The sequence below is a fragment of the Dendrobates tinctorius genome, unplaced genomic scaffold (genome assembly GCF_039654945.1).
Source record: "Dendrobates tinctorius isolate UK_male_01 unplaced genomic scaffold, ASM3965494v1 ptg000054l, whole genome shotgun sequence".
Taxonomy (NCBI): Eukaryota; Metazoa; Chordata; class Amphibia; order Anura; family Dendrobatidae; genus Dendrobates; species Dendrobates tinctorius.
This window is the reverse complement of record NW_027361722.1, coordinates 1,001,660-1,145,838: the sequence shown is the minus strand read 5'-3', so window position 1 is coordinate 1,145,838 and position 144,179 is coordinate 1,001,660. Positions and strand designations below refer to the sequence as shown.

The following is a 144,179-nucleotide window of genomic DNA, read 5'->3' as shown; positions in this document are numbered from 1 at the left end:
CCCCGTATATATCAGAAGGTGACGTATATAGACAAAGTGCCCCGTATATGTCAGAGGGTGACGTATATAGACAAAGTGCCCGTATATGTCAGAGGGTGACGTATATAGACAAAGTTCTCCGTATATGTCAGAGGGCGACGTATATAGACAAAGTGCTCCGTATATGTCAGAGGGTGACGTATATAGACAAAGTGCCCCGTATATGTCAGAGGGCGACGTATATAGACAAAGTGCTCCGTATATGTGAGAGGGTGACGTATATAGACAAAGTGCCCCGTATATGTCAGAGGGTGATGTATATAGACAAAGTGCCCCTTATATGTCAGAGGGCGACGTATATAGACAAAGTGCCCCGTATATGTCAGAGGGCGACGTATATAGACAAAGTGCCCGTATATGTCAGAGGGTGACGTATATAGACAAAGTGCTCCGTATATGTCAGAGGGCGACGTATATAGACAAAGTGCCACGTAATTGTCAGAGGGCGACGTATATAGACAAAGTGCCCCGTATATGTCAGAGGGAGACGTGTATATAGACAAAGTGCCCCGTATATGTCAGAGGGTGACGTATATAGACAAAGTGCCCCGTATATGTCAGAGGGTGACGTATATAGACAAAGTGCCCCGTACAGTCATGGCCAAAAGTTTTGAGAATGACACAAATATTATATTTTCACATGATCTGCTGGCCTCTGGTTTTTATGTGTGTTTGTCAGATGTTTTTATCACATACAGAAATATAATTGCAATCATATTATGAGTAACAAAAGGTTATATTGACAGTTAGAATGAGTTAATGCAGCAAGTCAATATTTGCAATGTTGACCCTTCTTCTTCAGGACCTCAGCAATTCTCCCTGGCATGCTCTCAATCAACTTCTGGATCAAATCCTGACTGATAGCAGTCCATTCTTGCAAAATCAATGCTTTTATTTTGTCTGAATTTGAAGGTTTTTATTTGTCCACCCGTCTCTTGATGATTGACCACAAGTTCTCAATGGGATTAAGATCTGGGGAGTTTCCAGGCCATGGTCCCAAAATCTCTATGTTTTGTTCCCTGAGCCATTTAGTTATCACCTTTGCTTCATGGCAAGGTGCTCCATCATGTTGAATAAGGCATTGTTGATCGCCAAACTGCTCTTGGACGGTTGGGAGAAGTTGCTCTTGGAGGACATTCTGGTACCATTCTTTATTCATGGCTGTGTTTTTAGGCAAGATTGAGAGAGAGCCCATTCCCTTGGCTGAGAAGCCACCCCACACATGAATGGTTTCAGGATGCTTGACATTTGGCATGAGACAAGACTGGTGGTAGCGCTCACCTGGTCTTCTCCGAATAAGCCATTTTCCAGATGTCCCAAACAATCGAAAAGGGGTTTCATCAGAGATAATGACTTTACCCCAGTCCTCAGCAGTCCACTCCCTGTACCTCTTGCAGAATATCAGTCTGTCCATGATGTTTTTCCTGGAGAGAAGTGGCTTCTTTGCTGCCCTCCTTGAGACCAGGCCTTGCTCCAAGAGTCTCCGCCTCACAGTGCGTGCAGATGCACTCACACCTGCCTGCTGCCACTCCTGAGCAAGCTCTGCACTGCTGGTAGCCCGATCCCGCAGCTGAAACACTTAAGAGACGGTCCTGGTGCTTGCTGGTCTTTCTTGGGCACCCTGGAGCCTTTTTGGCAACAAGGGAACCTCTCTCCTTGAAGTTCTCGATGATGTGATAGATTGTTGACTGAGGTGCAATCTTTCTAGCTGCGATACTCTTCCCTGTTAGGCCATTTTTGTGCAGTGCAATGATGACTGCACGTGTTTCTTTAGAGATAACCATGGTTAACAGAAGAGAAACAATGATGCCAAGCACCAGCCTCCTTTTAAAGTGTCCAGTGGTGTCATTCTTACTTAATCATGACAGATTGATCTCCAGCCCTGTCCTCATCAACACCCACACCTGTGTTAATGGAGCAATCACTGAAACGATGTTAGCTGGTCCTTTTAAGGCAGGGCTGCAATGATGTTGAAATGTGTTTTGGGGGATAAAGTTCATTTTCTAGGCAAATATTAACTTTGCAAGTAATTGCTGTTAAGCTGATCACTCTTTATAGCATTCTGGAGTATATGCAAATTGTCATTAGAAAAAATAAAGTAGTAGACTTTGTAAAAATTAATATTTGTGTCATTCTCAAAACTTTTGGCCATGACTGTATATGTCAGAGGGCGACGTATATAAACAAAGTGCCCCGTATATATCAGAGGGAGACGTATATAGACAAAGTGCCCCGTATATGTCAGTGGGTGACGTATATAGACAAAGTGCCCCGTATATGTCAGAGGGCGATGTATATAGACAAAGTGCCTGTATATATCAGAGGGAGACGTATATGGACAAAGTGCCCGTATATGTCAGAGGGCGACGTATATAGACAAAGTGCCCCGTATATGTCAGAGGGAGACGTATATAGACAAAGTGCCCCGTATATATCAGAGAGCGACGTATATAGACAAAGTGCCCCGTATATGTCAGAGAGCGACATATATAGACAAAGTGCCCCGTATATGTCAGAGGGTAACATATATAGACAAAGTGCCCGGTATATATCAGAGGGCGACGTATGTAGACAAAGTGCCCCGTATATGTCAGAGGGCGACGTATATAGACAAAGTGCCCCGTATATGTCAGAGGGTGACGTATATAGACAGTGCCCCGTATATGTCAGAGGGCGACGTATATAGACAAAGTGCCCGTATATGTCAGAGGGCGACGTATATAGACAAAGTGCCCGTATATGTCAGAGGGCGACGTATATAGACAAAGTGCCCCGTATATGTCAGAGGGCGACGTATATAGACAAAGTGCCCCGTATATGTCAGAGGGTGACGTATATAGACAAAGTGCCCCGTATATGTCAGAGGGCGACGTATATAGACAAAGTGCCCCGTATATGTCAGAGGGTGACGTATATAGACAAAGTGCCCAGTATATGTCAGAGGGCGACGTATATAGACAAAGTGCCCCGTATATGTCAGAGGGCGACGTATATAGACAAAGTGCTCCGTATATGTCAGAGGGCGACGTATATAGACAAAGTGCCCCGTATATGTCAGAGGGCGACGTATATAGACAAAGTGCCCCGTATATGTCAGTGGGTAACATATATAGACAAAGTGCCCGGTATATATCAGAGGGCGACGTATATAGACAAAGTGCCCCGTATATGTTTAGAGGGCGACGTATATAGACAAAGTGCCCCGTATATGTCAGAGGGTAAAATATATAGATTATCAACAAGTAACTAAGAAATGTGCACTACATCCACATAACGTGCAGACATCAGACACCGATATCCGGATAACACTTCTTTGGATGGAGAATAAACCATATAACACGTCATTAGTGGCTTTACCTAATTTTGTACAAGATAAAGAATATATCCTGTAAGTAGATCCCTATAGATTGCATAAAACCTGCAGAAATCAGTTTGCCCACTGATGACACATGGATGACATCAGTGTGACACGTACCAGCGCCTGGGGAGAAGCGGTACAGTTCGCCCTGTTCCCCGGCGCCGGCTCCTGGAAGCTGATCTCATCATTGTCTCCTCTCCCTGACATCAGCGCGACCAGTAAACAATGATGTTAGTTGTATTCAGTCGCCGCTCTGTCCCTCCTGTGTAAAATAAAGAATTAAATTAGAAAAACAGCATGGGCTCCCACACAATCTCGATAATCAGCAGGAGACAATCATGAGAGTTGCATTCTGCCGCCGGCGCCTGGGTATAGCACGAACCATACCGCATCTTCCCTGATGCTGATAATTGTCACACAGACTCACGGACATATAGACAGCAAACTGGAAGTGCACACGGATGTCACATACATATACACGGACCATAGATCTCACCAGTCCTGTGTTTTCCTGTACAAAAATCACTAGAACGTGTGAAGGAGCCCTTAATCAGATGAGCTTGCCATAAACCTTCCTCATTCTGCCTTTATCTGCATGAACCGTCCTCATTCTGCCTTTATCTGCACGAACCCGTCTGTGCTCTGCATCAGCCACAAATCTCTTCACAGTACGATGATCATTCTTACGTTTCCGTGAAATAGCTAATGTTTTCATACCTTGTCTGAGGCACTGAACTGTGTCAGGCATGTCAAAGTCAAATACACAGAGGGACAAAATTCAAGAGTTGGACAAAGTTGAGGCCAACCTTGATATTTATTAAAAAAAATGTCGACAATTGAGTTCGTTTTTGATTATCATCAAATATAATGATGGACCTTTTTATATGGAAACAAATTTAAAGGAGTTGTCCTCCGAAACAAAGTACATTTTAATGAATATATGTTAGAATAAAATAAACATATAATCACAAAAGGGGCGTACTGGAATAATATGCTATTTAAGAGCATATGGCCCAATGTCTTAATCTAAATATGTAATAACAAAGGATAAAAACTTTGAATAATACAGATGATAAAGTATGATGCCAACAAACGTGCCCCCAAGCACAGAAAAATAGCCCAACATTGGACTCCTCCACAGTACTTTCCACTCACACGGAATGATGACCCTACTGTACCTCCTCTCAACCCCCCAGCAAAGTAATACATAGTGCTTCATACAGTATAATGGCCCCTACAATGCCTTCCAAACAGTATAATGGCTTCAAATAGTCCGCCATACAGTATAATGGCCCCATATAGTCTGCAATACAGTACAATGGGGCCCACATAGTCTGCCATATAGTATAATGGCCCCACCCTCTGCCATACAGTATAATGGCCCCTGCAATAACTTCCAAACAGTATAATGGCCCGACAGTCCGCCATACAGTATAATGGCCCCACATAGTTCTCCATGCAGAATGATGGTCCCACATAGTCCGACATACAGTATAATGGCTCCACATAGTCCGCCACACAGTATAATGGCTCCACATAGTCCGCCATACAGTATAATGGCCCCACATAGTTCTCCATGCAGAATGATGGTCCCAGATAGTCCGACATACAGTATAATGGCTCCACATAGTCTGCCACACAGTATAATGGCTCCACATAGTCCGCCATACAGTATAATGGCCCCACATAGTTCTCCATGCAGAATGATGGTCCCAGATAGTCCGACATACAGTATAATGGCTCCACATAGTCCGCCACACAGTATAATGGCTCCACATAGTCCGCCATACAGTATAATGGCCCCACATAGTGGGGTTAGATTAAAGTTGGATAGTGGAGTTTTACATATAGAAATTTTCCGCAAACCCTCATCCACAAATTCCCTCTTACATTATAATAGTGCACACCCCCATTATGTAAAGAATTCTTTGCCTTATGGTCAATTTTTGAGACTAAAGAAGTTTAATAGCCACAATGAAGGTTTTCAGAGACAAGCTGATTAATCGCGCAACAGATTTTTTATTTTAAAAAAGGATATCATGATTCTGTTCTAGATTCCGCCTTACAGAGAGTTAATAGTGAACCAGTTAGTACTGGGCAGACTAAAAAAGGAAAAGAGAAACGGTTTGTGTTCAGTTTCACATATAATCCTATGGATAGACACATTAGAACAGTCATCAGACAGAATTGGCATCTGCTGGAAAGTGACAGAGACCTCACAGATGTGGTCAGTAGGGGTCCTCTATTTGCGAGTAAAAGAAGTGCGAATCTCCGGGATTTATTAGTCAAGAACAGATTTCAAAACTAACGAGAAAATTGGTTGGAATCCAGTGCCCCAAAGGGAAATTACATATGTAAAAACTGTTCTTGGTGTCCTTTCAAACTAAGTGGTAAAACTGTGAAAATGGGACCTATATTTCACGAAGTCACGGAATTCATCACTTGCAGGACCTCCTTTGTAGTGTATGCATTGTTTTGCCCTTGTGGTTTTTTCTACATTGGGAAAACGATTTGACCCCTCTGCGCTAGATTTAGAGAACACTTCAATTCCATCAGTACAGGAAAGGGTGTCCCTAGACTCATAGAACACATGAGGAGAGTTCATGGAGGGAATGCAGAGGCATTACGGTTTACTGGCATTGAAAGGGTGTCTGCACCACAACATGGAGGGAATCATAAGAAACATCTTTTGCAAATAGAAGCTAAATGGATCCTCCGCACAAAAGCCACAGGTCCTTTGGGTCTAAATGAAAAAGTGGATATGTCCGTATTTTTCTGCAGCAGTTATGATTGCTGGTTTTATTATGCAAGGTGTATGTTAATTATGCTTGTTTTTATATTATTTTTAATTTTAGGTGTTTTTTTTAAGACACGTTCAGGTAAAGGGTGGAGTTTTTTTGTTACACATGTGGTATAAATTAGTGTTTCCTTGAGCCTGAGCATGGGACCTGTTGAAGTGCATTGTGCACGAAACTGCTGTCGTCCGTCTTTTTACATCTCTCCCGTGCCAACGCCTATGCTTTATTAACATGAAATAAAGTGAATCAATTCAAGAGAACGGTGAGTGCCATCCTGCTGTCTTTATCTACTATACATTTCAGAATAATGGCTCCATATAGTCCTCTATAAGGTATAATGGCCCCACAGTCTGCCATACAGTATAATCGCCCATGCAATGCCTTCCAAACAGTATAATGGCCCCACATAGTCTGCCATACAGTATAATGGCCCCACAGTCCACCATACAGTATAAAGACCCCTACAATGCCTTCCAAACAGTATAATGGTCCCACATGGTCCGCCGTACAGTATAATGGCCCCACATAGTCCGCCATAGAGTTTAATGGCTCCACATAGTTCTCCATACAGAATAATGGCTCCATATAGCCCTCTATACAGTATAATAGCCCCACACAGTACGCCATACAGCATAATGGCCCCACAGTCCGCCATACAGTATAATGGCTCCACATAGTCCTCCATACAGTATAATGGCTCCACATAGTCTGCCATACAGTATAATGGTTCCACATAGTCTGCTATACAGTATAATAGCCCCACACAGTACGCCATATAGTATAATGGCCCCACAGACCGCCATACAGTATAATGGCCCCACATAGATCGCCATACATAGCCCCACACAGTACGCCATATAGTATAATGGCCCCACAGACCACCATACAGTATAATGGCCCCACATAGATCGCCATACAGTATAATGGCCCCACATAGACCGCAATACAGTAAATGGGCCCCACATAGTCCGTCATACAGTATAATGGCCCCTGCAATGCCTTCCAAACAGTATAATGGCCCACATAGGCCGCCATACAGTATAATGGGCCCCACATAGTCCGCCATACAGTATAATGGCTCCACAGTCCGTCATACAGAATAATAGCCCCACAGTTTGCCATACAGTATAATGGCCCCTGCAATGCCTTCCAAACAGTATAATGGCTCCACATAATCTGCCATACAGTATAATGGCCCCACAGTCCACCATACAGTATAATGGCCCCACATAGTCTGCCATACAGTATAATGGCCCCACAGTCCACCATACAGTATAATGGCCTTATATAGACCGCAATACAGTAAATGGGCCCCACATAGACCGCAATACAGTAAATGGGCCCCACATAGCCCATCATACAGTATAATGGCCCCTGCAATGCCTTCCAAACAGTATAATTGCCTACATAGACCGCCATACAGTATAATGGCTCCAAATAGTCCGTCATACAGTATAATGACCCGACATAGTGTTCTATACAGTATAATGGCCCCACATAGTCCGCCATACAGTATAATGGCCCCTGCATTGCCTTCCAAACAGTATAATGGTGCCACATAAAACCTCCCTGCTGCTCCAGCCTCTGCATTGAGTGCGTTGGAGTGACGTCATTACGCCCGCTGCCCTGAGAAGGCTACCTCTTTTACCATTGCTTTCAACTGTATTGGCACCCAAGATTACTGTCCAAATGCACTCACCCTAGGGGCCAGTTTTGGCCCTTGGGCCAGAGTTTGATGTGCACTATATGACGTTTTTCGGCAGTAGAGATCCTTTTCTTTCCTATATTGCTTGAAACCTGCGGCTGATTAATCATGAGAAGCGCCTTCTTAAGGAGTTTCCTTGTAATTTGGCCCCTGGCAACTAATTATTACAGGGGTCTGAGATTGATGTCAGTGATCCAAAATCCTCAAGACACAAACCGTCCATGAGGTTATGTGAAAAACAGAAAATGACATCTTTATGACACTTGCATCCAATTTGTGTAATGTTTTGGAATGTGCACCTTAAAGGGATTGTCCAGAATTAGAACAACATGGCTCGATTCACTTCTTTGGAGCTGAGGTGCAATACTATGAACAACCAATGGCTGACGATGGCGCTGTGAAAGAAAGCAGTCATGTTTGTCTAATACTAGACAACCCCTTTAAGACACAGACATCACAGCGGAGATCCCGGTCTGTACAGTGCAGTGTATGTCATGTGCCTCCCAGGGGGGCAGCCAACCGTATTCACATTACTCAGGTATTTTACAAGTTTTCTTGAATGCTGCCTCTACACCCTGGCACTGCCCCCGGCTGGCGCCTGTTGCCTCGATTGCCGCTAGTTTCCCCTGTAGCCCCTCAATTTCCTCCCTGTGCCCCCTATATTTATTGCCGATAGTATCCCCTGCAGTCCCTCATTGTCCTCCCTGTGCCCCTATATTTATTGCTGCTAGTTTCCCCTGCAGCCCCTCAATTTCCTCCCTGTGCCCCCTATATTTGCCGCTAGTTTCCCTGGAGCCCCTCAATTTCCTCCCTGTGCCCCCTATATTTATTGCTGCTAGTTTCCCCTGCAGCCCCTCAATTTCCTCCCTGTACCCCTATATTTATTGCCGCTAGTTTCCCCTGTAGCCCCATTGTCCTCCCTGTGCCCCTATATTTATTGCTGCTAGTTTCCCCTGCAGCCCCTCATTGTCCTCCCTGTTCCCCTATATTTATTGCCGCTAGTTTCCCCTGCAGCATCTCATTGTCATCGCTGACCCCCTATATTTATTGCCGCTAGTTTCCCCTGTAGCCCCATTGTCCTCCCTGTGCCCCTATATTTATTGCCGCTAGTTTCCCCTGCAGCATCTCATTGTCATCGCTGACCCCCTATATTTATTGCCGCTAGTTTCCCCTGTAGCCCCATTGTCCTCCCTGTGCCCCTATATTTATTGCCGCTAGTTTCCCCTGCAGCCCCTCATTGTCCTCGCTGACCCCCTATATTTATTGCTGCTAGTTTCGCCTGCAGCATCTCATTGTCCTCCCTGTTCCCCTATATTTATTGCCGCTAGTTTCCCCTGCAGCCCCTCATTGTCCTCGGTGACCCCCTATATTTATTGCCGCTAGTTTTCCCTGCAGCCCCTCATTGTTCTCCCTGTGCCCCTATATTTATTGCCGCTAGTTTCCCCTGCAGCCCCTCATTGTCCTCCGTTTCCCTATATTTATTGCCGCTAGTTTCCCCTGTAGCCCCTCATTGTCCTCCCTGTTCCTCTATATTTATTGCCACTAGTTTCCCCTGCAACCTCATTGTCCTCCCTGTGCCCCTATATTTATTGCCGCTAGTTTCTCCTGCAGCCCCTCATTGTCCTCCCTGTTCCCCTATATTTATTGCCGCTAGTTTCCCCTGTAGCCCCTCATTGTCCTCCCTGTTCCTCTATATTTATTGCCACTAGTTTCCCCTGGAGACCCTCATTGTCCTCCCTGTGCCCCTATATTTATTGCCGCTAGTTTCCCCTGCAGCCCCTCATTGTCCTCCCTGTTTCCCTATATTTATTGCCGCTAGTTTCCTCTGCAGCCCCTCATTGTCCTCCCTGTTCCCCTATATTTATTGCTACTAGTTTCCCCTGCAGCCCCTCATTGTCCTCCCTGTTCCCCCATATTTATTGCCGCTAGTTTCCTCTGCAGCCCCTCATTGTCCTCCCTGTGCCCCTATATTGCTGCTAGATTCCCCTGCAGCCCCTCATTGTCCTCCCTGTGCCCCTATATTGCTGCTAGATTCCCCTGCAGCCCCTCATTGTCCTCCCTGTGCCCCTATATTTATTGCCACTAGTTTCCTCTGCAGCCTCTCATTGTCCTCCCTGTTCCCCTATATTTATTGCCACTAGTTTCCCCTGCAGCACCTCATTGTCCTCCCTGTTCCCCCATATTTATTGCCGCTAGTTTCCTCTGCAGCCCCTCATTGTCCTCCCTGTGCCCCTATATTTTACAAGTTTTCTTGAATGCCGCCTCTACACCCTGGCACTGCCCCCGGCTTGCGCCTGTTGCCACGATTGCCGCTAGTTTCCCCTGTAGCCCCTCATTGTCCTCCCTGTGCCCCTATATTTATTGCCGCTAGTTTCCCCTGCAGCCCCTCATTGTTCTCGCTGACCCCCTATATTTATTGCCGCTAGTTTCCGCTGTAGCCCCTCATTGTCCTCCCTGTGCCCCTATATTTATTGCCGCTAGTTTCCCCTGGAGCCCCTCAATTTCCTCCCTGTGCCCCCTATATTTATTGCCGTTAGTATCCCCTGCAGTCCCTAATTGTCCTCCCTGTGCCCCTATATTTATTGCTGCTAGTTTCCCCTGTAGCCCCTCAATTTCCTCCCTGTGCCCCCTATATTTGCCGCTAGTTTCCCTGGAGCCCCTCAATTTCCTCCCTGTACCCCTATATTTATTGCCGCTAGTTTCCCCTGTAGCCCCATTGTCCTCCCTGTGCCCCTATATTTATTGCCGCTAGTTTCCCCTGCAGCCCCTCATTGTCCTCCCTGTTCCCCTATATTTATTGCCGCTAGTTTCCCCTGCAGCCCCTCATTGTCCTCGCTGACCCCCTATATTTATTGCTGCTAGTTTTCCCTGCAGCCCCTCATTGTCCTCCCTGTGCCCCTATATTTATTGCTGCTAGTTTCCCCTGCAGCCCCTCATTGTCCTCCCTGTTGCCCTATATTTATTGCCGCTAGTTTCCCCTGTAGCCCCTCATTGTCCTCCCTGTTCCTCTATATTTATTGCCACTAGTTTCCCCTGCAGCACCTCATTGTCCTCCCTGTGCCCCTATATTTATCGCCGCTAGTTTCCCCTGCAGCCCCTCATTGTCCTCCATGTTCTCCTATATTTATTGCCGCTAGTTTTCCCTGCAGCCCCTCATTGTCCTCCCTGTGCCCCTATATTTATTGCCGCTAGTTTTCCCTGCAGCCCCTCATTGTCCTCCCTGTGCCCCTATATTTATTGCCGCTAGTTTCCCCTGCAGCCCCTCATTGTCCTGCCTGTTCCCCTATATTTATTGCCGCTAGTTTCCCCTGTAGCCCCTCATTGTCCTCGCTGACCCCCTATATTTATTGCTGCTAGTTTTCCCTGCAGCCCCTCATTGTCCTCCCTGTGCCCCTATATTTATTGCTACTAGTTTCCCCTGCAGCCCCTCATTGTCCTCCCTGTTTCCCTATATTTATTGCCGCTAGTTTCCCCTGCAGCCCCTCATTGTCCTCCCTGTTTCCCTATATTTATTGCCGCTAGTTTCCCCTGTAGCCCCTCATTGTCCTCCCTGTTCCTCTATATTTATTGCCACTAGTTTCCCCTGCAGCACCTCATTGTCCTCCCTGTGCCCCTATATTTATTGCCGCTAGTTTCCCCTGCAGCCCCTCATTGTCCTCCCTGTTCCCCTATATTTATTGCCGCTAGTTTCCCCTGCAGCTCCTCATTGTCCTCGCTGACCCCCCATATTTATTGCCGCTAGTTTTCCCTGCAGCCCCTCATTGTCCTCCCTGTGCCCCTATATTTATTGCCGCTAGTTTCCCCTGCAGCCCCTCATTGTCCTGCCTGTTCCCCTATATTTATTGCCGCTAGTTTCCCCTGTAGCCCCTCATTGTCCTCCCTGTTCCTCTATATTTATTGCCACTAGTTTCCCCTGCAGCCCCTCATTGCCCTCCCTGTTCCCCTATATTTATTGCCGCTAGTTTCCCCTACAGCCCCACATTGTCCTCGCTGACCCCCTATATTTAGGACATTTCAGAGTTTGGTGCCAGAGGGGTCGCCTGGTAACATGGACCAGACAAACTGGAATGTGGTAGTCACTGGTTGGGGAAGAGTCCGCTGACAGGTGGGTGACAGCCCCGGTTTCTACGACGATCTCAACACCTGGGCTGCTCCCTCCCAGCAGGTAACAGGGTGTGACGCGGGCGGGTGATGATGAGCGCTGGATGCGAGGGATAGAAGAGGGCGACACGGGTGTCACGTTACCTGTCCAAGACCAAGTAACATTATACGGCAGCGACACGGGGCGCAGATCAGCCAGGGATGGGATCCTGCACGGAGGAGCGAGAGCTGCAAATATGTGAGTGCAACAATGTATCAATACGACTGCAACTATATATCTGAGTGACTGTAACAATGTATCGGGGTGACCGCGGCAGTATATTATTGTCTGCCTGTAACAATGTATCGGGGTGACTGCGGCAGTGTATTAATGTCTGCCTGAAACAATGTATCGGGGTGACTGCGGCAGTATATTAATGTCTGCCTGTAACAATGTATCGGGGTGACCGCGGCAGTATATTAATGTCTACCTGTAACAATGTATCGGGGTGACCGCGGCAGTATATTAATGTCTGCCTGTAACAATGTATCGGGGTGACCGCGGCAGTGTATTAATGTCTGCCTGTAACAATGTATCGGGGTGACCGCGGCAGTGTATTAATGTCTGCCTGTAACAATGTATCGGGGTGACCGCGGCAGTATATTAATGTCTGCCTGTAACAATGTATCGGGGTGACCGCGGCAGTGTATTAATGTCTGCCTGTAACAATGTATCGGGGTGACCGCGGCAGTATATTAATGTCTGCCTGTAACAATGTATCGGGGTGACCGCGACAGTATATTAATGTCTGCCTGTAACAATGTATCGGGGTGACCGCGGCAGTATATTAATGTCTGCCTGTAACAATGTATCGGGGTGACCGCGGCAGTATATTAATGTCTGCCTGTAACAATGTATCGGGGTGACCGCGGCAGTGTATTAATGTCTGCCTGTAACAATGTATCGGGGTGACCGCGGCAGTATATTAATGTCTGCCTGTAACAATGTATCGGGGTGACTGCGGCAGTGTATTGTCTGCCTGTAACAATGTATCGGGGTGACTGCGGCAGTGTATTAATGTCTGCCTGTAACAATGTATCGGGGTGACTGCGGCAGTGTATTAATGTCTGCCTGTAACAATGTATCGGGGTGACTGCGGCAGTGTATTAATGTCTGCCTGTAACAATGTATCGGGGTGACCGCGGCAGTATATTAATGTCTGCCTGTAACAATGTATTGGGGTGACTGCGGCAGTGTATTATTGTCTGCCTAACAATGTATCGGGGTGACCGCGGCAGTGTATTAATGTCTGCCTGTAACAATGTATCGGGGTGACTGCGGCAGTGTATTAATGTCTGCCTGTAACAATGTATCGGGGTGACTGCGGCAGTGTATTAATGTCTGCCTGTAACAATGTATCGGGGTGACTGCGGCAGTGTATTGTGACTGACCACAACATCACGGCTGTAACAATGTATCGGAGAGCTATGTGTGACTAGCAATGTGACTTTCATGGTCTGTACACAAGACGTCTTTTTCAGGAGTATGAATCCAAGTTTTTCTAGATGACGATGCTTCTGGAAACGCTGGCATGTTTTTGGTTAAGCATTTTTTTTTTGTCCTTTTTTAGCACTTTTTTTTGACTACCAGCATTTTTCAGATTTTTTTCAGCATTTTTCTGGTGCATTCAGTTTGTTTCTTTTATTGAATTCAAAACTGAAGAAATTGCTATTTCCCACTGACTTCTATTATAAAGTACAGAGAGTTTTCGTCGCTTATAATGCCTGAAGTGCGGACCGGTCCCTCCTTTAACCACAACGACTTAGCACACCTGAAATGGTTAACAGATGCTGAAAAGCATGAACATTGAAATATATGAAATGTTCATTCATTCAAACCGTTCACCTTTTTTAGGCAGTTTTCAGAGCCAAATCCACCTGAGAAAGACATCATGTGCTCATATCCTACTGACCCATCTGTCTGACTGACTGCCAGTCTGTGGGACGCTCCTGGGTCTCATACGTTGTTACCATTACACACTGTAACAGTCTAAGACTGACCACAACAATGTATAGGCAGGAAAGCATCGAGGTGACTGCTACTATATGTTCGTGTGACTGATCTCCGCTATGTATGAGCGAAACAATACATAATTGTGACTTTATCAATGTATCTGTGTGACTGACAGCAAAAATGTAACTGAATCAGTCTCTGACTGTAACAATGTATCAGGAGGACAGCCATTTCATGTGACTGACAGTATCTGCATCTGACTGCTGTAATGTCTCACGGTGACTGACAGTATTAATGCGCCTGTACATATAACCCACAGCAGTGTCCAGAATCCTCTCTGTCCAATACGAGTGACAGATGAGTCCCTGGTTTTGGTATAAATTCTATCACCACACGTCTCACAATTTACCAGTTGTTGCGTCTGTGGATTAGAATCATTAATAGACAGGCGGTGACCACAATAATAGCAGTGTGGAGATCAATCAGTGAGGTCAGTCATTCTGTGAGGAGACGGGGGTGAATTCGGCGGCCCTTATATAAGGGTGAAGCCAGGACATGGTGTTCAAGCATTTCTCCTGGAAAGCCTGAGAAATATGGGGCGTTCCACACATTGCTCCGAAGAACAGCGGACTGTGAATAAAAAGTTGTTTGGAGACGGTAAACTTATAAAGAAGAGCAGACAATGATCGGCTGATCAGCTACAATGATCTCCAATGCTTTATAATGGAAAGCCGAATTGGAGAGACGTGGAAGAAAGCGGAAGATTACCATTCTAATGGATGGAAGAATGGCCGGATTGGGAAAGGCTCAGCTGATGATCGGCTCCAGGATGATCACAGTCTCACGTTACCAATGATCGGCTCCAGGATGATCACAGACAGTCTCACGTTACCAATGATCGGCTCCAGGATGATCACAGACAGTCTCACGTTACCTGTGATCGGCTCCAGGATGATCACAGACAGTCTCACGTTACCTGTGATCGGTTCCAGGATGATCACAGACAGTCTCACGTTACCTGTGATCGGTTCCAGGATGATCACAGACAGTCTCACGTCACCTGTGATCGGCTCCAGGATGATCACAGACAGTCTCACGTTACCTGTGATCGGCTCCAGGATGATCACAGACAGTCTCACGTTACCTGTGATCGGCTCCAGGATGATCACAGACAGTCTCACGTCACCTGTGATCGGCTCCAGGATGATCACAGACAGTCTCACGTTACCTGTGATCGGCTCCAGGATGATCACAGACAGTCTCACGTTACCTGTGATCGGCTCCAGGATGATCAGACAGTCTCACGTTACCTGTGATCGGCTCCAGGATGATCACAGACAGTCTCACGTTACCTGTGATCGGCTCCAGGATGATCAGACAGTCTCACGTTACCTGTGATCGGCTCCAGGATGATCACAGACAGTCTCACGTTACCTGTGATCGGCTCCAGGATGATCACAGTCTCACGTTACCAGTGATTGGCTCCAGGATGATCACAGACAGTATCACGTTACCAGTGATCGGCTCCGGGATGATCACAGACAGACTCACGTTACCTGTGATCGGCTCCAGGATGATCAGACAGTCTCACGTTACCTGTGATCGGCTCCAGGATGATCACAGTCTCACGTTACCAGTGATCGGCTCCGGGATGATCACAGACAGTCTCACGTTACCTGTGATCGGCTCCGGGATGATCACAGTCTCACGTTATCAGTAATCGGCTCCGGGATGATCACAGTCTCACGTTACCAGTGATCGGCTCCGGGATGATCACAGACAGTCTCACGTTACCTGTGATCGGCTCCAGGATGATCAGACAGTCTCACGTTACCTGTGATCGGCTCCAGGATGATCACAGACAGTCTCATGTTACCAGTGATCGGCTCCAGGATGATCACAGACAGTCTCATGTTACCAGTGATTGGCTCCGTGATGATCATAGACAGTCTCATGTTACCTGTGAGGACTGTGACAGAAGATGCCTGTGTGATGCTAATCTCTTACCAAGAAGTCCCCACAAAGTCCCACTGATAAATAAAGACATGTACTGAAGAGGAGTGCCAAAGAACATATCACCCGGCCTAAAGAGAAATGGAGAAACGTTTTGTGGACTGACGAAAATAAAATTGTTATTTTTGGGTCCAAGGGCCACAGACGACCCCCAAACTCTGCAGCCACAGCGCACTCTGCAGACAGTGAAGCATGGTGGAAGCATCATGATATGGGCAGGCTTCTCTTACTATGGGGCCAGACATATTTACCGCATATCAGGGATCATGGACCAATTTACATATATTAAATTACTTGAAGAGGTCATGTTACCTTATGCTGAAGAGGATATGCCCTGAAATGGGGGTTTCACCAAGACAACGACCCCAAACACACCAGGAAACCAGCAACATCTTGGTTCCAGTCCAACAAAATTGAGGCTATGGGAATAAAGAGAAAAAAGGAGTATTGTGGTTTAAAACAGTGTATTTTTATTAGAAATAGGTTATTCCAAAAATATTACAAAGTACAAGAAATAATACTAAAGTGCAGAAAGGACAGAAAGACGACCAACGGTGCATTCAGCAGCCTTAACCCAATAGTGAAAAGAGGCAAAACACAGCCCTTCAATCAAAAGTGTCGGCTCATAATAAGTAATAACATATAAAAGTCACTGGGAGCAGCGCTTACCACAGTGAGAAGGGAGGTGAAGGCACCAGACTGGATCCTATATACCCCAACGCGCGTTTTGCATATTAATCAGGTACTGTCAAAGGGATGTGTAAAAAAAAAACCAATTGCCAAGGACCATTTTATCTCATTGAGGGCCAGTCAAGTGACCACAACCACCGATCACGTGGTCTGTGTTGGCCAATCAAAATGGCTCAATTGGTGCATGCGCACTGCGCCCACCAGGTCCTGCATCGGCCGCAAGGGTCTAACATCACCGCGCATGTGCGGGGGAGAACATGGTTCAAAGAGCCCCCGGGCATGTGCAGGAAGTAAAGAGGACGCCGGACCACTGCAGGAGATGGTCAGCCACACAGCACACATGCGCACGGCACCAAGATGTCACATTTAAAGTATATAATAATTATACATAAAAAGATCACAAATAACAGCCGAAACAACGCCGATATACAAGTATATAAGATAATAACAATCTATATATATAAAAATGGATGTGTGTGTGTGCATCAGCCATGCCCGCTCCACATAGCAACCAATCACTAAGCATCTTTATTTGTTAAAGATAATACAGTGGCGCTTAATTACATAGAGACTCCAGCAGCAAAGCTAAAAGACAATAATCACCACAAATGTCAGAATAAAAACTTAAAAATGAAAAATATATCACTATTGCACTCAGAGGCCCTGGTTAAATGGGGTTAACGTACTAGGAAACCATAAGGAATTTATGTACAGTATATTTTATAAATCCGCCCAATATGTGCCTCTGAGCACAATAGTAATATATTTTTCATCTTTATTTGTTATCCAGCCAGAGTAAAGCAGATAGCTGCGGCCTGGTATTTCAGGCTGGTAAGGATCCAATATCCATGAAACTTACCAGCCTGATAATACCAGGCCGCAGCAGTATGCTTACGTTGCATGGTTAGAAAAAATAGTGGGGTCCCCTCCAAAAACAATAGCGTGGGGTCCCCCCTATTTTTGTTAACCAGCCAAGGAAAAAGCAGACAGCTGCGGACTGGTATTCTCAGGCTGGCGAGGCCCATGAATTTTGGACCTCACCAGCCTAAAAATAGCAGCCTGCAGACGCCCCACAATTGGCACATCCAAAGATTTTGGCAGTGTGGAAAGGTGCCAAGTCCTGCTGGAGAATGACATTTCCATCTCCAAAAAGCTTGTTGGCAGAGGGAAGCATGAAGAACTCTAAATTGTCCCTCATCCCCGCGGTGACTATTGATAATATCGTGATCACAGGGGTGAATAATAACTAGTAATGTCCTCATCCCCGCGGTGACTATTGATAATATCGTGATCACCGGGGTGAATAATAACTAGTAATGCCTTCATCCCCACGGTGACTATTGATAATATCCTGATCACCGGGTGAATAATAACTAGTAATGTCCTCATCCCCGCGGTGACTATTGATAATATCGTGATCACAGGGGTGAATAATAACTAGTAATGCCCTCATCCCCGCAGTGACTATTGATAATATCGTGATTACAGGGGTGAATAATAACTAGTAATGCCCTCATCCCCGCGGTGACTATTGATAATATCGTGATCACAGGGGTGAATAATAACTAGTAATGCCATCATCCCCGCGGTGACTATTGATAATATCGTGATCACAGGGGTGAATAATAACTAGTAATGTCCTCATCCCCGCGGTGACTATTGATAATATCGTGATCACAGGGGTGAATAATAACTAGTAATGCCCTCATCCCCGCGGTGACTATTGATAATATCGTGATCACAGGGGTGAATAATAACTAGTAATGTCCTCATCCCCGCGGTGACTATTGATAATATCGTGATTACAGGGGTGAATAATAACTAGTAATGCCCTCATCCCCGCGGTGACTATTGATAATATCGTGATCACAGGGGTGAATAATAACTAGTAATGTCCTCATCCCCGCGGTGACTATTGATAATATCGTGATCACAGGGGTGAATAATAACTAGTAATGCCCTCATCCCCGCGGTGACTATTGATAATATCGTGATCACAGGGGTGAATAATAACTAGTAATGCCATCATCCCCGCGGTGACTATTGATAATATCGTGATCACAGGGGTGAATAATAACTAGTAATGTCCTCATCCCCGCGGTGACTATTGATAATATCGTGATCACAGGGGTGAATAATAACTAGTAATGCCCTCATCCCCGCGGTGACTATTGATAATATTGTGATCACAGGGGTGAATGATAACTAGTAATGCCCTCATCCCAGCGGTGACTATTGATAATATCGTGATTACAGGGGTGAATAATAACTAGTAATGCCCTCATCCCCGCGGTGACTATTGATAATATTGTGATCACCGGGGTGAATGATAACTAGTAATGCCCTCATCCCCGCGGTGACTATTGATAATATCGTGATTACAGGGGTGAATGATAACTAGTAATGCCCTCATCCCCGCGGTGACTATTGATAATATTGTGATCACCGGGGTGAATGATAACTAGTAATGCCCTCATCCCAGCGGTGACTATTGATAATATCGTGATTACAGGGGTGAATAATAACTAGTAATGTCCTCATCCCCGCGGTGACTATTGATAATATCCTGATCACCGGGGTGAATAATAACTAGTAATGTCCTCATCCCCGCGGTGACTATTGATAATATCGTGATCACCGGGGTGAATGATAACTAGTAATATCCTCATCCCCGCGGTGACTATTGATAATATCCTGATCCCCGCGGTGACTATTGATAATATCCTGATCACTGGGGTGAATAATAACTAGTAATGTCCTCATCCCCGCGGTGACTATTGATAATATCGTGATCACCGGGGTGAATGATAACTAGTAATGTCCTCATCCCCGCGGTGACTATTGATAATATCCTGATCCCCGCGGTGACTATTGATAATATCCTGATCACTGGGGTGAATAATAACTAGTAATGTCCTCATCCCCGCGGTGACTATTGATAATATTGTGATGTCCTCTGCTCGGACAGTTTGTTACAATGTATCAGTCGGGAGTTCACGATGTTTAGATCAACGAAGATGGTGCAGACTGGATACAATTGCAGCAAACCCTCAGCTGGGAGAAGTATAGCAGTTTCTGGTTATGGATATTCTTATTAGACACAGTTCTTTAAAAACGTTACTACAGCTGAGATCGCCCGGCCAGGACGAGCCAATTGTTGAGGAGGTTTGTATGTCAGTCGTGTATATGAGAAGAGCATTATCACTGCCATAATCCTCAGAGCAGCGATCCGCGGTCTAATGTTACAGCAGGCCATGTGCGGAGCGGCAGCTCCTGAAAAATGTACAAAGTATTGTGTGTCCTCCAGACTTCCCCAACGACATCCTCACACGGTGGATAATGTATCCAGATCAGTGATGTATACACAGGACGAAAACCGGCCAAAACAGTAACCTAAAGGGTGAATGTGGCGCCCCTGAGGGTCCACTCGTCACAGAGGTACTGCACCTCAGCCAGAGGTATGGTACCCTGCTCTGGGGTAAGGAGGGGACACTAACCAGTACCCACACACTAGCATCCAATGCCAAATCCCTCTAGGCCAAGGGTGAACTAGGTAGAGGGTGTGGGTGGAGGAAGTAGAGAAGGGGAGGAGTCAGAAGGAGTTGTCATGGAAACATTGGATCCATTCAGTCCCACCATTCTGATAGGGAGAGGGTTAAACTAACCCTTCACGGTTGATCCAGTGATTTCCAAATTAATCCACAGGGCATTGCTAGCAACTGGGAATGACCACACGGAGACGGGGGTCTCTGTACAGGAGGATCAAGACAGATCACTAGTCCCGTTTATTTTAGTCACTTCTTTTATAATATTTTGCTTAATTATGCAAAGTTCTCAACTACCAATAGCATCATGGTAATGCTTCACTTTGTAAGCCAATAATATTGCAAGAAAACCGGAAACTACATATATGTCTGTATCCAAATAACATAGAAATTAGTATAATGGCATATTCTTCAGAGTAGTACACCCCCGGGTCCCTTATCTTGCACCTGATGAGGAACAGTCTGGTTTCATGACAGCCTGAACTTTTCATCCCAATTACAAAAAATTTATCTTAAAGCAACAAAAATGGAGAAACGAAACCTTCAGAGAATGGAGAAAATGAAACTTCAGCTCTGATCTAAGTTTTAACCCTTCACAATTCAACATCAGAGACGCTCTCACAAATCACTTAACCATCTGCTCACTCTTTTGTATCCTCCTTCTCCTAGTTGCAGGAGACATTGCTCCCAACCCTGGTCCCCCATGTTCCAGAAAGTCAAACCCCCCAACTGCTACACTCAGAAACCCCTCTAATCGTATTAATATTCCCTGCATGCCATCTGTCTCTCTTAATTGTGCCCTTTGGAATTCTCGCTCAGTGTGTAATAAACTCTCCTTCATCCATGACTTCTTGCTTTCTAATTCTCTTAACCTTCTGGCTCTTACTGAAACCTGGACCCAGCAGTCAGACACTACTGCTGCTGCTCTTTCATACGGGGGACTACACTTCTCCCATACCCCAAGATCAGACAATAGAGCAGGTGGAGGCGTTGGTCTGCTCCTATCACCAAAATGTACCTTTCAGGTTATCCCTCAACTACCCTCACTAGTCTTCCCTTCTTTTGAGGTTCATGCTGTCAGACTCTACACCCCCTTCTCCATGCGAGTGGCGGTGGTGTATCGTCCTCCCGGGCCCTCCCATCAGTTCCTGGATCATTTTGCCACTTGGCTTCCACATTTTCTTTCCTGTGACATCCCTACCCTCATCATGGGAGATTTCAACATGCCCATTGCTCTTCCCCTCTCCCCATCTGCTACTCACCTTTTATCTCTAACCTCCTCGTTTGGCCTTTCGCAGCTTACTAATTCTCCAACGCATGAAGACGGGAACTCCCTCGACTTGGTCTTCTCTCGGCTTTGTGCAGTGGATGATTTCACAAACTCCCCTCTCCCGCTCTCTGACCACAACCTTCTTTCATTCTCTATCAAGAACTGCCAGGCTGCTCAGGTCACCCCCACTGTCCAGACTTATAGAAACATACAGGCCATTAACACCCAGAAACTTATGAAGAACTTGCCGTCTTCATTGGCCCCTATCTCCTCCCTCTCATGTCCTGATTCTGCATTGAAGCATTACAATGAAACAATTCAAAGTGCCCTGGATGAATTTGCACCCCTATAAATAGAACACCACAACACAGACGGCGACAACCCTGGTACACCCTGCAAACACGTTTCTTGCAGCGGTGCTCCAGGTGCGCCGAACGTCTGTGGAGAAAATCCAACCTACACGAAGATTTCATCCATTATAAGTTTATGCTTCGAACATACAACACTGCCCTTCACCTCTCCAAACAAACCTATTTCAACACCCTCCTCACCTCACTGTCCAATAACCCTAAACGTCTCTGACACTTTTCATTCTCTACTCAACCCAATAGTGCAGGCCCCAACCACGGAGCTCCGAGCTGACGATCTGGCCAATTACTTCAAAGAAAAAATTGACCAGATCTGACAGGAAATTATCTCCCAATCACCTCATACCATGCACTGTCCTCCCTCCCCCACTGCATCTAGCTCACTCTCTGATTTTGAATCAGTCACAGAAGAAGAAGTAAGCAGGCTCCTTGCATCTTCCCGCCCAACCACTTGCACCAGTGACCCATTTCCGTCACATCTCCTCCAGTCCCTTTCCCCTGCTATCACCACTCACCTAACTAAAATATTTAACCTCTCTCTCTCTTCTGGTATCTTTCCCTCCTCATTTAAGCATGCCGTCATACATCCACTACTTAAAAAACCATCCCTCAACCAAAACTATGCTGCTAACTATAGACCTGTTTCTAATCTTCCCTTCATCTCTAAACTCCTGGAACGCCTGGTCCACTCCTGTCTTATCCGCTATCTCTTTGATAACTCTCTTCTCGACCCTCTCCAATCCGGCTTCCGCTCCTTACACTCTACTGAAACTGCCCTCACTAAAGTCTCTAATGATCTCCTAACAGCTAAATCTAATGGTCATTACTCCATGCTGATTCTCTTGGATCTCTTTGCAGCATTCGACACTGTGGATCCTCAGCTCCTCCTCACTATGCTCCATTCCATTGGCCTCAAGGACACCGTTCTCTCCTGGTTCTCCTCCTATCTCTCTGACCGCTCCTTTACTGTATCTTTTGCTGGTTCTTCCTCCTCTCACCTTCCCCTTACTGTTGGGGTTCCTCAAGGATCGGTTCTAGGCCCCCTCCTTTTCTCCTTGTACACTGCCCCTATTGGTCAAACAATCAGTAGATTTGGTTTCCAGTACCATCTCTATGCTGATGACACCCAATTATACGCTTCTTCTCCTGACATCACGCCAGCCTTTCTAGAAAACACCGGCGATTGTCTAAACGCTGCGTCTAACATCATGTCCTCACTATATCTGAAACTGAACCTGTCAAAGACTGAACTCCTTGTGTTTCCTCCCGCTACTAATGTACCTATACCCGACATTGCCATTTCTGTGTGTGGTTCCACTATTACTCCCCAGCAACAGGCCCGCTGTCTTGGGGTCATACTTGACTCCGAGCTTTCCTTTGCCCCCCACATCCGATCACTGGCTCGCTCTTGTTATCTGCACCTCAAAAACATTTCTAGAATTCGACCTTTTCTTACTTTTGACTCTGCAAAAACTCTTACTGTTTCTCTTATTCATTCTCGTCTGGACTATGGTAACTCTCTTCTAATCGGTCTCCCTCTTACCAAACTCTCCCCTCTCCAATCTGTCCTGAATGCTGCAGCCAGGATCATATTCCTCGCCAATCGTTACACCGATGCCTCTACCTTGTGCTAGTCATTACACTGGTTACCCATCCACTCCAGAATCCAGTACAAACTTATTACCCTCACCCACAAAGCCTTCCATGGCTCAGCACCACCCTACATCTCCTCCCTTGTTTTAGAATACCACCCTACCCGCGCCCTCCGTTCTGCTGATGACCTGAGGTTAGTATCCTCAATAGTCAGAACCTCCCACTCCCGTCTCCAAGACTTTACACGTGCTGCGCCAATTCTTTGGAATGCACTTCCCAGGTCAATACGATTAGTCCCCAATCCCCACAATTTTAAGCGTGCCCTGAAAACGCATTTATTCAGACTGGCCTATCGCCTCAACACATTAACCTAATCTATCCCTGTGTGGCACAGCCAAAAGTTTTACCATAATCAGGTTCCCCACATCATGTTCCCACATGCTTTATGCATCCATTAGCCCTCTGTGTCTGTACTGTTACACACTTAACATTATGGCTGGACCATACAATCAGGGCGACTGTTACCACCCACCTTTCGTGTCTCCCTCTTTCCTCATAGACTGTAAGCTTGCGAGCAGGGCCCTCATTCCTCTTGGTATCTGTTATGATCTATGTGATTATTGTTATGCTGTAAGGTCTATTGTCTGTACAAGTCCCCTGTTATGGGCTGGCGGAACGCACTAAATAATAAATAGCAGAAAGTGCGTTCGCCGCCCGGGGTCTACCGTGCACAGGTGTTACACTGCTGCTATGTAATGGCAGATGCACAATATGGCGGTATTGCGCATGCGGGTTGAACACGTTAGGGTTAGACCTACCGTGCGTACGGCGTTGCAACCGCGAACGCCAATAAGTACTGCTGACTGCAGCGCGGCAACAGACACTGCCGCTATACGACAATGCCCGGTAGCAGGCACACTGTCGGACGCTAGCACTGTGGAGGATGCGTACTGTGGCCTGTTGCTTGCCACTGACTGGCGCTGACTCTACCACTAGTTCCCTATCCACACACGTAATATCAGAGGGAGGGGAATCTTGATGAGTCATTTGTGAGTCCATGCATCCGTCGTCATTCACACAGGTAGCAACTAGAGTCTATACTAGCGCATGGCCGAGCGGCCATGCAAACCTTTTATAGCCAGGACCTTCCGGAAGCTTCCAGATCCCTGAGATGGACCAATCAGATCTGGAGAAGGACCTGTGCATGTGACTCCCGATCTCCAATGGGAGATCGTCTTGTGAGCATGCTCAGTGGAGCGACAGAAGGACTTAGCCTCTGAAGCGGTTCGCTGCTGAGCAGCCTGCATTGCTATTGCTGGCCCAGAGGTGGAAGCAACAGCCAGACCCACAGAGCTGGTCTGAGCAGAGCGTCGGGAACGACGGGGCTGCTGAGCAAGCTCCTCTGCGGTCGATGGAGAATTGCAGAAATGACGTGGAAGTGCAATAAGGACTGCGCTTGCTTCTGGTAGAGTAAAGGGTTCTTTATTCAGCCAACGCGTTTCCTGAGCCTGCTGGCTCACTTCATCAGGGCAGATGGAGAATGGGAGACCGCAGAATGTGAGGCTCTGGATCCCTGCTGTGCAGTTGCAGGAACCCAACGCCTAACATCCCCTCTGAAATGTAAAGTGCTGCGGAATATGTTGGCGCTATAGAAATAAAATTTATTATTATTATAAACAGGAATCAGTTGGAGGGAGATAGGCAGACAGTGCTGGGGACTGAAGGAGAGAGGAGCACGTCCCTAGACAAGTGCAGCGTGAGAGGAAGAAGGGGTTCTAGGGGCACGGGAAATGAGGAATCCACCCGTGGAACCAGAATCCACGCCGAATGTAGTTAGGTGGAGGGACCAGGTCGCAGTAGGGGACCGGCCCCAGACTAGTGGAGAAACTAAGGACTCAACTAGCAAACCGGTGGCTGTAGCGACTGTATGTGCTACAGCCAACTCCATACACATTTGCTGAAAAGGCAGCCAGATAGGATAAAGGGGACTAAGAGAACATCGCCAGAGAGGATCCGAGGCTGCTGGCTTGGGACACAGTGTGTGAGGCGCAGGGCAGGAGAGGTGGGAGCCAGCGCAGTGAGATGGCCATGGAAGGAACATAAGAAGGGGGGGTTCTGGTACAGTGGACCTCAAACTACCTGAGAGCTGGCTGGACCACCAACCCAGAGGACACAGCACCCCGGCTGGGGATTGTAACTGGAAGAACTGTGAGTAAAAGTGTGAAGACTGCACTCTGCTGTGTCCTCAGATTATTTACTGCATCACCTGCCCTGCACCACAGCCATTACCAACATCTTTAACACTATAATTGCCCTGGGGCATAGCTCTACCTGTGGAGATCTGTAACAACTCTGCTGCCTCACCAACAGCCCCAGCGGCCTCCTTACGGAGCGTCGGTTATCTCCTTATTGCCGAATACCACGGGTGGTGTCACAACTTTATTTCAACTAACTTCCCCATTTTAATTTAATTGGACGCCTAGAGCCACGGACCGGGTGACCTCTGCCATGACAAAACCCCTAAAGAACTGACGAAGGCCCGGACCGAGTCCCCCAGCCCTAGCGGGTGTGTCACCTGGCGTCACAAACAGGATTTCGTGGCCTGGCATTGCCGGGTACTGCGTGCCAGAGACCTTGTTGAACTGTAAAAGCGCTGCCATTACTGAGTCACCGGGCGCACGGGAAGAAGGGGGAGTGTCATTATGGGCAGAACTGGGAAGAAAGGCGCGAAAACCATGCCCGCCCATTGTAGATGCTTCTATGCACTGAGGACATGCCCGTCAGCCACGGAGATCTGCCTCCTAGTCTGGGATGGTGGGAAGAGAAAGAAAAAGAAGGACCACCCACGAAGGAGAGAGCGGGAACAGCTTGTGGGCCCGGTGGAGAACCCGGCAAATAAGATGGCGAACAGTGGTTACCCGGAGCGTGGGGTGGAAGCGGAGGACTTTCCCAGCCAGCGGGAGGGGAACCAAGACCAGCTGCCTACCGTGGAACCTGAGTTCCTAGAAGCGGAGGTGGAGGAGTGAGCCCTAGCTCCTGTGGTCACAGATCACCGCGGTGTCGGCGTGAAAGGAGGCCTTATTGGAAAAAGTGTGCGAGCGGGGGTGATGGGGACTGCAAATGAAGAAGTGAGGGTGATGGGGACTGCAAATGAAGAAGTGGGGGTGATGGGGAATTCAAATGAAGAAGTGGGGGCGATGGGGACTGCAAATGATGAAGTGGGGGTGATGGGGAATTCAAATGAAGTGAGTGTGAGGGACAGCAATTGAGTTGAAGGTGGGGAGTGGAGAGAGCAAATAATTTTGAGGGTGGGGGAGTAAATGATGTATTGAATGTGGGGAAGAGCTGTTGATAATGAAGAGAGAGAGAAGACATGACAATGAATTGAGGCGGGAGGGGCATGTAACTGTAATGAATCGGGGTTAGGGTTAGAGTGGGAGGTACATAGTGGGGGGCGTTGAGGATAGTCACATGTATTTCTATGCAGCTGCACGCTCCAGTGTCAGTGCCAGGTTTTCATGCGAGAGACTCGTGCGAGTTTCTCGCAAGTGAATATGAGCCCTAAGTGTTTATATTTACATATCGATCAATTATACTTATTTGTATATCTTTGCAGGCGATTTTCACTTCACTGCTCATGCGTAACTAGGTCATTATTGCTCAGTGGAAGGTCATTGCAACAACGCGCCTGCGCACATTTAGATGGGTACACATGCTGTTCCCTAGCATGCTGGATTCTACACGTCCCGATCCTCACTAATGGGAGACTCTCAGCACACCGGGAAACACATAGGCTCATTAATGTATCTCTATATAATGGTAGATTACAGGACCCGGTACAGACCCTCTTGATGAAGCTGTCTTGCACAGCGATACGCGTGGGGTTCTCCCGCATACCCCTGGTGCATGTGGCTTGACTGCCCAATTGGGCTTTATGATGGCTCCTTTGCTCTCAGCTACTTTGGTAGCTCTCGTTCTATTCACATTCCTCTTCATGAAGCTTTATTTTCAGAACTATAAGGTTGTGTGCACACGTTGCATTTTTTTAAGTGCTTCTGCTGTGTTTTTGCTGATGCGAAAATGCTTATAAAACGCATTCCCATGCAATCCTATGGGATTCCGCAATGCTGTGCTAATGTTGCGGATTTTTCTGCTGTGGAATCGCATCGTGGTAAGATCCGCAGCATGTCCATTATTTCTGTGGAATTGCGGCGATTCCGCCTCCATAGGATTGCATAGAAACGCTCACTTTACGCATGTGGCTATGCCCACCATGCGTATACTGAGTACTTCATGTGCGGATGGTACCCCGGGTCTGGAGGATAGGAGACTGTCCTCCATGCCCTGGGTACCATATCCCTGTGAAAAATAAAAAACTGAGATATACTCACCCTCTGACGGCCCCTGGAGTCCTCCCGGTTCTCAGCAGTGCTGGCGTCTTCTTCCGCTCCCAGGGATTCATTGCGTGAATGACCTCTGATGATGTAGCATCACACAAGACCGCTACGTCATCAGAGGTCATTCGCGCAATGCATCTCTGGGAGCGGAAGATGCCGCCAGCACTGCTGAGAACCGGGAGGACTCCAGGGGCCGTCAGAGGGTGAGTATATCTCAGTTTTTTATTTTTTTTTACTATTTTTAACTTTCTATCTTTTACTATTGACACATAGGCAGCCTCAATAGTGAAAATGTGGTCACACTTGTCAAGCACTATGTTTGTGTGTGACCAACCTGTCAATCACTTGGAAAGTGCAAGCATTCTGCAAGCTGAAAACACTTGTGCTTTGTGGGAAAACGCATGCGAATTCCGTGTTTTACCCGCAGCAGGGAGTTTCAGAAATGCTGTGGACATTCCGCAGCATTCCTGCAACGTGGGCACATATTCTTAAGCCCCCGTTACACACAGCGAGATCGCTAGCAATATCGCTATAACGTCACTGGTTTTGTGACGTAGCAGTGATATTGCTAGTGATATCGCTATGTCTGATACTTACCGCCGACTGCTCCCCCGCTGCTTATCGCTGATCGCGCGAGAACGTCCTGGACCGTTTCTCGTCGGGCGCTTCCTGTGGCGACGACGAGCGACGCGTGGACGCGGGCGGGAGGACGTCAGGATTGCCGCGTCTGACAGGTAAGTAGTGACCCCCGACCCCTGCTATGTCGCTGGTGAGATCTGCCTGTGTGGCAGCTCACGAGCGACCACTTAGTGATGCACCAGGGATCCATATGGTTGTCGGGATCGCTGGTGCATCGCTAATGTAACAGTCCCCTTAGTGTGTAGGAGCTTGTGCTTTTGTGCTCTTTACTTGCACCACCAGCCTGCACATATACACATTTCTGTCCTTTTTTTTGGCTATCCATGTCATGCAATTCCTGTCCTCCTCTGTATTCGGCTCCTTTTCAGGGGACTCGATAGTGTTCGCCTCCCAGGATTGTGATCAGTCCCCAGTGTCTAGGATCTTTGTGGCATTATTGCTCTGTAAGGCTTGTGCAGCCTTGTGTGAAGATTGTCCCTGCCAGAGGCATCATTCTCAGGGGTGTGTTGGGATCATCACGCCGTGTCCCGGCTTTCGATGTTTTTCATGTTTGTTGTTTGTCCTGGGTTTTGTAATCTTGTCTTCTACCATGTTTTGTTTTGTCGTCATGTATGTCTATGTGGGGGGCAGCACCCCACTATTAGCACTCATTTATGGAGGTGCATCCGATTATTTCTTCTCATTTCTGTCGATACAATGTGTCGGGGGCAGTTCTCTCGGTAACCCCTTGTTGCCCGGGTGTCGGCGTTGTGCTCCGCCGTTTCCCCTGCAGCTATAACTGCCGGTGTGACTGCCGCCCTGTCATGAGATCGCCCCGGCCCTCGCTCCGCACAAACCATTGTTGTGGCTGCTGGAATTCGCTGTCATCTGTGTTGCTGGGACAACCATCTCCGGCCCGCGGTGACTAGGGGCCAAGCGCTGCCCGAGCACCTCACCGTGCACAGTATATATATACGGTATATCCACCGCAGCCCCTCACAATACAGCTGTATACAGTGTGTGTGCCCCCCAAAGAAGGGAGGGCGGAGACCCTCGCACTGACGGATGGTGACCGCGTCATTACCGCCGCCCCCCGAGGAGAGGATCATATAATGGAGCCCCGTACAGGTGGGGGGGGCAGTGTCCCGCAGAGAGTAATATCAGCATCTGTCAATCACAGGGAATTAGTGGGGACCCCCCAGGACCCTCAGCGCTACAGCCGCCAATACCCTTAGTCCGTTCCAGTATTGTCACTGCAGCTGAAGAATGAGCGCTGCTCCGGAGGGGACGGCTGAGAATTGGGGGTCTGCACCCAACTACAAGGCAGCGTCTGCCACGGCTGCGGTCGCATGAGGTCATTAACCCATTGAGGTCACCGTGATGATTTTCTACTTTTTACCCCTAGCTTTTCCCTTCTCTGTGGCGTGAGAGGGCCTCGTGCCTGCAGGACAGTTACAGTGAGTAGTTATAGCGGTATTATGTGGGCAATGTATGGTGCTAGTATTAGTATATGGCACTATTACAGTGTGTAGTTATGGCGGTATTATGTGGGCACTGTATGGTGCTAGTATTAGTATACGGCACTATTACAGTGTGTAGTTATGGCAGTATTATGTGGGCACTGTATGGTGCTAGTATTAGTATACGGCACTATTACAGTGTGTAGTTATGGCAGTATTATGTGGGCACTGTATGGTGCTAGTATTAGTATACGGCACTATTACAGTGTGTAGTTATGGCAGTATTATGTGGGCACTGTATGGTGCTAGTATTAGTATATGGCACTATTACAGTGTGTAGTTATGGCAGTATTATGTGGGCACTGTATGGTGCTAGTATTAGTATATGGCACTATTACAGTGTGTAGTTATGGCAGTATTATGTGGGCACTGTATGGTGCTAGTATTAGTATATGGCACTATTACAGTGAGTAGTTATAGCGGTATTATGTGGGCAATGTATGGTGCTAGTATTAGTATATGGCACTATTACAGTGTGTAGTTATGGCAGTATTATGTGGGCACTGTATGGTGCTAGTATTAGTATATGGCACTATTACAGTGAGTAGTTATAGCGGTATTATGTGGGCACTGTATGGTGCTAGTATTAGTATATGGCACTATTACAGTGTGTAGTTATGGCGGTATTATGTGGACACTGTATGGTGCTAGAATTAGTATATGGCACTACTACAGTGTGTAGGTATGGCGGTATTATGTGGGCACTGTATGGTGCTAGTATTAGTATATGGCACTATTACAGTGTGTAGTTATGGCGGTATTATGTGGCCACTGTATGGTGCTAGTATTAGTCTATGGCACTATTACAGTGTGTAGTTATAGCAGTATTATGTGGGCACTGTATGGTGCTAGTATTAGTATATGGCACTATTACACTGTGTAGGTATGGCAGTATTATGTGGGCACTGTATGGTGCTAGTATTAGTATATGGCACTATTACAGTGTGTAGTTATGGCGGTATTATGTGGGCACTGTATGGTGCTAGTATTAGTATATGGCACTATTACAGTGTGTAGTTATGGCGGTATTATGTGGGCACTGTATGGTGCTAGTATTAGTATATGGCACTATTACAGTGTGTAGTTATGGCAGTATTATGTGGGCACTGTATGGTGCTAGTATTAGTATATGGCACTATTACAGTGTGTAGTTATGGCAGTATTATGTGGGCACTGTATGGTGCTAGTATTAGTATATGGCACTATTACAGTGTGTAGTTATAGCGGTATTATGTGGGCACTGTATGGTGCTAGTATTAGTATATGGCACTATTACAGTGTGTAGTTATGGCGGTATTATGTGGGCACTGTATGGTGCTAGTATTAGTATATGGCACTATTACAGTGTGTAGTTATGGCAGTATTATGTGGGCACTGTATGGTGCTAGTATTAGTATATGGCACTATTACACTGTGTAGGTATGGCAGTATTATGTGGGCACTGTATGGTGCTAGTATTAGTATATGGCACTATTACAGTGTGTAGTTATGGCGGTATTATGTGGGCACTGTATGGTGCTAGTATTAGTATATGGCACTATTACAGTGTGTAGTTATGGCGGCATTATGTGGGCACTGTATGGTGCTAGTATTAGTATATGGCACTATTACAGTGTGTAGTTATGGCAGTATTATGTGGGCACTGTATGGTGCTAGTATTAGTATATGGCACTATTACAGTGTGTAGTTATGGCAGTATTATGTGGGCACTGTATGGTGCTAGTATTAGTATATGGCACTATTACAGTGTGTAGTTATGGCACTATTATGTGGGCAATGTATGGTGCTAGTATTAGTATATGGCACTATTACAGTGTGTAGTTATGGCAGTATTATGTGGGCACTGTATGGTGCTAGTATTAGTATATGGCACTATTACAGTGTGTAGTTATGGCAGTATTATGTGGGCACTGTATGGTGCTAGTATTAGTATATGGCACTATTACAGTGTGTAGTTATGGCAGTATTATGTGGGCACTGTATGGTGCTAGTATTAGTATATGGCAATATTACAGTGTGTAGGTATGGCAGTATTATGTGGGCACTGTATGGTGCTAGTATTAGTATATGGCACTATTACAGTGTGTAGTTATGGCGGTATTATTTGACCACTGTATGGTACAAGTATTAGTATATGGCACTATTACACTGTGTGGATATGGCAGTATTATATGTGCACTGTATGGTGCTAGTATTAGTATATGGCAATATTACAGTATGTAGGTATGGCAGTATTATGTGGGCACTGTATGGTGCTAGTATTAGTATATGGCACTATTATAGTGTGTAGGTATGGCAGTATTATGTGGGCACTGTATGGTGCTAGTATTAGTATATGGCACTATTACAGTGTATAGTTATGGCAGTATTATGTGGGCACTGAATGGTGCTAGTATTAGTATATGGCAATATTACAGTGTGTAGGTATGGCAGTATTATGTGGGCACTGTATGGTGCTAGTATTAGTTTATGGCACTATTACACTGTGTAGGTATGGCAGTATTATGTGAGCACTGTATGGTGCTAGTATTAGTATATGGCACTATTACAGTGTGTAGTTATGGCAGTATTATGTGGGCACTGAATGGTGCTAGTATTAGTATATGGCAATATTACAGTGTGTAGGTATGGCAGTATTATGTGGGCACTGTATGGTGCTAGTATTAGTATATGGCACTATTGCAGTGTGTAGTTATAGCAGTATTATGTGGGCCCTGTATGGTGCTAGTATTAGTATATGGCACTATTACACTGTGTAGGTATGGCAGTATTATGTGAGCACTGTATGGTGCTAGTATTAGTATATGGCACTATTACAGTGTGTAGTTATGGCAGTATTATGTGGGCACTGTGTGGTGCTAGTATTAGTATATGGCACTATTACAGTGTGTATGGCGGTATTATGTGGGCAATGTATGGTGCTAGTATTAGTATATGGCACTATTACAGTGTGTAGTTATGGCACTATTATGTGGGCAATGTATGGTGCTAGTATTAGTATATGGCACTATTACAGTGTGTAGTTATGGCAGTATTATGTGGGCACTGAATGGTGCTATTATTAGTATATGGCAATATTACAGTGTGTAGGTATGGCAGTATTATGTGGGCACTGTATGGTGCTAGTATTAGTATATGGCACTATTGCAGTGTGTAGTTATAGCAGTATTATGTGGGCCCTGTATGGTGCTAGTATTAGTATATGGCACTATTACACTGTGTAGGTATGGCAGTATTATGTGAGCACTGTATGGTGCTAGTATTAGTATATGGCACTATTACAGTGTGTAGTTATGGCAGTATTATGTGGGCACTGTGTGGTGCTAGTATTAGTATATGGCACTATTACAGTGTGTATGGCGGTATTATGTGGGCAATGTATGGTGCTAGTATTAGTATATGGCACTATTACAGTGTGTAGTTATGGCACTATTATGTGGGCAATGTAAGGTGCTAGTATTAGTATATGGCACTATTACAGTGTGTAGTTATGGCAGTATTATGTGGGCACTGTGTGATGCTAGTATTAGTATATGGCACTATTACAGTGTGTATGGCGGTATTATGTGGGCAATGTATGGTGCTAGTATTAGTATATGGCACTATTACACTGTGTAGGTATGGCAGTATTATGTGAGCACTGTATGGTGCTAGTATTAGTATATGGCACTATTACAGTGTGTAGTTATGGCAGTATTATGTGGGCACTGTGTGGTGCTAGTATTAGTATATGGCACTATTACAGTGTGTATGGCGGTATTATGTGGGCAATGTATGGTGCTAGTATTAGTATATGGCACTATTACAGTGTGTAGTTATGGCACTATTATATGGGCAATGTATGGTGCTAGTATTAGTATATGGCACTATTACAGTGTGTAGGTATGGCAGTATTATGTGGGCACTGTATGGTGCTAGTATTAGTATATGGCACTATTACAGTGTGTAGTTATAGTAGTATGTGTGTACTGCATGGTGCTAGTATTAGTATATGGCACTATTACAGTGTGTAGTTATGGCAGTATTATGTGGGCACTGTGTGGTGCTAGTATTAGCATATGGTACTATTACAGTGTGTAGGTATGGCGGTATTATGTGGGCAATGTATGGTGCTAGTATTAGTATATGGCACTATTACAGTGTGTAGTTATGGCAGTATTATGTGGGCACTGTATGGTGCTAGTATTAGTATATGGCACTATTACAGTGTGTAGGTATGGAAGTATTATGTGGGCACTGTATGGTGCTAGTATTAGTATATGGCACTATTACAGTGTGTAGGTATAGCAGTATTATGTGGGCATTGAATGGTGCTAGTATTAGTATATGGCTATATTACAGTGTGTAGGTATGGCAGTATTATGTGGGCACTGTATGGTGCTAGTATTAGTATATGGCAATATTACAGTGTGTAGGTATGGCAGTATTATGTGGGCACTGTATGGTGCTAGTATTAGTATATGGCACTATTACAGTGTGTAGTTATGGCGGTATTATGTGACCACTGTATGGTGCAAGTATTAGTATATGGCACTATTACACTGTGTGGGTATGGCAGTATTATGTGTGCACTGTATGGTGCTAGTATTAGTATATGGCAATATTACAGTGTGTAGGTATGGCAGTATTATGTGGGCACTGTATGGTGCTAGTATTAGTATATGGCACTATTACAGTGTGTAGGTATTGCAGTATTATGTGGGCACTGTATGGTGCTAGTATTAGTATATGGCACTATTACAGTGTGTAGTTATGGCAGTATTATGTGGGCACTAAATGGTGCTAGTATTAGTATATGGAAATATTACAGTGTGTAGGTATGGCAGTATTATGTGGGCACTGTATGGTGCTAGCATTAGTTTATTGCACTATTACATTGTGTAGTTATAGCAGTATTATGTGGGCACTGAATGGTGCTAGTATTAGTATATGGCAATATTACAGTGTGTAGGTATGGCAGTATTATGTGGGCACTGTATGGTGCTAGTATTAGTATATGGCACTATTACAGTGTGTAGTTATGGCAGTATTATGTGGGCACTGAATGGTGCTAGTATTAGTATATGGCAATATTACAGTGTGTAGGTATGGCAGTATTATGTGGGCACTGTATGATGCTAGTATTAGTATATGGCACTATTACAGTGTGTAGTTATAGTAGTATGTGTGCACTGCATGGTGCTAGTATTAGTATATGGCACTATTACAGTGTGTAGTTATGGCAGTATTATGTGGGCACTGTGTGGTGCTAGTATTAGCATATGGCACTATTACAGTGTGTAGGTATGGCGGTATTATGTGGGCACTGTATGGTGCTAGTATTAGTATATGGCACTATTACAGTGTGTAGGTATGGCAGTATTATGTGGGGACATGGTGCTAGTATTAGTATATGGCACTATTACAGTGTGTAGTTATGGCAGTATTATGTGGGCACTGTATGGTGCTAGTATTAGTATATGGCATTATTACAGTGTGTAGTTATAGCGGTATTATGTGGGCACTGTATGGTGCTAGTATTAGTATATGGTACTATTACAGTGTGTAGTTATGGCAGTATAATGTGGGCACTGTATGGTGCTAGTATTAGTATATGGCATTATTACAGTGTGTAGTTATAGCGGTATTATGTGGGCACTGTATGGTGCTAGTATTAGTATATGGCACTATTACAGTGTGTAGTTATGGCAGTATTATGTGGGCACTGTATGGTGCTAGTATTAGTATATGGCACTATTACAGTGTGTAGTTATAGCAGTATTATGTGGGCACTGTATGGTGCTAGTATTAGTATATGGCACTATTACAGTGTGTAGTTATAACGGTATTATGTGGGCCCTGTATGGTGCTAGTATTAGTATATGGCACTATTACAGTGTGTAGTTATAGCAGTATTATGTGGGCACTGTATGGTGCTAGTATTAGTATATGGCACTATTACAGTGTGTAGTTATAGCAGTATTATGTGGGCCCTGTATGGTGCTAGTATTAGTATATGGCATTATTACAGTGTGTAGTTATAGCGGTATTATGTGGGCACTGTATGGTGCTAGTATTAGTATATGGCACTATTACAGTGTGTAGGTATGGCAGTATTATGTGGGCACTGTATGGTGCTAGTATTAGTATATGGCACTATTGCAGTGTGTAGTTATAGCAGTATTATGTGGGCCCTGTATGGTGCTAGTATTAGTATATGGCATTATTACACTGTGTAGGTATGGCAGTATTATGTGAGCACTGTATGGTGCTAGTATTAGTATATGGCACTATTACAGTGTGTAGTTATGGCAGGATTATGTGGGCACTGTGTGGTGCTAGTATTAGTATATGGCACTATTACAGTGTGTATGGCGGTATTATGTGGGCAATGTATGTTGCTAGTATTAGTATATGGCACTATTACAGTGTGTAGTTATGGCAGTATTATGTGGGCACTGTATGGTGCTAGTATTAGTATATGGCACTATTACATTGTGTAGTTATGGCAGTATTATGTGGGCACTGTATGGTGCTAGTATTAGTATATGGCACTATTACAGTGTGTAGTTATAGTAGTATGTGTGCACTGCATGGTGCTAGTATTAGTATATGGCACTATTACAGTGTGTAGTTATGGCAGTATTATGTGGGTACTGTGTGGTGCTAGTATTAGCATATGGCACTATTAGAGTGTGTAGGTATGGCGGTATTATGTGGGCACTGTATGGTGCTAGTATTAGTATATGGCACTATTACAGTGTGTAGTTATGGCAGTATTATGTGGGCACTGTATGGTGCTAGTATTAGTATATGGCACTATTACAGTGTGTAGGTATGGCAGTATTATGTGGGCACTGTATGGTGCTAGTATTAGTATATGGCACTATTACAGTGTGTAGGTATGGCAGTATTATGTGGGCACTGAATGGTGCTAGTATTAGTATATGGCAATATTACAGTGTGTAGGTATGGCAGTATTATGTGGGCACTGTATGGTGCTAGTATTAGTATATGGCAATATTACAGTGTGTAGGTATGGCAGTATTATGTGGGCACTGTATGGTGCTAGTATTAGTATATGGCACTATTACAGTGTGTAGTTATGGCGGTATTATGTGACCACTGTATGGTGCAAGTATTAGTATATGGCACTATTACACTGTGTGGGTATGGCAGTATTATGTGTGCACTGTATGGTGCTAGTATTAGTATATGGCAATATTACAGTTTGTAGGTATGGCAGTATTATGTAGGCACTGTATGGTGCTAGTATTAGTATATGGCACTATTACAGTGTGTAGGTATGGCAGTATTATGTGGGCACTGTATGGTGCAAGTATTAGTATATGGCACTATTACACTGTGTGGGTATGGCAGTATTATGTGGGCACTGTACGGTGCTAGTATTAGTATATGGCACTATTACACTGTGTAGGTATGGCAGTATTATGTGGGCACTGTATGGTGCTAGTATTAGTATATGGCACTATTACAGTGTGTAGTTATGGCAGTATTATGTGGGCACTGAATGGTGCTAGTATTAGTATATGGCAATATTACAGTTTGTAGGTATGGCAGTATTATGTAGGCACTGTATGGTGCTAGTATTAGTATATGGCAATATTACAGTTTGTAGGTATGGCAGTATTATGTGGGCACTGTATGGTGCAAGTATTAGTATATGGCACTATTACACTGTGTGGGTATGGCAGTATTATGTGGGCACTGTACGGTGCTAGTATTAGTATATGGCACTATTACACTGTGTAGGTATGGCAGTATTATGTGGGCACTGTATGGTGCTAGTATTAGTATATGGCACTATTACAGTGTGTAGTTATGGCAGTATTATGTGGGCACTGAATGGTGCTAGTATTAGTATATGGCAATATTACAGTGTGTAGGTATGGCAGTATTATGTGGGCACTGTATGGTGCTAGTATTAGTATATGGCACTATTACAGTGTGTAGTTATGGCAGTATTATGTGGGCACTGAATGGTGCTAGTATTAGTATATGGCAATATTACAGTGTGTAGGTATGGCAGTATTATGTGGGCACTGTATGGTGCTAGTATTAGTATATGGCACTATTACAGTGTGTAGTTATAGTAGTATGTGTGCACTGCATGGTGCTAGTATTAATATATGGCACTATTACAGTGTGTAGTTATGGCAGTATTATGTGGGCAATGTGTGGTGCTACTATTAGCATATGGCACTATTACAGTGTGTAGGTATGGCGGTATTATGTGGGCACTGTATGGTGCTAGTATTAGTATATGGCACTATTACAGTGTATAGTTATGGCAGTATTATGTGGGCACTGTATGGTGCTAGTATTAGTTTATGGCACTATTACAGTGTGTAGGTATGGCAGTATTATGTGGGCACTGTATGGTGCTAGTATTAGTATATGGCACTATTACAGTGTGTAGGTATGGCAGTATTATGTGGGCACTGAATGGTGCTAGTATTAGTATATGGCAATATTACAGTGTGTAGGTATGGCAGTATTATGTGGGCACTGTATGGTGCTAATATTAGTATATGGCAATATTACAGTGTGTAGGTATGGCAGTATTATGTGGGAACTGTATGGTGCTAGTATTAGTATATGGCACTATTACAGTGTGTAGTTATGGCGGTATTATTTGACCACTGTATGGTACAAGTATTAGTATATGGCACTATTACACTGTGTGGATATGGCAGTATTATATGTGCACTGTATGGTGCTAGTATTAGTATATGGCAATATTACAGTATGTAGGTATGGCAGTATTATGTGGGCACTGTATGGTGCTAGTATTAGTATATGGCACTATTATAGTGTGTAGGTATGGCAGTATTATGTGGGCACTGTATGGTGCTAGTATTAGTATATGGCACTATTACACTGTGTAGTTATGGCAGTATTATGTGGGCACTGAATGGTGCTAGTATTAGTATATGGCAATATTACAGTGTGTAGGTATGGCAGTATTATGTGGGCACTGTATGGTGCTAGTATTAGTTTATGGCACTGTTACAGTGTGTAGGTATGGCAGTATTATGTGACCACTGTATGGTGCTAGTATTAGTATATGGCACTATTACACTGTGTAGGTATGGCAGTATTATGTGAGCACTGTATGGTGCTAGTATTAGTATATGGCACTATTACAGTGTGTAGTTATGGCAGTATTATGTGGGCACTGAATGGTGCTAGTATTAGTATATGGCAATATTACAGTGTGTAGGTATGGCAGTATTATGTGGGCACTGTATGGTGCTAGTATCAGTATATGGCACTATTACAGTGTGTATTTATAGCAGTATTATGTGGGCACTGTATGGTGATAGTATTAGTATATGGCACTGTTACAGTGTGTAGTTATAGCACTATTATGTGGGCACTGTATGGTGATAGTATTAGTATATGGCACTATTACAGTGTGTAGTTATGGCGGTATTATGTGGGCACTGTATGGTGCTAGTATTAGAATATGGCACTACTACAGTGTGTAGTTATAGCAGTATTATGTGGGCACTGTATGGTGCTAGTATTAGTATACGTCACTATTACAGTGTGTAGTTATAGCAGTATTATGTGGGCACTGTATGGTTCTAGTATTAGTATATGGCACTATTACAGTGTGTAGTTATAGCGGTATTATGTGGGCACTGTATGGTGCTAGTATTAGTATATGTCACTATTACAGTGTGTAGTTACGGCAGTATTATGTGGGCACTGTATGGTGCTAGTATTAGTATATGGCACTATTACAGTGTGTAGTTATAGCGGTATTATGTGGGCACTGTATGGTGCTAGTATTAGTATATGGCACTATTACAGTGTGTAGGTATGTCAGTGTTATGTGGGCACTGTATGGTGCTAGTATTAGTATACGGCACTATTACAGTGTGTAGTTATGGCAGTATTATGTGGGCACTGTATGGTGCTAGTATTAGTATATGGCACTATTACAGTGTGTAGTTATGGCGGTATTATGTGAGCACTGTATGGTGCTAGTATTAGTATATGGCACTATTACAGTGTGTAGTTATAGCAGTATTATGAGGGCACTGTATGGTGCTAGTATTAGTATATGGCACTATTACAGTGTGTAGTTATAGCAGTATTATGTGGGCACTGTATGGTGATAGTATAAGTATATGGCACTAATACAGTGTGTAGTTATAGCAGTATTATGTGGGCACTGTATGGTGCTAGTATTAGTATACGGCACTATTACAGTGTGCAGTTATGGCGGTATTATGTGGGCACTGTATGGTGCTAGTATTAGTATACGGCACTATTACAGTGTGTAGTTACGGCAGTATTATGTGGACACTGTATGGTGCTAGTATTAGTATATGGCACTATTACACTGTGCAGTTATAGCACTATTATGTGGGCACTGTATGGTGATAGTATTAGTATATGGCACTATTACAGTGTTCAGTTATGGCAGTTTTATGTGGGCACTGTATGGTGCTAGTATTAGAATATGGTACTACTACAGTGTGTAGTTATAGCCGTATTATGTGGGCACTGTATGCTGCTAGTATTAGTATACGGCACTATTACAGTGTGTAATTATAGCAGTATTATGTGGGCACTGTATGGTTCTAGTATTAGCATACGGCACTATTACTGTGTGTAGTTATAGCGGTATTATGTGGGCACTGTATGGTGCTAGTATTAGTATATGGCACTATTGCAGTGTGCAGTTATGGCAGTATTATGTGGGCACTGTATGGTGCTAGTATTAGTATATGGCACTATTACAGTGTGTAGGTATGGCCGTATTATGTGGGCACTGTATGGTGCTAGTATTAGTATATGGCACTATTACAGTATGTGGATATAGCGGTATTATGTGGGCACTGTATGGTGCTAGTATTAGTATATGGCACTATTACAGTGTGTAGGTATGGCAGTATTATGTGGGCACTGTATGGTGCTAGTATTAGTATACGGCACTATTACAGTGTGTAGCTACGGCAGTATTATGTGGGCACTGTATGGTGCTAGTATTAGTATATGGCACTATTACAGTGTGTAGCTATGGCAGTATTATGTGGGCACTGAATGGTGCTAGTATTAGTTTATGGCACTATTACAGTGTGTAGGTATGGCGGTATTATGTGGGCACTGTAGGGTGCTAGTATTAGTATATGGCACTATTACACTGTGTAGGTATGGCAGTATTATGTGTGCACTGTATTGTGCTAGTATTAGTATATGGCACTATTACAGTGTGTAGGTATGGCAGTATTATGTGACCACTGTATGGTGCTAGTATTCGTATATGGCACTATTACACTGTGTAGGTATGGCAGTATTATGTGTGCACTGTATGGTGCTAGTATTAGTATATGGCACTATTACAGTGTGTAGGTATGGCAGTATTATGTGGGCACTGTATGGTGCTAGTATTAGTATATGGCACGATTACAGTGTATAGTTATGGCAGTATTATGTGACCACTGTAGGGTGCTAGTATTAGTATATGGCACTATTACACTGTGTAGGTATGGCAGTATTATGTGTGCACTGTATTGTGCTAGTATTAGTATATGGCACTATTACAGTGTGTAGGTATGGCAGTATTATGTGACCACTGTATGGTGCTAGTATTAGTATATGGGACTATTACACTGTGTAGGTATGGCAGTATTATGTGTGCACTGTATGGTGCTAGTATTAGTATATGGCACTATTACAGTGTGTAGGTATGGCAGTATTATGTGGGCACTGTATGGTGCTAGTATTAGTATATGGCACTATTACAGTATGTGGATATAGCGGTATTATGTGGGCACTGTATGGTGCTAGTATTAGTATATGGCACTATTACAGTGTGTAGGTATGGCAGTATTATGTGGGCACTGTATGGTGCTAGTATTAGTATACGGCACTATTACAGTGTGTAGTTATGGCGGTATTATGTGAGCACTGTATGGTGCTAGTATTACTATATGGCACTATTACAGTGTGTAGTTATAGCGGTATTATGTGGGCACTGTATGGTGCTAGTATTAGTATATGGCACTATTACAGTGTGTAGGTATGGCAGTATTATGTGGGCACTGTATGGTGCTAGTATTAGTATACGGCACTATTACAGTGTGTAGCTACGGCAGTATTATGTGGGCACTGTATGGTGCTAGTACTAGTATATGGCACTATTACAGTGTGTAGTTATGGCAGTATTATGTGGGCACTGAATGGTGCTAGTATTAGTATATGGCAACATTACAGTGTGTAGGTATGGCAGTATTATGTGACCACTGTAGGGTGCTAGTATTAGTATATGGCACTATTACACTGTGTAGGTATGGCAGTATTATGTGTGCACTGTATTGTGCTAGTATTAGTATATGGCACTATTACAGTGTGTAGGTATGGCAGTATTATGTGACCACTGTATGGTGCTAGTATTCGTATATGGCACTATTACACTGTGTAGGTATGGCAGTATTATGTGTTCACTGTATGGTGCTAGTATTAGTATATGGCACTATTACAGTGTGTAGGTATGGCAGTATTATGTGGGCACTGTATGGTGCTAGTATTAGTATATGGCACTATTACAGTATGTGGATATAGCGGTATTATGTGGGCACTGTATGGTGCTAGTATTAGTATATGGCACTATTACAGTGTGTAGGTATGGCAGTATTATGTGGGCACTGTATGGTGCTAGTATTAGTATAGGGCACTATTACAGTGTGTAGTTATGGCGGTATTATGTGAGTACTGTATGGTGCTAGTATTACTATATGGCACTATTACAGTGTGTTGTTATAGCGGTATTATGTGGGCACTGTATGGTGCTAGTATTAGTATATGGCACTATTACAGTGTGTAGGTATGGCAGTATTATGTGGGCACTGTATGGTGCTAGTATTAGTATACGGCACTATTACAGTGTGTAGCTACGGCAGTATTATGTGGGCACTGTATGGTGCTAGTACTAGTATATGGCACTATTACAGTGTGTAGTTATGGCAGTATTATGTGGGCACTGAATGGTGCTAGTATTAGTATATGGCAACATTACAGTGTGTAGGTATGGCAGTATTATGTGGGCACTGTATGGTGCTAGTATTAGTTTATGGCACTATTACAGTGTGTAGGTATGGCAGTATTATGTGACCACTGTATGGTGCTAGTATTAGTATATGGCACTATTACACTGTGTAGGTATGGCAGTATTATGTGTCCACTGTATTGTGCTAGTATTAGTATATGGCACTATTACAGTGTGTAGGTATGGCAGTATTATGTGAGCACTGTATGGTGCTAGTATTAATATATGGCACTATTACTGTGTGTAGTTATGGCAGTATTATGTGGGCACTACTGTATGGTGCTAGTATTAGTATATGGCACTATTACAGTGTGTAGGTATGGCAGTATTATGTGACCACTGTATGGTGCTAGTATTAGTATATGGCACTATTACACTGTGTAGGTATGGCAGTATTATGTGTGCACTGTATGGTGCTAGTATTAGTATATGGCACTATTACAGTGTGTAGGTATGGCAGTATTATGTGAGCACTAAATGGTGCTAGTATTAGTATATGGCACTATTACAGTGTGTAGTTATGGCAGTATTATGTGGGCACTGAATGGTGCTAGTATTAGTATATGGCAATATTACAGTGTGTAGGTATGGCAGTATTATGTGGGCACTGTATGGTGCTAGTATTATTATATGGCACTATTACAGTGTGTAGGTATGGCAGTATTATGTGTGCACTGTATGGTGCTAGTATTACTATATGGCACTATTACAGTGTGTAGTTATAGCGGTATTATGTGGGCACTGTATGGTGCTAGTATTAGTATATGGCACTATTACAGTGTGTAGGTATGGCAGTATTATGTGGGCACTGTATGGTGCTAGTATTAGTTTACGGCACTATTACAGTGTGTAGCTACGGCAGTATTGTGTGGGCACTGTATGGTGCTAGTATTAGTATATGGCACTATTACAGTGTGTAGTTATGGCAGTATTATGTGGGCACTGTATGGTGCTAGTATTAGTATATGGCACTATTACAGTGTGTAGTTATGGCGGTATTATGTGAGCACTGTATGGTGCTAGTATTAGTATATGGCACTATTACAGTGTGTAGTTATGGCAGTATTATGTGGGCACTGTATGGTGCTAGTATTAGTATATGGCACTATTACAGTGTGTAGGTATGGCAGTATTATGTGTGCACTGTATGGTGCAAGTATTACTATATGGCACTATTACAGTGTGTAGTTATAGCGGTATTATGTGGGCACTGTATGGTGCTAGTATTAGTATATGGCACTATTACAATGTGTACGTATGGCAGTATTATGTGGGCACTGTATGGTGCTAGTATTAGTTTACGGCACTATTACAGTGTGTAGCTACGGCAGTATTATGTGGGCACTGTATGGTGCTAGTATTAGTATATGGCACTATTACAGTGTGTAGTTATGGCGGTATTATGTGAGCACTGTATGGTGCTAGTATTAGTATATGGCACTATTACAGTGTGTAGTTATGGCAGTATTATGTGGGCACTGTATGGTGCTAGTATTAGAATATGGCACTATTACAGTGTTTATTTATAGCAGTATTATGTGGGCACTGTATGGTGCTAGTATTAGTATATGGCACTATTACAGTGTGTAGTTATGGCAGTATTATGTGGGCACTGTATGGTTCTAGTATTAGTATATGGCACTATTACAGTGTGTAGTTATGGCAGTATTATGTGGGCACTGTATGGTGCTAGTATTAGTATACAGCACTATTACAGTGTGTAGTTATGGCGGTATTATGTGGGCACTGTATGGTGCTAGTATTAGTATATGGCACTATTACAGTGACTAGTTATGGTGGTATTATGTGGGCACTGTATGGTGCTAGTATTAGTATATGGTACTATTACAGTGTGTAGTTATGGCAGTATTATGTGGGCACTGTATGGTGCTAGTATTAGTATATGGCACTATTACAGTGTGTAGGTATGGCAGTATTATGTGTGCACTGTATGGTGCTAGTATTAGTATATGGCACTATTACAGTGTGTAGGTATGGCAGTATTATGTGTGCACTGTATGGTGCTAATATTAGTATATGGCACTATTACAGTATGTGGTTATGGCAGTATTATGTGGGCACTGTATGGTGCTAGTATTAGTATATGGCACTATTACAGTGTGTAGTTATAGCAGTATTATGTGGGCACTGTTTGGTGCTAGTATTAGTATATGGCACTATTACAGTGTGTAGTTATAGTAGTATTATGTGTGCACTGCATGGTTTTAGTATTAGTATATGGCACTATTACAGTGTGTAGTTATGGCAGTATTATGTGGGCCCTGTATGGTGCTAGTATTAGTATATGGCACTATTACAGTGTGTAGTTATAGCAGTATTATGTGGGCACTGTTTGGTGCTAGTATTAGTATATGGCACTATTACAGTGTGTAGTTATGGCGGTATTATGTGAGCACTGTATGGTGCTAGTATTAGTATATGGCACTATTACAGTGTGTAGTTATGGCAGTATTATGTGGGAACTGTATGGTGCTAGTATTAGAATATGGCACTATTACAGTGTGTAGTTATGGCAGTATTATGTGGGCACTGTATGGTGCTAGTATTAGTATATGGCACTATTACAGTGTGTAGTTATGGCAGTATTATGTGGGCACTGTATGGTGCTAGTATTAGTATATGGCACTATTACAGTGTGTAGTTATAGCACTATTATGTGGACACTGTATGGTGCTAGTATTAGTATATGGCACTATTACAGTGTGTAGTTATGGCAGTATTATGTGGGCACTGTATGGTGCTAGTATTAGTATATGGCACTATTACAGTGTGTAGTTATGGCAGTATTATGTGGGCACTGTATGGTGCTAGTATTAGTATACGGCACTATTACAGTGTGTAGGTATGGCGGTATTATGTGGGCACTGTATGGTGCTAGTATTAGTATATGGCACTATTACAGTGTGTAGTTATGGCAGTATTATGTGGGCCCTGTATGGTGATAGTATTAGTATATGGCACTATTGCAGTGTGTAGTTATGGCAGTATTATGTGGGCACTGAATGGTGCTAGTGTTTGCTATGTGGCAGTGTTACAGCGTGTATTAATCGCCGTATTATGACATTTCACTGCATTACTATTTAGTATGTGGCACCATTGTATAGTTGTGGCAGAATTATGTGTGCACTGCACAGTATTATTTAGTGAGCGGCAGTATTATTTGGTCGTATTATGTAGACGCTGTATAGCAGTGTTATATTTTACAGTTTTAATCTTAGCATGGGTTATAAATTATTCTTGGTCGCTCTCTCTTTTTCCGATTGGAAAAATATATAGCCGCTGTAACAGCTATCCTTCATGGTTGTCACTCATCTTTCCCGGACTCCTACATTGCGTTCCTCCTCCTCAAGAGTTGCACTGGAGGGGCTCAGCACTAGACGGTATTAATGGTGGGAACACTGACTGATCCCAGGATTTCAGAATAAATTGTTACTCCTAGGATTAGATTCGATATCGGGGGAGGGTGTGGGATGATGGGAGGAGGGTTAATTATGACGAGATCAAAAGGATCGGATATTTGCCTGACAACAAGGAAACAGAAAAGCTTTTATATCAGTTGTCAAAAATCTCGGCTTGGGGGGGGCCTCGCTGAACCCACCATACTGATACCTTTTTGTCACGAACAGCCCTCTGCTGCCCCCTATCATCAGGCCTCAGGACAATAACGGTGGCAGCTAGTAGTGTCTTTTGTGATCACTTGTGTTATGGTTGTCTAATATTTACATTTGTTTGGTGATCTGAAACATTTAAGTGTGACAAATATGGAAAAGAATAGGAAACCTGGAAGGGGGCAAACACTTTTTCACACAACTGTATATACCCCCGGTATGATCACTGTCAGCTCCACGGTAACAAAAGGTACTACTATCTGCCACCACCAATCGTTTACAGGCCGACTGGACGCCTGACAGCTAGCGTATGGCTTCAGGAGTGTTGTTTACAGAACAAAAGGAACAGAACTAATCAATTTTATATTTAATCCAGAAAGCCAGTTTTTATACAAATTTACAATATATTTTACAAAGGGGGCAAAACCTGATATCACTGCGCTCATAATGAAATGTCTATAAACGTGGATCAAGACTACACGGCGATGAATCTTACGACATTGAACACAGATCAAAATTTGCCTTGTAGTTTCACCAGCACCTACTGTAAGTTGCACCCACAGACCTCCCCTTGAGGACTCCTAACAGAGCTGGTCATGGGAGGTGGCTTCAGTTTCAGAAAATTATGAGATTCCCAAAATTCACAATATCTTCACTCCTGACGATAACAGGCATTCGATATTGCCATCATATTTTTTATTGGGATTTTACCTTTTCATAGATGGGAAACATGGCATTGCTGTTGTCAGTGCTCTGATCACTATTGATTTGGGGCCTATAGGCAGGTGTCACAGTTATGAGAACATATGCATATTCTTCCACGATTAGCCCTGAAGTTGAAAATGTGTGTCCCATCAATATCTCATCAATACTAACCCCAATATTCATAACTGTACATTGGAGACACAAAGTCTGGGGAGTTTTTTTCTTCATAGCGGCTTATCCCTGGGAAGAGCTTACTTCTCTGCTTTTTTTTAAACAAACCCCAAACCTCATGTCTATTCCCAGCAAATGCAGCAGTGTCCATAACCTGTCCACACCAGGGAGTCTGGGCTTCACTGGGCGTTTTAGTGAGTTTTTCTCACCAATTAGCTACACATAATTTCCTCTCTTTCCCTATGTTAAATGGCTCTTTGTCAAAAAAGTGTTTTAGATTGTCAGCTCTGTCTCCTTCTGGAGTTGACTTATGGATTGTAATGTTTTCTATAACATCGTCAGTCCGTGGATCTACACACACAGCAATCATAGAAAAGTTATTGATCCTCTCTAACTTAAAGCCGGCCGCCCGACACCTGCAGGTGCCCTCTAAACCCAAATAAAGCCTGACGCCCCCTAAATCTAACATCTGCTGGTGCCCCCAAAACAGAACATCTGCTAGTACCCCCTACATCTAACACCTGCTAGCGCCCCCTAATCTCGATGCTTGCTGATGCCCCTTACATCTGCTGGTGCCCATTAAACACAACACCTGCTAGCGCCCTCTACATCTAACTGCTGCTGGTGTCCCCCGAAACTCAAGCCTGGCACCAACATCATCATCACGCTACCGCTACAATCACAATGCCACCAGGAGTCATCCCTCCACCACGTGCCGGTGTAGTATGAGGGTCTTAGGGTGGTATGAGGAGTCAGATTTACACCAGATAGCTATCCCTGTCTGGCCCCGTACACAGAACACGTGGTCGCCCAGGGATCGGTGATTTGCGGCATTCGTGCCGGTGTCTTTATCATTGTGGAATCAGGTGCTTTATCGGATATTTGTGTTGCCTCCAGCCTAGCAAAGATCATATCTGGTGCGTCCGGTAACATACACCCAACTGTCAATAAATCTGGTTAATCGGGTAACTTAATAGCTAGGGGGCACTTACTTTTTCACAGCACTCCATTACTTGACATCCAAGTGAACTTGACATTTGGAAGTCTGAAAAAGCTGAGAGACAGCTGAGCGGTAGCAGTGGCGGCTGCCAGGGGCAGCTCATATATATATATACAGATTTCCTGCAGGACCTCCGCCAATCTTACCTGTAGGCACATAATGAATGGTGAGTGCTGTCGCCCTGTGGTCACTCCTGAGTACTGCATGCCATGATAACACACACCTGTACACAGCAGTTTATACCTGGACGTCATATCTAATTCCTGTCTCGCAGGTCCCTGAGAAGAACATCACCTCCGGGTCCAGTCCAGCAGCCAGAAAGGAGCCCACAGCGATGAGCCTATGGTGACAAGCCCACAGTGACAATCCCACAGTGATGAGCCTACGGTGACGAGCCCACAGTGACAATCCCACAGTGATGAGCCCACGGTGAAGAACCCACAGTGACGAGTCCATAGTGATGAGCCTAAAGTGACGAGCCCACGGTGATGAATCTATGGTGACGAGCCCACAGTGATGAGCCCACAGTGACAAGCGCACAGTGATGAGCCCACAGTGACAAGAGCACAGTGATGAGCCCACAGTGATGAGTCCACAGTGATGAGCCTACCGTGACGAGCCCACGGTGACGAGCCCACGGTGACGAGCCCACGGTGATGAGTCCACAGTGACGAGCCCACAGTGATGAGTCCACAGTGATGAGTCCATGGTGACGAGCCCACAGTGACAAGCGCACAGTGATGAGCCCACTGTGAAGAACCCACGGTGATGAGCCTACGATGACGAGTCCACAGTGGTGAGCCTACAGTGACGAGCCCACAGTGATGAGCCTACGGTGACGAGTCCACAGTGAAGAGTCCACGCTGATGAGCTGGGTCATCTCTGCTCCAGCCCTAACAAAACCATTGTGGATCAGCATCGTCCATGACAGGGAGACGGTGCCGGGCTCTGGATGCCACCACCTGAGCCTCACACTGGGCACTGGGCATGGAGCCCGCCCTGAACTGCAGCCGACTGCCCCAGTGTCACCTGGACACCAAACTGGACAGACTGGAAGCACTGGGAATATTAGTGGAGCTGTGCCGGACAGCACGGGTGAGAAGCCTGACTCACAGGGCACCACACCGGGTGGGATTAGATACACAGCTCAGCAGTCAGCATCACACAGGAGAGGATTAGATACACGCTCAGCAGTCAGTATCACACAGGAGAGGATTAGATACACGGCTCAGCAGTCAGTATCACACAGGAGAGGATTAGATACACGGCTCAGCAGTCAGTATCACACAGGAGAGGATTAGATACACGGCTCAGCAGACAGTATCACACAGGAGGATTAGATACACGGCTCAGCAGACAGTATCACACGATAGGATTAGATGCACGGCTCAGGATTCAGCATCACACAGGATAGGATTAGATACACAGCTCAGCAGCCAGTATCACACAGGATAGGATTAGATACAAGGCTCAGCAGCCAGTATCACACAAGATAGGATTAGATACACGGCTCAGCAGTCAGTATCACACAGGATGGGATTAGATACACGGCTCAGCAGTCAGTATCACACAGGATAGGATTAGATACACTGCTCAGCAGTCAGTATCACACAGGAGAGGATTAGATACACAGCTGAGCAGTCAGTATCACACAGGAGAGGATTAGACACACGGCTCAGCAGTCAGTATCACACAGGATAGGATTAGATACACGGCTCAACAGTCACTATCACACAGAATAGGATTAGACACACGGTTCAGTAGTCAGTATCACACAGGACAGGATTAGATACACGGCTCAGCAGCCAGTATCACACAGAATAGGATTAGACACACGGCTCAGTAGTCAGTATCACACAGGAGGGGATTAGATACACGGCTCCGCAGTCAGTATCACACAGGATAGGATTAGACACACGGCTCAGTAGTCAGTATCACACAGGAGAGGATTAGATACACGGCTCAGCAGTTAGTATCACACAGGATAGGATTAGATACACGGCTCAGCAGTCAGTATCACACAGGATAGGATTAGATACACGGCTCAGTAGTCAGTATCACACAGGACAGGATTAGATACACGGCTCAGCAGTCAGTATCACACAGGATAGGATTAGATACACGGCTCAGCAGTCGGTATCACACAGGATAGGATTAGATACACGGCTCAGCAGCCAGTATCACACCGGATAGGTACACAGATTACATCCATACACATGATTGTACTGCTCACGTTCAGTCTTTGCTCTTCTCGCAGGCTCCAGACGTGGCAAACATCTCTTTGGCGGTGCAGGGGGTCCTGGGGTCTCTTCTGACCTGTGGTCTTCTGTTGTCCATCTTTTTCTTCATATTCACCATTCGCTTCAGGAAAAATAGGTAAATAAGTGTGATCCGAATGCAAAAAAGAACCCAGCCCCCCAAAAGCTGTAAATTAGGGGACCCCGCTAGTCAGGACTCAGCTTTCAGTATGCTGTTCATTCAGAGCCCCAAGATCAAGACAGAATGAGTCTATATGTTATGTCCTGTTACATCCTGTCTTATCCTCCAGTCATCTCCAGAGCTGCAGTCACTATTCTGCTGTTACATCATGTCTTATCCTCCAGTCACCTCCAGAGCTGCACTCACTGTTCTGCTGTTACATCATGTCTAATCCTCCAGTCACCTCCAGAGCTGCAGTCACTATTCTGCTGTTACATTATCTTTTATCCTCCAGTCACCTCCAGAGCTGCGGTCACTACAGTGCCTTGCGAAAGTATTCGGCCCCCTGGAACTTTTCAACCTTTTCCCACATATCATGCTTCAAACATAAAGATACCAAATGTAAATTTTTGGTGAAGAATCAGCAACAAGTGGGACACAATTGTGAAGTTGAACGAAATGTATTGGTTATTTTACATTTTTGTGGAAATTCAAAAACTGAGAAGTGGGGCGTGCAATATTATTCGGCCCCTGTAACTTAATACTTTGCTGCGCCACCTTTTGCTGCGATTACAGCTGCAGTCTCTTGGGGTTTGTCTCTATCAGTTTTGTACATTGAGAGACTGAAATTCTCGCCCATTCTTCCTCGGCAAACAGCTCGAGCTCAGTGAGGTTGGATGGAGATGGTTTGTGAACAGCAGTTTTCAGCTCTTTCCACAGATTCTCGATTGGATTCAGGTCTGGACTGTGACTTGGCCATTCTCACACCTGGATACGTTTATTTGTGAACCATTCCATTGTAGGTTTTGCTTTATGTTTGGGATCATTGTCTTGTTGGAAAACAAATCTCCGTCCCAGTCTCAGGTCTTTTGCAGACTCCAACAGGTTTTCTTCAAGAATGGTCCTGTATTCGGCTCCATCCATCTTCCCATCAATTTTAACCATCTTCTCTGTCCCTGCGGAAGAAAAGCAGCCCCACACCATGATGCTGCCACCACCATGTTTGACAGTGGGGATGGTGTGTTCAGGGTGATGAGCTGTGTTGCCTTTAAGCCAAACATATCGTTTGACATTGTTGCCAAAAAGTTCGATTTTGGATTCATCTGAGCAGAGCACCTTCTTCCACATGTTTGGTGTGTCTCCCAGGTGGCTTGTGTCTCCCAGGTGGCTTGTTGCAAACTTTAAACAACACTTTTTATGGATATCTTTGAGAAATGGCTTTCTTCTTGCCACTCTTCCATAAAGGCCAGATATGTGCAGTGTACGACTGATTGTTGTCCTATGGACAGACTGTCCCACCTCAGTTGTAGATCTCTGCAGCTCATCCAGAGTGATCATGGGCCTCTTGGCTGCATCTCTGATCAGTCTTCTCCTTGTTTGAGATGAAAGTTTAGAGGGACGGCCGGGTCTTGGTAGATTGGCAGTGGTAAGATACTCCTTCCATTTCAATATCATCGCTTGCACAGTGCTCCTTGGGATGTTTAAAGTTTTGGAAATAATTTTGTATCCAAATCTGGCTTTAAACGTCTCCACAACAGTATCACGGACCTGCCTGTTGTGTTCCTTGGCCTTCATGATGCTCTCTGTGCTTATCACAGAACCCTGAGACTATCACAGAGCAGGTGCATTTATACGGAGACTTGATTACACACAGGTGGATTATATTTATCATCATTAGTCATTTAGGACAACATTGGATTATTCAGAGATCCACAATGAACTTCTGGAGTGAGTTTGCTGCACTGAAAGTAAAGGGGCTGAATAATATTGCACGCCCCACTTTTCAGTTTTTGAATTTCCACAAAAATTTAAAATTACCAATAAGTTTCGTTCAACTTCACAATTGTGTCCTACTTGTTGTTGATTCTTCACCAAAAATTTACATTTGGTATCTTTATGTTTGAAGCATGATATGTGGGAAAAGGTTGAAAAGTTCCTGGGGGCCGAATACTTTTGCAAGGCACTGTATTCTGCTGTTACATCATGTTTTACCCTCCAGTCATCTCCTGAGCTGCGGTCACTATTCTGCTATTATATTTTATCTTATCCTCCAGTCACCTCCAAAGCCAGGGGGGGGTTCTGACAGTCTTATGTATGAGAACTCTGAGTGCAGCTTAGGATGTGACTAGAGTAGGATTCAGACCTCAGTGTGACTTGTGTCTCTATGTATCAGGATAGTGAAGATGTCCAGTCCCAACCTGAACCTGGTTATCGTGTTTGGCAGCGTCTTCACCTACAGCAGCGCCTTTATGTTTTCAGCACAAGGACGAGCTGTCTCCATGGAAACCATTATCCAGGTGAGTGGGCCGGGACCCTGTTTTTTTCTGATTGTTGTCACTTTGTTGAGGATTTCCTATAAATTTGGAGATATTTAGTCATTTTTGCAAACAAGATCTTGTTCAATCCCCCAATAATCACTTCCAAGACGCCAACGTCTCCTAGAGACATCATCCAGTCACAGCCAGAGCTGCATTCATAATTCTGTTATATCACCTCTTATCCTCCAGTGACAGGCAGAGCGGCACTCACAATTCTGTAGCAATATCTCTTGTACTCCAGTCACAGCCAAAGGTGCAATATAGGCTGGATGTGAGCTCTGTGCGTGTCTCTCCCAGTAATATAGGCTGGATGTGAGGTCTGTGTGTCTCTCCCAGTAATATAGGCTGGATGTGAGGTCTGTGTGTCTCTCCCAGTAATATAGGCTGGATGTGAGGTCTGTGTGTCTCTCCCAGTAATATAGGCTGGATGTGAGGTCTTTGTGTCTCTCCCAGTAATATAGGCTGGATGTGAGGTCTGTGTGTCTCTCTCAGTAATATAGGCTGGATGTGAGGTCTGTGTGTCTCTCCCAGTAATATAGGCTGGATGTGAGGTCTGTGTGTCACTCCCAGTAATATAGGCTGGATGTGAGGTCTGTGTGTCTCTCCCAGTAATATAGGCTGGATGTGAGGTCTGTGTGTCTCTCCCAGTAATATAGGCTGGATGTGAGGTCTGTGTGTCACTCCCAGTAATATAGGCTGGATGTGAGGTCTGTGTGCCTCTCCCAGTAATATAGCCTGGATGTGAGGTCTGTGTGTCACTCCCAGTAATATAGGCTGGATGTGAGGTCTGTGTGTCTCTCCCAGTAATATAGGCTGGATGTGAGGTCTGTGTGTCTCTCCCAGTAATATAGGCTGGATGTGAGGTCTGTGTGTCACTCCCAGTAATATAGGCTGGATGTGAGGTCTGTGTGTCTCTCCCAGTAATATAGGCTGGATGTGAGGTCTGTGTGTCACTCCCAGTAATATAGGCTTGATGTGAGGTCTGTGTGTCACTCCCAGTAATATAGGCTGGATGTGAGGTCTGTGTGTCTCTCCCAGTAATATAAGCTGGATGTGAGGTCTGTGTGTCTCTCCCAGTAATATAGGCTGGATGTGAGGTCTGTGTGCCTCTCCCAGTAATATAGCCTGGATGTGAGGTCTGTGTGTCTCTCCCAGTAATATAGGCTGGATGTGAGGTCTGTGTGTCTCTCCCAGTGATATAGTCTGGATGGTGAGGTCTGTGTATCACTCTGAGTAATATAGGCTGGATGTGAGGTCTGTGTGTCTCTCCCAGTAATATAGGCTGGATGTGAGGTCTGTGTGTCTCTCCCTGTAAATTTAAGCTGGATGTGAGGTCTGTGTGTCTCTCCCAGTAATATAGGCTGGATGTGAGGTCTGTGTGTCTCTCCCAGTAATATAGGCTGGATGTGAGGTCTGTGCGTGTCTCTCCCAGTAATATAGGCAGCATGCGAGTTGTGTGTGTCTCTCCCAGTAATATAAGCTGGATGTGAGGTCTGTGTGTCACTGCCAGTAATATAGGCTGGATGTGAGGTCTGTGTGTCTCTCCCAGTAATATAGGCTGGATGTGAGGTCTGTGTGCCTCTCCCAGTAATATAGGCTGGATGTGAGGTCTGTGTGTCTCTCCCAGTAATATAGGCTGGATGTGAGGTCTGTGTGTCTCTCCCAGTAATATAGGCTGGATGTGATGTCTGTGTGTCTCTCCCAGTAATATAGGCTGGATGTGAGGTCTGTGTGTCTCTCCCAGTAATATAAGCTGGATGTGAGGTCTGTGTGTCTCTCCCAGTAATATAGGCTGGATGTGAGGTATGTGTGTCTCTCCCAGTAATATAGGCTGGATGTGAGGTCTGTGTGTCTCTCTCCGTAAATTTAAGCTGGATGTGAGGTCTGTGTGTCTCTCCCAGTAATATAGGCTGGATCTGAGGTATGCGTGTTACTCCCAGTAAGGTAGACTGGATCCTGACATCCTGCTCTGCACACACTGTAAAGCATACTATCACATATCTACTTGATGGAGAGCGATCACAGCGCGCTCACTGTGTAGAGACTGGTGACTGTAACCACCCCTGCACCGCCCCAATGACTGTAAGTGAGCGGCTGCAGCGGGGATAGAAGTTAATTTTCTCCCTGTAGCTGTTACTACAATAAGGCAGGAAGGATTAACACTATTTACCTGTAGATTAATAATATATCTGCAGTGTGAGGCAGTGAGGGGAGTTATATGTGAAGGACGGTATGTGTCCCCCAGGATGCACAGATTTAAGAAAACGCGGTATGGGCTTTTATTTTTGGAGTGAACTACAGCATGGTAGTGGGGGGATCACTCCCCCCAGCAGGGTCTCACAAGTGGCCCATTGCCACAGATCCCATTTAAAAACCTGCAAGGGCTTGGTTGTGTCCGTGTTGGCTTGCAAGATGCAGAGCAGGTGGCTCTGCAACATCTGGCTTGAGTAAAGTCAACACAGAGCCAAGGGTGAAGCAAAATGCCTGATACCCCCCCCCCCCCTTAGCGTGCCACGGTGGTGCAGACTGTTTGCCTTTATTTTATGAGTTTTTGACTAAAGAAATTTGCGTCGAACTACAGCAGGTAAATAATGTTTCTGGATATGACAAGTTCCCTTTAATGCTGACTATGTCAGGAACACCGCACTGCACTTTCTCACTGAGCCAGTGCGCGTGTCCTGAGTAAAGCGAACTGTGCTCAAAGATACCTGTGGAGCGGGAAGCAGCCGAATAGGTGCGTACTTCAGAACAGCAGGACCTGAAGCACATGACTGCTGGGGGCGTGGCCTAAACTCCACAGAGCTAGGAGCTGCAAGAGAACTCCTAGCAGGGTAACTGCGAGACAAAGTTACCAAGGGGCATAGACAGGGAGGATAGTCAGGACGTAGCCAATGAGTCACACACAGAGATAGCTGCAAAGGTACAAGAGGGGCGAGCAGAGAGTAGTCAGATCACAGGCAACGAGTCATACACAGAGAGGGTAGCACAGTACAGAATCAACAGGCAAACTCACAACGGGAAACAGAACCGGGTCAGAACCATATAAACAAGCTATAACAACAAACAGGCACACAGGGGTCAGCACACTCGGCCAAAGGCAAAACTATAACTGACAGGGATTGGAGCTTCCCAGGGGTTTAAGAAGCTCTCCCAGAACCAAAAAGCGCCACAATCATTAACCCAAGGTGTGCAGGTCAAAACCTGCACTGAGCTCCAGACATTAACCCCTGACGTGCAGCTCAAAAACCTGCACTGGGATCATGACAGACTATCTATTTTTTTATGCCTACGATATTTGACCCTCAGCCTACTAGAGTCACTGCCATTAACTGCACAAAGTTGTTTTATTTCTGCTCAGGCCAGAGTCAGTCTTCTGTATATTGGACTCAGTCTGGTGTTTGGGCCTCTGTTGGGGAAGAGCTGGAGACTTTACCGAGTGTTTACTCACCGAGTGCCAGATAAACGAGTGGTGAGTAATATAGGGGCCACCATAACTGTTACTGATTGTATAACGTGCCATGCTCCAGTGATGTCTGATTTATCCTGAGTTACATCCTGTATTATACTCTAGAGCTGCACTCACTATTCTGCTGGTGCAGTCACTGTGTACATACATTACATTACTGATCCTGAGTTACCTCCTGTATTATACTCTAGAGCTGCACTCACTATTCTACTGGTGCAGTCACTGTGTACATACATTACATTACTGATCCCGAGTTACACCCTGTATTATATTCCAGAGCTGCACTCACTATTCTGCTGGTGCAGTCACTGTGTACATACATTACATTACTGATCCTGAGTTACATCCTGCATTATACTCCAGAGCTGCACTCACTATTCTGCTGGTGCAGTCATTGTGTACATACATTACATTACTGATCCTGAGTTACCTCCTGTATTATACTCCAGAGCTGCACTCACTATTCTGCTGGTGCAGTCACTGTGTACATAAATTACATTACTGATCCTGAGTTACATCCTGTATTATACTCCAGAGCTGCACTCACTATTCTGCTGGTGCAGTCACTGTGTACATACATTACATTACTGATCCTGAGTTACAGCCTGTATTATACCCCAGAGCTGCACTCACTATTCTGCTGGTGCAGTCACTGTGTACATACATTACATTACTGATCCTGACTTACATCCTGTAGATCTTTTATTATAAATATGAATAACATAACAATAATAATAACAGAAACATAACAAGAATATCAGCCAGACAATACTCCGTATACTGAACACTGGTCCGGCCGCTCATTCTCTCCTGTCACACATATTATACATATATACAGAATAATAACTAATAATAACTTACACCTTATAAGACTAAACTAAACACCCCACACACAAGCCCACCATTCCCAACCCCCGCACTGACCTGAGAGCTGGTCCTGCGTCTCATGCCTCAGTCCATGTCCAACGTCCATAGGCCAGATCAGGCAGTGCCAGTGTTTCCCCAAACACCCCAGTGTCCCATAGTCGCACAAAATAAACCCACCTCCCCCCTTTTCCCACCATCCAACCTAACACCCACACCCAAATCTATATTCCTATATACACAGAAACAAACACTACAACACCCACAAATCGCAAAGCCCAAGTTCGGCGCCTGCAGCCCAACATCACTGTACACCGATCACAAAACAAAAATCTACAGCAGGGTTCCTTAAACTTTTTCGGACCATTGGTGGGTCGGAATATAGTTTAAAAAAAATTATGAGCAAATTCCTATGCACACTGCACATATCTTATTTAGAAATAATAAAACAAAACGTGGATTTTTGTGAGTACTCACCGTAAAATCCTTTTCTCCAAGACGCTCATTGGGGGACACAGATACTGTGGGTGTACGCTTCTGCCGTTAGGAGGCTGACACTAAGTGAAAAAAAAGAGGTTAGCTCCTCCTCCGCAGTATACACCCTTGCCCCTATTGCGGGCGGAAATCAGTTTGGTGCCAAAGCAGTAGGAGGACAACAAATCAGCCTTAATACAGGTACAACATGTCAAAAAACACCACCCTTATCTCAAACTAGTAAATGTACATACATTTTAACAAAACAAGAGTCAACTGGCTATTAGGGTGGGTGCTGTGTCCCCCAATGAGCTTCTCGGAGAAAAGGATTTTACGGTGAGTACTCACAAAAATCCATGGTTCTTCTTCGCCTCATTGGGGGACACAGATACTGTGGGACGTCCTAAAGCAGTCCCTGGGTGGGAGATTGACTCACCGGTCCAAGCTACATGCCACTTTTGTTTAAAGGTGCGCCGCCACTGCTTGGAGAATCCTTCTACCCAGGCTCGCATCCGCCGAAGCCTGAGTATGACTATTACAACGTCTGGCAAATGTGTGCAGGCTGGACCAGGTTGCTGCTTTGCAAGCCTGTTCTGTCGAAGCCTGATGCCGAAGCACCCAAGAGGCGCCCACTGCCCAAGTAGAGTGTGCTCTGATCCCTGCTGGAATCAGCGTGCCTCTAATGCGGTAGGACTCCTAAAAAGTCAAACAAAAAACCATCTGGCTATGGTCGATTTTGAGGCAGCGAGTCCCTTTCTGCACCCATCGGGGAGCACGAACAGCGTGTCCGTCTGATGAAAGGGTGCCATCCTCGACCCGTACCCCCGGAGGGCTCTTACCAGGTCTAATGTGTGACGAGCATCTTCCACACGGTGCACCGGTGCTGGACAAAATGAAGGCAAAACAACATCTTCATTAATGTGTAAAGAGGACACGACCTTCGGCAGAAAAGGAGGGGTTGGTCTGAGCACCCCTTATCCTTATGGAAAGTGAGGAATGGGGGTCGGCCGGATAGTGCCGTCAGCTCTGAAAACCCACCTGACAAAAGTGATGGCCACTAGGAATGCCACTTTCCAGGAAAGGAACCTCAAAGAAACCTTCTGAAGCAGTCCCAAAAAAGGAGCTTCCTGCAGAACCCTTAGGACCAGGTCAAGGTCCCAGGCATCCATAGGCGCCTTATAGGGAGGTACTAAGTGGGAGAGACCCTGGATGAAAGTCTTTACCTGTAAGGCTGGTTTCACATTAGCGCTTTTTAAGCGCACGCACGGCCGGGGGTAGCTCCGCCCCCCGAGCCGGCTCTCTGCCCGGCGTGCCCGCCCCTTGCTTGTAGCGCCGCCTCCTAGCGGACAGCGGCGCCTGCGATCGGCGCACCCTATCTTTAGCATAGGGTGCGCAGATCGTGCGCAGGCCGTGCGCTAGTTGCGCTTTGACCTGCGCTGCGCACTTTTGACGGTGCGCCGTGCGCGCCAAAATCGAACTTTTCGGATTTTGGCGCGCACGGCGCACCGTCAAAAGTGCGCAGCGCAGGTCAAAGCGCAACTAGCGCACGGCCTGCGCACGATCTGCGCACCCTATGCTAAAGATAGGGTGCGCCGATCGCAGGCGCCGCTGTCCGCTAGGAGGCAGCGCTACAAACAAGGGGCGGGCACGCCGGGCAGAGAGCCGGCTCGGGGGCGGAGCTACCCCCGGCCGTGCGTGCGCTTAAAAAGCGCTAATGTGAAACCAGCCTAACCTGGTAGTCATTCCGCACTGGACCAGGTCGGATAAAGCCGATATTTGTCTCCTGAGGGAACTTGGGCCAGGCCCAAGTCTAGGCCCGACTGGAGAAAAAGCAAGATGTTGGGGATCGAGAATCTCAGCGGAGAAACACCGCGTCTTCGACGCCAAGCGAAGAACACCCTCCAGGTGTGGTGGTAAATTCATGCTGAGGTCGACTTCCGGGTGCTAACTATTGTAGCGACCACCCAGCTCCCAAACCCTGCGTGGGTTAGAATCCAAGATTAACTGGCCATGCCATCCAACACAGGGCCACTGAGCTCGAGTGGCAAATCGGCCCTTAAGAAAGTAGCTCTGGGTGCTCTGGCAGTCGCCAAGGAACATCGGCGAGCAGGTGCATTAGATCTGCGTACCACGCTCAATAGGACCAGTCTGGTGCCAGCCGGATCACCGGAACCCCTTCCCTCTTGATCCTTTTGATGACTCTCGGCAGTAGCGACAGCGCGGGAAATAGATATGGGCGGCGACACTGGTTCCATGACAGAACCACTGCGTCCACCGATTGCCTGCGGATCCCTGGCCCGAACGACGCATGTGGGCACCTTGGCATTCACTCTGGAAGCCAACAGATCCACATCTGGTGTTCCCCGCAGTTAAAAAATCTGCTGGAGACTTCGGGATGTAGAGATCACTCTCCAGAAACAAGACCCTGAGAAAGTCTGCCGCCCAATTTTCCACGCCCGGGATGTGAGCTGCCGAGATCGCCGAGCGGTTTGTCTGACCCACTGAAGAACGTGCCCCACCCCGCGCATGGTTGCTCTGCTGCGGGTGCACCCTTGATGATCTATATAGACCACCGCCGTGGCTTTGTCCGAATGAATTCGGACAAGGCGGCCTGCTAGAAAGTGATGAAACTGTTGCAGAGCCAGCCAAATTGCCCGTATCTCGACTAGCTTGGTCGGGAGGAGAGCCTCCTGCGGGGGCCACTGCCCCTGGGTCGTGTGGTGGCAAAAACCCTGCTCCCCAGTCGAGGAGACTGGCTTTGGTTGTCATCACCAACCGATGGTCTGGGCAAAAAGGGCTTCCCCTGGGACAGAGAGGGACTGGTTATCCACCATTCGAGCGACTCCCTGACTTGACAGGATCGCCGGCCCCGCTGAACGAACGTGAACGGAATTCTTGTCCCAGGCTGACAAGAGGGCGTGCTGCAGGGGGCGAAGATGGAACTGGCGAACGTTAACGCTTCTATTGCCGCCACCATTTCTCTTAGAATCCTCATCCCGAACCAGATGGAATGAGGGACTGGTTGGCGAAGTGTCCAGGATCCTTCCAAAGAAGAAAAAAACCTCTGAGCTGGCACAAGAGATGACTACCTCGCGCTGACCAACCACCCTAAGCGGCCAAGAGTATTCAGTGTGATGTTGACATTTTCCTCGCATGCCCGTATTGAAGGGCCCTTAACTAAGAGGTCGTCCAAGTAAGGCAAAAATGACTATGCCTCAAGAATGTAGCATGGCCATGACAACTGTCATAACCTTTGTGAACACTCTGGGAGCCTTGGCTAGCCCGAAGGATAGTGCTATGAACTGAAAATGTCGACCATTGATGTCGAGGCGCAGAAACCTCTAATGAGCAGGAAAAATAGGTTCGCCACCTGATGAATGCACTCATGCTCAGCCTAGAATGGCCGGTGGCAATGTGCAGATATGCATTCTGGATATCTATTGAGGCCAAGTATTCTCTCCGCTCCATGGCCGATATGACTGACCGGAGAGACTCCATCCGGAAATGTCTGATGCTGATGAACCTGTTCAGAAGCCTCAGGTCCAAGACAGGTCTGACAGACCCGTTCCCTTTTTGTGAACCGCAAACAGCTTGGAATCGAAACCCTGAACTCTTTCGTGTTCTGGCACGGAAACAATGACTCCGTTGTGCAGGAGCGATTCGATGGCCCCTAATAGAGCCCTTGCCTAGGTATCCACCCTGGGAAGTCGAGAAAAGGAAAACCGGTCTTGGAGGGCATCTGACAAATTCTATTTTGTAAACCTGAGGCCACCAACTCCTTTACCCACGTGTCGTGTGCAACACTGAACCAGACGTGGCGGAATCAGAGTAGACGGCCGCCCACCCTGCCGGTGTCGTCTGGCAAACGCCTCGAGTCATTTAGCTGACTATCTTTGGGATCTGGATCCCCTTGATCTGGGCTGCTGAGTCCGCATTACCCCCAATGGGTTGGATCTAAATGAGATCTGCCGCTCCCTATCCTGGTTGGGGCGGCCTGAAGCGGCGGAATTGGCCGCTATGGTCCACCCGGGGTTGCGAAAAGATCGAAAACGTGCCTGAAAAGGGTGCGAAAAAGGCGGCTTGACCCTTTGTTGAGGGAGAAAAAATGCTCTTTCCTCCTGCGGAGTCAGAGATAAGCTTATCCAACTTCTCTCCAATAAACGGCCGCACTGATCATAAGGCAGAGAAGTCAAGGACTTCTTGAAAGCAGAATTGGCCCGCCATCCATAGAGCTCTTCTGATAGAAATTGCGTTAGCGGCAGCAAGTGGCGAGCAATTAGCCGCATGCAAGGACGCATTGATTACATAGTCCCAGGTCCATCGCCACCTGACTCGCGATCTCCGATATCTCGGCAGGTAGCTCTCGCTTCTGCGTGACCCTGCTTAACGATTCTGACCATGAAATCATGGCCTTGGCTGCCCAAGTTGCTGCGAACGAGGGAGAGAGCGCTGATCCTGACACCTCACTTACTGATCAAGAAGCTCTTTATGAGGTGATCCGTGGAATCCTTAATAGAGGAACCACTAGAAACGAAACAACATCGGAGATTTCATCCATTTCTTACGGATGTCCGGCAAATGGATACCTTACTTCGAGTGCCTTTTGACCCGAGAAAAGAGTCGTTCCCTGAGTCGCTGCACCATGTCCTCAAACTCAGGATAAGAGGAACCCATTCCGTGCGGCCACTTCATTCGCTTAAACGCCACCTTATGGCCTAAAAGCCGCAGTGGAACCATCCTCAATCCCCAAGGTCTGACCGACGGCTTCTATGAGCCTGTCCACTATCTCACATGACCCCGGAGCATCCAGGTCAAGGTGTCTGTCTGAGTCGACCTGAGGTCTGCTCGCTATCAACCAATAGTGACGGGGAGCGAGAAGCAGGACTTACGGATGCCACAGCACCGGAAGGACTGGGCGACACTGCGAGGATTCCTTCCACCGGGTCTGAAGTACGAGCGGCCCCTGCAGGCCGAAGGCTCTAGTGAGGTGGAGATCCCCTCTAAGGCCGACTAGCCACTGTCCCTGCCCCTATCTGGGGCCTGACGGAACTCGATTGCCCTCGTACTGTGACAGTGATAGGGCCCACTCCGAGGGGCTTGCACATTGGTCGCGTCGCAGGGGAAGGCTCCTGGGCGCGATTGGGCTCGCAGGCTTCGCATAATTTTTGGCTCTGGCATGTGGCAAAAAAAAAAAATTAACCCCTCCAGAAATGCATGCAGCATAAGGGAACGCGATTTACCTTTTCCAATCATATTGCAGCCAGGCCTAAATCATATGAGGGTTGAAGGGAAGGGAGGGGAAAAAAACGCTATCTTTAATCGTAGCGAGCCTCCAAGATCGGAGTCACACTTACCCCGTCTTGTGACCCACGTGCTCCTGTCCCTGCCTCTGCGCTGCCCCGCGCTCCTGTCTTCTGGGTAGGGCGGGCTGTCCTCTCCCGGCCACGGCCTACCTGCCAGGCGTCCGCCCTAGCCAGGGGGTGGCGCCAGGAATGACGTCACGGCCGAAGCCGCGGACTAAATTTTGCCTGCACGCCCGCCGCGGGAGGAGAGAAGTGGGGGTGGTGCGGGCTCGGCGGCCTGCAGACCGAAGGCTCCAATCCCTGCCGCCGGAACCCGGTGCCCACGCCTGGCGGAAGGAGGGAGGAGAGAGAAGAGGGAAAGAGGATTGCCCTACACTTCTTAAGATGCCTGGAGCTTCCCGGAACGCTGCCGCAGGCCCTCCCCAGCCCTTCATACCTGACTCCGGCTCTAACTTGTTGCCACCAGGTAGAGGGGATGGGGTTAATTTCTGGACGGTGCAGGCACCCTAACTCCATCTAACCCCTTCAGGGGGTGAGGAGAGGGACCGTCCGCCGCCTTGCAGCACCGCCGTCTAGCGTTGGTGGAGCAGTGGGGGCCGCACAGACTAGTCTTGTGCCTCTGTGCAAGACCATGGTTTCAATACCTAGGGGTGGACAGGGCTAAGTCTGGCATCGTGTTCCACGTCGCGGAAGAGGATACGTGGAGGGACACTTGCATGTGCTCGCACGTTGTTGGTTTGGGGAAATCGGACCCTTTCAATAGGATCCGTTGCCCCGGTCTCATCTTCATAAAACAACAAACAAAAATAGACGTCTGGGGAAAAAAACCCAGATATGTCCCTCGGTGCGGGAAAGGATACGTGGAGATGATACTCAACACGTGCTCGCCCGTTGATGGTTTGGGGAGATCAGACCCTTTCAATAGGATCCATCGACCCTGTCTTATCTTCATGGAAAAAAAGAAATAGAAAAAAAAAAAAAAAAAAAAAAAAGAAGTCTGGAGAAAACCAGACGCGTGTGCCTCCAAAGACACTAAGCAAAAAACTGATTTCCGCACGCAATAGGGGCGAGGGTGTATACTGCGGAGGAGGAGCTAACCTCTTTTTTTTCACTTTGTGTCAGCCTCCTAATGGCAGAAGCGTACACCCACAGTACCTGTGTCCCCAGTGAGGCGAAGGAGAAATAGGAACAAATACAATATGAAAAATGAAGTAAAGTTAAATCATCAAACTTACCGATTTTTTGGGGTTCTTTGAATATCCTACACTTCGAGTCAATTTTTTCTCTTTCTTGATATCATTGTTTCCTAGGGATCCAAAATTGCTATTAGTAAAATACTAACATATATACAGCGCTACAAAAACAATATACCAGCAATAAAATTGCCCACCCCACACAGAGACATACAGACTGCACTGACCATCAATGCAGCCTGATCAGTGCCCATCAATGCAGCCTGATCAGTGCTCATCAATGCAGCCTGATCAGTGCCCATCAATGCAGCCTGATCAGTGCTCATCAATGCAGCCTGATCAGTGCTCATCAATGCAGCCTGATCAGTGCCCATCAATGCAGCCTGATCAGTGCTCATCAATGCAGCCTGATCAGTGCTCATCAATGCAGCCTGATCAGTGCCCATCAATGCAGCCTGATCAGTGCCCATCAATGCAGCCTGATCAGTGCTCATCAATGCAGCCTGATCAGTGCCCATCAATGCAGCCTGATCAGCACCCATCAATGCAGCCTGATCAGCACCCATGAATGCAGCCTGATCAGTGCCCATCAATGCGGCCTGATCAGTGCCCATCAATGCAGCCTGATCACTGCCCATTGATGCAGCCTGATCAGTGCTCATCAATGCAGCCTGATCAGTGTCCATCAATGCAGCCTGATCAGTGCCCATCAATGCAGCCTGAACAGTGCCCATCAATGCGGCCTGATCAGTGCCCATCAATGCAGCCTGATCAGTGCCCATCAATGCAGCCTGATCAGTGCCCATCAATGCAGCCTGATCAGTGCCCATCAATGCAGCCTGATCAGTGCTCATCAATGCAGCCTGATCAGTGCCCATCAATGCAGTCTGATCAGTGCCCATCAAAGCAGCCTGATCAGTGCCCATCAATGCGGCCTGATTAGTGCTCATCAATGCAGTCTGATCAGTGCTCATCAATGCGGCCTGATCAGTGCCCATCAATGCAGCCTGATCACTGCCCATTGATGCAGCCTGATCAGTGCTCATCAATGCAGCCTGATCAGTGTCCATCAATGCAGCCTGATCAGTGCCCATCAATGCGGCCTGATTAGTGCTCATCAATGCAGCCTGATCAGTGCCCATCAATGCAGCCTGATCAGTGCCCATCAATGCAGCCTGATCAGTGCCCATCAATGCAGCCTGATCAGTGCCCATCAATGCAGCCTGATCAGTGCCTATCGATGTAGCCTGATCAGTGCCTATCAACGCAACCTGATCAGTGCCCATTAATGCAGCCTCACCAGTGCCCATATTGGTGGAACTCCACTTTTACCACAGGCTCAGACTGGTGTGGTGCAAGAATCCCCAATAGGCAGCATTGGTCCCTAAAAGGCAGGTAAATGTCCCCAATAGGAAGCACAGGTCCCCAATAGGCAGGTAAATGTCGCCAATAGGCAGCACAGGTCCCCAATAGGCAGCACAGGTCTCCAATAGGCAGGAAAATGTCCCCAATAGGCAGCACAGGTCCCCAATAGGCAGGTAAATGTCCCCAATAGGCAGCATAGTGTCATGATCCAGTGTGGGATCTGGCGGTATTAATTGCACTGGGTGAACTTTTTTTACTTTGGAAAGTTCCCAGGTGTCTTGACTGTCCCCGGTGGTGGTTAGCAGTATTGCACTTTAGGTTTTTGTGCACTTAATTAGGGATCAGGTGTGACACCCTTTGGAGGTGTGCTAGGGGGTGCGGTCACTGCCTGTGATATTGTGAGTTTGTGTTCACTCTGTTTTTGGAGAGCCTGGAGGAAGGATGGAGCTGGTGAGGAGTCCTGCGCAGCTTAGCCAGGGGGGACTTGTTGCAGCTATGGTGTCTGGACGAAGGGCTCGCATGGCGTGGTGGGGTCGCAGTGATGGAGTCAGCGGGAAGTGTCTGCATGGTCTGGTGGAGTGGCTACTATGGAGAGTGGCACTCACCATGTGGGACTTGGCCGCTGAGCTGGACTCAAGCATGCTTGACTTCGTGGCAGAAGCTGAACACTTCCTTGGGACTCTGGTACTAAGCAGCTGCAACTGGTGTTGGACTCTGCTCCAAGGCTGCACTAAGGTGAAGGATCCTGTTATGGTGATGGATCCAGGTGGAGGAGAAGATGCACTCAGGTGGAGGGCTCTGTTGCTAGGAGCGCACGCAACAGAGCAAAGCTAAGTGGTGTTTCCCCTGTATTGTCTCTTTCCTCATGTGTGTTAGTAGTGCAGTGGTGGGATTAGTTTCCGCACCGACCTATTCCCTAGTGAGGGTTTAGGGTCAGGGCGAGCTAGGGCGTTGAGGTACGCGTGCGGCGCCCGGTGTGAAACCGGCATAGGGAACGTTAGGAGTGCAGGGACACTGGCTCAGGGGAGCTCAGGAGGGCTCCAATTCCCTTTTCCCTATTGCAGGGCCCACCATTGTTAAAGTTACCCAGGTTCCCCCCTTTATTATTTAAATGCGCCTTACTGGAGGCGGTGTTTCCAGATATTGTATGTATAACGTGTAATACCTAAATTCGCCAGGTGGAGGCGGCGTATCCACCTGCACGTTTTTATTATTTAAATGCGCCCCACTGGAGGCGGTGTATCCAGGGTCACGTGTGTTATGGGTCCGCCTTGCGGTAACATCTGCATCCTGACACACGTGATCATGACACATAGGTCCCCAATAGGCAGGTAAATGTCCCCAATAGGTAGCACAGGTCCCAAATAGGCAGCACAGGTCCCCAATAGGCAGGTAAATGTCCCCAATAGGCAGCACAGGTCCCCAATAGGCAGGTACAGGTCCCCAATAGGCAGCACAGGTCCCCAACAGGCAGCACAGGTCCCCAATAGGTAGGTACAGGTCCCCAATAGGTAGCACAGGTCCCCAATAGGCAGCATTGGTCCCCAGTAAGCAGCACAGGACCCCAATAGGCAGGTACAGGTCCCCAATAGGTAGCACAGGTCCCTAATAGGCAGCACAGGTCCCCAATAGGCAGGTATAGGTCCCCAAAAGGCAGGTAAATGTCCCCAGTAGGTTGCACAGGTCCCAAATAGGCAGGAAAATGTCCCCAATACGTAGCACAGGACCCCAAAAGGTAGCACAGGTCCCCAGTAGGCAGGTAAATGTCCCCAGTAGGCAGCATCGGTCCACAATAGGCAGGTAAATGTCCCCATTTTTTAGCACAGGTCCCCATTAGGCAGCACAGTCCCAATAGGACCTGGCGTTAAAAAGAAAAAACAAAAACAGTACTCACCTATGTCTCCCGTTGATGACAATCACGTCGTCTGTGCACTGTGCTGCATACGGAGGGCTGTGCAACGCCTTTCCTCGGCGTCTCGTCCCGCCCGCAATTACAGGGCCCACCGGCCCTGTAATCAGTGCAGTTCAATGTCGGCCTGGCCAGGGGCCTGACAAAAGTCCTTCGCGGGCCGCATGTGGCCCGCGGGCCATAGTTTGAGGACCCCTGATCTACAGTGTCAGCAGCAGCCCACCATCAGGAAAGGAGATGACCAGACTAGGGCACACTAAAAGAAAAGCCCCTCCAGAGGAGAGCGGCCCTACGTGTGCCCGGTCTCTCATACTCCAGAGAGCGCACCTTCACCAGGTCACCGAGTATGGTCCTAAACACATCGTCCACTGGGAGGATTTTCCGTTGCGTCAATACTAAGCACCGTGCGTTCCATGTGTGATACCTAACCACTGCGCTAACTAGAAATAAAGTGCAGTGGTCCCGGCCACCAAGGTCTCCGAATGCTCCATAGGCCCATTCCGCATAGAAGAGACCGGTCAGCCGAGACCAGCCAAACGAGGCACCCACCCTGTTGTACACCTCTGTGTTGAAGGGACAATGAAGCAGGAAATGGTCCATACTTTCCAGCACGGTACCACAATGCTCCCGAGGACAGTTCCTGTCCTCAGAGCTCCAACACTTCAGATTGTCCATCACACACAGTTTCCCATGGAAGCAGCGCCCAGCCAAGTCCCAAAACTTCGAGGGGATCCTGATAGAATTCAAAAGATGCAAACCCACCCCAAGATCCCAACTTGGGCTATCCCTGAGCACCAAAGGCCTCTGGAAATGGGTCAACAGAACCCTATTGTCAAGGATTTTCCTTGGCAGAGTCCTGATCACCCACATTCCCAGACCCCATCGGCAAATTACCTTCAGAATCAAGGTAGCGTAAGCCCGAAGATGTCCATGCGGTGTGCGAAGATCCTTCACTTGCCCTCCTCCTTTTCCTGGAAGAAAGGATGAACCCATCCCCTACAGGAGAATACCCACGGAGAAGCCCTCTCTTTCAGAGGTTTGCAATATTAATCTTAATGAAGGTATCCACAAGGAATACCACAGGGTTGACCATACCCAACCCTCCTAGTCTCCTCGTACGGTAAGTAACCTCCCTCTTGACCAGGTTCAGTCTATTCCCCTATAACAGTTGGAAGAACAAACTGTAGACCCGAGTCCAGAGAGACTCCGGCAAGATGCACACACTGCCCAGATAAATCAGTAAAGGGAGCAGGTAAGTTTTGATCAGGTTTACCCTTTCCCTGAGGGTCAAAGACCAACCCTTCTATTGGTTCACCTTCTGAGTGGCAATCTCTAGCCTGCTGTCCTAATTTTGTTTGGGGTAATCGCCCTGGCCAAATTCGATGCCAAGGACTTTTGCAGAGACTTTGGGTCCTGGAAGGGTGTCCGGGAGATCAAAACCAGGATCTCCTCCTCCCAGCCAGAGACTCTCACACTTATCCCGGTTGATCTTGGACCCGGATACCTCCGAGTAGCGATCTACCTCTGACATCAGCCACCTTGCCTCCTCGTGATAGGAAACAAGAACAGTGACATCATCGGCATACGCCACCACCGTCAGAGTGGCTTCCGGTGCTACCCGGTCCATCCCAATCCCGGCCAACGGTCCACGCTCCACCCTCCTAAGAAGTGGGTCAATTGCGAACACGTACAGCAGCGGGCCCAAGGGACAACCCTGGCGAACACCAAATCGAACCTCAAAAGAGCTGCCAATCCAACTGTTCACAAGCGGGAAACTCTGCCCCATCGTACAAGGTTTTAAGCCAATCAACAACCCCCCCGGCAGGCCATATCTCAGAAGGACAAACCAGAGGTACTCGTGATTAACCCGATCAAACGCTTTTGCCTGGTCCAGTGACAGGATGTACCCCTTCCAGTGACCAGCCCTACCCTGCTCCATCGCCACCCGGACACCGAGCATAGCACTAAATGTGCTGCGACCTGGAACAGAGCAATGCTGGGCCTCCGAAAGGAGTCGGGGTGCAGATTTCACCAGCCGATTAAACAGCACCTTTGCTAGAACCTTCCTGACTGCATTGAGATGTGCTATAGGACGCCAACTCTCAATGCAAGATGGGTCCTTACCCTTTGACAAGATGATCAGGGCAGACCTCCTCATTGACTTTGGCAGAGTGGCCGAGGAAAGACACTCAATGAATACCTCAGTCAAGAGTGGAACCAAAGCGTCCTTAAAGGTCTTATAAAACTCAGATGTTAAGCCATCTGGACCGGGCGATTTTTTTTTGGGCAAGCCCTTCAATCGCCAACTTAACTTCCTCTTCCCTGATCATCTCTGTCAAAACGTCAAGAGAGGGGTCTACCCCTGGTTCAGAAACGGCTTCAGCCAGGAAAGCCGACATCTTATCCCAATCAAGATCCCTCTTCCCCAAGATGTGCGAGTAGAAGGATCTGCCAACCTCCAGGATCCCTGATCTAGATTGCCTCAGGGACCCCGTAGTGTCGACCAGTCCTGTAACCACTTTACTGTTCACTGACATCTTGCAGTTTCTGTAAGGGTCGGGCGAGCGGTACTTCCCGTAATCCCTCTCAAAAACCAAAGATGCGTGTCTATCGTACTGACACCTCATGAGCAAAGATTTCACTCTGAAGAATTTCTCGCGGCTACCTCCAGTTGAGACAAGATGCTCGAGTTTCCTCCTCAGACCCTGATACAGGCGGGTACCTGTTCAGACTCCTGAGGCTCGAGAGCTGGCGGAAGAATCTCGCCACCCTTTTCTTGAACACCTCCCACCACTCTGACTTACTACTACAAAGATCCAGTAAGGGTACCTGGCTCTGAAGAAAATCCTCAAAGGACTGTCTTATGTCCGCTTCTTCCAAGAGAGATGAATTGAGCCTCCAAAAGCCTCTTCCCATCCGGAGGGTCTCTGTAACATTCAGAGAAAACAAAATTAAACAGTGGTCGGAGAACTCCACCTCAACAACAGACAATGCTGAAGAGACAGCTTCCTCCTTTAAATAAAACCTATCTATTCTGGACCTACAGTTACCTCTATGATAGGCGAACCCCTCGTGGCCTGGGGTATGCCGAATGTGGACATCCACCAGGCGAGCCTCACTAGCTATACAATTAAGGGCGACGCTATCATAAGTCACCTTGTCTCTGGAACCTCCTCTATCTCGGGGCCTCGTGACAGTATTGAATTCCCCTCCAAAGACAACCTGCCGACTTGTAAAAAGGTAGGGCTTGATCCTCATAAAGAGACACTTCCGGTCCCACTTACATTGGGGACCATAGATGTTAATAAGCCGGAGCTCTTGTCCCTTCATGAGGACATCTAAGATCAGACACCTCCCCATTTCTAACTCAATAACCCGTCGGCATTCCACCGGTGCGGTAAAAAGGACCGCCACTCCGCTATACGGCTCGGCCGCAAGAGACCAATAGGAGGGCCCAAGTCTCCACTCTCTCTTGGCTTTAAACACGTCTGCCATGTTTGGCAGTCTGGTCTCTTGCAAAAAGAAAATGTCAGCTTCAACACGGCTGAGAAAATCAAAGGCCGCAAATCTGGCTGTATTTGACTTTATGCTGGTGACATTAATGTACCCCAGCGTCAACGGAGTGGGTGCCGCCATCATTGGTGATTGAGTTAGATGGCTTTCTTCTTCCCACTCCCCTTATCCTCTGCCTCAGAGGAGGAATCCTTCCCCCTCTTTAATGACACAGAGGTCTCCATTCCCACGTGATTTTTCTTTTTGTCGTCCTCGTCTCCGGGCCAGTCCCTCCCTCCAAGGACCTTACATTCCCAGAAGAAGGAGACTCGGCACCCCGTGTAAGCTCTGCCGAAGCCTCACCCTCAGCTTCCTTCTCAGAGGAAGAGATGTTCTCAAGGGCTTGGAACTGGTTAGAAAGACCAAACCGAGGGGAGTCAGTTTTCCCTTCCTTAGGTACCTAAGTCAGAGCGGGAGTAGATGTTTTATCTCCCTTCTTTCTCTTCTTTTTGGTGCTGAGCTTACGCTTGCCCTCTAGCCACTGCCTATTATCCTCATCCATATTTTCATAATGGGAGGATTCGGAGGCAGTGGTGCTTTTCTCCCTGTGGATCCTCCTGACCTCCTCATCCAACTCATCATCTCTCGGGGCCTTAGCAGCAAGACTGGCATCCAGGACAGGGGCCACTTCAGTAGCCTGGGGCTCGCCCAGCTCCCTCTCCTGTCTGTGCCTGTCTAGATGCCTCAGCTGAGCATGCGTTTTTTTATTGATTTTCCTCCTTGGCCCCTCAGCTCCCTCACCCCTGATAGTCCCTTCCCCAGCAGAATCAGCCTCACGGCTTTCTCCAACTGGGGTCACAACTGCATTAACGAAGGCGCGAGGGCAATGGCTGAATGGGTGACCTAAGTCACCACACAGGTGGCACCTAATCTCCACACAAGATGCAGCAAGATGGCCGATATCCCCACACAATGCACATTTCTGCGCAGTTCAGTTTGCACTAAAGTGTGTGGGGTTGCCGAACTTGTGACAGATCTTCGGATGCCCCTAGTAGAAGACCTGGATACGATCCCTACCCAGGAAGGCAGATGATGGTATGTGGGCAACCATATTACCTGACCGCTTAAGTTTTACCATAAACATCCAGGCCCCTGACCAGATATCAAACTCGTCACAGTTCTTCTTTGGCATCTCCACCACCTCTCCATATCTGCTAAGCCACATCATGTTATAACAAGAAAGCGACTCGTTACAAGTCATCACGGTCATTTTCTTGACTTGGTTTTGGTGAGACACCTCCTGAATGGCAAAGTCTTGCCAGCCGGGCTCATTTTTTGGCGACTCATAATTTAACCAGAAGAGCTCAAGCCCCTCTGCCCGAACAAAGCTGACATCAAACTCAGGTGTGGAATAGGGATGTATCAAGGCGTAGATGTCAATAGCCTTGAAGCCCATCTTCAGCAGGAGCTCCACAACCTTAGACCTTGGAGGACACGCATCACTGCCCCTCCACCGAAGACGGACCACATTCCTACGCACACTTCCCGGCCCAGCTGTTTGGAGGGACCACAATGTATCCCACCGTTTTGCTCTTGGAAGGCCCCAAGGCCATGTCCCTCTATCCAGAAGGATAGATCAACCTCTCGACCCTCTACCATTAGTGATCTCTCTCCCTTCTTTAGAGCCTATAGGAGACGCCGCCGCAACATGTCATCCCCGGAGACGAGGAGGACGCCCTATTTCCCCCAGAGGTGACAGTGGCATAACTAATAACGGGTACTGCCACCACCGGAGGGGCAACCGGACCAGTGACCACATCAACTCCAACAGTATCTCTATTATCCACCTACATAACACCCTCACTCTCCACCAAACCAGCAACCACACCACTAGACAAAGAAATTTCCTCATCCACACATCCCACCACATTTACTCCTGCTGGACCAGTGACAACAGGGGGTGGCATTTTGACCTCCGCATCATTAAGCACAAGGGGCTCAGTCTCCTCCACAGAACTGGAGGCGACCTCACTCCTGGTCTTACGTGTGCCCTATGCATCATCAGCTGGTAATTTCCGCTGTTTCACAGTTGACATCAGACGCTGCTAATCTTTTGCTGCTGTCAGGCGCTGCTGGTCAACAAGATCAGAATAGGACTTTGGGAGGATCAGAACGCCCAGCCCCGACAACCACCTCACACTGCCGCCGCTTCTCAACTAAGTGATCAGCGGCAACAGTATTCAGGGGCGCCGAGGCTACTGGAGCTGCCCCCGACACTGGGCCGCTCCCCATTCCCACTGAGGAGTGCACCACAGTATCATGGCCTGACCGTATGCCCGCCACCGAGCCGCCCTCTATCAGGATCCTGTCAGTGCCGGCGGACTGCCGCGGCTGAGCAGGGTCACTCACCCAGACTACGGGAGGGCCCGGGGTCCGAAACTGCAGGGAAAGTTCTGAGAACAGGACCTGCGACACTAAAGGTAGTAAAGAGTACAAGGACCAACGATCATGTGACCACAGGGGGTGTGGCTTAGCGTCCTGCTGCAGTAGATGACTGTAGGATTCTATTACAGGAATCTTGGAGTAAAGATTAGGGGAACTCAGGTCAGACAAGCGGGGGGTCATACACAGAGAGGGCAGCGAGGTACCAGAGGAGCAAGCAGAGAATAGTCAGAACGTAAGCAATGAGTCATACACAGAGATAGCAACGCAGTACAAAAGGAACAGGCAGAATTCGTAACAGGGACAGAACCGGGTCAAAACCAAACAAGCATAAAGTATCACAGTCACAAAGCACACCAGGGTCACAAACACTCGGCCAAGGATCTGAGTATAAGCGACGAGGAATCAGTCCACAATGAGACTATACAAAGCCTCCCAGAATCTCAGAGTGAGGCCGTCCAGATTAACCTCTGAACGACCTAATCCCATGAACTAAGCAGATCATGACACCCTCACTGTCCAGCCTCTCGGCTGATGCACCTGCTGCTACGTCCCTGCTACTACAAGCAGAGATGGAGCTCTGCGCCTCACTAGTATGCTCTGGGCAACGGGGCTTATACAGCGAGCTGACCCTGCAGCTGACTCAGGTAGTAGAGGGAGGGGGGCATATACATAGTTTACCGCTTCCTGTCGCTTTGGCTTGGTGGTCTTTCCCTTTTCCCTTTTTCGTCTGGCCCCCAGGTGCCTCCTGTGGTAAATCGTCACCAAGATGGAAGTTCTGAAGGCACACTGGGGACTCCAGGAGCTTAATTTCAGCCATTAGCGCCCCTCCCTGGCCGCTGTTGTCACTGTCCTCCCCAGAGCCAGAACTGCGACCAGATGTCAATGTCGCCTGTCCTGTCGGAGCTCGCTGCACGTGGCCTGCGGGTGACTTTACAGACTGCCATGTGGGGCTTTCTGCTGGTCATCATCTTCCTCATCATCATCATCCACCTGGCTCTCAGGCTGCAGCCCCATCTGCCTTTGCTCTCTGTTATCAGCCATATTTCTGAAGCTGTCTTCATTGAGCAGTTTTTCTTTAAATGGTACACTTTTTTCTCTAAGGAATGTTTTCCTCACCTCCAGCTCATTAATTTCAAGTTTAAGTCTCTTTACCTCCGCCTGGAGTTGGGTCTTCCTGGGTTTGGAGGAACCTGCAGCTTTGGCGCATTGAATCATAGAATCGTAGATTTGGAAGGGACCTCCTGGGCCATCTGGTCCAACCCCCTGCTCAAAGCAGGATTCGCTAAATCATCCCAGACAGATGTCTGTCCAGCCTCTGTTTGAATACTTCTATTGAAGGGGAACTCACCACCTCTCGTGGCAGCCTGTTCCACTCATTGATCACTCTAACTGTCAAAAAGTTTTTTCTAATATCTAATCTGTGTCTCCTCCCATTCAGTTTCATCCCATTGCTTCTAGTCTTTCCTTGTGCAAATGAGAATAAAGTTGATCCTTCTACAATGTGACAGCCCTTTAGATATTTGTAGACAGCTATTAAGTCTCCTCTCAGTCTTCTCTTTTGCAAGTTAAACATTCTCAAATCATGCAACCTTTCCTCATAAGACAGGGTTTGCTCACCATTTTGGTCGCTATTTTCTGAACTTGATCCAGTTTGTTGATGTCTTTTTTAAAATGTGGCGCCCAAAACTGGACACAGTATTCCAGATGAGGTCTGACCAAAGAGTAGAGGGCAATAATGACTTCACGTGATCTAGACTGTATGCTTCTGTTAATCCATCCTAGAATTGCATTTGCCTTTTTTGCTGCTGCATCACACTGTTGACTCATATTCAGTCTGTGATCTATTAGTATACCCAAGTCTTTTTCACATGTGCTGTTGCTTAGCCCTATTCCTCCCATTCTGTATATGCTTTTTTCATTTTTATTGCCCAGATTTAGTACTGCATTTTTCCCTGTTAAAAACCATTCTGTTAGTTGCTGCCCACTGCTCCAGTTTATTTATATCTTTTTGAATCCTCTCTCTCTTCTCTAGTATTAGCTATCCCTCCTAGCTTTGTGTTATCAGCAAATTTAATCAGTTTATCCTCAATTCCTTCATCTAAATCGTTGATAAAGATGTTGAACAATACAGGGCCCAGGACAGATGCCCTGTGGTACCCCACTTGAGACATTCTTCCAATTGGATGTGCAGCCATTGACAACCACTCTTTGGGTCCGATCACTAAGCCAGTTATGAATCCACCTAACAGTTGCTTTGTCCATTCCATACCTAGTCATTTTTTCAATAAGGATTGTGTGAGATACTTTGTCAAATGCTTTGCTGAAGTCAAGATATACTATATCTACAGCATTTCCCTGATCCACCCAATCAGTGATTCCATCATAGAAGGAAATTAAGTTAGTCTGACATGACTTATTAGTTACAAACCCATGCTGACTCTGTTTAATCACTTCATTCTTATCCAGGTTGTGCAGCACAGCTCCTCCCAGAGCCTCCTGATGGTCTTACTCGCCTCTTCATACTCACGGAGGTGGCTCATGACCCGGGAGCCATAGATGGACACACTCCTTGGGTCTCTGCAGCCCCCAACCTTCCTCAGTGAGGTCAGCCTCACCTCCGTGAGCTTTCCTACAGAAGGACCACCATCATGCACGCTAGCAGGCTTCTCCTCCATGTTGGAAGCCTTGCGGCTTCTCTGGGTCTCTGCAGACCCAGGGGGAGTAGGAGCCACATTGCTATGACTCCTGGTGGAGCATCTCACCATTGAGTCCTCTGATGTCCAGACCGGTTGCTGGTTTCTTCTGCCCCCCTGCCGGCCTGGACCAGGACTTGGCTCCATTGCTCATCCCAGGAAACCCACACCCTCCCTGGGTAGGAGAGACAGCAGGTGCCCAGGTTGAGAGGTGTTGGTTCTCTGGAGCTCAGGAGCACACAGCAGGATCAGTGTCGACCGCACCCACAATTACCAGAATGAGCAGCAGTTGAGCAGAGCTGCACTCACTATTCTGCTAGTGCAGTCACTGTGTGCATACAATACAATACTGATCCTAAGTTACATCCTGTATTATACTCCAGAGCTGCACTCACTATTCTGCTGGTGCAGTCACTGTGTACATACATTACATTATTGATCCAGAGTTACCTCCTGTATTATACCCCAGAGCTGCACTCACTATTCTGTTGGTGCAGTCGCTGTGTACATACATTACATTACTGATCCTGAGTTACATCCTGTATTATACTCCAGAGCTGCACTCACTATTCTGCTGGTGCAGTCACTGTGTACATACATTACATTACTGATCCTGAGTTACATCCTGTATTGTACCCCAGAGCTGCACTCACTATTCTGCTGGTGCAGTCACTGTGTACATACATTACATTACTGATCCTAAGTGACATCCTGTATTATACTCCAGAGCTGCACTCACTATTCTGCTGGTGCAGTCACTGTGCACATACATTACATTACTGATCCTGAGTTACATCCTGTATTATACTCCAGAGCTGCACTCACTATTCTGCTGGTGCAGTCACTGGGTACATACATTACATTACTGATCCTGTACTGATCCTCAGTTACCTCCTGTATTATACTCCAGAGCTGCACTCAATTTTATATCCTCACATTGCCTGCTTGTCCGTTGTCAGCCCAGAGCTTGCTCTTTTCATGTAGTCTTCACACCAGGTGCCCTTTGTATTACAGCAACAAAATAGAATGTTAGGGTCTGTTCACACAGAACATACTTGCAGGGATTATCAATAAATTTACCGTACTTGCTACATATATAATCTCCGCGTGTTATTTACACCCAGAATTTCTTTGCAGTGTTTGAATGAGATTTTGTTACATTTTATTAATTGCTGTAATGTAACAGACAATCTGCAGCCGCTCCACCGTGTGTACGTTGCCCCTATGATTGCCCTTGTGAGGCAGGCGCAGGTATTATATAGATACAGTGAATATGAAATGTCTACACACCTCTGCCAAATTCCAGGTTTTTGTCATATAAAAAAATCCTACCAGGAAGAATCATTTCAGGACTTTTTGCCCTTTAATGTGGCCCATAATCTGTACAAATCTATAGAGGGGGAAAAAACTGAAATATTTTTGGGTGGAAAAAGATAAAAAAAAAAAAAAAAAAAAGTAAAATAATATGGTTGCATAAATCTACACACCAACACACTGAATACTTTGTTACAGTCCCCTGTGAGTGTCTGGCAGTGTTCAGTCTTTTTGGGTCGGGGTCTATCAGAATTGGTGATCTTTGCCCGCACCTCCTTGCAGTAGCTCCACATGTGTCAGATTGTGGGGGAGTCTCCTGTCTTCAGGTCACCACAGATTGTCACTTGGGTGTTCCAAAACTTCCATCTACCTTTATTAAAGCCTCAATTTCAGCTGCAGAAAAAAATCCCCAAGCATGCTACTTCCACCATGCCTAACTGTAGGAATGATGATCTTCTGGTGATGCACGGTGTCGGCTTAGCAGCATTTTAAACTACGACCAAAGAGTTAACCCTTGGTCTCATTAGACATAACACGTTCACCACGTGCTTCACGTTGGTGTGAGGAAGGTTTTGGTAGATCATCGCCAGCTTGGATGTCTTTCTTTGTAGGAAAAGGTTTCTGACTTGCCACTAGAGTTGAGCGACTTTGGTCGGATCGGGTTTCGTGAAACCCGAATGAAACAAAATAAGTTTCAGATGAAACTCGTCCGACTAGAGCAAAAAAAGTCGGAGTTTCGTCCGACTTTTATTTCCCATTGACTTGCATTGGGGTCGGGTTTCGGACGAAACTCCGACTTTGTTTTGCTCTAGTCGGACGAGTTTCATCTGAAACTTATTTTGTTTCATTCGGGTTTCACGAAACCCGATCCGACCAAAGTCGCTCAACTCTACTTGCCACCCGACTCCACAGGCCAGACATAATACGTGAGATTGTGGTCTTCTTGTCCTGTTATCAATCTTTTGAGGGATGTCCAGTTCTAAGTAACGTCACTGTTTTGCCAAATTTCAGCCTCTTCTTGATGACATCTTCAGTGTTCCATGGTAGATCTACTGCCTTTGATATGTTTTTGCACCTTCTCTTGACTCATGACTTTACACACTGAGATCCTTTGCTGTGTTGTCAGCTGTTTAGACACCAGAAAATGTCAGTAAAATGCTCCCAGAGCAGTGACACTTTCTCTGGGGTTAATCAGAATACCATGTAACATGAGGGGAAATGTGACCGGCTGATTCTGAACACAACCCCAGCCCTATAGGAGGGTGCTCCCATTTATAACCAAACTAAAATAATATGCTTGTATTTTTATTTTCCCCATTAAAATGTTTTAATTTTTTGTCTCAATGGATTGATACAGATTATAGGGGACATTAAAGTTGGAAAACTTTCTGAAATGATTGTCCTTGGTAAGATTTATTCACATGATGAAAACCTGGGATTTTACCAGGGGTGTGTAGACTTTTTCTATCCAGTGTATATCTGCTGCTGATCCTGATTACAGTGCGGCGATGCAGTTATTCTATTCATGTCTTGGACTGATACTGATGACGGCTTGTTCCTTCCCCTATAGATTATAAAGGACATCACGCTGCTGGGACTGGAGGCTGCGCTGCTGTTCACTGACGCCCTGCTGCTCCTCACCTGGGTGTTATCTGACCCTGTGATCTGTGCCCAGAATGTGAGCGCTGGCATTAAGGTGAAGCACCCGGGCACTACTAGTACTAGTCAGGGCAACAATCTCAGGCCACACAGCGGTGCTGACCTCGCTGACCATGTGGGAAAGACACAAAACAGCAGCTGTAAGGCTATGTGCACACGGTGCGGATCCGCAGCAGAACTGCATGTGATGTACAGTTCCATTATAGCCTATGTAAATCAAAATACGCAGTGCACATGCTGCGGTTTTTTCCATGCAGATTTGCTGCGGATTGAAATATGCAGCATGTCACTTCTTTTGTGCGGTTTTGCTGCATTTTTCCACCTGCTCCATTCTAGAAATCCGCAGGTGGAAAACCGCACAAAAATGCAGTTCATCCGCAGTAAATATGCACTAAATCCGCAGGAAAAATGCAGGTCATTCGACCTGCAGATTTAGTAAAATCTGCGCGGAAAATTCCTCAGCAGATTCTGCACCGTGTGCACATAGCCTAAGGGTATGTGGACACGTTGCGGAATCTGCTGTGGATCCGCAGCGGTTTTGGCCCTGCAGATCCGCAGCAGTTCCTGCTGCATTGTACAGTACCATTAAAGTCAATGAAAAACAAAAAACGCAGTGCACATGCTGCGGATTTGCTACGGTTTTAAATCCGCAGCATGTCATTTCTTTGTGCGGAATCCGCAGCGGTTTGACACCTGCTCCATGATCAGGTGTCAAAACGCAGGAGAAAACTGCACGCTAATCCGCAGGTAAAACGCAGGTCTTTTGACCTGCGGATTTACCTGCAGATTTAGCCAAATCCGTGCAGAAAAATCTGCAGCAGAATCCGCAACGTGTGCACACACCCTTATACTGACATTGCTTCATTCCTCACCCTTTTCAAGATCTATGCTTTTATCCGCTGACAGCAAGCATTCACTACTCTGCTTCTATCCAGAGCTGGGAAACTCTGCAGACTTAGGCCAGTTTCACATTTCCGTTTTTTGACATCAGTCAAAATCCGCCACTTTTAGAAAAAAAAGGATACACCCCTTTTTTGGCGGATCCGTTTTTTCCTCCATAGACTTGCATCAGCAGCGGATTTTGACTGATTGTCGTCCATCGCATCCGTTTTTTGACGGATCCGTTAGAATTGTAGCGTCTCCCGGGCGGAGGAGATGGACTCTGAAACTTTTTTTGGAGCGAGAGACCGCTATTTTTATTTGCGCATGCCCGGCGGATTTGCTCTGCCAAGGATTTTAACCCTGAATAGTGTTCTGGAGACGCCGAGAAGAAAAAAAAAAATCAATCTCTCTCTCTCCTTTTCCAGGCTGCGGTTGCCCGCGGTTGCTTTAAATTTCATCCACTTGACGGCTGCAGCGGATCCGTATAAAAAAGGATCCAGTGGCATCCGTTTGGCCAATGACGGAAACGGATCCGTTTTTTAACACTCTGGCGGATTTGGACTAACATGAAAAGATGGAAATGTGAACCAGGCCTTAGTATTGTTCTCTGGCTGATAGATTCTGTCTGCACTGACACATTGTTACAATGTGATCAGAAGAGGAGTTTGTAACAAATTGTCAGTCTTTTTTAGGTAACTTATTTCTGGGGAGATATTCAAAATATCGACTATATTTTAATAGATACCACCAAAAATATAAATATTTAATGATGATAGCAGAGATAAGATGTAATAAAAAGAATTTTATTTTTATTCTCAACAAAATCAAATAAATCCATACATTAAAAAGCATTTAAAATAGAAATACAAATGTGTGCAGGGGGGCAGAAAAAGAATCCCATTGGTCAGGAAAAAACCCAGAAAATATGACAAAAATAAATATAAAAAAGTATAAGGTGCATAAGTAACACATCATCAAATATCAAAATTCATCCATTATAGTGCATCGTAATAAACATAAAAAAGTGCTCCTGGGATGAATATATACAAATAACTGCACATATTAGTGCATATGAGAAATCTATAAAGTGCTCAGTGCAATATGAGGCATCTCCCACACCTACAATTTATATAATGGCAGCTATAAAAAATCAATTACTCTCCATGAGACAGTGCATATATAAAAATAAAGCGCTGAGTGCTCACAAATCTCCTGCTCCTCACAAATAGCACACCACAAGTGACGCTTAATAGTAAGAATAGCGATCACACGGAGAATCATACTGACCCTGGCTCCTTCTTGTCCCCCTGCACACACCACTCCAACGCACGTTTCGCTACCGAAATAAAATTGAAATAAAACTTATTTTGAAACTAAGCAGAAATACCTGACTGGCCCTTTAAATTCCTGACACCTGCAGTTCCGCTGTCAGATCTGAATTAGAGGGGCGCTGCTGCTGCACTGTGACTGCAGCTCTGGGAGGCCTCGCTCTACCCCTGTCCTTACCCCAGTCGTTCACTGGCTCAGGTCCATCCGCCCCTTTATTTCCTACCTACATTATCAGTTACAGATGTTACTTTTCTGCAGAATATTGTAAAGATCCCTCTAACCTCCGTCGGTCCCTTCTCGCCCTCCCCAGGCTGTGGACCGGGCCACATTCTGTGACGTCTCCAGGACTCAGCTCTGCTCCTCCAAGTACATGGACTTCTGGACCGCTCTACTGCTGGGCTTCAAGGTGCTCTATTATTTTCTATCAAATTCTTCCATCCGTCCTGTACCGATGCGAGCTGTGATCGTGGCAGCCTCTTCATGAACCAGGGGGCTCAGGCTGAACACAGCTGAGGAGGAATGGAGCTGTGGGGGCGGACAAAGAAGAGTCCAGGCTATACAATGCTCCCCGTGATTGTCACCAGTAAAGCCGCGACATCTGTGGTTTATCCCTCTGTAAATTCCTCTCTTCTGTTCATTGCAGGCCATGTTCCTGGTTTACGGCACATATTTGGCAGGTCTGACCAAGAATATCAGCAATCCTCCGGTGAACCAGTCTCTGGTGATCATGGTGGGCAGCAGCCTGGTAATGGTGGCCACTGTGGTCGTCCTATTAGTGTCACGTTTCTTCTATAACTGGCCCAGCCTGGTCTATGGGGTGACAGCTGGCAGCATCCTCTTCTGTACTACAACCATCACCTGCCTCATCTTCATCCCGCAGGTAATCACTGGACACACCTGGACATTATCCCTGACGCACCTGTCCTACACAGCCGACCAAATCTCATCATGTAGCAGATATGAGCAGCATTATTCCTGTACATAGGGACAGTATTATATAGAAGTTATATTCTTGTACATAGGAGCAGTATTATAGTAGTTATATTCTTGTACATAGGGACAGTATTATAGTAGTTATATTCCTGTACATAGGGGGCAGTATTATAGTAGTTATATTCTTGTACATAGGGGCAGTATTATAGTAGTTATATTCTTGTACACAGGGACAGTATTATAGTAGTTATATTCCTGTACATAGGGGGCAGTATTATAGTAGTTATATTCTTGTACATAGGGGGCAGTATTATAGTAGTTATATTCTTGTACATAGGAGCAGTATTATAGTAGTTATATTCTTGTACATAGGAGCAGTATTATAGTAGTTATATTCTTGTACATAGGGACAGTATTATAGTAGTTATATTCCTGTACATAGGGGACAGTATTATAGTAGTTATATTCTTGTACATAGGAGCAGTATTATAGTAGTTATATTCTTGTACACAGGGACAGTATTATAGTAGTTATATTCCTGTACATAGGGGGCAGTATTATAGTAGTTATATTCTTGTACATAGGGGGCAGTATTATAGTAGTTATATTCTTGTACATAGGAGCAGTATTATAGTAGTTATATTCTTGTACATAGGGACAGTATTATAGTAGTTATATTCTTGTACATAGGGGGCAGTATTATAGAAGTTATATTCTTGTACATAGGAGCAGTATTATAGTAGTTATATTCTTGTACATAGGGGCAGTATTATAGTAGTTATATTATTGTACATAGGGGCAGTATTATACTAGTTATATTCTTGTACATAGGGGACAGTATTATAGTAGTTATATTCTTGTATATAGGAGCAGTATTATAGTAGTTATATTCTGTACATAGGAGCAGTATTATAGTAGTTATATTCTTGTACATAGGGACAGTATTATAGTAGTTATATTCTTGTACATAGGGGGCAGTATTATAGTAGTTATATTCTTGTATATAGGAGCAATATTATAGTAGTTATATTCTTGTACATAGGGAGCAGTATTATAGTAGTTATATTCTTGTACATAGGAGCAGTATTATAGTAGTTATATTCTTGTACATAGGAGCAGTATTATAGTAGTTATATTCTTGTACATAGGGAGCAGTATTATAGTAGTTATATTCTTGTACATAGGAGCAGTATTATAGTAGTTATATTCTTGTACATAGGAGCAGTATTATAGTAGTTATATTCTTGTACATAGGAGAAGTATTATAGTAGTTATATTCTTGCACATAGGGAGCAGTATTATAGTAGTTATATTCTTGTACATAGGAGCAGTATTATAGTAGTTATATTCTTGTACATAGGAGCAGTATTATAGTAGTTATATTCTTGTACATAGGGAGCAGTATTATAGTATTTATATTCTTGTACATAGGAGCAATATTATAGTAGTTATATTCTTGTACATAGGGGGCAGTATTATAGTAGTTATATTCTTGTATATAGGGGCAGTATTATAGTAGTTATATTCTTGTATATAGGGGCAGTATTATAGTAGTTATATTCTTGTATATAGGAGCAGTATTATAGTAGTTATATTCTTATACATAGGGGGCAGTATTATAGTAGTTATATTCTTGTCCATAGGGGGCAGTATTATAGTAGTTATATTCTTGTATATAGGGGCAGTATTATAGTAGTTATATTCTTGTATATAGGAGCAGTATTATAGTAGTTATATTCTTATACATAGGGGGCAGTATTATAGTAGTTATATTCTTGTCCATAGGGGGCAGTATTATAGTAGTTATATTCTTGTACATAGGAGCAGTATTATAGTAGTTATATTCCTGTACATAGGGGCAGTATTATAGTAGTTATATTCTTGTATATAGGGACAGTATTATAGTAGTTATATTCTTGTACATAGGGAGCAGTATTATAGTAGTTATTTTCTTGCACATAGGGGCAGTATTATAGTAGTTATATTCTTGTACATAGAAGGCAGTATTATAGTAGTTATATTCTTGTACATAGAAGGCAGTATTATAGTAGTTATATTCTTGTACATAGGGTGCAGTATTATAGTAGTTATATTCTTGTACATAGGGGGCAGTATTATAATATTTATATTCTTGTACATAGTGGCAGTATTATAGTAGTTATATTCTTGTACATAGGGGCAGCATTATAGTAGTTATATTCTTGTACATAGGGGCAGTATTATAGTAGTTATATTCTTGTACATAGTGGCAGTATTATAGTAGTTATATTCTTGTACATAGGAGCAGTATTATAGAAGTTATATTCTTGTACATAGGAGCAGTATTATAGTAGTTATATTCTTGTACATAGGGGGCAGTATTATAGTAGTTATATTCTTGTACATAGGGGCAGTATTATAGTAGTTATATTCTTGTACATAGAGGCAGTATTATAGTAGTTATATTCTTGTACATAGGGGCAGTATTATAGTAGTTATATTCTTGTACATAGGAGCAGTATTATAATAGTTATATTCTTGTACATAGTGGCAGCATTATAGTAGTTATATTCTTGTACATAGGGGCAGTATTATAGAAGTTATATTCTTGTACATATGAGCAGTATTATAGTAGTTATATTCTTGTACATAGTGGCAGTATTATAGTAGTTATATTCTTGTAAATAGGGGCAGTATTATAGTAGTTATATTCTTGTACATAGGGGCAATTTTTATTGTATAAAACCAACAAATACAATTAAAAGAAACAGAATTCTTCCTTAATACAAAACATAAATTCTCATGAATGCATCAGACAATAATTATAGAACTAAATTAATACATTAGGAATAAAGGTAACTTAGAGTTCACTCCTGTGGAAGGAAGAATATGAAATAAACACTTTTAGTAACACGATCATGTTATTATCCCACAGACACATTCCTCCATAGTTTCTCATTACTCTGACTTTTCTTTATCTCTATCGCTCTTATCCATCTGAGCTCGGACAGTATCTTTGTGGCTGCGGTGACGGGATGGAAGGGCTCGCTGTGGAGAGACACTCGGGTTCTCATGTGCCAGTGGTAATACTTAATGGTGGTAATGATCAGGTACATTGTCCCCCTGTCGATGTTACCGTCAGTGGATGGGACACCATAGACAATGTCAGGGTATTTCAGGGACAGCAGTCTGGGGACTTTCAGCTTGGTCGATACTTCCGTCCATATTTCCCTACCTCCCCAGCAATCACAAATAAAATGCTCCATGGTTTCCTCTTGCTGACAACCAAGGGGACAGTTCCGATCCGAAACACTTAAATATTTTAATTTCCCCCTCACAAAGAGCTTCCCATGTAGCGACAGCCAAGCAATGTCAAAAAACTTTGCTGGAAGTCGCCTCCCGTTGAGGAATCGGAGACTGTCCTGAAGGGTTCTAGTGGCACAATCTCTTAGGGCCAGTGGAGAGTAAAAAGTCCTACATATATGAGCACACAGATCTTTCCTCGTATTACTCTCAATTGAAGACCTCTCCAGTCCCCACTTCCTGACACACTTCAGACCGTAGTCCAGATACTGGGGGAGGTGGTCACCTGTCCATCTCCTCCTCTTGAGACTGCCGCCTCGCACCCAAGATTCTGCAAAAGGCAATATCCAATACCTGATACTATTCGCCCACAGGGAGCTACTGTTTGAATCCATGCTCCCAAAATTTACTTTCAGAAACAAGGAGTCAAAGAAAACCCTTGGATTTAACATATCCAGCCCACCCTCACTCCGCTGTAGGTACGTTATTCCCCTCTTTATCAGGTTCATCCTGTTCCCCCACAAGAGCTGGAAGAACAGGCTGAGGAGCCTCGCCGAGAAGGATTCTGGCAAAGGAAAAACGACAGAGACATACAAGAAGACGGGGACCAGGTAAGTCTTCAACATAGCAACCCTTTCTCTGTAAGTCAGCCTCCAGTTCTTCCATCGCTGAACCTTTGCATTTCCGGTCTCCAATTTTTCCTCCCAATTTAGGCTGGCATTATCTTCCCTCCCAAATTTCACCCCTAAGATCTTAATATGGGTGGAGGCCTTAAACTGCGGCAGATCAAAGTTTGGGTCAGATTGCAATGTCCACAGAGCTTGACTCTTCTCAAGGTTGTTCAGAGACCCGGAGGCCTCTGAGTAACTTCTGATGGCCGCAGACAACATCTGCACCTCATGAGGATTAGATATCACCAGCGTCACATCATCCGTGTAGGCAACCACCTTCAGAGGCAAGCAGTGGGGGACCGGCACCCCCCAAAAGGTACACTCCTGCAGTGACCTCAAAAACGGGTCTATGGCAAAAACATACAGGAGTGGACTCAGCGGGCAGCCCTGTCTCACCCCCGCCTCAACTCCAAAAGTGCCACCCTGCCAACCATTAATCAGAGGAAAGCTCACCGCCTCTCTGTACAAAGTCTTCAGCCAATCCACAAATTGTCCTGGAATACCGTACTTTGACAAAGTGGCCCACAGATAATCATGATCAACTCTGTCAAAGGCTTTAGCCTGGTCCAGACTGACAACGTATCTCCCACACCGCAGAGCTTTACATCTCTCAAACATCTCCCGTTTCGAGATGACCACTCCAGAGATGTTCCGCCCTTTTACCGTGCCAAACTGAGAGCCTGCCAACAGTGCCGGGGACAAACAGACTAATCTAGAAAATAGGATCTTTGCCAGAATCTTTCTGTCAACATTCAAGAGGGCAATTGGCCTCCAGTTCTTGATGTCGCTCGGCTCCTTACCTTTAGACAGCAGAATTAATGAGGAAACTCTCATGGATGGAGGCATCAGGTGATTTTCTAGACAATTTTTGTAAACATCCACAAGAATTGGAGCCAGGAGGTCTCTGAATTCCTTATAAAATTCTGCTGTTATACCATCCGGACCTGGTGCCTTCTTTAGATGTAACTTATCAATAGTCTCCTTAACCTCCTCCACCGTTAATTCTGCTGTCAAAGGAGAAAAGTCCAGATCATTAATATCAGGCGTTGGAGTTGCCTCCAAGAACTGAGTCATTTTATATTTATCCAAAGCCTTCCTCTGAAACAAGTCAGTATAATAAGATTTCACAACCCCCAGGATACCCTCCCGAGATTCCTGCAATACACCCTGGGAGTCAATGAGACCTGTGACCAATTTATTGGCCACCCGCTCCCGGCAATTCTCAAAGGGATCAGGTGCCCCTAAGACCCCATAATCCCGTTCAAGAACCAAGGAGGTATACCTGCTGTACTGATACTGCCTTATCTCAGATTTCAACCGGTCGATCTTCTCTTTGTTACCCCGCCCTCCGAATACAGTGACTCCAATTCTTTGCGCAGCCTTAGGTACTGGCTATACTTACTCCTGCCCTTCTTAACTGACAGTCTCTTCAAGAGGCATCTGATATCATCCTTGACGTCCTCCCATCAGTCAGCCATGTTGTCATAGAAGTCCACTCTCTGTAGATGACCCTGCAAAAGGGAGTGGACACAACTATGGACAGAGACATCATGGAGGAGGCTAGAATTGAGTCTCCATAACCCCCTACCAACATCAGCTCGCTTAGTGGCCCCCAGGCAGAAATATAGGGCAAGATGGTCTGAGTATGGGATGACTCTCTCACTCATGGCACCAATGACTTCCATGGGACTTACAAAAGCCAGATCTATTCTACTGCCTCTATTGGAGCAGGAATAGGTTAATTTTGGCTTTCGACCTCCCCGTTTAAAGACGTCCCCTAATCCGGCCTGCAGGACTATGTTATTCAAGATCCTACCATCCCTCGTCACGGTTCTACCTGAGGAGCTGTCACCTAATGTCAGTATGGCATTAAAGTCCCCTGCCATTATCACTGGAAGAGAGGTGAACAGATAAGGCTTGACATCATTAAATAACTGTATCCTGTCAGTCACCGTCTGTGGCCCATAGATGTTAATAAGCCTAAATCGCCTCCCATGGACAGTGACTTCCAGGACCAGACACCTTCCCATAACCACCTCCGTCATCCTATGTACTGTCACATCCCTGGTGTTAAACAGAATGGCGACCCCGGCGTACGGCTCCACAGCCAGTGACCAAAAAGAGGGACCAGACCGCCATTCCCTCTCAGCCTCCCTCATGAGCCCCTGAGTCGTCAGAAAGATTACATCTGCGTCCAGGTATCGGAGATGGTCATAGACAGCGTGCCTCGTCCTCCTCACCTTAATGCTGTTCACATTACTGGATGTTATTTTTAATGAGAAATCCGCCATCACAATGCCACAACAGAGGAGCAGAGATGTAAAAGCCGCCATCATAAGTCTGGGTCACAGATGTTCTGACTACCGCCGGTCTCCATGTCAGACTGTATCTCATTGTCAGCAAGTACGGGCTTCCGTTTTGTAAGGGGATGGTCCGCTACGTCCCTGTCATACTCAGTCTCTATTCTTTTTATCTCTTCCTCCAAGTCCCCATCAGACTCAGACAAAACATCAAACTTATTGGACACGACCATCACACCTGCCGAACTCTGGACTTTTTTCCTGCCACCCTGGCTAGTGACTTACTCCTCCTCAGGTTTACGGGAGGCCTTGTCCTTTTTTTTCCTTATTACCTGATTACAGCCACTTTCTTCAGCTAGAGATGGTGATACTGAAGTGGTGGCTACATGTGGCTGCTGGACCTGAGGGACGACCTCCATGCTCCCCTCTGTGCAAAGCTGCTCTGATGTTACCTGAGCGGACCCCTGGTGGACCTCTGACCTGGTCAGTACTGTCCCTGACATTAAAGCCTCCTCCTCCTGAGCCTCTGTCCCTGTCACTAACTCCTCATCAGGAAGGAGCTTGCATATATTGTGCCAGGCATCAGGACAGTCCCTGTGAGGGTGGCCGATCTCCCCACAGAGGTTGCACTTGATGTTCTGGCAATCTGCCGCTAAGTGGCCGACTTCCCCGCACAGGCTGCACTTTACCACGGTACAGGTGTTTGCCAGGTGACCCACTTTACCACACTTAAAGCACTTTCGTGGCTGCCCAGGGTAGAAGCAAACCCCCTTCTCCCTCCCGATAAAGAAGGAGTTGGGTAAGTGAGCCGTGATATTGTTGTGCTGGCGCAGTTTCACCAGCACCTTCCATCCACCGGTCCATATACCGTCCTCATCCCTGTTTTTGGTGAGGTCGGAGACAAGGTCACAATGCCTCCGGAGCCACACCACAATGTCCTGCGGGGGAACAGCCTCATTCCAAAAGATGATATTAACCGTGGCGGTATCGGGTTTAGATATTGGAATGAAGCTGAACTTATTCCACCCATCAGCATCCCTGAACTTGGGGAAATTGGCCCAGAATCTGTCCAGATCAGACATAAGCTTAAAGCTGATATCATAGCCCTGTCTGTCTGGCAGATTGATGACCGCCAAGATATTAACCGGCGCAAACCCCATCTGGCGGCACAGAAGCTCCCTGACCACCAGCCTTCTGTCCGGCAGATCCTCCTTGGCACCTCTGTGCCTGAACCGCACCACATTCCTCCTTTTGAAAGCCTGCCCAGTGTAATCGGCGCTGGAGGTAAAGGATGGAGCGCCGCGGCTCCAAACATTACTGGGAGGGACCTGTGGGGCCACACTGGGCTGACTGACAGGGCGAGGGTCTGCAGCGGAGGGGCCTGTTGCACCTTGTGTGCTGGAAACCAAAGGGGGGAAATCACAGACATTTTGCACATTATTATCATCATCAATCTCAATAGCGTCATCAGGATGCGCAATGTCCACCACAGTCTCTGTACCCCCTTCAGCCCCCAACCCCACATGAACAGTATCAATATCCCCAGAATTAGTGCTCTCCTGGGCTCCAACAGTAGATGCAGTCTCATGTCCACTGTCTTGCTGTTGTGCTGGGCATGCTGAGACTTGTGGTACCCCTGGGATCTGAGCCTCTTGCTCCTGCTTGGGGTCTGCCGCAGATAGTTGCGGCTGCTGGTGCAGTATCTGACCCTCCTTAAAACAGAAGCTAGCGGGCTGCAGCACCAGCCGTACCTGCTGCCGGGTCCCACCTGGGACAATGTCTGTGCGGGAACCAGCAGAGTCCTGCGTGCAGGACCTAAACCGCTCCTGGTTCCTATATGTCTCTGCCAGGGGCCCCATCCTCGCCAGCACACGGTCTATGTCCCGCACCACAGTCGCCAGCTCTACCCCCAGTGCATTCAGTCTCTGGTTATATACAGAGTGATCCCCTGGATTCGCAGCCTTCAACTTGTAAATGCAGTCAATTTCCATTTGCAGAAGATTCCTCTGCTGCTGCAACTCACCCATCCTCCTGACCAGTCCTGGTATCTCCTCTGCCAGCTGTAGCTCTGGGGCACGCGGCGGCTCCTTCTGGGGTCTTGCTTTAGGGGTTGACACGTTGGTTTTTAATGTCGCTGGTTTTGTGGCTCCAGCCTCCGCAACACTTTTACCACTGCCCCCAGCCTGCAACCTCGTGCGTCCAGAGCTCGCCATGCTGGTCACCACATGTCCCAGCTGAAGGTTCTCCTGGAGTGTTTGCTTCTCCAGAGATGTCCGTCTCTGTCTGCCTGGAGTGAGCTGCACACCTGAAGCTGGTGATGGACTCTGCCTCACCTTCTGTGCAGCCACCTGCCCCCCAGCACTCAGGTTCTCAGCAGAAGATGCCTTCTGGGATTTCCTTCCAGGCTCTGGACACTGTTTGCCTTGACTGGCCGACTGTTTAACTGCACCATCCTTGCACACAGACAAAACTTTCTCTTGTTTCTTTCCTGTGCTGAACTTCAACACATGATCTTTCTCCATGCTGCTGGGACTTCCATTCTGAGGTTTATTTCCCGCAGAGGCAACTCTGGGATTTCCATCCACATGAGAAGGATGGCAGTTTCCTCCCAGTGTAGGCCTGGAAGCCTGGGCCTTGCTTGGGGAGCTTCCCCGCCCAGGGTGGCCCCTCCCTGGGCTTGCTCCAGACATGAGGAGAACCACAGGCACACAACCTCACAGCTAGGAGGCAGTATTATAGTAGTTATATTCTTGTACATAGGGGCAGTATTATAGTAGTTATATTCTTGTACATAGGGGGCAGTATTATAATAGTTATATTCTTGTACATAGTGGCAGCATTATAGTAGTTATATTCTTGTACATAGGGGCAGTATTATAGAAGTTATATTCTTGTACATATGAGCAGTATTATAGTAGTTATATTCTTGTACATAGGGGCAGTATTATAGTAGTTATATTCTTGTATATAGGGGCAGTATTATAGTAGTTATATTCTTGTACATAGGGGCAGTATTATAGTAGTTATATTCTTGTACATAGGGGCAGTATTATAGAAGTTATATTCTTGTACATAGTGGCAGTATTATAGTAGTTATATTCTTGTACATAGTGGCAGTACTATAGTAGTTATATTCTTGTACATAGGGGGCAGTATTATAGTAGTTATATTCTTGTACATAGGAGCAGTATTATAGTAGTTATATTCTTGTACATAGGGGCAGTATTATAGTAGTTATATTCTTGTACATAGGAGGCAGTATTATAGTAGTTATATTCTTGTACATAGGTTGCATTATTATAGTAGTTATATTCTTGTACTTAGGGGCAGCATCATAGTAGTTATATTCTTGTACATAGTGGCAGTATTATAGTAGTTATATTCTTGTACATAGGGGCAGCATCATAGTAGTTATATTCTTGTACATAGTGGCAGTATTATAGTAGTTATATTCTTGTACATAGGAGCAGTATTATAGTAGTTATATTCTTGTACATAGGAGCAGTATTATAGTAGTTATATTCTTGTACATAGGGGCAGTGTTATAGTAGTTATATTCTTGTACATAGGAGTAGTATTATAGTACCGTAGTTATATTCTTGTACATAGGGGGCAGTATTATAGAAGTTATATTCTTGTACATAGGGAGCAGTATTATAGTAGTAATATTCTTGTACATAGGAGCAGTGTTATAGTAGCTATAGTCTTGTACATAGGGAGAAGTATTTATCAGGATCCTGACAGCGCCGGCGTACAGCCTCCGCTGAGCAGGGACTCACCGCACTGTAGGGACCCCTGGAGACAAGAACAGCCAGAAAGTACAGATGCACAGGACCTGAACGCTGAAGTTTAGCAAGCCGGCACAGGACCTACGGTCACGTGACTGCAAGGGGCGGGGCTTAGCGTCCTGCTTTCAGAGAGGGTAGAAAACTCAGAGTCGGGCAAAATGGAGGTCATACACAGTACGGGCAAACGAGGTACAGGAGGGGTAAACAGACGGGAGGTCAGACAAAGCCAAAGGTCATACACAAGAGAGCGGTGCGGTACCAAAGGGACGAGCAGAGAGCAGTCGAGTCACAAGCAAAGAGTCATACACGAGAGAGCGGTGCGGTACAAGAGGGGCAGGCAGAACCCGTAACAGGGACAGAACCGGATCACAACCAAACAAGCAACAAGTTATCAGGCACATGTATACAAGAGGTCAACTAACTCAGCCGAGGGCAGGAGTATAACTGACACCGGACCTAGGTCCAGTGAACATTAAATAGCCGCCCTCTGCCAGAGAGAGGCAGAACAATTAACCCCCAGTCTGACCAGGACGGGCCAAAGCGAAACCCCGTCCTGGATTATGACAGTATTATAGTAGTTACAGTATATTCTTGTACATAGGAGCAGTATTATAGTAGTTATATTCTTGTACATAGGGGACAGTATTATAGTAGTTATATTCTTGTGCATAGGGGACAGTATTATAGTAGTTATATTCTTGTACATAGGGGGCAGTATTATAGTAGTTATATTCTTGTACATTGGGGCAGTATTATAGTAGTTATATTCTTGTACATAGGGGGAAGTATTATAGTAGTTATATTCTTGTACATAGGGGGCAGTATTATAGTAGTTATATTCTTGTACATAGGGGCAGTATTATAGTAGTTTGTTATGATGAGTCACCGAAGGAGGAAAAAAACAAAATACCAGCTAAGTCCAGAAAAACCAGAGAGGTTGGCAGCTATCGGATTGCAGACCCCTGAACCTATCCACAACAACTAGCAGTAGCCGTGGGGGGCTCCTACGGTGCCCTAGACCCCTCGATCACAGCCGGAGAACTATATAGCCTAAAGACAGAAAGGGGAAAAACTAAACTGCCCCAGAGCAGACCCCAAAGCAATAGGCAGCCCCCAACATATAATGACGGTGAAGCAAGATGAAAACACTAACACAGATAGAAAGATAGGTTGAGCAAATGATGGGGCCCAAGCTAACTACATAGGACAGGATAGGAAAGCTGCTTTCTGCCATCCGCAAAAACCCTATCAAAATGAGCCAACCGACTGATAGGAAAAACAGGCCCTGAAGTCGCTAGGCTTCAAAAGACTATATCAGCACTCAGGTATATTCTGAAGACAGAGCAAAATATCAACAGATCAGAGACAAAAATGGAATTCAGCTCACCCCCGGCCGGGGATGGCAAAACTCCCAAAAAACAAAGCAAAACAAAAACAAAACTGAAGAGTACAAAACAGAGCAGAAAAACTTAGCTTTGAGATGCAGGAATCAGACTGGTCTCCAAGAATCCAGCAGGAAAATCACCAGCCAGGAAGAAGGGCGTCGGCAGCCGTATATCCAGTCCTCAATTCCAGCCACCCAGTCATCATCTAGCTGCCCAGGTGTTTGGTAATCAGTCTCACTACCTTCCTTCACTAGAGGAGGGAGTTCATCAGACCTCAATGGTGAAGGGAAAAATGAACTCACAACAGTACCTCCCCCTTGAGGAGGGGTCACCGAACCCTCATCCATGCCACCAGGGCGATCCGGGTGAGCCCGATGAAAGGAACGCACCAATCTTTCGGCATGAATATCAGAGGCAGAGACCCAGGAATTATCCTCCTGACCATAACCCTTCCACTTAACCAAATACTGGAGTCTCCGTCTAGCCAGACGGGAATCCAGTATCTTCTCTACCTCAAATTCCATGTTACCTTCAACCAATATAGGGTCAGGAGGTGCCACCACAGGAACTACTGGTTCAACAAACCTCTTTAACAAGGACTTATGAAACACATTATGAATTTTAAATGTGACAGGAAGAGCCAACCGAAAAAAGACCGGATTAATAATTTCCAAAATCTTTTAAGGTCCAATAAATCTAGGCTTAAACTTAGGAGAAGCCACCTTCATAGCGATATTTTTTGATGACAACCAAACCATATCACCCACCTTAAACTGGGGACCAACGGTCCTACGCCGGTTGGAAAACCGCTGGGCCTTTTCCTGGGAGAGAGACAACTTATCCACTACTTGGTCCCAGATCTGGTGCATTCTCTCCACCACAGTGTCAACACCTGGGCAGGCAGAAGGCTCCACCTGCCCTGAAGAAAATCGAGGGTGAAAACCAAAGTTACAAAAAAAAGGAGACATCAAAGTGGCAGAACTAGCTCTATTATTTAAAGCAAATTCGGCCAAGGGCAAAAATGAAACCCAATCATCCTGATCGGCAGAAATAAAACATCTCAAATACGACTCCAAAGTCTGGTTTGTTCTCTCCGTCTGCCCATTGGTCTGAGGGTGAAACGCAGAGGAGAAGGACAACTGAATTCCCAGCTTGGAACAGAAAGTCCTCCAAAATCTAGACACAAACTGAACTCCTCTGTCAGATACAATGTTCTCAGGAATCCCGTGCAAGCGAACCACCTGTTGCAAAAACAAGGGCACCAACTCACAGGAAGATGGCAACTTAGGGAGTGGTACAAGATGGACCATCTTAGAGAATCTATCACAAATCACCCAAATAACAGTCATTCTCTGAGAGACAGGCATGTCAGAGATAAAATCCATTGAAATATGGGTCCATGGCCTCCTGGGCACTGGCAAAGGCATCAACAAGCCACTAGAGCAAGAACAAGGTTTAGACCGGGAGCAAGTCCCACAGGACTGCACAAAATTCCTGACATCACGAGACAAGGCGGGCCACCAAAAAGATCGACTCACCAGATCTCTAGTACCAAAAATACCTGGATGACCAGCCAATGCAGAGCAATGAACTTCAGACATCACTCTCTTCCTCCACTGGTCAGGAACATACAACTTTCCACTGGGACAACGCTCAGGTTTGTCCTCCTGAAACTCTTCCAGAGCACGTCTCAAATCGGGCGAGATGGCAGAAAGAACTACCCCCTCGCCTAAGATGGTAGCAGGCTTGGTCACCACAGGAGAATCAGCAAAGAAGCTCCTAGAGAGGGCGTCTGCCTTGACATTCTTAGTGCCCGGAAGAAAAGAGACCACAAAATCAAAACGTGTGAAAAACAAGGCCCACCTAGCCTGTCTAGGATTCAAGCGCTTGGCCGACTCCAGGTAAATCAAATTCTTGTGGTCATTAAGGACCATGACTTGGTGTTTGGCTCCCTCCAACCAATGTCTCCACTCCTCAAATGCCCATTTCATGGCCAACAGTTCCCGATTCCCCACATCATAGTTACGTTCGGATGGGGAGAACTTTCGGGAAAAGAAAGCACAAGGATTCATTTTAGATGTCAAAGGATCTTTTTAAAACAACACGGCTCCTGCACCAATCTCAGAAGCGTCCACCTCCACCAGAAACGGGAGTGAGACATCAGGTTGCCGCAAAACCGGAGCAGAAGTGAATCTTCGCTTCAGCTCCTGAAAGGAAGAAACAGCCTCCGGAGACCAATTCAGCACATCAGCACCCTTCCTAGTCAAATCCGTCAATGGCTTGGCAATACCAGAAAAATTAGCTATAAATTTCCGATAAAAATTAGCAAAACCCAAAAACTTCTGGAGGGCCTTCAAAGAAGTGGGCTGAACCCAATCATAAATGGCCTGTACCTTGGCTGGGTCCATTTCAATAGTTGACGGAGACAAAATAAATCCCAAAAATGAAATCCTCTGTACCCCAAAAAGGCATTTCGATCCCTTGACATACAGGGAATTCTCCCTCAAAATCCGGAACACAGTCCGAACATGTTCCACATGAGAATCCCAATTCTTGGAGAAGATCAAAATATCATCCAGATAGATAATCAAAAATTTATCCACAAAGTCTCGGAATATATCGTTCATGAAGCACTGGAAGACAGAAGGGGCATTAGTGAGCCCAAAAGGCATCACCAGGTACTCAAAATGTCCCTCCGGAGTATTAAACGCCGTCTTCCATTCATCCCCATGCTTAATGCGAATAAGATTATACGCCCCCCTGAGGTCAAGCTTGGTAAACCAGCAAGCACCTTTAACTCTGGAGAATAGATCAGAAATCAGGGGTAACGGATACTGATATTTAACAGTAATTTTGTTGAGGGCACGATAGTCAATACAAGGTCTTATTGATCCATCCTTTTTAGCCACGAAAAAAAACCCAGCACCTAAGGGTGAAGAGGATGGTCTAATATGACCCTTCTCCAATGCCTCCTTAATATAGGATCGCATAGCCTCGTGCTCGGGTACAGATAAATTGAAAAGCCGACCCTTGGGGAATTTACACCCCGGGTTCAGCTCAATTGCAGTCATAACTCCTATGAGGAGGCAAAGACGCAGACTCATTCTCACTAAATACATCATAAAAGTCAGCCAAATAGTCAGGAACATCATGTGACTGGGGAGAGGTGGAGAAAACAGGAGCATCACTAAGGGCACACCGACAACCCCAGCTCACCACACACCACAGACACAGATTTCCAATCCAGAACTGGATTATGGATTTGCAACCAGGGAAACCCCAGAACAATGGTATCATGCAAATTATGCAACACCAAAAATCTGCAATTTTCTTGATGGTCTGGGGCGACCCGCATTACCACCTGGGTCCAAAACTGAGGTTTATTCTTCGCCAAAGGAGTAGCATCAATACCCCTCAAAGGGATAGGCGTCCGCAGAGGTGTCATAGGAAATCCACAACGTTTAGCAAAATCCAAGTCCATTAGGTTCAGAGCTGCTCCTGAATCCACAAAAGCCTTGGCGGAAAATGTGGATAAGGAGCAGATCAGAGTAATTGCCAGTATAAACTTAGGTTGAACACCACCCACAGAAAGCGTGTGTGCAAAGCGTTTCTCTCGTTTAGGGCAGACAGAAATAATATGCGAGGCATCTCCACAAAAAAAAACATAGCTTATTACGCCTTCTGAACTCCTGACGTTGCGCCCTAGACAAAACTCTATCACATTGCATAGGTTCAGACATTTGTTCAACAGGTGGTAACATCTCTCGTGTAGTTTTGCGTTCACGTAAACGCCGATCCACCTGAATGGCTAATGACATAGAATCGTCAAGACCAGAGGGAACAGGAAATCCCACCATAGTATCTTTTACAGTTTCTGACAAACCCTTCCGAAAGAGGGCTGCCAAGGCACCATCATTCCAGGTAGTAAGGACCGCCCACTTTTGGAATTTTTGACAGTACAACTCTGCCGAATCCCGACCCTGGCTTAATGCCAACAGGGTCTTTTCAGCCTGATCCACAGCATTAGGTTCATCATACAACAACCCCAAGGCTTGAAAGAATGCGTTCACATTAGTGAGAATAGGATCATCTGGTTTCAAAGAAAACGCCCAATCCTGGGGATCGCCGCGCAGCAAAGAGATGACAATTTTAACCTGCTGCGCGGAGTTCCCCGACGAGTTAGGCTTCAAGGCAAAAAATAATTTACAATTATTCTTGAAATTCAAGAATTTAGACCGACCCCCCAAAAATACATCAGGAGAAGGAATCTTTGGTTCAGCAGCATGTGAATGAGCAAGATAGGCGGAAATTCCCCGCACTTCAGCAGCGAGCTGCTCCACACGATCAGACAATTGCTTCATCTCCATTGAGAGAAAAATTCCCCCTACGGCCTCAGATATACTGTAGAGGAAAAAATATGCACACAAAAAAAAAAAAAAAAAAAAATTCTGACACTTTTTTTTTTTTTTTACAATTCTCTCCTGCTATTGAGTACCCTAGGATCTGCGATATGGCTGGTGATTCTGTTATGATGAGTCACCGAAGGAGGAAAAAACAAAATACCAGCTAAGTCCAGAAAAACCAGAGAGGTTGGCAGCTATCGGATTGCAGACCCCTGAACCTATCCACAACAACTAGCAGTAGCCGTGGGGGGTTCCTACGGTGCCCTAGACCCCTCGATCACAGCCGGAGAACTATATAGCCTAAAGACAGAAAGGGGAAAAACTAAACTGCCCCAGAGCAGACCCCAAAGCAATAGGCAGCCCCCAACATATAATGACGGTGAAGCAAGATGAAAACACTAACACAGATAGAAAGATAGGTTGAGCAAATGATGGGGCCCAAGCTAACTACATAGGACAGGATAGGAAAGCTGCTGTCTGCCATCCGCAAAACCCTATCAAAATGAGCCAACCGACTGATAGGAAAAACAGGCCCTGAAGTCGCTAGGCTTCAAAAGACTATATCAGCACTCAGGTATATTCTGAAGACAGAGCAAAATATCAACAGATCAGAGACAAAAATGGAATACAGCCCACCCCCGGCCGGGGATGGCAGAACTCCCAAAAAAACAAGGCAAAACAAAAACAAAACTGAAGAGTACAAAGCAGAGCAGAAAAACTTAGCTTTGAGATGCAGGAATCAGACTGGTCTCCAAGAATCCAGCAGGAAAATCACCAGCCAGGAAGAAGGGCGTCGGTAGCCTTATATCCAGTCCTCAATTCCAGCCACCCAGTCATCATCTAGCTGCCCAGGTGTTTGGTAATCAGTCTCACTACCTTCCTTAACTAGAGGAGGGAGTTCATCAGACCTCAATGGTGAAGGGAAAAATGAACTCACAACAGTAGTTATATTCTTGTACATAGGGGGCAGTATTATAGTAGTTATATTCTTGTACATAGGAGCAGTATCATAGTAGTTATATTCTTGTACATAGGGGAAGTTTTATAGTAGTTATATTCTTGTACATAGGAGCAGTATTATAGTAGTTATATTCTTGTACATAGGAGCAGTATTATAGTAGTTATATTCTTGTACATAGGTTGCAGTATTATAGTAGTTATATTCTTGTACATAGGAGCAGTATTATAGTAGTTATATTCTTGTACATGGGGCAGTATTATAGTAGTTATATTCTTGTACATAGAAATAGTATTATAGTAGTTATATTCTTGTACATAGGGAGAAGTATTATAGTAGTTATATTCTTGTACATAGAAATAGTATTATAGTAGTTATATTCTTGTACATAGGGAGCAGTATTATAGTAGTTATATTCTTGTACATTGAAGTAGTATTATAGTAGTTATATTCTTGTACATAGGGGCAGTATTATAGTAGTTATATTCTTGTACATAGGAGCAGTATTATAGTAGTTATATTCTTGTACATAGGGGGCAGTATTATAGTAGTTATATTCTTGTACATAGGAGCAGTATTATAGTGGTTATATTCTTGTATATAGGGGCAGTATTATAGTAGTTATATTCTTGTACATAGGAGCAGTATTATAGTAGTTATATTCTTGTACATAGGGGCAGTATTATAGTATTTATATTCTTGTACATAGGGGGCAGTATTATAGTAGTTATATTCTTGTACATAGGAGCAGTATTATAGTAGTTATATTCTTGTACATAGGGGGCAGTATTATAGTAGTTATATTCTTGTACATAGGAGCAGTATTATAGTGGTTATATTCTTGTATATAGGGGCAGTATTATAGTAGTTACATTCTTGTACATGGGGCAGTTTTATAGTAGTTATATTCTTGTACATAGGAGCAGTATTATAGTAGTTATATTCTTGTACATAGGGGCAGTATTATAGTAGTTATATTCTTGTACATAGAAATAGTATTATAGTAGTTATATTCTTATACATAGGGAGAAGTATTATAGTAGTTATATTCTTGTACATAGAAATAGTATTATAGTAGTTATATTCTTATACATAGGGAGAAGTATTATAGTAGTTATATTCTTGTACATAGGGGGCAGTATTATAGTAGTTATATTCTTGTACATAGGAGCAGTATTATAGTGGTTATATTCTTGTATATAGGGGCAGTATTATAGTAGTTATATTCTTGTACATAGGGGCAGTTTTATAGTAGTTATATTCTTGTACATAGGAGCAGTATTATAGTAGTTATATTCTTGTACATAGGGGCAGTATTATTGTAGTTATATTCTTGTACATAGAAATAGTATTATAGTAGTTATATTCTTGTACATAGGAGCAGTATTATAGTGGTTATATTCTTGTATATAGGGGCAGTATTATAGTAGTTATATTCTTGTACATAGGAGCAGTATTATAGTAGTTATATTCTTGTACATAGAAATAGTATTATAGTAGTTATATTCTTGTACATAGGAGCAGTATTATAGTAGTTATATTCTTGTACATAGGGGCAGTATTATAGTAGTTATATTCTTGTGCATAGGAGCAGTATTATAGTAGTTATATTCTTGTACATAGAAATAGTATTATAGTAGTTGTATTCTTGTACATAGGGAGAAGTATTATAGTAGTTATATTCTTGTACATAGAAATAGTATTATAGTAGTTATATTCTTATACATAGGGAGAAGTATTATAGTAGTTATATTCTTGTACATAGAAATAGTATTATAGTAGTTATATTCTTGTACATAGGAGCAGTATTATAGTTGTTATATTCTTGTACATAGGAGCAGTATTATAGTAGTTATATTCTTGTACATAGGGGCAGTATTATAGTAGTTATATTCTTGTACATAGGAGCAGTATTATAGTAGTTATATTCTTGTACATAGGAGCAGTATTATAGTAGTTATATTCTTGTACATAGGAGCAGTATTATAGTTGTTATATTCTTGTACATAGGAGCAGTATTATAGTAGTTATATTCTTGTACATAGGGGCAGTATTATAGTAGTTATATTCTTGTACATAGGAGCAGTATTATAGTAGTTATATTCTTGTACATAGGGGCAGTATTATAGTAGTTATATTCTTGTGCATAGGAGCAGTATTATAGTAGTTATATTCTTGTACATAGAAATAGTATTATAGTAGTTGTATTCTTGTACATAGGGAGAAGTATTATAGCAGTTATATTCTTGTACATAGAAATAGTATTATAGTTATATTCTTGTATATAGGGGGCAGTATTATAGTAGTTATATTCTTGTACATAGGAGCAGTATTATAGTAGTTATATTCTTGTACATAGGAGCAGTATTATAGTAGTTATATTCTTGTACATAGGGGCAGTTTTATAGTAGTTATATTCTTGTACATAGGAGCAGTATTATAGTAGTTATATTCTTGTACATAGGAGGCAGTATTGTAGAAGTTATATTCTTGTACATAGGGAGCAGTATTATAGTAGTAATATTCTTGTACATAGGAGGCAGTATTATAGTAGCTATATTCTTGTACATAGGGAGAAGTATTTATCAGGATCCTGATAGCGCCGGCGTACAGCCTCCGCTGAGCAGGGACTCACCCGCACTGTAGGGACCCCTGGGGACAAAAACAGCCAGAAAGTACAGATGCACAGGACCTGAACGCTGAAGTTTAGCAATCTAGCACAGGACCTACGGTCATGTGACTGAAAGGGGGCGGGGCTTAGCGTCCTGCTTTCAGAGAAGGTAGAAAACTCAGAGTCGGGCAAAATGGAGGTCATACACAGTACGGGAAAATGAGGTACAGGAGGGGTAAACAGACGGGAGGTCAGACAAAGCCAAAGGTCATACACAAGAGACAAAGCCAAAGGTCATACACAAGAGAGCGGTGCGGTACCAAAGGGACGAGCAGAGAGCAGTCGAGTCACAAGCAGAGAGTCATACATGAGAGAGCAGTGCGGTACAAGAGGGGCAGGCAGAACTCGTAACAGGGACAGAACCGGATCACAACCAAACAAGCAACAAGTTATCAGGCACATGTATACAAGAGGTCAACTAACTCAGCCGAGGGCAGGAGTATAACTGACACCGGACCTAGGTCCAGTGAACATTATATAGCCGCCCTCTGCCAGAGAGAGGCAGAACAATTAACCCCCAGTCTGACCAGGACGGGCCAAAGCGAAACCCCGTCCTGGATTATGACAGTATTATAGTAGTTACAGTATATTCTTGTACATAGAAATAGTATTATAGTAGTTATATTCTTGTACATAGGGGGCAGTATTATAGTAGTTATATTCTTGTACATAGGGGGCAGTATTATAGTAGTTATATTCTTGTACATAGGGGGCAGTATTATAGTAGTTATATTCTTGTACATAGGAGCAGTATTATAGTAGTTATATTCTTGTATATAGGGACAGTATTATAGTAGTTATATTCTTGTACATAGGGGCAGTATTATAGTAGTTATATTCTTGTACATAGGGGGAAGTATTATAGTAGTTATATTCTTGTATATAGGAGCAGTATTATAGTAGTTATATTCTTGTACATAGGAGCAGTATTATAGTAGTTATATTCTTGTACATAGGAGCAGTATTATAGTAGTTATATTCTTGTACATAGGGGCAGTATTATAGTAGTTATATTCTTGTATATAGGGACAGTATTATAGTAGTTATATTCTTGTACATAGGGGCAGTATTATAGTAGTTATATTCTTGTACATAGGGGGAAGTATTATAGTAGTTATATTCTTGTATATAGGAGCAGTATTATAGTAGTTATATTCTTGTACATAGGGGCAGTATTATAGTAGTTATATTCTTGTATATAGGAGCAGTATTATAGTAGTTATATTCTTGTACATAGGGGCAGTATTATAGTAGTTATATTCTTGTACACAGAGGCAGTATTATAGTAATTATATTCTTGTCCTTAGGGGGCAGTATTAAGTACATGCACAACCTGGAATTATAAGGACATGCCATACTATGAGTTTCTGGTCCCCCATTATTATTTACGTGCAGTTTCTTGAGTGAGCTGCCTAGCAGGAGAAGCAGATATCAGATAGCCATATGTCCAGTAGGGGGCAGCAGAACACCTTACGGGATGACATATAATGCACTGGGCGGCTGCGCTGACATCAGCATACAGTATATAGGATGGAGCGTGCATACTTCTTGCATCCTTCCAGCATCATCCACGCCTCATTATGGTAGTTCTGAATCGGGGCGTATGACACAGAGGCGGAGGGTTTCTGCAGTAATTGGAGTAGATCATTCCTTCAAGCAGTGATTGTATACAGGTATTGTCATTATTATTATGCATGTATATAGCGCCATTTATTCCATGGCGCTTTACATGTGAAAAGGGGAAATATAGACAAGTATTATAAACATGTGTAAGACAAGGGACACACAAGTATATAAGGAGAGGGGACCCTGCCCGCAAGGGCTCATAGTCTACAGTCTTGGCTCAGGGGTGAGAGCAGGGGCTGCAGAGAACTCCTCATGCACCATCCTACCTGCATGGAGACCCGTGAGACTCACAATAAAGCCCTCAAAGTCCGAAAACTCCTATTTAATCAAGACTCCCCCCAACCTGATGATCCTAAGCAGAAGTCTCTCACCCAAATCCAAGTCCTCAGAATGAGGGCTCCTTGATCCCCTACCCTGGGGGGCAGCCGTCCCCTTTTTACCATGTGTACTTGGATGGGGATACATTGAGCCCCATTCTTGTAATAGGCGAGGTACAGAAGTGACATCTTAATGGCGTGTACCCAGTGTACTACAGAAGCAGAGCGTGTTAAAGGAGCACTGAGAGGAGACTTAATAGCTGTCTACAAATATCTAAAGGGCTGTCACATTGTAGAAGGATCAACTTTATTCTCATTTGCACAAGGAAAGACTAGAAGCAATGGGATGAAACTGAATGGGAGGAGACACAGATTAGATATTAGAAAAAACTTTTTGACAGTTAGAGTGATCAATGAATGGAACAAGCTGCCACGAGAAGTGGTGAGTTCTCCTTCAATGGAAGTCTTCAAACAGAGGCTGGACAGACATCTGACTGGGATGATTTAACGAATCCTGCTTTGAGCAGGGGGTTGGACCAAATGGCCCAGGAGGTCCCTTCCAACTCTGCGATTCTATGATTCACTCCAAGAAAACGTACACGGGGCAGAGTTTTCCCTTTTGTGGTCATGTGCTGCCTTTTTTAGGACTTGCATTGGGCATTATTGGGTTTGCTTAAAGTATCTTTAGTCTTTTGGGTGCAACCAGTGATTGCGGCTACAAGTCAGCGAATGTTTGTGGTCTCCTCTGTGATGGCTCCTCTCCCCCTATACCGAGGGTCTCAATGAATTTGTGATAACAGGTGGCTCTGTTTTGTCTCCGCAGCTTTTGCAATGGAAGCAGTTTGAAGAAGACCCGAGTCAGAGCACTGTGCAGATGGCCAAGTACTTCACCAGTCCCTGCAAGAGTATGAGGTCTATGTACAGCGAAGAGCAAATCTACCTGCTGCTGGGAGAAAACACCTCCATGAGACGGCTGCTGACCGAGGCGAGTCTGACCGACGTGCCTAGTTCTTGATTGGACCTCAGCACCCTCAGTCCGGCCTCTGCACCATTAGTCCAGCCTCTGCACCCTCAGCCTGGCCTCTGCACCCTCAGTCCGGCCTCTGCACCCTCAGTCCGGCCTCTGCACCCTCAGCCCGGCCTCTGCACCCTCAGCCCGGCCTCTGCACCCTCAGCCCGGCCTCTGCACCCTCAGCCCGGCCTCTGCACCCTCAGCCCCGGCACTCCCAGATTGGCCTCAGTCTGCCCTCTGCCTCCTCAACCTGGCCTCTGCCTCCTCAGCCTGGATGTAACGGATCCACGGACACCAGTGGTGTAACTAGAGTCGGATGGGCCCTGGTGCAAGATGGGACCGGGGATTCCCCCCACCCTGGTATATATATCTCCCATACTGGTATACAGCGGCATGTAAAAGTTTGGGTACCTCTGGTTAGAATTACTGTTATTGTGAACAGTTAAGCAAGTTGAAGATGAAATTATCTAAAAGGCCTAAAGGTAAAGATTTTTATTGTTATAACTTATTATAGCGCCATTTATTCCATGGCGCTTTACATGTGAGGAGGGGTATACACAATACATACAAGTACAGTAATCTTACACACCACAAGTCACGACTGGTCCAGGAGGAGAGAGGACCCTGCCCGCGAGGGCTCACAATCTACCAGGGATGGGTGAGGATACTGTAGGTGAGGGTAGAGCAGGTCGTGCAGCGGTTTGGTGAATCGGTGGTTACTGCAGGTTGTAGGCTTGTCGGAAGAGGTCGGTCTTCAGGTTCCTTTAGAAGGTTTCCATGGTAGGTGAGAGTCTGATATGTTGTGGTAGAGAGTTCCAGAGTACGGGGGAAGCGCGGAAGAAATCTTGTATGCGATTGTGGGAAGAGGCGATAAGAGGGGAGTAGAGGAGGAGATCTTGTGAGGATCGGAAGTTGCGTGCAGGTAAGTACCGGGAGACGAGGTCACAGATGTATGGAGGACTCAGGTTGTGGATGGCTTTGTATGTCATGGTTAGGGTTTTGAACTGGAGTCTCTGGATAATGGGGAGACAGTGAATGGATTGACAGACAGGAGAGGCCATAGCTGCAGGACAGGTGGATTAGTCGGGCAGCAGAGTTTAGAATAGATTGGAGGGGCGCAAGAGTGTTAGAGGGGAGGCCACAAAGCGGGAGGTTGCAGTGGTCAAGGCACGAGATGATGAGGGCATGGACTAGGGTTTTTGCAGATTCTTGGTTGAGTAATGTATGGATCTGCGAAATGCTTTTGAGTTGAAGTCGGCAGGAAAATGGAAAGGGCTTGGATAAGTGGCTTGAAGGAGATCAGAGTCAAGGAGTACCCTGAGGCAGCGAGCTTGTGGGACTGTGGAGAGGGAGCAGCCATTTACTTTAATAGACAGGTCTGTTGGGGTAGTCGAGTGAGATGGGGGATAGATGATGAATTCTGTTTTGTCCATGTTTAGGTTTAGAAATCTAGCGAAGAAGAAGGATGAAATAGTGGACAGACGTTGAGGGACTCTGGTTAGTAGGGAGGTGATATCTGGTCCAGAGATGTAGATCTGTGTCATCAGCATAGAGGTGATACTGAAAGCCATGAGATTCTATGAGCTGTCCGAGGCCGAAGGTGTAAATGGAGAAGAGCAGGGGCCCTAGGACTGAACCTTGTGGGACTCCGACAGTCAGGGGGCGAGGTGAGGAGGTGGTGTGTGAGGGGGGAGACGCTGAATGTCTGGTCTGTTAGGTATGACACATTTCTTTTGTATTTTGGGCAAATATACTGTATATATATATTTTTATCTTTTACATTTTAAAAACTACAAAGAGGAAAATGGGCCAATGCAAATGTTTGGGCACCCTGCATGGATAGTACCTAGTAGCAGCCCCTTTTGCAAGTATCACAGCTTTTGTATCCAGACAACAGTTTTTCAGTTCTTGCTTGAGGGATTTTCCTCCATTCTTCCTTGGAGAATTCCTCCAGTTCTGTGAGATTCCTGGGGCGTCTTGCATCCTCTGCTATTTTGAGGTCTCGCCACAGATTGTCAATGATCTTCAGATCAGAGGACTGTGAGGGTCATTGTAAAAAACCTTCATCTTGCGCCTTCTGTGGTCGTCTATTGTGGACTGTGACGTGTGTTTAGGATCATTCTCCATGTGTAGCAGCCATCCTTCCTCTTCCTCTTCTCACCTTCAGCTTTTTTACAGATGGTGTTATGTTTGCATCAAGAATTTGTTGAAATTTCATTGAATCCATTCTTCCCTCTATCTGTGAAATGTTCCCCGTGCCATTGGCTGCAACAGAACCCCAAAGCAGGATTGACCCACCCCCATGCTTAATGGTTGATGAGATTCTCTTTTCATGAAATTCTGTTCCCTTATTCTCTGTATATACCTTTGATCATTGTGGCCAGAGAGTTATATTTTAATTCTATTTTAACCTCATCGGTCCACAGGACTTGTTCCCAAAATGCCCCAGGCTTGATGTTCTTTTTCATACTTTTGATGTTGAATTTTATGGTGAGGATGCAGGAGAGGTTTCTTCTGATGACTCTTCCATGAAGGCCATATTTGTTCAGGAATTTTAGAGCAGTAGAACAGTGTACTACAACTTCAGAGTCTGCTAAATCTTTCTGAAGGTCTTTTGCAGTCAAGCGGGGGTTTTGACTTGCCTCTCTAGTAATCCTATGAGCAGCTCTCACTAAAATTTAGCTTGGTCTTCCAGACCTTTTCTTGATCTCCACTATTCCTGGTAATGGCCATTTTGAACTGAGGAAAGGGCAACTTGAAAATGCTTTTCTATCTTCTTGTAGCATTCTCCTGCTTTGTGGGCCTCCACCATTTTCATTCTCAGAATGCTAGGCAGCTGCTTAGAAGAACCCATGGCTGCTGGTGTTTTGCACAAGGTTAGAGGTTTTTATAAAGCTATTAAATTTGCATCATCTGGCATTTCCTAACGATGACAGTGAACAAGTCATAACCCTAACAGGCTAATTAAGGTCTATGTTATCTGAGCACACAAATCTCCAAGGGTACACAAAGTTTTGTATTAGTCCATTTTCCTTTTTGTAGTTTTTAAAATATAAAAAAAATTACCGTACTATATATTTTTTTGGCTAAAATAAAAAGGCAATGTGTCATCTGTAACTTTAGGCCTTTTTGATCATTTCACCTTCAACTTGCTTAATTGTTCAAAATAACAGTAATTTTGACCAGGGGTGCATTCAGTTTTAAATGCCACTGTACACGTCCCCCATTCTGTCGCTGTTGTTTAATGCATAGAAAAAACCCAAACTATTTTATTCACCTTCCCACCGCTCCCCCACTGCGCAGCACCCTCTTCTGAAGCTGGTAGCTGACTTCATTGTGCAAGATACCGGAGCGTATGATGTCACTGCCATGCCTCTGAGATCTCGTGAATGCCGAAGTCAGCTGCTGGCCTCTGATTGGCCGGCGGCATGTATTGCTGCACACAGACCCGATGGGTCTCTGCGATGCAATGCACTTCAACTGGATGTGCGTACAAGGACTCAAATTCAGTTGAAGTACCTGCTGGTGTAGGCAGACCCCCACCCACACAGCCCCGTCGTGGTCGAGACCACTGTGACTGCATTCATTACGCCCCTGATGGAATTATTTTGGGGTACTAAAGTCAGAAGTGAAGGTTGTAAAGTGACATGATATAAAGTATTAGTGCAGGGGCGGATATAGACAGAAGAGGCCCCTTGTGTAGGAACAATATATCATATCACAATCTTATCACAATGCATCCTGCCCCCTTCTTGGAGGCGGTAGTGGCCCCCTTGCCGCTCGGGCCCCCGTGGGTGCACCAATGCTTTGTCTGCCCCTGCATTAGTGGAAGAGGAATGCTGCAGAATATCAGGACAGGAGAGAGCTGTCCTACAGCTGTGTGGAGGATTTTCTTGATGGGATACATTGTAACAAACGCTCAGCTGTGAGAACATCTAGGCCAGGAAAAGGTTTTTCGCCTCTGAATATAAACAGGAATGTTCCTATTCATTGACAGACCGCAGATATTTTTAAACAAGTATTGGCTGTAGATACATCGTATATCAGAAAGTGTTTCATTACCTGGTAATTAGAGGGGTTAATGGCTACGGTTGATCCTCCACATCATATCTGTGGGGTCGGCCACCTCCACCAGGACGCAAGCAGTGATCGGTCCCAGACCAGCACAGCGCCTCTCACTGTAGTGCTCATTCTGGGGTACTGCAGCTCCTATTGAGGTGAATGTGTCCAGAGCTGGACTGCTCGAGGTCGCTGCTGCTTGCTGAGAGGGCTGGGGGCTGCACCCCCACCATTAAGAAATGGATGACGTATGCCATGCCTATGCAATCAATATCTTAAGCCTAGTAAACACTTTACACTGACCTCTGTCTTTCTCTGTGTTTGTTTCACATGACAGAAAAATGCAGTGATAGAAAATCTCCAGGAGCAGGTGACCAACGCCAAGGAGAAGCTGGTGGAGCTCCTGAAGTCAGAATCCAGCATGGAGATTACACAGGTCTCTGCCATCTCCACGCTGACCCTCAATCAGTACAAGGCCACTACAGAGACCACTGCTAATCCAGAAGGCAAGGGACCCTCGACCGGCAGCCAAGACCATGATGTAACCCACAGCATGGTCATCCAGGCTGATGTGAAGTGCAAGGATGAAGACCTGAAGCCCCCTCCTGAGGAGAGAGATGGTTTTCATGACGTTGTCCCATCTGCAGGACAAAGCCCAGACAACGACCTGGTGGCAGTCTCCAGAAATGTCAGTTTTGTGGACAACATTACCAAGTCTCATAGGGAGTACATAGAGAGATCAGTGGACGGCCCGACCCATGCCTGGGAGCAACTGTCCAGAAGGGTGAACTACGTCAGCAGTGAGAAGCTTCAGGAGATCCTCAGGGAGCTCAGCGTGGAGACCATGTCAGGGTGTAATCAGGGGTCTCCTCAAAGGCAGAGATGTGCCAGTCACAGCGTCCAACGAGAACCCATACCACATCCCCCCGAAGGGTTCAGAAATGTCTGCATCAGCTTATCCCCATACATAACACGGAGAAGAAGAGGGCATAGATATGGCCGCAGGAACGTCTCCACAACCTCGCAGTACTCTACACCCATATTTTCTCCAACCAACTGTCTCATTGGTATTAGCGACAGGTATAATAGGACAAACCCTGGTGATGACCCGAGTGATCGAAGACTGGATGAAGCAAACCTCGAACGTTCCCATCATCCTTCAGATCCAATGAAGACCGTGGAGTCATGTGGCCAAGAAAATGATGACCTATGGATAACCAAATTATCAGAGCCATCAGAGACGTCAAATGGCTCCAGCCATGCTAACCACTGGAACCATATAGTCACAGAGACCTTCAGACCCCAGACCCTCTGCTCAGAGACGGACTCCAGTAGCTCCGAGGAGACTCTGTGCTACTGCCACAGACAGTACTGTGACATGTGTTCACCCCATACGTGTGACTCGAGCGACAGCTGTAACACTGACACAGAGACAACAGACCAGCTGTACGGGTGGCCGGATCAGCTCCGCACCACGCGGATGGTCATAAACTTTAAAGAGGACCTTACACCAACTTTTGTTTGATGGTGAAACCAGTTGTGATTCCCCTCTCCCTTTCTGACCAAAGACTGACAGCCCAACCAGTGTCAAGAAGGACAGCAATGTGTCCTGGGTGGTCATTTATGACTTTGTGAATTGTGACCTGAGTAGGAGCCATGCATGTAAATCATTAGGTGGCTTAGTGTGATGGATTTGGTTTGTCCCTGAGCCAGGAGCAGAAGAATAATGAACAAGAATAATAAAAACTTGCATCTGCAGGGCTTTCAGTCCAAAGAGCACATTTTCCCCTAAAAAAGTAATGTAATTTGTCTATGGAAAAAAACGATCCTCAGCTTTGTGATCAGCTCTTTCTCCCCCTCACCCAGCAAGAAGTCTCAGCACGATCTCAGAGGGCAGCATTAACCCTCAGGGGCCATTCAGATGTCTGTGAATCACGTATGTGTGTAGAACACGTACCCATTAAACTCTACGGTACTATTCAAATGTTCAGGCTATATGTAAGCAGTGCATATGCAAAAAAAAAAAAGTCCAAATTTAAAAAGAAACAGGCGAGTGCCATGCTTCTTTGAGATGGAAGCTATTATTTCCAAGACATCATGTCGCACCATCAGTATCTGTTAACATTGTCCCTTAATATTGTGCCGTGTCTTACAGATGGCACCGCACTGCTGAACTTCTGTCCACGCACGTCTGTTTTTCATCCGAATCACAGATAAAAAGTATCCGTATACTGTAAGCCCATAGGTTTGTGAACAATCACTGACAGCGCACAATGACATCCATGTGCCATCTGTCTGGCTAGGTGCGCTTGTCCATGTGCTGCCTGTCTATGCAATCTGTCTGTCCGTGTGCCGTCTGTGTGCCATCCGTCCTTCCGTGTGCCGTCTGTCTGTCCGGGTGCCGTCTGTCAGTGTGCCGTCTATCTGTCCATCCATGTGCCGTCCATAATTAACACTGTAGCAGGAAAAAGAATTGTGTCAATTTACTATTTTTTATTGTACAAAAAAAAAAAAACACCAATGAAACTGACAACTGATCAAACGAAGATCCAAAACACTGATGTGACGTGTGAGTCGGGCCTTTGGATTTTTTGTAGCACACAGTGAACTCTTGAAAATTGTGGCCTTTAGCAGAAAAAAGCGTCCTCAGCTCTGACAGCGTGATCACAAGGAGGGAAGTTGTGGTTTTGGACTGACGGGTGGACAGGCTTCAAATAATAAAACAATCCAAAGACAAGCGTCCGGTAGAGCATCGCACGCTCGGGAGTCAGCACTAATCACTGAGGATAGCGGTGAAATCCGGTGTCGGGAAAGGGCGGCTGATCTGAACAATATCCGTCTCACCTGCAGGAAAACTGATTTGACGTATAAAATCGGTCTGGCTGTATCAATGCTCGTAGTGTGTAATCAGCAGATATCAGCGATGTCATCCACCTCTCACAAATCATATACATGCTGTTGTCAACAGTAATACAACTCCATTTCCAAAAAAAGTCGGGCCGCTGTGTAACATGCAAAGAGGATGAAAAGTAACAATCTGGAAATCTCTCACATTTTATCCCAAAGAACAAATCAGAAGTTCAAAGTTGGACATTTTTCCATTTCATCTGAATTAACTCATGTAGGAAACAATTATTTCCAATCCGTGTTCGCCATTGTTCCAGGGCCATGCCCCTCATTCATTGTGCCTTGGGCTGTGTCCCCCCATTATGCCCTGGGACTAGTCCCACATTGTGCCTGGGGCATGCCCGCCAATGTGAAACATCCCCTCTTCTGACAACAGTCTGTAAAACACTGGGAGATGAGGAGAAAATTGCTGGAGTTTTGGGAGAGGAACTGTGAAGGGTGAAGGATGGCACCAGAGAGATCAAAAAAAAGAATCCCACCACTGCCACCATATGTGAAGAATTTGTCCATCGTCACAACACCTGACGTCACTATTATGTCCAAGGAATCACGTGATACACTTTCCTCACATGCACCAACTTGACATTCTGCACCCCCTGGGGACAAAGGTCAGCTTGGCAGTTTTATAGAGACACCGCCTGTCCACACAGGCCATGGGAGGCAAGTGGAGTGAGAGGATGTGGCCCACGCCGTGGCTGACATGGTACCACACAAGCTCACAGCTCTGACAGGCCCCTTTAACTAGCACCAGTGAAACAGCGCCTGGTAAACCCAATAGGACTGCAGCCAGTTGCCCTTTGGATAAAATCCCGGACCATTAACGGGATTACATTGGGTCAGAAACTAGCACTGGTAGCATGGAAAGTTCAGCCGAGAACACGGACAAATGGATGCATGAATCGAGATGAAAGAGCAGCCCAAAATTAATTTATATATTTATTCGCCTTAAGGACACACTAGACAAAACACTATATACACAATGGTAATAGATATACAATGGTCAGACATGCAAATACAAACAGTGGTAGAACAAAGTATACAGAATATAAGAGTCAGTTACCAGTCAGATGAAAGGTCTGGCTTTTGGATGAGGGGCTGCCACATGGGAGGCTGGTGGTCCCTTTTGATAAGTGGGCATGATCTTCCAGGAAAAAAAAGCAATAAGTCATGCTTCACACGAGCATATAACCCCTTGGGGTAACTCCCCTCCTGCCCCCCTGGGCTGGACCTAAATAAACTCCTCTTGCATCTACCAGCTAAAAACTCCAAAACTTAAGATTCCTCCCCACGGCAGCTGTCTGCCACTCCGTGGCAACCTCACAGGACAACTGGTAAGTCATTATTACAGCTCCCCCTCCCAACTACCCTGAGGGGAGAGAGACACAGTTCATCACCCACCCCTATATCCCCATCAGTAGGCACGTTAATCACCTTGACATCAACAGGGGTGGATATTACTTTGCTGTCTGTAAGATCAGACCTTGGGGGTTCAGCAGCCACATACTGGGACCAGGGGTGGATTAAGGGTAGCCAGGGCCCGGGGCAGTTCAGACTCTGTGGGCCCCCCTCGTCACGTGACGGGGATCATGAATCGTAGAGCCACACGCTACATAGAGAATAATGGGGCCTCCAGCACCGACCTCCACCCGCAGAGCCGCACTCCACAGAGAATAATGGAGCCTCCAGCACCGACCTCCACCTGCAGAGCCGCACTCCACATAGAGAATAATGGAGCCTCCAGCACCGACCTCCACCTGCAGAGCCGCACTCCACATAGAGAATAATGGAGTCTCCAGCACCGACCTCCACCTGCAGAGCCCCACTCCACATAGAGAATAATGGAGTCTCCAGCACCGACCTCCACCCGCAGAGCCGAACACCACATAGAGAATAATGGAGCCTCCAGCACCGACCTCCACCCGCAGAGCCGCACTCCTCATAGAGAATAATGGGGCCTCCAGCACCGACCTCCACCCGCAGAGCCGCACTCCACATAGAGAATAATGGAGCCTCCAGCACCGACCTCCACCTGCAGAGCCGCACTCCACATAGAGAATAATGGAGTCTCCAGCACCGACCTCCACCTGCAGAGCCCCACTCCACATAGAGAATAATGGAGTCTCCAGCACCGACCTCCACCCGCAGAGCCGAACACCACATAGAGAATAATGGAGCCTCCAGCACCGACCTCCACCCGCAGAGCCGCACTCCTCATAGAGAATAATGGGGCCTCCAGCACCGACCTCCACCCGCAGAGCCGCACTCCACAGAGAATAATGGAGCCTCCAGCACCAACCTCCACCCGCACTCCACATAGAGAATAATGGGGCCTCCAGCACTGACCTCCACCCGCAGAGCCGCACTCCACATAGAGAATAATGGAGCCTCCAGCACCGACCTCCACCCGCAGAGCCGCACTCCACATAGAGAATAATGGAGCCTCCAGCACCGACCTCCACCCGCAGAGCCGCACTCCACATAGAGAATAATGGAGCCTCCAGCACCGACCTCCACCCGCAGAGCCGCATTCCACATAGAGAATAATGGAGCCTCCAGCACCGACCTCCACCCGCAGAGCCGCACTCCACATAGAGAATAATGGAGCCTCCAGCACCGACCTCCACCCGCAGAGCCGCACTCCACATAGAGAATAATGGAGCCTCCAGCACCGACCTCCACCCGCAGAGCCGCACTCCACAGAGAATAATGGAGCCTCCAGCACCAACCTCCACCCGCACTCCACATAGAGAATAATGGAGTCTCCAGCACCGACCTCCACCCGCAGAGCCGCACTCCACATAGAGAATAATGGAGCCTCCAGCACCGACCTCCACCCGCAGAGCCGCACTCCACAGAGAATGGAGCCTCCAGCACCAACCTCCACCCACACTCCACATAGAGAATAATGGGTCCTCCAGCACTGACCTCCACCCGCAGAGCCGCACTCCACAGAGAATAATGGAGCCTCCAGCACCGACCTCCACCCGCAGAGCCGCACTCCACAGAGAATAATGGAGCCTCCAGCACCAACCTCCACCCGCACTCCACATAGAGAATAATGGGGCCTCCAGCACTGACCTCCACCCGCAGAGCCACACTCCACATAGAGAATAATGGAGCCTCCAGCACCGACCTCCACCCGCAGAGCCGCACTCCACATAGAGAATAATGGAGCCTCCAGCACCGACCTCCACCCGCAGAGCCGCACTCCACATAGAGAATAATGGAGCCTCCAGCACCGACCTCCACCCGCAGAGCCGCACTCCACATAGAGAATAATGGAGCCTCCAGCACCGACCTCCACCAGCAGAGCCGCACTCCACATAGAGAATAATGGAGCCTCCAGCACCGACCTCCACCCGCAGAGCCGCACTCCACATAGAGAATAATGGAGCCTCCAGCACTGACCTCCACCCGCAGAGCCACACTCCACATAGAGAATAATGGAGCCTCCAGCACCGACCTCCACCCGCAGAGCCGCACTCCACATAGAGAATAATGGAGCCTCCAGCACCGACCTCCACCCGCAGAGCCGCACTCCACATAGAGAATAATGGAGCCTCCAGCACCGACCTCCACCCGCAGAGCCGCACTCCACATAGAGAATAATGGAGCCTCCAGCACCGACCTCCACCCGCAGAGCCGCACTCCACATAGAGAATAATGGGGCCTCCAGCACCGACCTCCACCCGCAGAGCCGCACTCCACATACATGGCTGCTCTCAGTGCTCTGTGCACAGGACCTGTGATGAGGTCACAGGAGGGGAGGAGACAGGGGTCACATGATCGGGGGCCCTGACACCTTCCCTCCTGTGATCTCATCACAAGCCTTTGCACGCTACCAGCAGCACCAGCGTTCACGCTACTTGTAGATGCTGCTGGTAGCAGAGCACATAATGCCGCCCCCACGGTCACTCACTTTTAGGTGGGGAGAAGATGGAGTGCCATTGCAGCAGCCAGCAGGAATGTGGTGGGGGCCCCCTTAGAAGCTCTTGTGGTGGGGGCCCCGGGGCTGAAGCCCCGCCTGCCCTGCCTATAATCCGGCCCTGCGCGGTGGCGGATTATAATGGGGCAATTTACTGGCCTGGGCTGTGGGCCCCTTAACCCCACTGGGCCCGGGGCAACTGCCCAAATTGACCTCATTATAATCCGCCACTGACTGGGACACTAGCCGTATCAAGTCTGTCCCAAGCAAAACACTTGCAGGAATATTCGAGGTTACTCCTACCTCCTGCACTCCCTTCCCGGCACCCCAGTCCAAATACACCTTGGCAACGGGCAGGGCCAGACCAACTCCTTCAATCCCAGAGTCAGCAAGGGTTTTCCCGTTTACCAAATACTGTGGGGACACAATCTCAGGTCGCACAAGAGTCATTTCGACGCTTGTGTCCTGCAGTCCCATGGCCATGCCCTGGCCTATGGTGAGGGACTGACAGTTGTCAAGGAACCTCCCACCCCCCCTTACCCACACACAAAACAGTGGACGTTTTCTAAGATGGGCCCTTCTGCTGCTGGCGACACATGGCTTTGAAGTGTCGTGGCTGCTTGCAGACATGACATAGAGTTCTCCCACCGACATGGAGAGGGAAGCACGGTCAGGTGCCCTCCTGGGTTTGAGGGCAGGGACAGTAGGCACCGTGCTCATCTTACTCCCTCTCCAGCCCACGTAGGGTGTTAGGGGAGCTTAGGGATAGGCACAGAATGTGTCAGAAGGTGCTCCAACCCTCGTTCCCTATTGTTAGGGCCTTCCTCCCCCTTTTTCCAAACCGGTTGTTGGTGTTTATTGTGTCATCCGCTGGTCTGACCCTTGTGGGTCGTGATATTATCACCGTGTCAAATATAGCGTGGCACTACCGCAGGGTGCGCAAGTAGGTTACCCAGACCAAAGTGAATAATAAAGTAACTTGGCACTCAACTGAATAATCCTTTGCAAATTAGATTTTATAATTTATTGCAGTCCTGGAAACGTTTCGGCCTATTATCGGCCTTCCTCAGTCTGCCGACTGCTATCGCGAAATACTAATCCGGTACCCAAGTAAGGATTCCTATGGAGATTTCAGAATGTCATGTTGATCTACTGACGAGCGGGGGAATACCGCGTCCCACCTGTGTATGCCACCTCCATATCTAAACAAGCTTCATATGGACCCATTTACCTCCTGGACTATAGAGCACTAGTTTCAAACAGATTAAGCGTCCATGATACCTCCAAGGAGATTTATACATTTCTCTATGTATGGTTAGATATTCCTTTTTGCAAGGCATTTAAATCAGTATATCCACTCTTATAATAATAGGAGATACCATTTAGATCAACATGACATTCTGAAATCTCCATAGGAATCCTTACTTGGGTACCGGATTAGTATTTCGTGATAGCAGTCGGCAGACTGAGGAAGGCCGATAATAGGCCGAAACGTTTCCAGGACTGCAATAAATTATAAAATAAATCTAATTTGCAAAGGATTATTCAGTTGAGTGCCAAGTTACTTTATTATTGTGATATTATCACCAACCCGTACTATTTACCAGTTAACCTATGGGTCAAGCAGAGGCTTTTGTTCGCCTGACCCAAACACTCATGGATAAATTACCGGAGGTGCGGTCTCAGGTGGTACAGCAGCGCCAACAAGTGTCTGGGTACATGGACTTGGCTCATGTCCTAGCTCAGCCGGAACCCAAAATATCTCTCCCTGACAGGTTCTCTGGAGAGAGAGATAAATTTATTGTATTCAAAGAAGCCTGTAAGCTATATTACAAGCTTCACCCTCTTTCTTCAGGGAATGAGGAACAGCGTGTGGGGATTATAGTCTCCCTTCTCAAGGGTGATCCGCAATCCTGGGCCTTCTCCCTGCGGACCGATTCACCATCTTTGCGGTCAGTGGACGATTTTTTTGCGGCATTGGCGCTTGTGTATGGGGATCCTGATGGCATCTCTCTGGCTGCGTCTGGACTCCGTAAAATCAAGCAGTGGGGCCGGTTATCTGAGTAGTACTGCTCTGAGTTTTGGAGATGGGCCACTGACACACAGTGGAATGACCCTGCTCTTAGGAGCCATTTTGGTCAGGGTCTGTCAGCTAGGCTTCAATATACTCTGGTGAAGTATCCTACTCCAGGGTCATTGGAGGCTACCATGGCCCTTGCTATCCGGGTGGATAGAAGCCTCAGGTTGACACATATACCAAAATCAACCCCCCTGTTGTTCTTTCTGGGGAGGAGGACACACTGATACAGACTGACAAACCCATGAAGGTGGGAGGAGCCTCCTCTCAAACTAGGTTGCCTGCGGTTTGCCGTGGGATGGCGGGCATGTTTTTTCTGTAGTCTGACTGATCATTACATCAATGTCTGCCAAGCTCGTGCCAAAGTTGGTACTCCATCACAAAAGTCACGTTCCCCTGGTCTTATGGAGGGAGACGACCAGGATGTGTATATTTCCTCCACCTTTACATCTCAGTTTACCATTTCGGCTGAAGTAGTGGTTGGTGGGGAAACAGACTATGCTGGTTCTTGTGGATAGTGGAGCTGGAGTCAATATGGTAGATCCTCACTTCATTCAGACCCATGGTCTGATTGGTAGGACGCTGGCGAGACCCATTACCGTTCGGGCTATTGACTGTTCCTCTCAGTCAGGGGAGTAGATAATATTAACCTACGTATAGGAACTCTTCATGAGGAGTCCCAGTCGTGCTACGTCTGGGAGGGTATGCCTTTTCCCATCGTCTTAGGCCTTCCCTGGCTGAAAAGACACAACCCTGTCATAAATTGGCGGTCCAGGGACGTAGTTTGTTGGGACCAGTCTTGTAAGGACTGTTGCCTGGGAGCTACGATCTCTGCTGTCCTTCTCCATTCTACCCCTTCTTCCCTGGTGGGGGCAGCTAAGGTGCTACCAGGGAGTAGGGGCAAGACAACCCTGAGTCTCTGAGTCATCTCAGGAGGAGGTATCAGGGGAGGGTGGTGGTTCCCTCTGTATATAGCGAGGGTAAGAGTTTGGTGTCACGGGGGGACACCTCTGTTGTCTGTTCCTCAAAGATATCACCATCTTTTGGCAAACGCATGCGTGGAAGTAAACGTTCAGGTCCAGACCTGTGTGTGAATGAATATGTGTGGGTGTCAACCAAAAGCATCAGGTGGATGTACGCATTTGGGACCTGGAGTTCTAGTGTGATCGGGCCATATCGGGTGTCGGCCAGGGACTTTTCAGCTGGCGTTAACCCTAGCAATGCAGGTACATAACGTATTCCACAGGTCAGCGCTCTGGAGATTTGTTGCGCCTCCGGAGCCTACGTTATTGCCATCACCATCGGGCAGCGTTTGCCGTAACCCTTGAGGATCAGATGACTGCGGAGGTGAATCCTAGTAGGTGGAGACGTCATTTAAATGTAGCTTTTTTTCCTTTCAAGTCATCAAGGCTTAATGTCAGTTTCCTTGCTGGCAGCTGCTGTGTTGCTGGTCAGCTGATGTTGGTGGGGACCACTACCACCATCCTTTAAATAGTCACCTGACGCATCAGCTGAATGTTGGTGATAGTTTTTCTTTGGAGATCAGCCAAGGAGTGTGGAGCTCTCGTCATGAACTCATTTTATGCTCCAAAAGTTGAGTTCCCCTTCCGTTCTCCCTCTGGTGGTGACAGGAGGTAGTGCAGTTGGTTTAAGTGGTAGTGATCTGCCACCTGATGAGGAAGATAACGATTGGATCTCTGGAGTATCAGACTGGATATAAGACTGGATATGATGTCATTGGAATCACTGAAACTTGGTGGGACGATACACATGATTGGAATACAAGACTAGAAGGATACAACTTATTTGCAAGAAACAGACTTGATAAACGAGGAGGGGGTGTTGCATTGTATGTTAGAAACGCATATATCTGCACAGAGATTGAAGCTTCAGAGACTGGGAGTTCTGTGGAAACTGTTTGGGTAAGAATACAAGGACAGAACAATGGAAAGGACACCATTGTAGGCATTTACTACAGGCCGCCTGTGCAAGCTGAAGATATGGATGAACTCTTTATGCATCAAATGGCCAAGTTCTCCAAAAAATATGACATAGTTGTCATGGGAGATTTCAACTATCCAGACATTTGTTGGGAATCACTCTCAGGCAAAACTAACAGGTCAAGGAAATTCTTCTCCTCTCTTGCTGACAACTTAATCTTCCAAAAGGTAGGGGAGAAAACAAGGGGAACTGCTACCTTGGATCTAATCCTTATAAACAGGGAGGAAATGGTTGAGGAGGTAAAAGTGGCTGGAACCCTAGGAGGTAGCGACCATGCTATTTTAGAATTTTGGATAACTAGAGGCGGAAGACCTGTGAAGACTCAGACGTCAAGGTTAGATTTCAGAAAGGCAGATTTTAAGGGATTCAGAAAGATAATTGGAGGGATCCAATGGCTGGATATCCTTAAAGACAAAAATGTCCAGGAAGGATGGGAAATCTTGAAAAATGAAATTCTCAAAGCACAGTTGTTAACAATTCCGAATAGAGGGAAGAATAGGAAGCATTTAAGGAAACCAGGATGGGTGAACACAGAACTTAAGCACATGCTAAAAAGGAAGAAAAAAAATGTTTATAAAATGGAAAGAGGGAGGCATATCTAAAGAAGAATATAATGCTGTCTGCAGAATCTGCAGGGCACAAATCAGATTAGCTAAAGCTGAAAATGAATTGAGGCTTGCAAGAGACGTCAAAAGCAATAATAAAGGATTTTGGGGATATGTCAAAAGTAAAAGAAAAGTCAAAGATGCTATAGGATTTTTACAGGATGAAAATGATGAAATGGTAAGACAGGATGTTGAGAAGGCTGAACTTTTAAATTCCTATTTTGCATCTGTTTTCTCTCAGAAAGGAAATGTAACACCAACTGTTATTCACTGTCCTATTAAGGGAATAGAAGAATCCAGGATATCTATAAACAGAAAGATAGTGAGGAAACACTTAGCTAACCTAAATGAATTCAAGTCTCCAGGTCCAGATGAATTACACCCCAGAGTACTGAAGGAGATAGCAGAAGAAATTTCTGAACCACTCTCCATAATCTTTGAAAATTCTTGGAGAACAGGAGAAGTGCCAGAAGACTGGAGAAGAGCAAATGTTGTTCCTATCTTCAAAAAGGGGAAGAAGGTGGACCCAGGCAACTATAGGCCGGTGAGTCTGACTTCTATACCAGGAAAGATCTTTGAACAAATTATTAAACAACATTTAAGTCAATACCTGGATAAGAATGAAGTGATCAAACAGAGTCAGCATGGGTTTGTAACTAATAAGTCATGTCAGACTAACTTAATTTCCTTCTATGACGGTATCACTGATTGGGTGGATCAAGGAAATGCTGTAGATATAGTATATCTTGACTTCAGCAAAGCATTTGACAAAGTCTCTCATACAATCCTTATTGAAAAAATGACTAAGTATGGAATGGACAAGGCAACTGTTAGGTGGATTCATAGCTGGCTTAGTGATCGGACCCAAAGAGTGGTCGTAAATGGCTGCACATCCAGTTGGAAGAATGTCTCAAGTGGGGTACCACAGGGCTCTGTCCTGGGCCCTGTATTGTTCAACATCTTTATCAACGATTTAGATGAAGGAATTGAGGGTAAACTGATTAAATTTGCTGATGACACAAAGCTAGGAGGGATAGCTAATACTAGAGAAGAGAGAGAGAGGATTCAAAAAGATTTAAATAAACTGGAGAAGTGGGCAGTAACTAACAGAATGGTTTTTAACAGGGAGAAATGCAAAGTACTACATCTGGGCAATAAAAATGAAAAAAGCATATATAGAATGGGAGGAATAGGGCTAAGTGACAGCACATGTGAAAAAGACTTGGGTATACTAATAGATCACAGACTGAATATGAGTCAACAGTGTGATGCAGCAGCAAAAAAGGCAAATGCAGTTCTAGGATGTATTAACAGAAGCATACAGTCTAGATCACGTGAAGTCATTATTTCCCTCTACTCCTCTTTGGTCAGACCTCATCTGGAATATTGTGTCCAGTTTTGGGCACCACATTTTAAAAAAGACATCAACAAACTGGAGCAAGTTCAGAAAAGAGCGACCAGAATGGTGACCGGTCTGCAAACCCTGTCTTATGAGGAAAGGTTGCAGGATTTGGGAATGTTTAGTTTGCAAAAGAGAAGACTGAGAGGAGACTTAATAGCTGTCTACAAATATCTAAAGGGCTGTCACATTGTAGAAGGATCAACTTTATTCTCATTTGCACAAGGAAAGACTAGAAGCAATGGGATGAAACTGAATGGGAGGAGACACAGATTAGATATTAGAAAAAACTTTTTGACAGTTAGAGTGATCAATGAGTGGAACAGGCTGCCACGAGAAGTGGTGAGTTCTCCTTCAATGGAAGTCTTCAAACAGAGGCTGGACAGACATCTGACTGGGATGATTTAGCGAATCCTGCTTTGAGCAGGGGGTTGGACCAGATGGCCCAGGAGGTCCCTTCCAACTCTACGATTCTATGAAGACAGCCGACGCCCTATCCGGGTGCTGGTGATTCAATCTGCTTCTCAGGTCCTGGACTTCAGCTCTCTTCCAGTCTTCTCAAGTTAAGTTTGTTTTTTGCTAATGTTCACACTTGCGCTTGTTGGTCAATTCAGTTTTTTGTGTTATCAGCCTGCCCCTGCTGGGGCTATGCTGAAATTCCACTCCTATTAATCAGTATTTGCCAATCTGCTTTTTGTCCCTTATTAGTTTGGCCTCTTTTTTGCTCTGTCTCAGAATATTTCAGAGTGCTGATATAGGTTTAGAAGTCTAGTGACTTCAGGGTTAATTTTGCTATCAGAAGTCTTGGACAATATTTATGTAGGTTTTTTTTTGGCAGATTGCAGACAGTGTCTTTCCTTTTTAGTTAGCCGGGCCCCATCGTTTGCTCAGCCTATTTTCCTGCCTTTGTTTGTATTTTCATCTTGTTTCACTGTCAATACATGTGGGGGGCTGTCTTTCCTTTGGGGTCTGCTCTGGGGCAGTTAGTTTTTCTCTTTTCCTGCTTTAGGCTTATGTAGTTCTCCGGTTGTGACGAGGCGTCTAGGACCAACATAGGAACGCTCCACGACTGCTGCTAGTTGTGCGGGTAAGATTAGGGATCTGCAATCTGCATAGTTACCAACTTCTCTGGTTTTCTGAGACTTAGCTTGTTGTCTTTTTTTTCCTCCTCGGTTTCCCATTCATAACAGAATCACCAGCCATACCGCAGATTCTAGGGTACTCAAAAGCAGGAAAGAATTGTTAAAGAAAAAAAAAAAAGAAAGTGTCAGAATTTATTATGTATTTTTTCCTCTTTTTCTCTGGGGCCGTAGGAGGATTTTTTTCCTAATGGAGATTAAGCAACTGTCTGATCGTGTGGAGCAGCTTGCTGCTGAAGTATAGGGAATTTCCACCTACCTTATTCAGTCACATGCTGCTGAACCCAAGATTCCTACTCCTGATGTGTTTTCTGGGGATCGGTCTAAATTTCTGAATTTTAAGAATAATTGTAAATTATTTCTTGCTTTGAAGCCTAACTCATCGGGGAGCTCTGTGCAGCAGGTTAAAATTGTCATCTCCTTGCTGCGCAGCGATCCCCAAGATTGGGCTTTTTCTCTGACACCTGAAAATCCTATTCTGACTAATGTGGATGCATTTTTTCAGGCCTTGGGGTTGTTGTATGATGAACCTAATGCCGTTGATCAAGCTGAGAGAACCCTGTTGGCATTAAACCAGAGTCAGGATCCTGCAGAGTTGTACTGTCAAAAATTCCGAAAGTTGGCGGTCCTTACTACATGGAATGTTAGAGCATTGGCAGCTCTCTTTCGGAAAGGTTTGTCAGAGACCGTAAAAGATGTTATGGTGGGATTTCATGTTCCTTCTGGTCTGGATGGCTCTATGTCATTAGCCATTCAAGTTGATCGGCGTTTACGCGAACGTAAAACTACACGGGAGGCGCTGCCACCTTTTGAACAAATGTCTGAACCTATGCAATGTGATGGGGTTTTGTCTAGGGCGCAACGTCAGGAGTTTAGAAGGCATAATAAGCTGTGTTTTTTCTGTGGAGACGCCTCTCATACTATTTCTGTCTGCCCTAAACGAGAGAAACGTTTTGCACACACATTTGCTGTGGGCAGTATACAACCTAAGTTCCTTTTGGCAATTACTCTGATCTGCTCCTTGTCCACATTTTCCACTAAGGCTTTTGTGGATTCAGGAGCAGCTCTGAATCTGATGGATTTGGACTTTGCTAAACGTTGTGGTTTGTCCATGACGCCTCAGCAGACGCCCATTCCTTTGAGGGGTATTGATGCCACTCCTTTGGCGGAGAAAAACCTCAGTTTTGGACCCAGGTGATAATGCGAGTTGCCCCAGACCACCAAGAAAATTGTAAATTTTTGGTGCTGCATAATTTGCATGATACTATTGTTCTGGGGTTCCCCTGGTTGCAAACTCAAAACCCAGTTTTGGATTGGAAGTATGTGTCTGTGGTGAGTTGGGGTTGTCAGTGTGTTCTTAGGGACGCTCCTGTTTTCTCCACCTCTCCTCAGTCTCATGATATTCCTGATTATCTGGCTGATTTCTCTGATGTTTTTAGTGAGAGTAAGTCTGCATCTTTGCCTCCTCATAGGAGTTATGACTGTGCAATTGAGTTGATGCCTGGGTGTAACTTTCCCAAGGGTCGGCTTTTCAACTTATCTGACCCGAACATGATGCTATGCGATCCTATATTAAGGAGTCTTTGGAGAAGGGTCATATTAGACCATCCTCGTCACCTTTAGGCGCTGGTTTTTTTTTTGTGGCCAAGAAAGATGGTTCATTAAGACCGTGTATTGAATATCGTTCCCTTAACAAGATGACTGTTAAATATCAGTACCCATTACCTCTGATGTATTCTCCAGAGTTAAGAGTGCCTGCTGGTTTACTAAGCTTGACCTCAGGGGGGCGTATAATCTTATTCGCATCAAGCACGGGGATGAATGGAAGACGGCATTTAATACTCCGGAGGGACATTTTGAGTACCTGGTGATGCCTTTTGGGCTCTCTAATGCCCCTTCTATCTTCCAATCCCTTATGAATATTTTCCGGGACTTTGTGGATAAGTTTTTGATCATCTATCTGGATGATATTTTGATCTTTTCTAGTGATTGGGATTCCCATGTGGAACATGTCCGGACTGTGTTATGGACTTTGAGGGAGAATTCCCTGTTTGTTAAGGGATCGAAGTGCCTCTTTGGTGTACAGAGGATTTCATTTTTGGGATTTATCTTGTCTCCATCAACTATTGAAATGGACCCGGCCAAGGTACAGGCCATTTATGATTGGGTTCAGCCTACTTCTTTAAAGGCTCTCCAGAAGTTTTTGGGTTTTTCTAATTTCTATCGTAAATTTATAGGTAATTTTTCTAGTATTGTCAAACCACTGACTGATCTGACCAAGAAGGGAGCTGATGTGCTGAACTGGTCTTCTGAGGCTGTCTCAGCATTTCAGGAGCTTAAGCGGAGATTTACTTCAGCTCCAGTTTTACGGCAACCTGATGTCTCACTTCCATTTGAAGTGGAGGTGGACGCTTCTGAGATTGGTGCAGGAGCTGTGTTGTCCCAAAAAGACCCTGTGACTTCTAAGATGAATCCCTGTGCCTTCTTTTCTTGAAAGTTCTCCCCATCTGAACGCAACTATGACGTGGGGAATCGGGAATTGTTGGCCATGAAATGGACATTTGAGGAGTGGAGACATTGGTTGGAGGGAGCTAGACATCGAGTTGTGGTCCTCACCGATCACAAGAATCTGATTTATCTGGAGTCGGCCAAACGCTTGAATCCTAGACAGGCTAGATGGGCCTTGTTTTTCACGCGTTTTAATTTTGTGGTCTCTTTTCTTCCGGGCACTAAGAATATTAAGGCAGACGCCCTTTCTAGGAGTTTCTTTGCTGATTCGCTTAATGTGACCGAGCCTACTACTATCCTAGGTGAGGGGGTAGTTCTGCCATTTCGCCCGATTTGAGACGCGCCCTGGAGGAATTTCAGGACGATAAACCTGAGCGTTGCCCTATGGGAAGATTGTATGTTCCTGATGATGTCTGAAGTCCATTGCTCCGCATTGGCTGGTCATCCGGGTATTTTTGGTACCAGAGATTTGGTGAGTCGGTCGTTTTGGTGGCCTGCCTTATCTCGTGATGTCAGGAATTTTGTACAGTTCTGTGGGACTTGTTCTCGGTCTAAACCCTGTTCTCATACTAGTGGGTTGCTGATGCCCCTGCCAGTGCCCAAGAGCCCATGGACCAATATCTCAATGGATTTTATTTCTGATCTTCCTGTCTCTCAGAGAATGACTGTTATCTGGGTGATTTGTGATAGATTTTAGAAGATGGTCCATCTTGTACCACTCTCAAAGTTGCCATCTTCCGCTGAGTTGGTGCCCTTGTTTTTACAACAGGTGGTTCGGTTACACGGGATTCCTGAGAACATTGTGTCAAATAGAGGGGTCCAGTTTGTTTCCAGATTCTGGAAAGCCTTTTGTTCCAATCTGGGAATTCAGTTATCCTTCTCCTCCGCGTTTCATCCCCAGACCAAAGGGCAGACTGAGAGAACAAACCAGACCCTGGAGTGTTATATCTGCTGATCAAGATGATTGGGTCTCATTTTTGCCCTTGGCTGAATTTGCGCTGAACAATAGAGCTAGTTCTGCCACTCTGATGTCACCCTTTTTCTGTAATTTTGGGTTTCATCCTCGATTCTCTTCAGGGCAAGTGGAATCTTCGTCCTGCCCAGGTGTGGACACTGTGGTTGTGAGAATGCCGCAGATATGGGACCAAGTGGTAGATAAGTTGTCACTCTCTCAGGAAAAGGCCCAGCGTTTTTCCAACCGACGTAGGACCATTGGTCCCCGGTTTAAAGTGGGTGATATGGTTTGGCTGTCGTCTAAGAATATTCCTATGAAGGTTGCATCTCCAAAATTTAAGCCAAGATTTATTGGACCTTATAAGATTTTGGAGATTCTTAATCCTGTTTCTTTTCGATTGGCTCTTCCAGTTACGTTCAAAATCCATAACGTATTTCACAAGTCACTGTTGAAGAGGTGTGTTGAGCCAGTAGTTCCTGTGGCGGCACCTCCTGATCCTGTATTGGTTAAAGGCAATGTGGAATATAAGGTAGAGAAAATATTGGATCCTCGTTTGGTTAAACGGAGACTCCAGTATTTGGTCAAATGGAAGGGTTATGGCCAGGAGGATAATTCTTGGGTCTCTGCCTCTGATATTCATGCCAATAAATTGGTTCGTGCTTTTCACCGGGCCCATCCTGATCGGCCTGGTGGCAAGGATGAGGGTTCGGTGACCCCTCCTCAAGGGGGGGGCACTGTCATGAACTCATTTTCTGCTCCACCAGTTGAGAGTTCCCCTTCCGTTCTCCCTCTGGTAGTGACAGGAGGTAGTGCAGTTGGTTTAAGTGGTAGTGATCTGCCACCTTATGAGGAAGATAACGATTGGATCTCTGGAGTATCAGACTGGATATAAGACAGCCGACGCCCTATCCGGGTGCTGGTGATTCAGTCTGCTTCTCAGGTCCTGGACTTCAGCTCTCTTCCAGTCTTCTCAAGTTAAGTTTGTTTTTTGCTAATGTTCACACTTGCGCTTGTTGGTCAATTCAGTCTTTTGTGTAATCAGCCTGCCCCTGCTGGGGCTATGCTGAAATTCCACTCCTATTAATCAGTATTTGCCAATCTGCTTTTTGTCCCTTATTAGATTGGCCTCTTTTTTGCTCTGTCTTAGAATATTTCAGAGTGCTGATATAGGTTTAGAAGTCTAGTGACTTCAGGGTTAATTTTGCTATCAGAAGTGTTGGACAATATTTTTGTAGGTTTTTTTTTTGGCAGATTGCAGACAGTGTCTTTCCTTTTCTGTCCTTTTTAGTTAGCCGGGCCCCATCGTTTGCTCAGCCTATTTTCCTGCCTTTGTTTGTATTTTCATCTTGTTTCACCGTCAATACATGTGGGGGGCTGTCTTTCCTTTGGGGTCTGCTCTGGGGCAGTTAGTTTTCCTCTTTTCCTGCTTTAGGCTTATGTAGTTCTCCTCTTTTCCTGCTTTAGGCTTATGTAGTTCTCCGGTTGTGACAAGGCGTCTAGGACCAACATAGGAACGCTCCACGACTGCTGCTAGTTGTGCGGGTAAGATTAGGGATCTGCAATCTGCATAGCTACCAACTTCTCTGGTTTTCTGAGACTTAGCTTGTTTTTTTTTTTCCTCCTCGGTTTCCCATTCATAACACTCTCTGGTGTCAGCGTGTATCCGCTGCTTGTGGTCCTGGATCTGAATTCTCTTCTGTATGGAGCTTGAAGCAGAAGCTTGAAAGCTAAGTTTCCTCATTTCCTGTCTTTGTATGTGTCGTACTTGTCACTACTCCCTGTGTTTACATAATCTGCAGTGTTGAGGCTAGCGTCCTTGCCGGCCAGTACACCAGCCAGGGTATAGTGAGGTGACAGTTAGGGACGAGGCATGTGATGGTGGGGGGGGTAAGGACCCGCATAGGGCATTAGGGGAGGTTATGGATAGGCACAGGCTGTGTTAGGTGCCCCATTCCTCGTTTCTCATTGTTAGGGCCTTCCACCCCCTTTTTCCATCCTTGTTGGTGTTTGTTGTTCTGTACGCTGGTCCGACCCTTGTGGGTCGTGACAGCTCCTTCAGCTACAGAATGGTGAGCTCCAATCCCATGATCCATTGGTCAACTGCTCTCAGTAGGGTCCTCATGTGATCGGCCCAGCTGTCTGCAGGACCCTCATGCATCCTCTGGAGCTTCTTCTGGTACGTCTCAGTGGTCAAGTTATACTACCGGACCAGAGTGTACTTGATATCCTTATAGCTCAGGGTGGTCTTGCTAGGCAGGTACCCAAAGATTTCCAGCGCCTTACCCGTGAGGCAAGGGGTTAACAACCAGACCCACTGGTCCTCAGGCAGATGGCATTGTAAGTTTTTTCAAATGCCAGCAAGAAAGTGTCCATGTCCTCCCCTTTGTCCAGCAGGAGGAAGTCCTCCGCCCGTAGCTTAGGGACACGGATCTCAGTGGACATGCAACTGGCTGCGCTCTGTAGCTGGAGCATTTGTCACTGGTGTTTACGCGAAGCTTGCTCACGGCATTCTGCTGCCATGAGGGTCTCGTAGGAGGCCTGGTCAGGACAGCTTGCAGGAGGGTAGCCGAGACTGCCTGGCTGGGAGGACGGGCAGTTGGTGAGCGGCTGACTGAGGGACTGGCTTCCACCTCTTCCCAACCATCCAACATCTGTAGAATTTGCCATCTCCCTGGCCCTGGTGCCACCGGCAAACCTTGCAATCTTTTGTCACTGACATGGAGCTGCAACTTGATGCACAAACACATCTTACAGTATTTGCACTTGGACTATCTAGTGCTGACCTGACCTTAGGATCCCAGCAGTAAAAAGCTACTGCTGGTAGTCCTTAGTGTCTGGGAGTAGGGGTCCCACGTTTACATACTTATCTCAATCTCACCATGCTGCCACCACATGTGAAGGATGGCACCAGAGCTATCACGCAGAATCCCATTGCTTCCACCACATGTGAAGAACCCACGCCTCGCCACCCCGCCTGACATCACTATGACGTCCGATCATATAGTATGCTCTACTCACTTGCATCAATGTGATGTTCCGCATCCCCTGAGGACACGCATGTCAGCTTGGCATAGTTTTACACAGACACGTTCTGTCCACATGGTCCCTGGGAGGCATGGGGAGAGACGTAATGTGGTCCACACAGTCGCTGACGTGGAACCACGCTCGCTCATAACCCTGACAGGCTGAGAGGCCCCTTTCACTAGCACCAGTGAAACAGTGCCTGGTCAGCCCTGTAGAACTAGCCAACAGGTCCTCATTAGATATACAGTAAGTCCGATCCGTTAATGGGATTTTATCGGACCAGAAACCAGCTCCAGTAGCATGGAATGTTCAGCCGAAAACATGGACAAGTTGATTCGTGGATCGAGATGTTAGCGCAGCCCAAGGTTAAACTACTGTATATATTTAATCGCCTTAATGGCACACGAGACAAAACACTATATACACAATGGTTATAGATATACAATGGTCAGACATGCAAATACAAATAGTGGTAGTACAAAGTATGCACAATATAAGACTCAGTTACCAGTCAGATGAAAAGCCTGGTTTGTGCTGGAGGGGCTGCCACATGGGAGGCTGGTGGTAGACTGTTCAGTTAACTTGTCCCCACGTGATATGTTGTTGTGATTTCCCTGGAAAAGAAACAAGAGGCCATGCTTTACATGAGCACTTAACCCTTTGGGGTCACTTCCCTACTGGTTTCTGGGCTTGACCTAAATCCTCTCCCCTTGCATCTAGCAGCTAAAAACTCCAAAACCTAAGATGGGTCATAACTCCTTAATGGACGGTCCTCGGAAGGCGATTTTGATGCCATCGGAACTGCCCGGGCCCGTTATGCGGTGAGACCAAACACAGCTTTCCTACCGGGCTCCTACTAGCCATTCTATGCATCTCCCCACCCAGGGGTGCTAGAACGGATCGAGACCCTGGAAGGCGTTCGGCCATTTCCAGATATGTCAAAAATGCAATCGGTGTGTGGCTAGGACGTACGATTATTCCATATTCTCCTTATGAAGTATACTTCTAGAATGTTCCAGAAGCTTTCATTGGCAGTTTTGATTCAGCGTGACTCTATATTGCAAGCAAGACCTTGTCCTGAACTTAGCTTGTTCAGGGTGTGAGATCTGTCACTCACAGCCTTTTAAGGCTTGACCATCAGCTGAGTCAGGTGCCAGCTTTCTTCTTTGAAGCCGAGAAGGCTGGGTCACCTGCTGAGCCAGGTGTCCTGTTACAGCTATGCATGTTGAAGGAGTAAACAAATAACTCAGCAAACAGGGGGATAGCATAACTCATCAAATAATATGACATATAAAGATATAATACCCCATATAATGGACAAGTAATAGAGGACTGATCGCTATACAATACAACCACAACCAAAGAAAGTGTAGTGTGACATGATACAGTTGATGGGCATGACTTAAATCCCTACGTATTCTTTACAGGAACATTGTCCCCGTCTTGTTTGATTTCGGATTCTTGCTGCTTCTCAGTTTGGGGTCTTTGAAGGATTTTTCGTTCTATAATGCCCCAAAAGTTTTCTATTGGTGAAAGCTCCAGACTGCAGGCGGCTGGTTCACCCACTAAATTCTTCTGTGGAGCCATGATGGATGCAGTATCAGTTTTACCATTGCCCTCCTGAAATATACAAGGTCTTCCCTGAAATGAACACTGTCTGGTTGGAGCAGATAATGTTCTCACACCTCTCTATTTTTGTGCCTGCCATAGGTACTAATGTCCCCTATACATCAGAGATGTGAACTGTGCGTTCTCCTCAATAACAAGCTGGATGGTCCCTGTCCTTGATAACAAGCTTAATGCTTGATAGTTCCTTCCTGCAAACACAAGCTGGATGGTCCCTCTCCTCGATAAATCTGTGTGGACCCGCTCCATGGTAACAAGCTGGATTGTCGCTATCCTTGATGAAGCTGGATGGTTCCTCTCCTCGATAACAAGCTGAATGTTTTCTTTCCTCGATAACAAGCTACATGGTCCCTCTCCTCCTGAGTCCATACGACACGACGGACGGGGTTTCCATAGAAAATGTCACATTCTGATTCATCTGACCACAGAACAGTTTTTCATTTTGCCTCTGTCCATTATAATGACCTTTATCCCAGAGGAGATGGAATTACTTCTGGATTGTGCTGATATTCGGCTTCTGCCTTACATGATGGAGCGGTCACTTGTATTTGTGGATTGTACAGCAACCTGTGATCACAGACGATGATTTCTGGAAGTTTGCTCAGCCCATGGGGTGATTTGCACAATGGGATACTGCCTGTATTTAGTGCAGTGTGGCCTGAGGGCCCGGAGATCCCGAGCCTCCAATACGGACCATCGGCATTATACCTTGTGCACATGGATTTCTCCAGACCCCCGACTACTCTGATGATATTTTTATGTAGATGGGGATATTCACTCTTTGCTATTCTACATTGAGTTCCATTTCTCTGAAGTTGTTCCACAATTCTCATCCTCAGTTGTTCTTTGATCGTCGACCTCCGATCATCTTTTTTTCGGAGAGACTCTGCCTCTCACAGGCTCTTTATACACAGTCATGTGACTTATTTGGACATTGACCCTCCGGCTGTTTTTCTTTAGACCACTTACTTTTCCATCCTTTGGTTGATGACGGAACTATTATGAGATTTGTCGCTGCCATCAATTTCTAAATGAGATCATTTTTTCAAATTAAATGAAGAAATGTCCAACGTGTGATCTGAGTGATAATGTGTGGAGATAAGATATTTCCAGATCATTGCATCTTACACAGCTGCTCAACTTTTTTTTAAATTATCGGTTATAAATGATGAGTTGGAGCTGTAGTATAAGAGGGGTGGTCACAGGTCTGACAACGTCATATCAGTGATGTCATCACCAGGGGGCGGGGCTGACAACCTCTCACACAGGACGTGCAGGCTGGTTGTCAGAAGTAGTAGATGAGGAGCTGGAGCCGTAGAATAAAGTGTGCGGATTTCAGGAATGATTAGAGCAGATTATCCCCTGGGGCTAAACATTGAGTAATCTTGGATTTTTGGTGCAGTCACTGGACGCTTTGTACTCTGATGCACATTAGTCATGTATAATTACTGTCTGAGGTGCAGAAGGTGGCGGACACAGATACTGGGGGGTTGGGACACTGATACCGGGGGTGGGCACGAAAACACGGATACAGGGGGGGACATACTAGGGCAGACACAGATACCGTGGCGGCTCATCACAAATGAGGAAGGTGAAATCTATTCCAAACCTGAAATCATTATCAGCTGCATGTGAAGGTGAGTGCGGCCTCCGGTGATGATCAGTCAGGAAAAGCGGTGACTTCTAGATATGTCTGACGCTGATCTCCTGCAGGAAGGCGCTCACACATAACCACCGCTGCAGAGCGCGCTCCTGAATTACCTGCAGATTGCGCTGGGACTTCTCGTCCTATGACACGTGTGCGACACCTGATGATCTGTACAAAGCACTGGTTGATGTCATGGAGAAGTGTCAGTACAGAGCTGCAGTACTGTGTACAGCCATTACACAGGAGTGGCGCTCTCTGCAAGAAAAAAAAAAATAAAATCATACATGACATTACTAATAACAATCATTGTGTCCATGGGTCGTTTGCAGAAGAGGATTCTGGAGCTGTACATCACGCTTCTATAGGGTGCTGTGACCGCTATCATCACTGGACATAAGGAAACACGCCCGGGCCCAGATTCATCATTGACTTTGTCCCTTTTTTTGTCTGCAGCCACTTCATTATTCTATTTGCGCCTTTCTGAAGTCCATTTTGTACGTGCTCGCCTTTTATTCTTGTTTTCCGCCTTGTGGGCAGAGGTTAGCGAGTCCACATGTTTTCAGCAGATTCTTTACGTACAACTTTTTAAAAATTCACAAAATTTGGAGCAACTTCACTCCAGTTCAGCGGCATTTCGTGAAACATGTCACTTTTTTGTGCTAAAAAAAAAAAAAATACAGAAACAAATAATTTTTTACTTTGCACAAAATTTATGAACCACGTGCACGATTTTGAGGAATTTAGCACAAAAAAGGTCAGCTAATTCCACAAGAGAAAAAAATGGAAATGACCTTAAAAACCCCAAATGATGATTCGGGGCTACAGAGTTAGGCGATGTGCACACGTAGCAGAAAATTTCTGCTTAAAAACCGGACTCCCTTCCCAGAAACCGCAAAAAACGCGCAGTTTTTTTATGCGTTTTTTCCGCGCGTTTCCAGACCCATAGAAATAGCCAGAAATGCGGAAAAATCTGCGAAATTAATGAGCATGCTGCATTTTTTACCGTGAATCGTTTTTTTTCGCGGTAAAAAAACGCATCAATAGGCACAAAAATTGCAAAATGCATAGAAATGAATGGGAAGCTTATTTTTAGCGTTTTTATAGTGGATTTATTGGCAAATCCTCTAAAAAAAAACGCTGTGCGCACACAGCCTTATTGGTGCATGAAGTTAAGGCAAAGCCAGAACGGAATCATAGAAAACATATCTGGAAATTAACACATACAGTGGCATGTAAAAATGTGGCCCATCCATGGTCAAAATTACTGTTAATGTGAAGAGATAAAGGGAATCTGTCACCTATTTTTTCGCATGTAAGCTGCGGCCACCGCCATCAGGGGCTTATCTCCAGCATTCTGTAATGCATTCTGTAATGCTGTAGATAAGCCCCCGATGTAACCTGAAAGATTAAACGAGTTAGATTATACTCACCGGGGGGGGCGGTCTGGTCCGAATGGGTGTCGCGGTCCGGCGCCCCCTATCTTCTAGGGATGACGTCCTCTTCTTTGCTTCTGTCGCGGCTTCTGCACAGGCGTAATTCTCTGCCCTGTTGGGGGCAGAGCAGAGTACTGCAGTGTGCAGGCGCTCAATAGGGCAAATATAGTACGCCTGTGCAGGAGCGCAACAGAAGGAGAGGAGAACGTCATCGCTAGAAGATGGGAGGCGCCAGACCCGGACTGCGACACCTGTCGGACCCGGACTGCCCCCCGGGTAAGTATAATATAACTCGTTTTTCTTCTCTTTCAGGTTACATCGGGGGCTTATCTATAGCATTACAGAATGCATTACAGAGTGCTGTAGATAAGCCCCTGATGGCGGTGCCGGCAGCTGATAGGGGAAAAAAATAGGTGTCAGATTCCTTTTAAAGGGAGTCTGTCATATAATGATTTCGATTATATGTCCGCTGGGCGGGGCTTATTCAACTGCTCCCCCCTCCCTGTCTTGCTCTACGCATTTCTTCTTGTGTAGAGCAAGACAGGGAGGGGGGAGCTGTGAATAAGCCCCGCCCAGCGGACCGGACAGCGGCAGTTTACATACATCTGAACCGATATAAAAAAAGGTATTTATGCATGAAAGGTGCGGGGTCAGAGGGAGGCAAAAGTACTAAGAGAATCCTTATGTGACACACAACTGAATGATATAATTACATGATATCTCAAAAAAGGGGTGACAGATTCCCTTTAAGCAAGATGAAGATTAAATGAACTCTAAAAGGCCTAAAATTAAAGCTGACACATTTCCTTTTTATTTTAGCCACACAAAAAAAGTATTCTTATATTTTAAAAATGCCAAAAATGAAATTGGGCTGATGCAGACGTTTGGGCACCCTTGGAGCTTTGTGTGCTCAGATAAATTTGACAATAGTTTCAGACCTTAATTAACCTGTTAGTTATGACTTGTTCACGATCATTGTTAGGAAAGGCCAGGTGAAGTAAGTTTCCCAGCTTTACAAAATCCCAGCCTCCTCTAACCTTGTGCCAAAAACCAGCAGCCATGGGTTCTTCTAAGAAGCTGCCGAGCACTCTGAAAATGAAAATGGTGGAGGCCACAAAGCAGGAGAAGGCTACAAGACAAAAGCAAAGTGTTTTCATAGTTGCCCTTTCCTCAGTTCAAAATGTAATTAAGAAATGGCAGTTACCAGGAACAGTGGAGGTCAAGATAAGGTCTGTAAGGCCAAGAAAAGTTTCAGTGAGAGTTGGACATAGGATTACTAGAGAGGCAAATTAGAACCTCCACTTTACTGCAAAAGACCTTCAGAAAGATTTAGCAGACTCTGGAGCTGTGGTACATTGTTCTACTGTTCAGAGACACCTGCACAAAAATGGAAGAGTCATCAGAAGAAAACCACTCGTATCCTCACCATAAAACTCGGCATCAGAAATATGCAGAACATGTAAACATGCCTGATGCATTTTGGGAACAAGTCCTGTGGCCCAAGGAGGATAAAATAGAAGTCTCTAGCCACAATGATCAAAGGTATGTATAGAAAAAAAAAGGGCACAGAATTTCAGAACATCTCGACAACCATTAAAAATGAGGGGAATCAATCATGCCTTGGGGTTGTGTTGGAGCCAATAGCACGGGGAACAGTTCTCAGGTAGAGGGAAGAATGAATTCAATGAAATTTCAACAAATTCTTGATGCAAACATAAGTCTATGGGTAAAAAAAGCTGAAGGTGAGAAGAGGATGGATGCTACAATCCAAAGTAGACGACCTCAGAAGGCGCAAGATGAAGGTTTTACAATGTCCCTCACAATCCCATGAGCTCAACATCATTGGAAATCTGTGGCGAGACCTCAAAATAGCAGCGGAAGCAAGACGGCCCAGGAATCTCACAGAAGCAGAGGCATTCTCCAAGGAGGAATGAAGAAAAATCCCATAAAGAATTGAAAGACTCTTGCCTGGCTATAAAATGCGGTACTAACCATGTAAGAGAAAAAAAAAAAAAAATATATAGAAAAAAAATATACCGTATTTTTTGGACTATAAGACGCACCTGGGTTTTAGAGGAAATTAGTATGCATGGCCCCATCCTTATCCTGGTATGATTGGCCCCCATCCTGGTATGCAGGGCCCCAATTTCGTTGTTTTGACGGTGCGGTGACCTGTGCCGAACGCAACGTGCTGCATTTTGGTGCGGTCGTCGCACCGTCAAAACGAAGCATGCGTAGGCATCCGCATACATCGGCACAGCCTGCGTATCCAATGCTAAAGATAGGGGACGCAGGCTGCATGCCGACGTAGGCGGAGCTGAGGAGGCGCGGCAGGGGTAGGAGCTTCACGGAGGAAGTCCACATCCCTCTGCAGCGCCTCCATACGCTAGTGTGAAACTAGCCTAAGACCTCACAGCTCACAGTGCATGTCAGACCAAATGAGAAGTGTTGTGAGTTCATTTTCTGGTCTACCAGTTGTGAGTTCTCCTTCCAGGCTCCCTCTGGTAGTAACAGGAGGTAGTGAGGCTGATTTAATCAGTAGAGATCTGCCACCTGATAATGAGGATGACTATTGGACCTCAGGAATCTCAGATTGGATTTAAGACAGCCGACGCCCTACTCTGGTGCTGGTGATTCCTTCTGCTTGTCAGGTCTTGGTTCTCAGCTCTGTTCCAGTCAGCTCAAACTAAGTTTTTCTGCCAATGTTCACACTTGATTTTGTTGTTCTATTCAGTTTTTTTGTGTGGTCAGCCAGTCCCGGCTGGGGCTGTGCTGAATTTCCACCCTTATCTGTATTTGCCAATTTGCTTTTTGTCCCTTTCTGGTCAGCTGATGTTGGTGGGGACCACTCCCACCATCCTTTAAATAGTCACCTGACGCATCAGCAGACTGTTGGTGATAAGAGTTTTTCTTTCGAGATCAGCCAAGGAGTGTGGAGCTCTCGTCATGAACTCATTTTCTGCTCCACCAGTTGAGAGTTCCCCTTCCGTTCTCCCTCTGGTGGTGACAGGAGGTAGTGCAGTTGGTTTAAGTGGTAGTGATCTGCCACCTGATGAGGAAGATAACGATTGGATCTCTGGAGTATCAGACTGGATATAAGACAGCCGACGCCCTATCCGGGTGCTGATGATTCAGTCTGCTTCTCAGGTCCTGGACTTCAGCTCTCTTCCAGTCTTCTCAAGTTAAGTTTGTTTTTTGCTAATGTTCACACTTGCGCTTGTTGGTCAATTCAGTTTTTTGTGTAATCAGCCTGCCCCTGCTGGGGCTATGCTGAAATTCCACTCCTATTAATCAGTATTTGCCAATCTGCTTTTTGTCCCTTATTAGATTGGCCTCTTTTTTGCTCTGTCTCAGAATATTTCAGAGTGCTGATATAGTGGGAGAAGTCTAGTGACTTCAGGATTAATTTTGTTATCAGAAGTGTTGGACATTATTTTGTAGGGTTTTGGGCAGATTGCAGACTGTCTTTCCTTTCCTTTCTAGTTAGTTTGGGCCCCATTGTTTGCTCAGCCTATTTTCCTGCCTGTGTTTGTGTTTTCATCTTGTTTCACCATCAATACATGTGTGGGGGCTGTCTATTCCTTTGGGGTCTGCTCTGGGGCAGTTAGTTTTCCCCTTTTCTTGCTTTAGGCTTATTTAGTCCTCCGGCCGTGACGAGGCATCTAGGTTCATCGTAGGTACACTCCACGGCTACTGCTAGTTGTGTGGTTAGGATCAGGGATCTGCATAGTTACCAACCTCTCTGGTTTTTCTGGGGCTTAGCTTGTTTAGGGTTTTTCCTCCTCGGTGACCCATTCATAACAGAGAAGCATGAAATCAAAGGATCTAGCCAAGGAGCTCAGAGACAGAATTGTGGCAAGGTACAGATCTGGCCAAGGTTACAAAAGAATTTCTGCAGCAATCAAGGTTCTTAAGAGCACAGTGGCCTCCATAATCCTTAAATGGAAGAAGTTTGGGAACACCAGAAGTCTTCCTAGACCTGGCCGTCCAGCCAAACTGAGGAATCGTCGGAGAAGAGCCTCAGTGAGAGAGGTAAAGAAGAACCCCAAGATCACTGTGGCTGGGCTCCACAGATGCAGTAGGGTGATGGGAGAAAGTTCCACAAAGACAACTATCACTGCAGCCCTCCACCAGTCAGGCCTTTATGGCAGAGTGGCCCGACGGAAGCCTCTCCTCAGTGCAAGACATATGAAAGCCTGCATAGAATTTGCTAAAAAAAAAACAAAAAAAAAACCCACACACACATGAAGGACTCCCAGACTATGAGAAATAAGATTCTCCGGTCTGATGAGACGAAGATAGAACTTTTTGGTGATAATTGTAAGCGGTATGTGTGGATAAGACAACGCACTGCTCATCACCTCCCCAATAACAATCCCAATAGTGAAACATGGTGGTGGCAGCATCATGCTATGGGGGTGCTTTTCAGCTGCAGGGACAGGACAACTGGTTGCCATCGAAGGAAACATGAATGCGGCCAAGTACAGAGATATCCTGGATGAAAACCTCTTCCAGAGTGCTCTGGACCTCAGACTTGGCCGAAGGTTCACCTTCCAACAAGACAATGACCCTAAGCACACAGCTAAAACAACAAAGGAGTGGCTTCAGAACAACTCTGTGACCATTCTTGACTGGCCCAGCTGGAGCCCTGACCTAAACCCAATGGAGCATCTCCGGAGAGACCTGAAAACGGCTGTCCACCAATGTTCACCATCCAACCTGACGGAACTGGAGAGGATCTGCAAGGAGGAATGACATTTGTATGTGTGACTATTATTCTAATCTTCCTCAGGAGTCTCACTGATGTGTTATGGAAGTGAAGTTTGGCATCAGGGATACAACGTTAACGAAGAAATCGTTTACTGCGGCACAGTAGTGATGAAGTGCAGACGTCTCCCCACAATCTGCCTGCTCACAATGGGTAGCCACTGGTTTAAGGCCGGGTCCACACAAGATTCATGGTGTGTAGTGAATGAAAGCAGATCTCCAGACCCAAACTTAGAACCGTGGACACCTGAGGCTGTACGTTCAGCTTAGGAGACCCACGGTCAGTCTGGGCATTGCGGACTGTAAACGGGATGAGAAAAGCGCTGATGTGAACCCGGCCAAATATCCATCTTTCTGGGCTCATCTATCCACCAGCTCGATACATCACCCCCCCAGTCCAACCCCCGCCGGGCTCGATACATCACCCCCCAGTCCAACCCCCGCCGGGCTCGATACATCACCCCCCAGTCCAACCCCCGCCGGGCTCGATACATCACCCCCCAGTCCAACCCCCGCCGGGCTCGATACATCACCCCCCAGTCCAACCCCCGCCGGGCTCGATACATCACCCCCCAGTCCAACCCCCGCCGGGCTCGATACATCACCCCCCAGTCCAACCCCCGCCGGGCTCGATACATCACCCCCCAGTCCAACCCCCGCCGGGCTCGATACATCACCCCCCAGTCCAACCCCCGCCGGGCTCGATACATCACCCCCCAGTCCAACCCCCGCCGGGCTCGATACATCACCCCCCAGTCCAACCCCCGCCGGGCTCGATACATCACCCCCCAGTCCAACCCCCGCCGGGCTCGATACATCACCCCCCAGTCCAACCCCCGCCGGGCTCGATACATCACCCCCCAGTCCAACCCCCGCCGGGCTCGATACATCACCCCCCAGTCCAACCCCCGCCGGGCTCGATACATCACCCCCCAGTCCAACCCCCGCCGGGCTCGATACATCACCCCCAGTCCAACCCCCGCCGGGCTCGATACATCACCCCCAGTCCAACCCCCGCCGGGCTCGATACATCACCCACAGTACAACCCCTGCCGGGCTTGGCGCATCCTCTGGCCGAGTGTATCCAGGCCCACCCCTGCTGGTCTCAGCGCTTCCCCGGTCCATCACATGACCTGCCAGGACACAGGGACCTATGGGAATAGAAGAAGGTGATAAAGTTATAGCACACACCATAAAGGTGACAACATGGCTGCCACCTACCAGCCATACAGTTTCCATAGCAACTGTACTTCAATCAGGCCGCTGACAGAAAGTGAAAGGTCACCCTTCCGGCGTCTTCAAAGGCATTGGCCACACCCATTTCCGCCTCTACCTCAGCGGCAACTGCTTATTCCGACCAATCAGGAGGCATCTTTCATTCCAGGCTCGCCTCGCCCTTACCCTGAGGCCGCGTTAATAAAGACGGGCAGAAGAATAACCAATCAGCGGCTGACTTATAACCATAAAGAGGCGGGTTTGTGTATTCTAAATTTCCATTGGATAAGATTCCTAGAATGATTAGATTCGAGCCAATCAGCATAGAACATCGTTAGCAGTGCGCTGTGGAGGAGGAGCCCGGAAGGGAGCAGAGGGGAACCTGACGACGGCCGTTACTGGCTGGAATCGGCCCCGCCCCCTTTTCACTGTCTTGCCTCCTGATTGGAACCTGAACGCTGGCGAGTGATGAGGGCGGAGCGAGGAGGGAGTGTGACGTCATGAAGGCTCTGGCTGCGCGGCCCGCCCCTGCTCCTATTCTCCATCTCCTCCTGCGCATTCTGCGCCCCGTAACTACGGTCTATGTGCCGAGCTCTACGTCATCAGGGGAGGAGGGAGGCGGAGAGCAGTGCAGGAGCAACCCGACAGGCAAATGCGCTCAGACGGACGGAGAGTGACAAAGGGAAAGAGAGCGAGCTGAGGGCGGAGAGGAACCAGAGACGGCACACTGTCCGCAGCGCTGACAGGAAGCACGGAGCCCGCGAGCGCCGCCGGCCGTGACCTGACGGGAGCGGAGGCCCAGCCGACCGTCTGCAGCGCCGTGAGGGCTCCGGGGCCTGAGGAAGCCGCCATGAGCGCAGACTGCGGCCTGAGCCGCCCGCCATCCCGGCTGTGAGCGCCCCCGGAGGAGACGAGACCCCCGAGAACAGCAAGAGACCCCCAATAACAGAACGGGACCCCCCAATAATACAGGGAGACCCCCGAGAACAGAAAGGGACCCCCAATAATACAGGGAGACCCCCGAGAACAGAACGGGACCCCCCAATAACAGAAAGGGACCCCCAATAATACAGGGAGACCCCCAAGAACAGAAAGGGACCCCCAATAATACAGGGAGACCCCCGAGAACAGAACGGGACCCCCCAATAATACAGAGAGACCCCCAAGAACAGAACGGGACCCCCCAATAATACAGGGAGACCCCCAAGAACAGAAAGGGACCCCCAATAATACAGGGAGACCCCCGAGAACAGAACGGGACCCCCCAATAATACAGAGACCCCCAAGAACAGAACGGGACCCCCCAATAATACAGGGAGACCCCCGAGAACAGAACGGGACCCCCCAATAATACAGGGAGACCCCCGAGAACAGAAAGGGACCCCCAATAATACAGGGAGACCCCCGAGAACAGAACGGGACCCCCAATAATACAGGGAGACCCCCAATAATACAGGGAAACCCCCGAGAACAGAAAGGGACCCCCAATAATACAGGGAGACCCCGAGAACAGAAAGGGACCCCCCAATAATACAGGGAGACCCCCAATAACAGAAAGGGACTCCCCAATAATACAGGGAGACCCCGAGAACTGAAAGGGACCCCCAATAATACAGGGAGACCCCGAAAACAGAAAGGGACCCCCCAATAATACAGGGAGACCCCCAATAACAGAAAGGGACTCCCCAATAATACAGGGAGACCCCGAGAACTGAAAGGGACCCCCAATAATACAGGGAGACCCCAATAACAGAAAGGGACCCCCCAATAATACAGGGAGACCCCGATAACAGAAAGGGACCCCTAATAATAAAGGCAGACTCCTGATGCCAGAAAGGGAACTCTAATAATCTAGAGACCCCCCAATAATATAAAGGGACCCCTTAATACAGTGGGACCCCCCAATAAGATGGATCCCTGATACTGGGAGGCCCACAATAACAGAACAGGACCCTGATACAGAAAGACCCCCGATTAAAGGGACCCTCTAATAATACAGGGAGACCCCCCAGTAGCAGATAGGGACCCCTAATAATACAGGGAGAGCTGTAGTAACAGGGAGCCCCGATATTAGTGTATAGGACCCCGGTAATAGAGGGACCCCCAATATTACTACAGAGCGCTCCTAATAATTTAGGATCACTTAAAGTACAGAGACCCCTAAATAAGAGGGACCCCGATATTAATGATCCCAAAATAGAGGGCTCCCCATAAGATGACCCCATAGTACAGAGCCCCCCGAGTTACTATTCCGCAGTGTTACTGAGCCATTGTGCTGTCACCCCCCACAGTGTTGCTGTGCTGTCACCTCCACGGCTTGTGAGACCCTCAGTGTCATATGAGGACCCCCACGTTCCTGGCTGGGCTCCCGATCTCCTTCCTGTGGGGTTAGCGCCCCCTCGGGCCGGTAATTTTCGCTGTGTGCCCCCCATGGGCCTGTGCCCCCCACACATGCTGGATAAGGAGTGATCTGCGGAGGATTCTCTGACTGTACGCAGGCTCGCTGCTCATTTCCACCCCCCCACGTTTTGCAGAGAGGGGTCCGAGGTGTCTTGGCTGCCGGGGTCTTCATGTGTTTGTTCTCTATCCGGCTTTCATAACGAAGAGAGAGACGCAGGAGGCGCAGCATGTCGGGGAGGCCGAGGACCACTTCCTTTGCAGAGAGCTGCAAACCCGTTCAACAACCCTCATCATTCGGCAGCATGAAAGTCAGCCGTGAGTACCCCGAGTGTAATCTGTAAGGTGGGGGGGCTGCGCCATGCTGGGGTGCGGGGCGCCTGCTCTGAGGGGACACACCCGGAGAGCCTCTGTACGTGGGGTGGGGGCACGGTGGTCCGTACCATCTCGCCGTGGCAGGGGCCGCTGGTGCTTACACTGGTCTGATACAATGTTGCAGTTTCCTGTTATCTGCTCCATTGTATCAGGACCGGCTGTTCATCACCCATTCTAGTTCCTAGTTTGCCTATTTTCCTGTTTGGTAGCTGCACGATGCGGATTTGGGGTTCAGCTCCTGTAGGTCGCCGTTCATGTATTGTCGCACCCTGTAACGCGTCCCCCCTCCCCCGTGACTTCAGTCTCCAGTGGGGGAGAGCAGGATCCGCCATTGCAGCAGAGCGGATGATGGCAGCTGCACAGTTAATGCTCTGCCGGCTGCCGCTGTGCATCGTGCAGGACCTGCAGCTGTCACGCTGCCCCACCTTACATGCAGGCTGCAGCACTCGGGGCCTCCCTCTCCTCTGCCGGCTGCCGTCAGATGAGCACCATTTTCCAGCAGCCTTCCTCCCACCCGCCCCACCCTTTTTCACCTTCAATAGGCAGAGAGAATAGTGACCCCATAGCTGCAGATCTGCCATGCAGGCGAGGACTACCACCCCCAGCCGCACATGAATCCACCCCTCATTCGCTGCTCATGGCTCCTTTTATGTGTCTAGACCCTGCAAAAGCCACATTACACTATGCCACATCCTTAAAGCGACAGCGCAGGGATGCAGCCATGATGCCTGTGTCCACTCTGAGCGCTCTTAAAGGGGCTCAGTTCATTCATTTTCTGTACAATATAAATGAGGCTTCGTTCACAGAGGCCAGCCCTGTTGTACTGCGGGGATGTGACGTGTGCTGGCACATAAAGGGTTATTAGGAGGAGTCAGTATAAGCCCTGATCATTCCCTTGCACTGCATCAATTTCACTGCTGGTGCATATGACGGTCCCTGCCTCGTGTCCCTTGGGATCGAGAGTTGCATTCTGGGTACTTGTTATTGGGGGCTTCTCTGCCCAGTCCTGAGTGGCAGACTCGTCCTCCTCGGGTGCTGGCATGCCTCCGCCTCGGTCTCTGGTTCAGCAGCTG

General features: G+C 46.2%; 2 protein-coding genes and 1 long non-coding RNA gene across 6 annotated transcripts in view; 2 read left to right on the top strand and 1 right to left on the bottom strand.

Annotated features, from left to right (window-relative positions):
- Positions 1-48,867: 48,867 nt before the first annotated feature.
- Positions 48,868-111,389, top strand: GPR156 (G protein-coupled receptor 156). Of its 3 annotated transcripts, XM_073576976.1 has the most exons (9): positions 48,868-49,671; positions 50,834-50,952; positions 53,168-53,291; positions 56,671-56,781; positions 79,401-79,526; positions 82,011-82,106; positions 82,344-82,580; positions 104,858-105,019; positions 109,443-111,389. In XM_073576976.1, the coding sequence occupies exons 1-9, from the start codon at positions 49,564-49,566 to the stop codon at positions 110,628-110,630; spliced, it is 2,271 nt and encodes a 756-aa protein (XP_073433077.1). In that variant the 5' UTR covers positions 48,868-49,563; the 3' UTR covers positions 110,631-111,389. The 3 variants fall into 3 exon arrangements, with proteins under 3 accessions (XP_073433077.1, XP_073433075.1, XP_073433076.1); XM_073576974.1 differs by lacking the exons at positions 48,868-49,671; positions 50,834-50,952; positions 53,168-53,291; positions 56,671-56,781 and adding an exon at positions 66,378-66,712; XM_073576975.1 differs by lacking the exons at positions 48,868-49,671; positions 50,834-50,952; positions 53,168-53,291; positions 56,671-56,781 and adding an exon at positions 75,865-76,427.
- Positions 111,367-140,419, bottom strand: LOC141091424 (uncharacterized). Its single transcript, XR_012232512.1, has 3 exons — positions 140,341-140,419; positions 130,154-133,174; positions 111,367-111,560 (listed from the first exon to the last, which is right to left on the bottom strand). It is a non-coding gene; the product is annotated as an uncharacterized lncRNA (long non-coding RNA).
- A 1,406-nt stretch (positions 140,420-141,825) lies between these two features.
- The window catches only part of GSK3B (glycogen synthase kinase 3 beta), a 71,790-nt gene continuing 69,436 nt past the window's right edge, over positions 141,826-144,179 (top strand). Inside the window, exon 1 of one of the 2 annotated variants that reach the window (XM_073576969.1) lies at positions 141,826-143,049. In XM_073576969.1, the coding sequence (XP_073433070.1) occupies positions 142,962-143,049 (88 nt within the window). In that variant the 5' untranslated portion in view covers positions 141,826-142,961. The remainder of the gene's footprint in view (positions 143,050-144,179) is intronic. The other variant, XM_073576971.1, reaches the window with a different exon arrangement.

Coding starts and splice junctions, on each gene's coding strand:
- GPR156 (XM_073576976.1), top strand. CDS start 49,564: ATGGAGCCCGCCCTGAACTGCAGCCGACTGCCCCAGTGTCACCTGGAC. Junction 50,953..53,167: donor ATTCGCTTCAGGAAAAATAG/GTAAATAAGTGT, acceptor TCTATGTATCAG/GATAGTGAAGATGTCCAGTC. Junction 82,107..82,343: donor CTCTACTGCTGGGCTTCAAG/GTGCTCTATTAT, acceptor TGTTCATTGCAG/GCCATGTTCCTGGTTTACGG.